This window comes from Mytilus californianus, unplaced genomic scaffold (genome assembly GCF_021869535.1).
Source record: "Mytilus californianus isolate M0D057914Y unplaced genomic scaffold, xbMytCali1.0.p SCAF_14, whole genome shotgun sequence".
Taxonomy (NCBI): domain Eukaryota; kingdom Metazoa; phylum Mollusca; class Bivalvia; order Mytilida; family Mytilidae; genus Mytilus; species Mytilus californianus.
Window position 1 is genome coordinate 21831825 of NW_026262626.1, and position 144179 is coordinate 21976003.

Here is a 144179-nt window from a genome sequence, read left to right on the forward strand (position 1 = left end):
TTTGATTTTTTTAAATATTTTGTCATCGAACAATACCGGAGAGATATTAATAGTCGAAAAACGTATCAGAGATATAATGCGCATCTGGTGTAACAAAATTGGTATCATATATTTTGTAGCCAGGTCTCACTACTTTTGGAATTCGCGCGATTCATTAGTAAACTATCGTTGCCTTATTTATCTATATATCAGCAATGCACGTCCTGAAAAGTTGGTACGGGCATAAATGTGGTCTACTAAGAAGATCTCGTATTACTAATATGATTATTCAAAAAATAATGTTATGTTTAAAAACCAAGGTATTATTCAACACGAAAAATGTTCTTTTTCTTGCGGATGTGATGAATGCGTATTCTTTTTCACTTCACCAAATGGATGTCCCTCATAAAAGTTCCGGTTGAGAGAGTAAAGGTAAACAGATCTGTTTTTCACGGAACATGTTACATGTACTTACCACAATGAACATGAATGAAGCACAAATATCATGAACAGTCACCAACATGACAAGCCAGCTCAATACAAGTGCCATAGTTGCAAAAGCTGATCACAGTTGTAAATGTTTTGAATATTGATCGTTTCTTAAAAAAAATAAGTGATCCAATGAAAGTGAAATAAAAAAAACAAACACTAAAACAAACACAAACACAGAGTAAATGAAGTGAGATGTTTTATGTCTTTCGTTAACCATATTGTAAACTTATGTATTATTTGTTTATAAGAAATAAATAGTCTAAAAGTCACTCATAAAAAGACTATTCCAAAAGTTTCAACCAACTGCTGATGGTGTCCGTAGAAATATTGATTGAATGACCCCAACTTAACAAGTTGAATCATTGGTTAAATAGCTTCAGCGTAAGCAAGGCAATCATGATAGGAAGCGCAAGCTCTAGAATATCGTATCTACTCGGGTATATGTGTAGGACTCACATCCATGGCTGGTTCCAGATCTATGGCAGTTTCAAATCTATGGTAAATATGACGACATACCATCCCAAATCTATGGCAGATTTTCAAAATCCAAATCTATGTCAAATTTTCTAGTTAAAAACCCGTACAATCAAGAGACAAGACACCACCAAGAACACAGTCGAAGGCGAGAAAAGAAGGAGCGAAAACAAACACGAAACACAAACACAAAAAAAACACTACAAAAATATCCATTTGCATAAAATTGCCTGCAATGGCAATTTATCTGCTACGAATGACTATGGGCTAGTGTTATATAATCCGAATCAGATGAGTACATCTTCGCATTTGCCAGGACTTCCAATACCGTAAACTCGACTTATGAAATACAATTTAATTCATGGGTTATAACTTTGAAAACTGGCTTTTCTTTTCCTCCGATATAATAAAACCGTCATCTGAAATGGTATTCAGATCTAATGTATGTGTTCAGCCATTGTCGCGGCGGTGTGTACGTAATTTAACACTGTTTAATTGTGACGCTAAAGTTAACTCCTTTATTCAGGGAAAATTACGTGACTTTAAAATTGGTCTTAGACTTGAAGAAACCCCCCATGCCCCCCTTTGAGTCCTACATATATACCTCAAATGTTGGAGCTCTTAACTTTTTTGTTATATCGAAATTGTTTTCTGTAAATGCTGTATATATGTATATTTCTTATCTTTTTAAATTTCGTTTATTTGTTTTAATTTTAAGAATGGTACAATGTGTTTTACTTTGCAGGTTTAACAGCTTATTATCATAGATGAAGATGAAAATTGAAATATCAAAATAAGTATTGCATGCAGAAGATGTTACGTAAAACATAACTCGTATCATGCCAACAACTGGTTTTAGAATAAATGTGTTTATTTCCGATGCCAAGACCCTATGAGTGAATCAATATTAATACTAAAACATGCAATCCCTAATGAACTTACAACAGTATCGTAACTATATCCCTTCTGAATAAGTCTTTTTAAAGGTTTGGTTAGCTTTTGTGGTGAATGCCGACATGTTTGTGCTTTGTAAAGAATATTACCACAAAAGATTGGATGTGAAATACCTAAACGTATAAGATGTCTGCATGTTGATTTATATTTACGAATGATGTCCTTGTACCGATGATAAAATTTAGTAAATATTTTGACTAGTTTGTAATATCAAAAACCCTGGTGTAATAATTTGTCCAAATATCTCAAAGTGTTATTAAATTTTTGAATCAGATGTTGTTTCGATTGGTCTTTGCTGATTTTAGCTATACATTGTAACACACGACAATACAGAAACAGATCCGCAAAAAGAGGTGAACAGTTAGTCCCCATGGGACTTCCGATAACTGGACGATATACGGAATCTCCATAGCGAACAAAAGTTTTATGTAGTAAATATTCAAGGGCAGTAATAGTAGCAAAGCAGGTCCAGTTGACATAGTTCTTTTGTTTGTTGTTACTAAAAAATGACCTAAAAGAATTTGAACATTTTATTCGCATTTTGACTTTAAATGCCCATTTAATCAGGTGTGTGATTTTTGTCTTAATAAGATTATGAGGCAAAATGGTATATAGGGTAGAAAAATCAAAACTTCGAACAGATTCATAATAACCAATATAAGCATGCAATTTATCAAGTACTTCCAACAAATTTTTGACACTCCAAAAGTTATTAATACCACTATTTTCAAAGGCCTTATTTAAACAATTTATTACCAGGTTTTTGATTGTACCAAGTGTACTAATAAGTAGAATAGATAGTTTAGTAGTAGAGTAATTGCTTGAAGACGAAATAAATCTATTTTTGTAAGGAGTACTCGGAAGCCAGTACATAGATGGAACTTTCATGGTATTTGGTTCTGCTTGTAATGAGGTAGCTAAAAGTTTATGTTTGTAACAGATAACATTTTTCGAAAATGGAGTCAGTTGGAATGTTGGTGAATTCGTGATTTCCTTTTTCAGAACCTCACTGTAAAATTTACGTCAAACAAAAATGATATTATTAGCTGCCTTATCACCCGGGACAAATACAAATTCCTTGGCGATTTCCTTTAGCTTATGTTTGATAGGAGAAATAGGGCTATTATGGTTGTTGTTAGGAGTAAAATGTTCTTTAAAATGTTGAATACGTATATCAACTATGTTAATTACCAAATTAAAAAAGGAATCTAATGATTTCTTCTCAACTTTTTCTTGTGTTATCCTTTTAGAGCAGTAAGTACGGAGTGAGTCGTGGATGATGTTACGACACTCATTACAATTGATAATTGACGGGGGACGATATTTTGGTCCTTTACTGAAAAATGATTTCAACTCTAGGTCACGAACGATGTTAAGGTCTCCTGTTATAACATGGGAACTTGGGCCATAAACGTATTCGGAATTACTGCAATTTCATGACGTAGGTGTATTGTCACTGATATTTACATCTTTACACACTTCGCTGTAATTAAACACATATTTCCGGGTAGATTTTTTGTAAACATTACCAATAAGAGGGAGTTTAGTATTATCAAAATAGCCAGGAATTTGTTCTTTAACAGAATGATCATTAAAAATACCGGCAATATTTACAAAATCAAAACCTTTATTGACATATCTAATTTTAATAAAATGTTTTTTGTGATCTTCAGGGCGATCAATTTTGGGAAACAATTTAGAATAACAATATGCAATTATAATTTGGACGATTTCATACTTTCATACAAACACATTTTTCAAATCAACATCTATCATTTTCACAGATAACTAGCTTAAGTTTAGCAGGTCAAGTGATTTAATTTCAGGACTGTAAAAGAGTAAAATTCAAAAGTTTGATATATCAACATTTAGATAAGCATAATCACACTCTAAAATTTATTAAATTCCAACCACTTGAAACCGTTCAGAAACACCCAGGAGAATCACACAAGCAATTTGGAAAATCACGTGAACTTCGCGAATTAATTTGGATAAAAAGACTTCAAACAGCTTATCCTCTCGGTCTTAATGACAAAATATTAGGACAGGGGAACATAACTAAAACTTCAATCGATGTCATAAATATTGTCGATAAACGACTTAGAAATAAAAGGTCTCATGGCAAACGCAAAAACCGTAATCAACGTATTAAACATCGTATAAATTATACACTTGCTGATCTGTTATCTATAATAAAAAATAATGGCAGACATCAAGTATTATGCAAACTGGGTCAGATACCAATAAGTAAATTATATGCTATTTTTCTGGAGTGTGATACAATTTCTTTTTTTAGCCCAATGTATGAATACACCCGTATTATTACAGCCTTTTGTCATCATAGGCTATTTCCTAGTATCGATAAACCTGAAAATCATAAACGGCGTTTTCTTAAATTAAAATATATAAATAGAGGTATTGATTTTATTAACTTATCTAGTATTTTCAATGACTCTACCATCCAAAGCCAAATACCTCCATATTTTGATAATATAGAACCACCTATTATTTCGTATTCTTATAAAAAACCCAGCAGAAGTTTGATTTTTAATTATACGTCAGTTACATCAGACGTCAATATGGAAAATAATGTTCCTTCCACTTGAGATTGTGAAACATCTAGTTTTAGATATGTTCCCTATGGTCATGTCCTTACAGGAGACCTCAACATCGTCGAGGACCGTGAGGTCATAACTTTTCTTAAGAAAGGACCGAAATATCGTCCTCCATCTAAAACAGATTGGAAACAGTGTCGTCAGATCATTAAAGACGCTCTGTCTGTCTACTGTAAAAATTGGTGTAAACGTGAAAAAAAATAAACTCCAAGTACTCGCAAAGTGGTTTGTGTTCGTACCGGCAGACAAAGCAGCAAACAATGTAGTGGTGGTGTGACGCATATACTACACTGAAGTTCTCCAAAACGAAATTACAAATTCATCTACATTCAGGTCCGTACGCTCCACAGAGTGTCAAATTGTAAACAAGCATATCACTGCCACTACCCAGCTTAAGGCCTCTTCCGAACATTTGAAATTCCCTACTATGTACTGGTTACCTAAATTGCACAAAAAAAAACCATTTAAATTCCGTTTCATCTCCGCATCTAGTAAGTGTTCTACTACTAATCTATCAGTGCTTCTAACTACCTCCCTTACTACTATCAAAGAACTTGTTATTAACTTTTGTAATAAAGCTTATGAAAATAATGGTATTAATTATTTTTGGAGTGTTAAAAATTCTTTAGAGGTTTTAGATAAAATACATGCTTTTGATGGTCCTTTTAATTCTGTTGACAGTTATGATTTTTCTACTCTCTATACTACACTTCCACTCAATCTTATCAAGAAAAAGATTTCATATTTAGTTAAATGGTCTTTTGAAAAATCTCATTACAAATTTATTTGCTGTAACTCGTTTAAAGCCTTTTTCTGTAACGAAAAAGGAAAGTATGCTAGATACACTTACTGGAAATGTGAAGATATGATTGAAGCTTTAAATTTTCTCCTGGACAACATATATGTACGTTTCGGCGATAGAATGTATCGACAGGTAGTAGGTATTCCTATGGACACTAACTGCGCCCCTTTAATAGCAGATTTATTCCTGTATTGCTATGAATCTCAGTTTATGACCAAACTCAGTAAAGACACGTCATTGTTACATTTGGTAGATACATTCAACAATACCTTCCGTTATCTAGATGATATTTTTTCGTTAAATAATCCAGAGTTCTCTAAATATACTACCGAAATTTACACAATAGAACTTACTTTAACTAAATCTAACATAAACAGCAGTAGTTGTCCTTTTCTGGATTTGGACATTTCAATCTCTAAAGGAAAACTCCATACGAAAATTTACGACAAAAGAGACGATTTTTCATTCCCTATTGTTAATTTTCCTTTTTTAGACGGCGATGTTCCTTTGGCTCCATCATACGGTGTATATATATCCCAACTCGTTCGTTATGCCCGTGTGTGTAGTGATGTCATAGATTTTAACGAACGTAATCAATGCATCACTGGTAAATTATTAAATCAAGGATATCGTTACCATAAATTACGTAAAACTTTTGCTAAGTTCTTTCATAGATACAAAGATTTGATTAGTAAATTCGGCTGTACTTGTAGAAAACTGATTAAAAACGGTATTTCACATCCTAAATTTTACGGTAATATTGTACATAAAGCGCGGAAATCACTATGTGATCCGTGTAAACTCATCGAACCTTTAAACAGGCTCATTAGTAAAGGTTATCTTACCAATATGGTAATTAGATCTTTGAATATAGTTTACATTGGCACTAATATCGATTTTGTCATCAGCAAATTAAAACACAACTAAATTTGTATTTTTTTCAAGTGGGATGTATAAAGACACACTCACGTTCGTTTAGATCTATAAAGAGGTTAAACTCCTAACTATCCTACTGTCTGTCGATACATTTATGTTTGGCATTGCACTAGTCATGTCTTCTTTGACTGTCCATGACGTTAAAAGACTAAATCCCTGGGATGTGTTTTAGTTGATTTTAGTCTCTGATGCATGATTTTTTATTATTAATTGTTTTGGCTTTTTACTAGCTGTCAGTAACTGCGAGTACTCTCAAATCGTACTTTCTTGTTTATTTGACCTGTTGATACTAATTGTATTGCTTTTTTGTTATTTAATGTTATTCAGGGTTATATCTGGTCTATATACCAGCTTTGATAAGTGTTTGGAATAACTTTAAATTTTTACTTCGTACTATGAACATCAAAATTATTTATTTTGTAAAAGTATTTCCTTTCTCTATTGGTACTGTACACGTATACCTAACAACAAAATTATTTTCATTTACCTGTGTTTAAAGTTATTGCAAATGGATGGTATTTTTGTTCGAGCATACTGTTTTTCTTTAATTGTTTAACATTTCTTACTGATATAATATGTTACTTTTATTATTCTTCCCTTAGTTTATTTATTTTGTATTTACATTGTGTCATAGGTCAAATTTATTTGTTCAGTGTATGTTCAATGGTGTTAATATGTCCTTTGATTGAGTTAAGCTATTTCAGTTGATATTTTATAGTGTGTCTTTCTATGTTGTGATGTTACACTATTGTTTCAGAAAAAGGGTGAAGGTTTGGTACCATTAAAACGTTTAAACCCGCTGCATTTGTTTGCACCTGTCCAAAGTCAGAAATCTGATGTTCAGTAGTTGTCGTTTGTTGATGTGGTTCATAAGTGTTTCTCGTTTTTTATATAGATTAGACCGTTGGTTTTCCCGTTTGAATGGTTTTACACTAGTAATTTTTTGGGGCCCTTTTTAGCTTACTGTTCGGTGTGAGCCAAGGCTCCGTGTTGAAGACCGTACTGTGACCTATAATGGTTTACTTTTATAAATTTTGACTTGGATGGAGAGTTGTCTCATTGGCACTCATACCACATCTTCTTATATCTAATTAAAAATTCCCTGTAATGATCATACGTGTTCAGAATTGGTGATTAATACTTGCAAGTGAAAAAAAAAAACTTTATACATTTCGAGCGTCCAAAGTGCATTTCTCGGGTTACCTTTATCAGAAATGCATAAATCTTAACATTGGAAAGCCAGGGATGTATAAATACTTTATTGTCATTTTCCGTATATAAGACTTGTTCATACAATACGAGTCTTTCAGCAGGTGTGCTCAATGTGGCACGGTAGTATTTACATTCCGGAATTTAGGTTGCTCTTTTGTTTACCCTACTTAAGTCAATTCATCTGAAAATCTGTGATTGGACAAAAAATAATTCAAGAAGGCTGGACACTCTGTTATTGTCATCAAATCAAGGTTCGAAGAACAGGGTTACTAGAACACTAATAATGACATATTCATAATGTTCATATATCTATGACAATATTCAAAATACCAGAGAAAGAGCCAGAGCATTGTCATAACTATTTTATCTATTTTATCTTGATCAAAGATAAACTGACTTATACAAAATGCGTTGTATACGGTGAAATACAACCCAATGTGGTTTGTTAAACCAAATAAAACTGACTCAGTTTTAATCACTACAGACCAGAAATAAGTTTCCGAAATGTAAATACGATGGATCAAATAAGATTTGTTTTTCTATTCATATTGTAAAGCCACCACTGGGTTAAAATTACTACTTATCATGATCGAATACAAATCCTCGTAGGTACCACTATAGACTAATAGTCAGCGCTATGATCTGGTATTGTACTATTTTTATATTTTATGATATTCGAGAAATCTAAAGACGTTTTTCTCGTACTTTATCGTATAGAAATTTTAAAATTACCCCTCTTGAAGGTTTTATTAATAATCGTTTGCTGCAGAAAGGTTTTTTAAAAGCCAATCCAAGATATGACTTGGCAGTGATTTCAACGGAAATCCGAAATATGACTTGGCAGTGATTTTAAAGGAATATAACGATTTTACTGGTCGATTCAAAAAACGAAAAAGAAGTAGATGTTGCATTTTATCAGTTTTTAACAGTACTCAGATATAAATAATAGAAACAAACAAAACAAAACAAAACAAACAAGACTAAAAAAGAAACCAAATAAAAACAGTTATAGGACCAAACAAATATGATTTTAAGGCAAAACTTGACTTTTGTCCAAGGGACGGTTTATGCAGTCATAAAACCTGTAAGGTAATTAACTTGATCAGTCAAAAATTAATATATGCATGTGAGATGTTTGCACACAAGGAGAATGGTTAAGAAGTAAACGTCATCCCGAATTAAAAGTCATTGGACCAACCAAATTTGCTTTTAAGGTAAACTTAATGTTTGTCCAATGAACGGTTGGAACAGTCATAAAACCTATAAGAAATTACCTTTGACCAGTCAAAATGTAATATACGTACTTGAGATAAGTCAGATAATGAAAAACAGTATAAGTTATGTAACAATTAGATATAAATAGATGTGGTATAAGTGCCAATGAGACAACTTTCCATCCAAGTCAAAATTTATAAAAGTAAACCATTATAGGTCAAAGTACGGTCTTCAACACAGAGCCTTGGCTCACACCGAACAGCAAGCTATAAAGGGCCCCAAAAATTACTAGGGTAAAACCATCCAAGCGGAAAAACCAACATGTCTCTAAATGGCAAGGGAATAGCAAAACTAGTAATTATAAAACAAAAACGCAGAATAAACCTTTTTTATTAAACAAATATATTGATATCTGATTTACATAGAAAGTGATATGTGATCATCTTCATAATGATCAATGATAAATGCATGGCTTTGCGTGAGATCAGTTTTTGTTTGTTTTTTTTTTCTTACTTATCTCACATTTAAAATTTTAAGTTTCAAAGTTCAGCATTTTCCTGTTTTTTTCTTGATGCAGGTAAACCAATGAGATCCGATCTGTTTTTTCTCGGTCACACACCAATACGTATTACTGTTCGTAGAGGCACACGGATTTATGGCACAAAAATTGACCGGGCCGCAACTCATAGGATCAGACTTTGTCGCACAAAGTGCATGCCCGGCTTGAGTTATTGCGGAATTATACGCTGCATGCTCTTTTGCACCTGTTTTTTTCGCTGCTGTCCATCTTTGGTCATGACCAGAATTATCTAATGTGTTATAATGATGATACGTTTTACCTCCCGATGTATATGTCTGCTCTACAACTCCATTTAGCGAATTTGGGAATCCAGCATGATTTATTCTGTTCACAATCGTATATGCAACCTCTAGTTGTCCATTGGCTGATTCCCCACTTGCTTCACCAAACACAACACGCCCAACCTTTTCCTTGTTGGCAGTTGTGCTACAATATAATTTTATTTCCTACATTTAGTGACGAAATATTTATAGCATCATTCTGATAATACACAGACTCCATAGAAACAACATTTCTGCATTGTATTTGTCAAATTTTGATTACCAGCACTTTTAATTTTTACAAAAAGGTATAACCTTTTATCATTCGCTAACTTCTTATCTAATTCTTATTGATCAATACATCTTTACATGTATATCTATGTACAGCAACCGATCAACATGAAATTAAGATACTGTTTAAGTGAGATTTCATAAGTAATTCATTGTGATGAGTTTAAAGTAAAACATTTCATGGCAAAAAAATATTGTTAAAAATACCGAACTCAAAAAAAAAAAAATAAATTAAAAATGGGAAGTCTGACAAAATCAAACGTTAACCTATATCAACCAACGGAACGAATGGGGAAACAATGTCGCAACCCTGACTTCATACAGGCATTTTCCGAATGATTTATGAAAACACTACTACAAACAAAAGACAATGATTTTTATGTATCTGATTCGTCATAGCTATGGCACTTCTCCTGTATATCATTGAGCATTGTGGTCTGAAATTTGAAAAAAAAATCATCTTGATTGTTTTCACTTGCAACAATGATTGATGGTGCAAGATAAATAAGGGAGACGAGAAACAAAAAAAAGATATGCACTTATAACAGAAAGACATATTTGCATGTCAAAGTTCTCAAACAACATATAAACTAATTATTTCCATTGCCAAATAGAAAATATAGCGATTTATAGAGGTTATTTTGAAGAAAAAAAAAAATATATATCAATATGTTAACGCGGACGATTCATTCTAAAAATAAATAAAGTATGTGAGCAAAGGACAGAGTTAACACATTAATTCATTCCGTAAAATAACATTTGTTACAAACAAGTTCTCTATCAGTTATGTGTAAAAGAAAACCCAAAACATTTACACTATTTCACCAGCTTAGGGATTTTCACTTTAGGATTTTTTACGTTTTTGTTTTGGTTGCCTTGTCGCTCAGCACTGAAATAAGAAGTCACATGCAATATATGACATGCCACACTAAGACTACTAAGTATAAAAAAAAAACGTAATATGTGTCCCTAATCCTAAATGCATATTTGTAAAAGTTCATAAAACCAAAATATCCACTACAGATCTATTATCGCCGTATATATAACTAAAACATGTTAAGACCTTTTAACAAAGTAATATTTTTAAAAACTTCAATAATAATAAGTAATTTTGGTTTCAGCAAGTTGTTATTTCAAATTATCTTGTCAAACCAGTATTAGAAAATAACATTTAAAAACAAGTTCATTATGATCATTGCTGGTTTAATGTCAAGTAGTAAATATATTGTTGTACCTCATGAATACTCAAGACAAAAACACACGTGGATTCGTGATGCATGCATAACAGGAGACGCTTACCCTGTCGATGCAACCAGCCTTGCTCCTTTTATAGTTCATGTGATTCCTTCAGGTTTTTATTTTGATTTGTCTCTTCTTAATCTATTTACGAGATCTTAACATCGAACTCCAAAATAAATTTAAAAAAGGGAAGTGTATCAAAAGTAAACTGCTGCTGCCTCAATTAAACAGCAAATCAGTAAAAAGCGTCCTGTAAAACTGGTATGGACTTTGATATTTAACCATTCAAGATGTCATCTTAATACCAATCACATAATTGAAAGAGTTGTTTTACTTCCAAAGACCAAGGTATAATTCATACGCGCATCATCTGCTTCAAAATGCCTTTTCCGATTGGACATGGGTGCGTATTTAAATTTCGCAAAACCGAATACATGTCCCTCTTGTAAGATGGAGGAGTCAAGGTCAACATATTTGTTTATCACGAAAAATTTAACTTACCATAATGATGCATCGATGTCATAAACAGTCACAAAAATGATTAGACAACTCAATAAATGTTTCATGGTAACAGATGCAGATCACAGTTGTATATGTATTGGAGTTGCACTGCTGGAAGAGTATGTCTATCGTTTCCTTTAATTAAAAAAAAGTGATACCAAAATTAAGTAAAATACATGACATTTTAAAGAAATAGGCAAACACAGAGTTGACCTACTGAGATGCTTTTAATTTCTTTTGCGAGATATATTGTATATGTAATCATTTTGATTATATGAAGAAATTGTTTATAAGTCCTTTGAAAAACTTACGCTAACATTTAAATTCATTTTCATGATTTATTCTTTGAATTAAATTTGCTGAATGTATATGTTTATATATGTAAGAATGGCTTTTTTCAAACATATTAAACATACATTAAAAGAGTGGCGGTAATTTTCAGGAAGAAATGGAAAAAAAAACTAACAAGTTAAAGACAAACTGATAAAGCCACCAATGAAAAAGTATCGAAAACAGAAATAGGCCAAAAAGTCCAAAAACCATTACATATTAGACGACAAAAGATATGGATAAACAAACCCCGCTAGGGGCTCTGCAAGGATAAGCAGATCTTTCTCTAAACACAACATTTGCATTAGATTTTGGATATTCCAACATTATGGCCACGCGCATCACTGAATAATATTTATTGTCGTAATGCGCATCTGGTGCATTAAAATTGGTACCGTTTATTTTTTTTGCGCTGCTATGAGATTATGTTATCGAAAAATCATTTTCTCTATATATTTATAATTTTTCTGAATTTTACATAATTGTTTCAATTTAAGGAATTTTAAAAGAGAGAAGAAAGGTACCAAAAAAGATATTCAAACTCACAAGTCGAAAATAAATCTTTGTTTTTCTTTTTAGGTTTAATAACTTCTTATCATAGTTGAAGACCTGTTTTTAATGAAATTGAAATATTAGAATAAATATATATTGCACGCAGATGATGTAACTTACCTTTTAAATGTAGTAAGACCTGTCCACAAATGATATTTCTAGATGATTCCTTTTAATATATACACCCCATCAAGGTCATACTGTATCCGTAATCCATGAATAATCTCCTCTCGGCAATTTGTTTTTCTTTTGATTTTCTTGTTATCAATTTAGGTTTTTGTATTTCAAATGAATTTTAATTCAATCATTGACTCGTAGGTTATGGGTGCTTTAAATGTCAACATTATCCATATGACTCATATTTTAACGACAATTATCAAAGAAAGCATTTAGATTATTTGATAAATCGTTACATGTACATCATCCCGACATCACGTACTTGTACAATTTGTTCACCTGTCTCTGATTTAATAAAAAGTTCTACAAATGCGTTAACATGAGAAATTTTCTTTTATGAACCAATGAAGTGTTTTTTTTTCAATTCTACCTAATTTAATTTTTACTGTGTCGTCAATTGAAAATACTGACACATGCCAAAGCGCCATTGGTCGTTTTTTAATCGTGTGTTATATTTCCCGAAAGTCTTTCGACACCTCTAATGTAAGTAAAATCAGGTATATTCACTAAACAAAACAAAACGAAACACAAAGCGGAATATCGAACGTTTTCTTCAGCAAACAGTTTTTCAATTACTTTTGTAATGCAATTTTACCAAGGTTTCCTGAAAGAGATTTTGCCTTGTGCTGCATCATGAGCTGGTTTCGAAATAGTAAAACGCATACATGGTAACCGCCGTGTCGTTTAAGACCAACATCATGCAAATCAGTAATACAGCTGTACACCACATATGTCAGTATTGTCATGTCCCGTCAATTCATCTAGTATGTGATTGCCCTGAAGCTGTGGAAAGTACACCCAGCGTGACCCTGGAACTTTTTTTTAGCAGCAAGACAATACCAGACGTCACGTGGCTCGCATATGCATTAACTTTTTGAACAGCATCTAGTTATTGTTCTTCCAGGGCTACCATTGCGACCAGATGTATCGCTTGTCGAGCTTTTATGGGCTTAACTTGAAGACAAGACAATGACACCCCGATTGATCTATAAACTAAAATAATAAATGCGTCGAAGATAAAAAGCTGTAATTGCGTCAAAAAGGGGCGATACCAGCTAGATCTCTAAAAGCCCAGTATTCAGCACTTCTGTGTTGACATTGATATGATCATAAGTATACATTAACTGGTTATAAATCTTTGAATTTTCCGAAGTATTAAGGATTTTCTACCCCGGGAATAGATTACCGTAGCTGTATTTGGCAAAACCTTTCAGAATTGTGAGTTCCCAATGCTCTTCAGCATAATTTATTGATTCGGGCGTCACTGATGAGTCTTTTGTGGACAGAAACGTCTGGCGTACATAATTTTAATGCTAGTATCTATGATGAGTTTATGACATTGCAAATTGGAACTGTCATCTGTCTGGTTTTTTGTACATCTTCATATTTCATCATGTTTGCCGTATTGTTGATGATCAATTGTGTTATACTTGTCTATTTACTTTGACCTTTTGTAAAATTATTGTTTTTCTAAAGTCAGGTATTGTTTCTATTGTTATCAGCTTTAAAACATTTCAATATAGTTTCGATTTTCAAATATTTTAACATCGAGCATCACAGAAGAAACATAGATTGTCGCAAAGCGCTTCTGATGCAGTAAATTGAGGCCGTTTATGTTATTATTACCACAGGGTTGACACCTCTATTGAGAGTACCAACAGTACAATAGCCAGTACTTCGATATTGGCAGTAAGATACGGATATTAATTTTATTAATTTTTGCTATTTTAGAAATAAGGAATGTGCACCCTTCATTAATAGATCTGATTTCTTGTGCGGGGTTGGCTATACTTTTGGTCCTATTTGTTTTTATCAGCTTATTTTTGACGAAAAGTTGGATTTTCAAATATATTGGCCTACAGTAAAATAGTAAACTAGGTAAATTGACTGAAATCAAAGAAAATCAGATGTTTTTGTTGGGTTCGAATCGCAACCTCGAAATTACTATCATATCATTAACAGTTACCTATTTTATGTAGTGGAAGCAATAACCCTGATGTAAAGTTAAGAATTAATATAAGGATCTATATCAAATAAAATTGGAAATAAAAGAATAATCCCAAAAGGCTGGGTTATAATTTGTCTGAAGGAGTTTGAACCTTACTCATGCATACTGACGTTTTGATTATTGCCAAAATTTATAATAAAATTGAGAATGGAAATGGGGAATGTGTCAAAGAGACAACAACCCGACCATAGTACAGACAACAGCAGAAGGTCACCAACAGGTCTTCAATGCAGCGATAAATTCCCGCACCCGGAGGCGTCCTTCAGCTGGCCCCTAAACAAATATATATACTAGTTCAGTGATAATGAACGCCATACTAAACTCCAAATTGTACACAAGAAACTAAAATTAAAAATAATACAAGACTAACAAAGGCTAGACGCTCCTGACTTGGGACAGGCGCAAAAATGCGGCGGGGTTAAACATGTTTATGAGAAATCAACCCTCCCCCTATACCTCTAACCAATGTAGAAAAGTAAACGCATAACAATACGCACATTAAAATTCAGTTCAAGAGTAGTCCGAGTCTGATGTCAGAAGATGTAACCAAAGAAAATAAACAAAATGACAATAATACATAAATAACAACAGACTACTAGCAGTTAACTGACATGCCAGCTCCAGACTTCAATTAAACTGATTGAAAGATTATGTCTTCATCATATGAATATTATGTTCATTTCGATTTATACTATTATTGCATAACATCTGTTGAGCAATGACGACGCCTATTAAGTTTGCAACTTTCATGTTATTTTGAAGCTTTTCACCTCGAATAAGATATATTGATATGACCTCTGACAGCGTTTGTTACTTACTTCTGCTTGTTTACATACTAATTCTGTATTATCAATAAAAACATCTATATTTTTCACAACTAACTACCGTATGTTCATCAGCTCAACTATTTAATATCAGAACTGCACATTATTTAATGACTTCCAGTAACGATCTTCCGTTTTCAAAATTGGTGATAAATGCTTGCAAGTGAAAATTAATCATTATACATTTCGTGCGTCCAAAGCCAGTTTCCGGGTTTCCCCTCATCAGGAACGCTTAAGTCTAAATATTGGTAAGCCAGGAATGTATAAATACTTTATGAAAATTATTCGTATATTAGACTTGTTCATGCAATATGAGTCATTAAGTACATATGTAATAGGCTTTGTGTGATAAGCTCACCAATAGGAGAGTAGTGATGATCTAATAATATTCGTATAACGTATAAGTAAACATTTTTTTGTCACTTTACATGGATAGAAACATACTTAATTATTAACTTGATAATCCTGAATCGTATTGTTGTATTTATTTTGCAGGGTATTTATTATCGATGGTGATTGTTATCATGGTCTGTGTACAAAATAAAACGAATCCACATCAGAAGTCTTTTATTTTTGTTTAAAAGCATAGAAATCGTTACTGCAATTAAATACAATATTGTCCTTGTAGTCTGTGTAGATAAATTTTTTCCGTAATTTAGCACGCTCCGTAAAGCCTTTTGAGATGCGGCTTCTTGATGTAAAAAATCATTTGCATACATTGAATAATTCCATAGTTTTTACACCTTTATTCTATGGTCCAAATCAGCACAAATGGTTAAGCGCAGTCACTTGTTATAAAATTGAAACATGTCCAATATAACTGCACAGACATTTTTTTTAATAAGGCACTACTTTTTAGTTCCTCGGTATTTTTGTTTTTTTTCAACTAAAGATTTGAAGAGCAGTGATACTAGAGCACTTATAATGACATATTCATGAATCTATGACAATGTTGACAAATACCACAAGAGGAGACACAACATTGTTATCCTGATCAAAAATAAAACTTACTAATAAAAAACGCGTTGTACACGGTGAAATATAGCCATCAATAGGTTTATTTTAACCAAAATTAAACTAACTTAGTTTCAATCACTACTGACCAGAAATACGTTTCCGATATGTTATTACGATGGATCGAATTAGATTTATTTTTTAGTCATTTTGTATAGCCATCACTTGGTACTACTAGTTATGATTGAATGCAAATTCTCGTAGACAACACTATCCTGATTGTCTACGCTATGATGTGGTATAGTTCTAATTTCAAACTTATATATTATTCAACATATCAAAAGACGCTTTGCTCGGACGTATCGTCTAGATTTTTAAAAACTCACTTTGAAGGTTTTAATTCTAGTAATAATCGTTTACTGCTGAAAGGTTTTTAAAAGCCAATCCGTGATATAATTTGACAGTGATTTTACAGGATTAAATAATTTTATTGGTTGATTTTAAACAAATATTTATAGTTGTTGCATTTTATCAACAGCTATCATATATAAACAATAGCCACATCTTCCAAACGAAATAAATTCACAATTTACCATTCAAGTTCAACAATAGATATTTGCAAGAGTATGTTTAATATGTCAAGCATTAAGTCATCCCTAGTATATAAAAGTTCTGCATATATTAAAAAGCCAAGATACAGTTCACAAATTTCGTTTCTACTAAATAAATATCAATAGAACATAACAAATACAAATAATAAACAAAACAAAACGCATAAAACAAAAGCAAAACAAACAAGAAAATACAAATCGATACAAAACAAACTAGAAAACATAAAACATTTCAATACAGAAATACAACCATTTGATTTGTGTCAGACACATTTTCTGTTGTAAGGCTTAGTTAGTTTCCATGAAAACTCAAACCTCCCCTTTTACAACTCGATTAGTGGATATACAGAACTTCAACACAGTAATGTGTAATAAAAATCACTACAGGAAAAACTCCTAACTTTATTAAACCGGTTTATACACAGCATCAAGTGCAAGAGCCATAGCATATTATAAGCTATACAATTCATCGGTATGACAAAACGTAAAACAATATAAAGAAAAGATTAACGGCCTGATTTATGCTTAAATAATAAACAAAAAACCAATATGACAACCAATTACCATGATTACCACGGAATTACAGGCTTCTGACTTAGGACTGGCATATGAAGAATGAAGTAGTGTAAAGAATGTTTTTTGAGCGCATATCACCCTCACCTTGGAACAGCACATTAGAGCAAACTATAGAAATCCGATGGGAAGAGCTTGTCTCACCAGATGAGCACGAAGTGCAATAAAAACACAACTTACAGATCAAAAGGTATTACTAGTTACTGACATTTAGTTCAAAGCTCATTTCAACCATGGAAGTTTTATAATGACAGGAACTCCAGCAAACCGACTTCAAACGTTTATAGTGCTATGCCGCAAACACCTACATGTCATATCGATGCATGGGTTCAATGAAAAATTTTGGAGCTTTGTCATTGGTCGTTATTACGGAATATACCGAAATAACCGGATGTGTACTTAATTTTCAAGGAAATTATATTAAACGACGATATCACTAAATGGAAAATATTTCAGTTTCTACGGATGTACTGCGTTAAAACAAATAAAAGCTCAAGGCAGACAAGAAAACACTGCGACTTTTCATTTAACTTCTGAACATTTTCCTTTTAGTTACAATCAATTTTAATCGTAAGATTTTTCTGTTAACTTTGTTATAGACAATGCAATAATATCTGTTCCTGTTGGAACAGATATTCTGTACCGTTTATTCCGTTTGAAATAAATACAGTGGATATAATATTTCATATTATTTCTTGAATAGGAACTTATATTATGAAGGAACTTTTATTTTATGATATGTTAACATAATTTGTTAGTTTGTCATCACCGTCTATAACAAGCATTAACAAACAAATGTTTAATTCAAAATTTGAGTCCCCATATCTGGATATTACGTCACCCCTTCACTCGAACCGTGGATCTGCTTCCGGTGAAGAAGATACAATCTAAAGAACAAACAAAATATTTCTTTCATCTGGCAGACTAGTTATGTCCAATCATTTAATTTATTCAGAAACATTTAATACTTTTTAAATTTAAAGTTTATAGTTTGAAGTTGCTTTGAAATTGTCTGATGGTTTTAATGCCAATGTCTTAAATCAGTTGCAGTACGTTAACTACATAACAACTTGTCTATATTTCTTAACTAATTAAATAATAAGTATAAATATCACAATCATGATACAACTATCATTCAAGTTTATTTTTCTAAAACTGAATAGTAAAGGTATATAATGTTATCCATCTCGTGCGATAAAATCTAAAATAGTATGTAAAGGGTCTCACGTGTGTGTATTATTTAGTTAAACAGGTTAACACTTTTCGACAATGTAAAGATTGAGAAAAACATCTATTTTTTGTAAAACTCGATACGAATTGACAACATTTAATTTAAAATTTGAGTAAATAAACTCATTATAGATATCAGGATTGAAATTGTGTACACCAGACTTGCGTTTCGTCTACAAAAGACTCATCATTGACGCTCGAATCAAAAAAGTTAAAAAGGCCAAATAAAGTACAATGTTGAAGAGCATTCAGGACCCAAAAATACGAAAGGTTTGTCAAATACAGCTTAGGCAATCTATTCATGAAGTAGACAATCCTTAGTATTTCGAAAAATTCAAAGTTTTATAAACAGTTATCCTTCTTCCTTCTCCACGCTAAACGCATCTCATATTATTTTCTGCAAATGTTCTTCTTTAGAGACATGTAATTTTTATTATCGAGATTTACCAAGTTCCGAGGATTAACAGATATTTAACAAAAATATAGAACGTGGATAATCTCCCTGTCCTTTCAATTGCAATTAATTTTCAGTTGTTTTTTGGCTAAATATTGACCGATTTTTTTTAGATTTTTTCGGCTTTTGCATTCGTTTATTGAATAGAAACAGGTGTCACCATTACTGTAGCAATCTACAAATAACATTACGTGTTTATTTACATTGGTAGGAAGATGAGGCATTCGATATACAATGACTTGGTAAGAGTAGCTTCTGATATTCGTAAATGAAACAAGAGAAGGCGGTATCTCGCAGATCCCCACAAAGGAGTTTTAACGTACTTGACAAACTGAATCGGAACCTCTAATCTTCTAAAGAATTCAGTAGGGATGTGAATGTCATAATTTTTCGTTGGAGCTCCTGTCAATATAATATTTCCCTGTTTGGGCTATTGAATAAATCATGTCATGGATTTAAAAAAAAACAATCTGTACACATTAAATATATTTGTATGTGTCCATACGTAATCAAATGTCTGAGAAAGGAATTACCTTTTGCAATGCCAACATAGTAGCGACAGGATGTAGGGCCACAATTGTTCATAACTGTGTAACAATACATGTACATATTGAAACATTGTTAATTATGTTTTAATTTAATACAAAAAATCGAAGTTAAACAAAAAATACCAGACTTATAATTTAGTACTCCATACGCTCGTTACGGTTACATATGATTCATCAGTAGTCAAAACACATTAAACACCAACAAATCCAAAAAGTTGTGCCAAATACTGCCAATGGAAATTATGTCTTAAGATAATTAACCCTAGTGTTTCAAATAATCCAACATTTTATTAACAGGAAGTTTGCGGATCATGGAACCAATATTTCATTTCTACTTTGTGGGATAGTATGAACATAATATGATTCGTGTTGTTTTCCTTTACATGGATCGATTTCTTATTACATATGAATACTTTTACTATTAAAATCTACAAAATTTCATCATGTATTTAGGCTTCTAGGGCAAAGAGCTATCATGTGTGATATGATATGAGTATTATTATTTCTAGATAATCAAATAGTGTATGCTTTAATGTACAGATGAGATCTTTAAATGTATAAAAACGGACCCTAAATATCGTATGTTCACCCTCTATTTGAAGTAAGTTACATGTATTTAGGCTTCTAGGGCAAAGAGCTATCATGTGTGATATGATATGAGTATTATTATTTCTAGATAATCAAATAGTGTATGCTTTAATGTACAGATGAGATCTTTAAATGTATAAAAACGGACCCTAAATATCGTATGTTCACCCATCTATTTGAAGTAAGTTACACAATATTATAACTACTGTACATTTTGCTCTGTACAACTTCACTCAACCAATTATGTTGTTGAATCATTCTAGAATCCAAATGAAGATATAGTTTAACATTATTGTACATAAATTTAAGAAGCTGTGGTATGATTGCCAATGAGACAATTGTCCACCAAAGACCAAATGATATTATAGTTAAAAACTATAGGTCACCGTACGGCCTTCAACAATGAGCAAAACCCATACGGCATGTTAGCTATGAAAGGCCCAAAAAGGACAAATGTAAAACATTTCAAACGAGAAAACTAACGACCTGATTTATATACAGAACAATAAACGAAAACAAATATGATATACAACAACAAAGGATAACCACTAAATTGCACGCTCCTGACTTAGGACAGGCACATACAGATCTACAATGTGGCGGGCTTAAACATATTTGCTGGCCTCAAACCCTCCCTCCTAACACGGGACAGTGGTGTAACAGAACAACCTAAGAACAAAGTACTGTGAAAGTACTTTTATTTGTGGGGTACCAATTTTCATGGTTTTCATGGATGGCTTTATCCACATATTTAAGTGTCCAACGAAATATAACAACTGTTGTCCAAATCAAGACATTCAAAAAAAAAAAAAAGATCTCCATGTAGGTTTGACTACATGGATACTGGCAGATAATCTAGAGAATGCATCGAATATTAGAAAATGCACTACGAACTATATATATTGTACATCTTCAGACAGATTTTACTTATTTTATCTTAAAAAAAACAAACTGTACTTTTAATCTTTTAATTCTCATATAAAATTACGAAAATCAGACTTCCGTTGATAATGTGCAGTGATGAATGTGTTCATTTTATCTCCTCATAACTTTCGTTAAAAAAAATCATATTGGGCCTGCTCTTTTATTTCACAAGAATTAATTCTAATTGCTACCTAATTAACACCTTTGATGATGGTTAATCTGTTGATCATTAAATCTCGAGTGTCACCACTTATGATTACAGGTGTGCAACAATTAAAATGTTGACTTTGCAATTTCCTTCAATCGCTACAATGTGTAAGCTTAGATGAATCAGCTTATTTCCGAAAGCACACATTTTATTAAAAATTTGATCAATGTTGTCAGTAATGAAAGATGAGCAAGAAAGTAAAAATGATCACCTTATTTTCTAATCTTCCACAAATCATTATAAAACAACATATATTTTTTTTCAAAAAAAATCGTTTGTGATGGCTTTAAATTCTTCACTCGATTTTTTTCTACAGAAAAAACTAACATCCACGAATTTAAGAATTTGAGGTAATTGATACCCATGAATAAAAGTACTTTTACAGTATTAAATTAATTTGAAAAGGGCTAACTCATCATATCGATAAAAAGCAGAAAAAAAACTAAAAAAAATAAACATCGGACGTACCTGGGAATTTATACCCCCTCTTACACACACACACAACAAAAAAGACACAAAATACAGATCTGAGAGTACTCGCAGTTACTGACACTTAGTTCAAAGCCAATGAAAACTTATAAAAAAAATCATGTTTCTAAGACTAAAAATAAAATATCAATCAACATCCAATAGATCTAGTGTAAAGACGTCATTAACAGCAATGCCCCAAAATAGGTATCGACAGATTGTAGAACCATGAATGTGCAAATGTATATAAAAATGAGATTTTGTTTTGTTTTAATTTACTGATAACCATATCAATATTTATACCGATAAAACAATATTCAAAGATCTAGCTACTGTTAAATTGGTTATCTTTGAGAATAAGTTTATTTAAATGATTGATAAGTTTACCCGGATCGTATCTAAATTTCCGGGGCCGGTAAACAACATCTCCGTACAAATTAGTATGTGCTATCTCATTTGAAATAAGTTTTCTTAAGGTAAATCTTTTAATCTTTATTGTTATTGTTTTCTGATTTGTTCGTAATTTTGTGTTTGACAATTATTTTGTTTCATCACAAAAGGCAGTTAATCTTTTCTAAATATTTTCATGTATGACATTGAGAAATACATTCCTGAAATCAGATTTTAAAGGGTAGTATAGCGATGTTTTAGAGTACAAAACACTTGAACAAAATGTTTTCAAGCAATACGAAGTGTTGTAATTACATCCCAACTGTGTATTTTTTAATTTCGGTTCATTTGTATGTTTCGGACTTCAGTGCCGCGTCCATTTTGCTGAACTAGTATTCATTATTGTTTGGGGGCCAGCTGAAGCCCGACTCCAAGTGCAAGATTTTCTCGCTGCGTTGAAGACCTATTGGTGGTCTTGGGATGTTTTCTGCTATTTGGTTGTTGTCTCTTATTTCCCCGTTCTCTATTCTATTATATAGTCGTACAATTATAGCATATCATCAAAACATATAAACCTATCAAAATAGATCCTTTAAATACCCTCTAAGTCAAATGTATCGGATGTTTCACTCCGTAATTTTATATTTTGATATAACATTATCATTATACCAAGGTCAATATTGTATATACATGATATATGTAATCTAAATGTAGCTGTAAATTTGTTGATTTAATAAAACTGAGCATGTATTTAATTGCATGTTTTTGGTTTACGACATATAATTTCGATAGGTAAAAGGAGGCTTTGTTTATGTACGTAAAACTGTTTTGACATCTATATTTAAGGTCTTTCCACTCCGTTAGGAAAGACCTTATTGTTTTTCTAATGTTTTTTTTTTTTCTTTTTTTTTTTTTTTCTCTTTTTCTTTTTCTTTTTTTTTTCTTTTTAAGGTCTTTCCACTCCGTTAGGAAAGACCTTATTGTTTTAAGGTCTTTCCACTCCGTTAGGAAAGACCTTATTGTTTTTCTAATGTTTTTTTTTTTTCTTTTTTTTTTTTTTTTTCTTTTTCTTTTTTTTTTTTTTTTTTTTTTTCTTTTTTTTCTTCCAACATTTTTTTGGGAATGCCCTCCCGCCGTTTCTGTTGAAGTTATCAAGACCAAATATTGACCATCGATAGACCTCATCTTGAAGTATGACCACATGACCCTGTTAAGGATTTCATCATCCCCTGTAGAAGTTATCTCCCTTTGATTGGATTTTTTCGACATGGCCCCCCCTCGTTGTTTTTAAAGATATCATGACCTTATTTAGACAATAGGTAGATCTCATCATGATGTACTACCATATGAGGCTGCATAGGATTTCATTATCCCCTATGCGAGTTATATCCCCTTGAAGCAATTTCTTTCCCTTGCATTTTTCTCAAAAAGTATTAGGGATAGAATCGATTTGAAAACAGCAACATGTACAGGAACAGATGGCAATATAAATGAACATATAAAATAATTTTGTTATTGACCCTTATAAGGAGTTATTTCTCTTGAAAAAATATACACAATTTTTGAAAAATTGTATTTCGAGAACCGGAAGTCGTAGAGACTTGGGACCTACACCAATAATCTTAAGTTCATGTGACCTTCAATTTGCATCCAAGGTCAAAGGTCACCGAGTGCAAAAAAAAATTACGCTGCAAATTCAAGCTTGCATATTAAGAAAACGATAAGAGTTTGCTGCATACATACTGTGTATAAAATGTTCCTCTCGACGAGCTCTACATTTTATACATTAAGCTCAAAAATGTCCGACCGTCTGTTCAAAAGTTACATTAACATAATTCTAAAAACTATAGTAACATATGTATATCTTTTTAAAGGTAACAGATATCAACCTTCTATAAACTGGAAAGATGATCAGTAGTTCAAGACCTTCAATTTGAGGTCAATTTCAGGTCATGATGAAATTTAATCTTGACCTTCAGAGTGTACCATGACCTTGACATTGTGACATTTGAAAGGTCAAGTGGTCCTGAGTTGAATGGTGGTAGTCCCATGTCTCTACGACTTCCGGTTCTCAAGTTTGATATTGCATCATATATTTGATAATTCATTGTGACCTTGATGAACTTTGGAATTGTCCAAATTTTTTTTTAAAATGTTGTCCTTTTACTGCAGAGCATTTTTCTTTTAACAGATTTGAGATATCTGTTGTCATTTAAGAGATAATGCAGTTTGAAATTTTGCGAGCGGAGGCATGTATTTCTGATTTAACAACAGTTTACCACCTGAAATTTTCAGAAATTAAAGAGTTCATCATGGTTATATGTTTGATTAAATACCAAAAACATTCAATGAAAAAAAACCCCATAAAATTAAATTTATATTTTTTATGTTTTGCATTTACTTTGTAAGTTTCATAATTTCTATTTATACAATTGATATTGCATCATTTTTGGCACTTTGCCAAATGAGGTCATTTGATATATCAAATTGAAGGTCTTAACGAGCTCTACTCAAAAATGAAAATGTTAAACCCCTTTTTTATCCTAGGGGGAAGGGTGGGGTCATTTAGTGCAAAAAATTCAAACTTCTCAGATGGTTAGGTTGTCGCATATCAAATGAAAGTCCATGAAGCGTACATTTCAAATATTAAATTGACGTCCCCTAAAAATGAGTTGGGTGGGGTCATTGAGTGCAAAAAATAAAATTTTCTTTTAAGGTAAGGTTGTTGTATATCAAATGAAAGGTCGTAACGTGTACATTTCAAATATCAGATTCCTGTCCTCAAAAAATGAGTTGGATGGGGTTATTAAGTGCTAAAATCAAACTTTCTAGAACATGGCGTTGTCGCATATCAAATGAAAGATCATCAAGTCTACATTACATATATCATACTTCCGATCTCGAAAATTAAGGCGGATGGGGTCATTAAGTGTAAAATGCGAAAAGTTTCAGAAGGTATGCTTGTCGTATATCAAATGAAAGGTCGTACAAAGTACATTACGAAAACATCACTTTAACAGGAAAGACCTTTCAATTGTTTTACAAACAATTGAGATACTAGTTTTTCTAATGTTTTTTTTTTTTTTTCTTTTTTTTCTTCCAACATTTATTTGACCTGCCCTCCCCTCGTTTCTATTAGGGTTATCAAGACCAAATATGGACCATCGATAGACCTCATCATAGGGTATTACCAGATGACCCTGTTACGGATTTCATCATCCACTTTAGAAGTTATCTCCCTTTTATTGGTTTTTTTCAACATGGCCGCCCCTCGTTGTTTTTAAAGATATCATGTCCTTATTTGTACAATAGCTAGATCTCATCATGATGTATTACCATATGAGGCTGCGTAGAATTTCATCATCCCCTTTGCGAGTTATATCCCCTTGAAGCAATTTCTTTTATTTGCATTTTTCTTAAAAAGTATAAGGGATAGAATTGAATTGAAAATTGCAGCATGTACAAGAACAGATGGCAATGTTAATAAACATAAACAATTATTTTGATATCAACCCTTATAAGGAGTTATTTCTCTTTAAAAATTTTACACAATTTAAAACAAATTCTATTTCAAGAACCGGAAGTCGTAGAGACTTGGGACCTTCACCACTAATCTTTAATTCATGTGACCTTTAATTTGCTTCCAAGGTCAAAGGTCACCGAGTGCAAAAAAAATTTACGCTGCAATTTCAAGCTTGCATATTAAGAAAACGATAAGAGTTTGCTGCATACATACTGTGTATAAAATGTTCCTCTCGACAACCTCTACATTTTATACATTAAGCTCAAACATGTCCGACCGTCTGTTCAAAAGTTACATCAAGATAATTCTTAAAAGTATAGTATTGTGTGAATATCTTTTAAATGGCAACATATAGCAACCTACTATTAACTGCAAATATGATCAGTAATCCAAGACCTTCAATTTGAGGTCAAGGTCAGGTCATGATGAAATTTTACCTTGACCTTCAAAGTGTACTATGACCTTGACCTTATGAAATTTGAAAGGTCAAGTGATTCTGAGTTGAATGGTAGTAGTCCCATGTCCCTACGACTTCCGGTTCTCAAGTTTGGTATTGCATCATATATTTGATGATTCCTTGTGACCTTGATGAACTTTGGAATTTTCCTAAATTTTTACACAATGTTGTCCTTCAACTGCAGATCATTTATCATTCAACAGATTTGAGATATCTATTGTCGTTTTAGAGATAATGCAGTTTGAAATTTTGCGAGCGGAGGCATGTATTCCTGATTTAACAACAGGTAACTACCTGAAATTTTCAGAAAGTGAAGGGTTTAACATGGTTATATGTTTGACTAAATACCAAAAACATTCAACGAAAAAAAACTCCAAAAAATCAATTTGAAATTTTCATGTTTTGCATTGACTTTGTGAGTTTCATAAGTTCTATTTATACAATTGATATTGCATCATTTTTGGCACTTTGCCAAATGGGGTCATTTGATATATCAAATTAAATCTTAATAAGCTCTACTCAAAAATGAAAATTCTAAACCCTTTTTTCATTCCAGTGGGAAGGGTCGGGTCATTTAGTGCAAAAAATTCAAACTTCTCAGATGGTTAGGTTGTCGCATATCAAATGAAAGTCCATGAAGCGTACATTTCAAATATCAAATTGACGTTCCCAAAAAATGAGTTGGGTGGGGTCATTGAGTGCAAAAAATATAATTTTCTTTTAAGGTAAGGTTGTTGTATATCAAATGGAAGGTCGTAACGTGTACATTTCAAATATCAGATTCCTGTCCTCAAAAAATGAGTTGGATTAAGTGCTAAAATCAAAGTTTCTAGAACATGGCGTTGTCGCATATCAAATGAAAGATCATCAAGTCTACATTACATATATCATACTTCCGATCTCGAAAATTAAGGCGGATGGGGTCATTAAGTGTAAAATGCGAAAAGTTTCAGAAGGTATACTTGTCGTATATCAAATGAAAGGTCGTACAAAGTACATTACGAAAACATCACTTTAACAGGAAAGACCTTTCAATTGTTTTACAAACAATTGAGATACTAGTTCTTTTTTTAAGGTCTTTCCACTCCGTTAGGAAAGACCTTATTGTTTTTCTAATGTTTTTTTTTTTTCTTTTTTTTTTTTTTTTTCTTTTTCTTTTTTTTTTTTTTTTTTTTTTTCTTTTTTTTCTTCCAACATTTTTTTGGGAATGCCCTCCCCCCGTTTTTGTTAAAGATATCAAGACCAAATATGGACCATCGATAGACATCATCTTGAAGTATTACCACATGACCCTGTTAAGGATTTCATCATCCCCTGTAGAAGTTATCCCCCTTTTATTGGATTTTTTCAACATGGCCCCCCTTCGTTGTTTTTAAAGATATCATGACCTTATTTTGACTATAGGTTGATCTCATCATGATGTACTACCATATGAGGCTGCATAGGATTTCATCATCCCCTATGCGAGTTATATCCCCTTGAAGCGATTTCTTTCCTTTGCATTTTTCTCAAAAAGTATTAGGGATAGAATCGATTTGAAAACGGCAACATATACAGAAACAGATGGCAATGTTAATGAACATATAAAATGATTTTGTTATTGACCCTTATAAGGAGTTATTTCTCTTAAAAAAATATACACAATTTTTGAAAAATTGTATTTCGAGAACTGGAAGTCGTAGAGACTTGGGACCTACACCAATAATCTTTAATTCATGTGACCTTCAATTGGCACCCAAGGTCATAGGTCACAGAGTGCAAAAAAAATTTACGCTGCAATTTGAAGCTTGCATATTAAGAAAACGATAAGAGTTTGCTGCATACATACTGTGTATAAAATGTTCCTCTCGACGAGGTCTACATTTTATACATTAAGCTCAAAAATGTCCGACCGTCTGTTCAAAAGTTACATTAACATAATTCTTAAAACTATAGTAACATATGTATATCTTTTAAAAGGTAACAGATATCAACCTACTATAAACTGCAAAGATGATCAGTAATTCAAGGCCTTCAATTTGAGGTCAATGTCAGGTCATGATGAAATTTAACCTTGACCTTCAGAGTGTACTATGACCATGACCTTGTGACATTTGAAATGTCAAGTGGTCCTGAGTTGAATGGTGGTAGTCCCATGTCTCTACGACTTCCGGTTCTCAAGTTTGATATTGCATCATATATTTGATAATTCATTGTGACCTTGATGAACTTTGGAATTTTCCAATTTTTTTTACTAAAATGTTGTCCTTTTACTGTAGATCATTTTTCTTTTAACAAATTTGAGATACCTGTTGTCGTTTAAGAGATAATGCACTTTGAAATTTTGCGAGCGGAGGCATGTATTTCTAAATCAACAACAGGTAACCACCTGAAATTATAAGAAATTGAAGAGTTTAACATGGTTATATGTTTGACCAAATACCAAAAACATTCAATGAAAAAAAAAACCAAAAAATCAATTTGAAATTTTCATGTTTTGCATTGACTTTGTAAGTTTCATAAGTTCTATTTATATAATTAATATTGCATCATTTTTGGCACTTTTCCAAATGGGGTCATTTGATATATCAAATTGAAGGTCTTAACGAGCTCTACTCAAAAATGAAAATGTAAAACCCCCTTTTCATCCAAGGGGGAAGGGTGGGGTCATTTAATGCAAAAAATTAAAACTTCTCAGATGGTTAGGTTGTCGCATATCAAATGAAAGTCCATAAAGCGTACATTTCAAATATCAAATTGACGTCCCCAAAAAATGGGTTGGGTGGGGTCATTGAGTGCAAAAAATATAATTTTCTTTTAAGGTAAGGTTGTTGTATTTTAAATGAAAGGTCGTAACGTGTACATTTCAAATATCAGATTCCTGTCCTCAAAAAATAAGTTGGATGGGGTTATTAAGTGCAGAAATCAAACTTTCTAGAACATGGCGTTGTCGCATATCAAATGAAAGATAATCAAGTCTAGATTACATATATCATACTTCCGATATCAAAAATGTAGGCGGATGGGGTCATTAAGTGTAAAAAGTGAAAATTTTTAGAAGGTATGCTTGTCGTATATCAAATGAAAGGTCTTAAAGAGTACATTACAAAAACATCACTTTGCAGGAAAGACCTTTCAATTGTTTTTCAAACAATTGAGATACTAGTTCTTTTTTTTTTTTTTCTTTTTTTTCTTCCAACATTTTTTTAACATGCCCTACCCCCGTTTCTGTTGAAGTTATCAAGACCAAATATGGACCATCGATAGACCTCATCATGAAGTATAACCAGATGACCCTGTTAAGGATTTCATCAACCCCTTTAGAAGTTATCTTCCTTTTATTGGTTTTTTTCGACATGGCCCCCCCTCGTTGTTTTTTAAGATAACATGTCTTTATGTGGGCAATAGGTAGATCTCATTATGATGTATTACCATATGAGGCTGCGTAGAATTTCATCATCCCTTTTGAGAGTTATATCCCTTTGAAGCAATTTCTTTTATTTGCATTTTTTTTCAAAAGTGTTAGAGATAGAATCGATTTGAAAATGGCAGCATGTACAAGAACAGATGGCAATGTTAATAAACATAAACAATTATTTTGATATTAACCTTTATAAGGAGTTATTCCCCTTTAAAAATTATACACAATTTAAAAAAAATTCTATTTCGAGAACTGGAAGTCGTAGAAAGTTGGGATCTTCACCAATAATCTTAAATTCATGTGACCTTTAATTTGCACCCAAGGTCAAAGGTCACCGAGTGCGAAAAAAAATTACGCTGCAATTTCAAGCTTGCATATTAAGAAAACGATAGGAGTTTGCTGCATACATACTGTGTATAAAATGTTCCTCTCGACAAGCTCTACATTTTATACATTAAGCTCAAACATGTCCGACCGTCTGTTCAAAAGTTACATCAAGATAATTCTTAAAAGTATAGTATTGTGTGAATATATTTTAAATGGTAACATATAACAACCTACTATAAACTGCAAATATGATCAGTAATTCAAGACCTTCAATTTGAGGTCAATGCCAGGTCATGATGAAATTTTACCTTGACCTTTTATGTGTACTATGACCTTGACCTTGTGACATTTGAAAGGTCAAGTGGTTCTGAGTTGAATGGTGGTAGTCCCATGTCTCTACGACTTCCGGTTCTCAAGTTTGGTATTGCATCATATATTTGATGATTCATTGTGACCTTGATGAACATTGGAATTGTCCCAAATTTTTTCTACAATGTTATACTTCAACTGCAGATCATTTATCATTTAACAGATTTGAGATATCTGTTGTCGTTTTAGAGATAATGCAGTTTGAAATTTTGCGAGCGGAGGCATGTATTTCTGAATCAACTACAGCTTTCCACCTGAAATTTTCAGAAATTGAAGATTTAAACATGGTTATATGTTTGACTAATTACCAGAAACTTTCAATGAAAAACTCAAAAAAAAAATCAATTTGAAATTTTCATCTTTTACATTGACTTTGTAAGTTTCATAAGTTCTATTTATATAATTGATATTGCATCATTTTTGGCACTTTGCCAAATGGGGTCATTTGATATATCAAATTGAAGGTCTTAACGAGCTCTACTCAAAAATGAAAATGTTAAACCCCCTTTTCATCCCAGGGGGAAGGGTGGGGTCATTTAGTGCAAAAAATTCAAACTTCTCAGATGGTTAGGTTGTCGCATATCAAATGAAAGTCCATAAAGCGTACATTTCAAATATCAAATTGACGTCCCCAAAAAATGGGTTAGGTGGGGTCATTGAGTGCAGAAAATAAATTGTCTTCTAAGGTAAGGTTGTTGTATATCAAATGAAAGGTCATAATGTGTACATTTCAAATATCAAATTCCTGTCCTCCAAAAATGAGGTGGATGGGGTTATTAAGTGCAAAAATCAAACTTTCTAGAACATGGCGTTGTCGCATATCATATGAAAGATCATCAAGTCTACATTACATATCTCATACTTCCGATATCAAAAATGTAGGCGGATGGGGTCATTAAGTGTAAAAAATGAAAATTTTCAGAAGGTATGCTTGTCGTATATCAAATGAAAGGTCTTAAAGAGTACATTACAAAAACATCACTTTTACAGGAAAGACCTTTCAATTGTTTTACAAACAATTGAGATACTAGTTTTTTTTTTTTTTTTTTCTTTTTTTTCTTCCAACATTTTTTTGGGAATGCCCTCCCCCCGTTTCTGTTGAAGTTATCAAGACCAAATATGGACCATCGATAGACCTCATCTTGAAGTATTACCACATGACCCTGTTAAGGATTTCATCATCCCCTGTAGAAGTTATCTCCCTTTTATTGGATTTTTTCGACATGGTCCCCCCCTCGTTGTTTTTAAAGATATCATGACCTTATTTGGACAATAGGTAGATCTCATCATGATGTACTACCATATGAGGCTGCATAGGATTTCATCATCCCCTATGCGAGTTATATCCCCTTGAAACAATTTCTTTCTTTTGCATTTTTCTCAAAAAGTATTAGGGATAGAATCAATTTGAAAACAGCAACATGTACAGGAACAGATGGCAATGTTAATGAACATATAAAATAATTTTGTTATTGACCCTTATATGGAGTTATTTCTCTTGAAAAAATATACACAATTTTTGAAAAATTGTATTTCGAGAACCGGAAGTAGTAGAGACTTGAGACCTACACCAATAATCTTAAGTTTATGTGACCTTCAATTTGCACTCAAGGTCAAGGGTCACCGAGTGCAAAAAAAAATTACGCTGCAATTTCAAGCTTGCATATTAAGAAAACGATAAGAGTTTGCTGCATACATACTGTGTATAAAATGTTCCTCTCGACGAGCGCTACATTTTATATATTCAGCTCAAAAATGTCCGACCTTCTGTTCAAAAGTTACACTAACATAATTCTTAAAACTATAGTAACATATGTATATCTTTTTAAAGGTAACAGATATCAACCTTCTATAAACTGGAAAGATGATCAGTAATTCAAGACCTTCAATTTGAGGTCAATGTCAGGCCATGATGAAATTTAACCTTGACCTTCAGAGTGTACTATGACCTTGACCTTGTAACAATTGAAAGGTCAAGTGGTCCTGAGTTGAATGGTGGTAGTCCTATGTCTCTACGACTTCCGGTTCTCAAGTTTGATATTGCATCATATATTTGATAATTCATTGTGACCTTGATGAACTTCAGAATTGTCCAAAAAAATGTCTCAAATGTTGTCCTTTTACTGCAGATCATTTTTCTTTTAACAGATTTGAGATATCTGTTGTCGTTTAAGAGATAATGCAGTTTGAAATTTTGCGAGCGGAGGCATGTATTTCTAAATGAACAACAGTTTACCACCTGAAATTTTCAGAAATTAAAGAGTTCAACATGGTTATATGTTTGATCAAATACCAAAAACTTTCAATGAAAAAAACTCCAAAAAATCAATTTGAAATTTTCATGTTTTGCATTTACTTTGTAAGTCTCATAATTTCTATTTATACAATTGATATTGCACCATTTTTGGCACTTTGCCAAATGGGGTCATTTGATATATCAAATTGAAGGTCTTAACGAGCTCTACTCAAAAATGAAAATGTTAAACCCCTTTTACCTCCCAGGGGGAAGGGTGGGGTCATTTAGTGCAAACAATTCAAACTTCTCAGATGGTTAGGTTGTCGCATATCAAATGAAAGTCCATAAAGCGTTCAATTCAAATAACAAGATGACGTCCCCAAAAAATGGGTTGGGTGGGGTCATTGAGTTCTAAAAACATAAATTTTCTTTTAAGATAAGGTTGTTGTATATCAAATGAAAGGTCATAACGTGTACATTTCATATATCAAATTCCTGTTCTCCAAAAACTAGTTGGATGGGGTTATTAAGTGCAAAAATCAAACTTTCTAGAAGATGGCGTTGTCGCATATCAAATGAAATATCATCAAGTCTACTTTACATATATCATACTTCCGATCTAGAAAATTAGGTGGATGGGGTCATTAAGTGTAAAAAGCGAAAAGTTTCAGAAGGTATGCTTGTCGTATATCAAATGAAAGGTCGTAAAAAGTACATTACGAAAACATCACTTTTACGGGAAAGACCTTTCAATTGTTTTACAAACAATTGAGATACTAGTATGTTTATATTTTGCGATTTTTCAAAGTAAGAAATCGGGATCATGTGGTGCGTCGTTGTTGTTTATCTTTGTTTGTAAGTCTGTTTGTGGTAGAGTTATGAGTTTGTCATATCATCTGATGCACTGTCATTATTTTTTTGTGATTCCTGTTATCCCTTGATGGTATCAAATATCATTGCCACAAAACTGAACATAGTCATATTAAAGTTGCTCAGTGATATGAAATTTCGATCTAGGTGCGAAGAAGGTAGGACATGGAGTACTATACAGATAAAAAGTTTCACTGTCGTAAAAGTATAAATCTTAATACTGAATGTTCATCGATTAAAAGATGTCGGAATATTTGCTTTATGTCGAAAACCGATGAAATGTTTCATTTCTGTAAAATTTTTAGACAAGCTAATCAATCGTGACTACGAGAGTTGAACTTCCAGTTGTCAATAATCATAATTTTGGGAAATTTGTTATCAATTAGTGGTAAGTCTTTTTAGTTTGAGAAGTATCACTAGTAGTGCTAGCCGTGTAGATTTAGATGTGGTTTAAGAAGACTTTTTTCCAAATTAAACAAAATATCGCCAATTTCCTTATTAAATTAGGTGAAATATATTTTTCAACTCATCGAGCCCTGCATATTATATTTGGTTGATGACCTGCACTAAATTTCAACTTATTTACAGAGAAATATGAGTGGAATCTTACATGGAATATTTTGTTAATTTGATTTGAAATTAACAACAACACCGTTTTCAATGTGAAATATGACCTAATACATTCTTTTTCACTGCCAATTTCAGCTTCAATAAACGATGACCTCGAATGTATTTTCACAAATATGATCCTATATACACCAACAATGTATAAGTTTGTGAAAAGATCAGGTTTCTTAGGAACCGCTAGTGGTAAGTCAATGCTATTCGGTATGCAGTTGTATTACCATTGGTATATCTCATTTACATGGATATAATTTGGCCCTATCCGCTTTAGTCATAATCTTTTGACATCGAAAATTTTCTTAGTTTACATGTATTAGCTTGTGATCAAGTCAGTTTAAGGGGAGCCATTAGTGGTATGTCACTGATATTCAGTATTCAGTCGAATATGCGTTTGCATATTTCATTTCAATGGCGATTGTTTTGCCCTACTCCAAGGTAATGGCCTATTGACTTTGAAAATTTGCCAATTTGTATGTAGTAGTTTGTGATAAGGTTAGTTTATGGGGCAACTATTAGTAAAACGTCGATGATATTTGGTATCCAGATGTATTAGCATCTCCACATCTCATTTCCATGCAGATTATTTGGCTCCCCCTTTAGTGTTGGTTTATTGACTCCATGGTATTAGGTATGCAGTTTCAATATCATTATCAATTGATATTTCCATGGAAGTTGTTCGGCCCTGCACTTTCAGTCATGGTTCTTGGACAATTTGCATAGTAATCATGTTTAAATATTGCCATTTAAATTTTAAAATTTGCATTATACCATCAAAATTACAAACGCGAGACACATCTTTGTAATTACAGTTTATTGTATATATACGCGAGACACATCTGTGTAATTACAGTTTATTTATTGTATGTTGTGGTTTAAAGCTTGGTTATCTGCCCGTCAACATGAGCATTGACAGTTGTGCTTTATAAAACTGTTCGTTATAGTGACAATAAAAACTTCAGGTTCATTGTTAGCTTGTCTAAGTCATTGTGGTATTTCATTCCTAATAGGAGGTAACAATCACGAAGAATCTTCTATTTCAATTTGAACTTGCAAATTCAAATAAATTTAATCACCATTGGATCAGGATTTCAAATATATTCGTTATAATACCTTACAATAGAAATAAGTAGATGTGGTATGAGTGCCAATTAGACAACTCTCCATATAAGTCACAATGTGTAAAAAGTTAAATTGAGAATGGAAATAGGGAATATGTCAAAGAGACAACAGCCCGGCCAAAGAACAGATAACAGCCGAATGCCACCAATGGGTCTTCAACGCAGCGAGAAAAATGCAGCGGGGTTAAACATGTTTTGTAAGTCTGTTAGTAATAAACAAACTCTATGAAATTGCTTTTACATTAGATTTTTTAACGTAGCTAAATAATTTAACTTTTGAGAACTTTTAACTGTTCAGTTTTATCTCACAATTACCCCCTTTATAGTTCTAATGTCTCATTTATCCAAGTGATGTGGAAATAAAAGAACTATTTCAAATCTACATTTTTTAAGTAATGCGAAAGATGGACGACTGAACGCTAGGACTAATGACGAACGTGAAGCCAACACTAGTGGGTCTGCCGTTATTGAATATCCGTTCACAAATGACGATGAATATGTTGCTATTGTCTTAACCACAATTCCAGTTCCACTCATTTCTTCTTGAATGTAACACATCCTTGCACGAGCAACACTTTGGGAGTCACATGTGGAGCAAAACTTTGTTACCCTTCCGAAGCATCTGAGATCAACCCCGATTTTTGGAAGAATTGGTGTTGCTCAGTATTTAAATTTTCTAAATTGTGTTTTGTAAACTGTTTGTCATCTTGTGTTTTTTTTTATTGCTCTGACGTTGTACGTTTGTCTGAATATTCCCTTAAAATCTTCCGTCCCTCTTCCCCAATTTTTCAATTTGACATTTGGCGCATCTTACTCGTTTACATTAAAACTGTGACGTTTAGCGCTTGCATGTAAAATACAGAACTGTTTACCAGGGGTTTACTCCACCAAAAGAAACACTGGTCCTTCAGGGTGTGAGAAAAAAAAGAAAAAAAAATCAATACTATAAAAGTTTTTAGGTCACCAAGACGAATTGATTGATCGATACGATAAAAAGTAAAATAACAAAAATACCGAACGCCAAGGGAAATTCAAAACGGAATGACCTTTATCATGTTTATAAAATGACAAAATCAAAAGCTCAAACACATCTAACTAATGGAAAACAACTGTCATAATCCTGACTTGGTACATGCATTTCCTTATGAAGAAAATGGTGGATAAAACCTGGTTTTAAAGTTAGCTAAGCATCTCACTTGTATGACAGTCGTACATAATTCCATTATATTGACAACAATGTGTGAGCAAAACAAACAGAGATAAACGTGTGTAATAACTCACAAGAATATGCTTTGCGGTCTTAGATTTTTTGATACTTTGATAGTCGTCTGATATTTAAATTAACTAATAGTGTTCTTTTACCAAAGTGTAAATTGCATGACACATGATGCATAGATAGCAGGAGTCGATTAGCCCATCTGTGTCCTAATTAATAAAACAAATATTTTAAGATTACATCATGAGCTTTAAATATTATACAATGCGATTTAAATATGAAAGATATGCAGTGCGAATTTAAGATTACACACTTCGACAAGTGCTCACATTTTTACAAATATATATCTAATTATCATTCTTTGGATAGCTATAGCCAACCCATGATACAAATGTAAAGCTAAACATAGATGACATTTTGCACCAGGAGGTCACACACGATTCAAGAAAACTATCTGTCTAATTGTAATCATTCATTACCATACACACTGTCACAATCGATCGTTTGAACTATATACTAGACAGTTATAATGTGCGGGAGTAGAAAGGCTGACAAAAAAGGTATGACGGCAACTGTGATCGTAAACAGTCTTTATTTAATTGTTTTTTAAAAAATGTGACATCCTGTTTTTTAACATGTTCCTTCTTATTGATATTATTACCGAATCAATATTGGTATATACACGTTTGCACCAACTTTGATAAAAGTATATTAAAATCAATTGATTTATTAAATAATATTGATTCAGGACAGTAAGTTATTTAGAACCGACCGCGTTAACTCTGGTAACAAGACATCTCTTATTGTAAGCCCTTTTTTGTGACAAATATTTAATATGTACTCAAGGTACGTCAGATAGATATCCAAAGGCACCCTCCGTTTGATTTTCCGGTATATGCGCATTTTATGTGCTCACACATTTCAGTGAGACATATTAAGATCTAGGTAAGTAGGACTCTCCTCTTCTTCCCGACTTGTTCTTTTATTCATGGAGGCTGACTAAAAAGAAGCTAGCATTATAATTTAACTTCACTTTCCGATATATAGATGATGTCCTCTCACTAAATAATTCAAAGTTTAGTGGCTATGTTGAACGCATCGACATTGAAATAAGGATATAACAGATGCATTTAAGTATGCCGGTTGCGAACAAAATTTTACGACAAAAGAGATGATTTCAGCTTCCCAATTGTGAACTTTCCATTTTTATATCGCAACATTCCAGCAGCGCCTGCATATGGAGTATATATCTACCAATTAATACGATATTCCAGGGCTTGAACAAATTGCTTTCATAATTTCCTTTATAGAGGTTTGCTGCTCACAAGGAGTTATTAAACCAATACATTTTTGTAGTTCCAAGTGGTAAAGTTGTGAATAACCCTTTCGAAAATTTTACGGACGCCATCACGAGTTGGTTGAACTATATGGAAAATCAGTTTCGCAGTTGTTCAGTTGTTGTAAGCCCAAACCCATTCTGTTTTCCTAAATGTGACCTACCGAATCAGACTTATTACCTGATTTGTTTGCACATGAGCAAACGACGGGTGCCACATGTGGAGCAGGATCCGCCCACCTTTCTGAAGCTCATGAGGTCACCCCCGGTTTTTGGTAGGGTTCGTGTTGCTACTCTTTAGTTTTTATGTTTTGTTCTTTAAACTGCGCATAAAACCCATTAGATAGATTTAGATACCGAAAGATAATCTAAAACACCATACCTTGCTCCTAGCTTGTACGTTATTTATAACACAAGCGATGCGGATACCTTGCTTGACGTTTATGATTTTATAATTTGGACGGTTGATATAATTGCTGGAAATGTAAAAATGAGTGCAGTCATAACCTATATAAAAGTTAAATTTGAGAAAACGTTTTGTTCGCTTTCAAAGTTAACTTAACATCTTTGGAGCAAGAAAGAAAGTTAAACTTACATAACCCGAGTACATGTCCAGAAAAGACACATGGATATATTTTTTTAGAAAACTCCTTAAATATGAGATTGAATCCATCATCTTTTTTGTAATTTAAAAAAAAAAATCCAAATCGGAGTATGTATGTTTCCTGTACAATTTGTATGAGGGTATGTAAAAATCAAAAAGCAAGGACATTTAAAATATATCTTACTGCATAGATGAATTAAAATAGTTCTGGTTGGGTCTTCTTTTCAATAGTGAAAGAATAGACTAAAAGTTAGCTTTATAACTGTTCTAGTCGATGTTAATTTGCAGAGACTGTTTTAGAAACAAAACTTAACCCCGTTTTAACTTCAGTTATGGCCTGTTCAAATGTTACTTCTTTTGGAAATTAAAACATGCATGGGACCAACCAAATCTTGTTTTAGGCAAAACTTGTCCTAGGAACAGTTGTAGCAGTCATAAAACCAGTCAGAAATTAATTTGTTATAGTCAAAATGTATTTTATATATGTAAGATAAATTAGAGGCTCATTTTATGTAGTAAGTCCGGACGTCTCTGAAAGAAGAAAAAAGCAAAACGAGGTAATACTTCAAGCTATTTTTTTCAGACAAAAAACAGACGAAAAAAAAACTATTAAACAACTATCGATATCCTAGTTAATTACAGAGTGTGTTGTGTGATAAACGTTAGAATGATCGATAACAGATCCATGGTTTTGTGATTTTCTAATATATAGTATCATTATTATACACAATTTTGATTATTTTTTATTTATCTCAAATTAAAAACTCAAGATAAGACAATTTTTGATTTCAAAGTTCAGCATCTTCCTGTTTTTTTCTTGATGCAAGTAAACCAATAAGATCCGATCTGTTTTTTCTCGGTCACACACCAATACTTATTACTGTTAGTAGAGGCACACGGATTTGTGGCACAGAAATTGACCGGACCGCAACTCATAGGATCAGACTTTGTCGCACAAAGCGCATGCTCGGCTTGAGTTATAGCAGAAATATACGCAGCATGCTCTTTTGCGTCAGGTGCTTTTGAGGCTTTCCATCTTAGGTCGTGACTAAAATAATCTAATGTGTTATAATGATGATACATTTTCTCTCCCGATTTATATGTCTGGTCTACAACTCCATCTAATGAATTTGGGAATCCGACATGGTTAATTCTGTTCACAATAGTAAATGCAACCTCTAACTGTACGTTGGCTGATTCTCCACTCGCTTCACCAAACACAACCCGTCCAACCTTTTCCTTGTAAGCAGTATAGCTAAAATATAATGTTATTTCCTGCATTTAGTGACAAAAATATGTACTGCATCTTTCTGATAATACCAAGATAAACTCATCATAGAAGGCAGGATTAAAATTTTATACGCCAGATGCGCTTTTCGTCTACAAAAGATACCATAGCAACAACATTGTTGCATTGTGTTCAGAAAACCTCTGAATTTTTACCAAAAGTAATGATGTAAATAACATAGCTCAGAGGGTGATATAGCAGATTGTTACACCGAGAAAACTTTGTCAATCGAAGACAAGCCAAGGTGAACATTGTTTATTCGAGGGGTAATAATATATAAATATGGCATACCTGAGATGGTGATAGAGCAGATTGTTATCCCGAGGAAAAATTGTCAACTGAGGCGAAGCCAAGGTTAACAATGTCTTTTCGAAGACAACAAATCAAAATATAAGTAAAATGTATCTTTTATTTTTACATTCTATGAGGCGAAAACGTATAACTTGAGAATTGTCTTTAAGATTATTTATGCAAATTCAATCTATTTTTCTTTAAATCATCGATTTTGATTGGTCTGCACGGGAGGCTGACATTATAAAATGGCCTCCCACCGCGCCTTGGGATAGAGTAAATTATCTACCTCGTTTTAGCAAATCAAAATCTGGCATTTTAACGTAATAATTATTGGTCCGAAAATCCTGACATGAATTATTATGTACAGCAACTGATCAACAACATTTTCATTGGTAATTTTAAAGTTCAAATTTAATTGCAAAAATGAAAATTGAATGTATTATGAAAACACAAATACAAAAATAATACATGGAATATTTTATATGGTTTTTCACAGTGTATGTACTTTTCCCATCTATTGTTCAGCATTTTATATCTAAATTTTATATATTTTTTTCCTATTAATTTTGTTCAAACACAAAAAAGATTGATCATGCAAGTTACATGCAAGAAACGAGACAGCAACCCAACAACACTTTTAACCAGCAAACATATTTTATTGTCAAACATGTCCAGGTATTTTACATGACACACATAGATAACTAATAGAAAAAGAAAGGAAATGGGGTATCCATCAATGACACAAAATTAGAACATGCAAAGCAAAAAACAACTTACAAAAAGCAAAGGAACAGCGCATTTATTGATGTTCTTCATCTCAAATTAATAGTGAGGCCTCCGAGTATTCAATAAAAAGCAATCAGGAGAGCCATGGTGTAGTGGTTAGCGCATCGGACTACAAACACAAAGCTTCCTGGTTCAAACCCGTTCCGGGGAGAAAATGTCAGGGACTGAATTTTAGGCTCTCCCTTGACACCATTTGCGAGTATGGTCTCGAGAAACGATGATAGTCCGTCGGAAGGGGACGATAAATGGCTGACCCGTGTTAAGAGAGAGCAATATCTCTTGCACGTAAAAGACACCCTTGAAGATTCGAAATAGAGCAGGCTAATGCCGCTACAAGGCAGCACTCGCACCAGCAAAGTGGAAAGGGATTAATATAAGTTGTAATAACTTGTTTCCCAATCCACTATAAATAAATATATTTAAACTAAAATCCGTGTCGTTAATCCTAAATTCAATTTACTGTACCTATATTTTGTAATAAAGTCGTTAACCAAAATATCCACAATAGATCTATGACATCCCGTATATGTGACTTAAAACATATCAAAACCTCTTGACAAATCTCAGAAGAATAAATGTTGGACATTCCTCAAAAGTGCACATTCTCCTCTGTATGAATCAACGTGCAGATTCATTTGTATCGGGATTATACAGGGTGATAAAGGCGGGAACAAATAGATTCGCATGACCTGTGTTGCATGCATAATGTGAGACGCTTGTAAAACTCTGTTCCTCGTCATAATTTGGGTAAACTTAATGTTATTTTAGGTTTGATTATTTCTTCAAAGTTTGTATAAGGTTTTGATTTTTTCAAATATTTTGTCATCGAACTATACCGGAGAGATATTAATAGTCGAAAAACGTATTAGAGATATAATGCGCATCTGGTGGAACAAAGTTGGTATCATATATTTTGTAACCAGGTCTCACTACTTTTGGAATTTGCGCTATTCATTAGTAAACTATCGTTGCCTTAGTTTATCTATATATCAGCAATGCACGTCCTGAAAAGTTGGTACGGGCATAAATGTGGTCTATTAAGAAGATCTCGTATTACTAATATGATTATTCAAAAAATAATGTTATGTTTAAAAACCAAGGTATTATTCAACACGAAAAATGTTTTTTTCCTTGCGGATGTGACTGCGTATTCTTTTTCACTTCACCAAATGGATGTCCCTCATAAAAGTTCCGGTTGAGAGAGTTAAGGTAAACAGATCTGTTTTTCACGGAACATGTTACATGTACTTACCACAATGAAGCACAAATATCATGAACAGTCATCAACATGACAAGCCAGTTCAATACAAGTGCCATAGTTGCAAAAGCTGATCACAGTTGTAAATGTTTTGTATATTGATCTTTTCTAAAAAAAAACAAAAGTAATCCAATGAAAGTGAAATAAAAAAAAAAACAAACACAAAAACAAAAACAAACACAAAAACAAAAACAAACACAAACACAGAGTTAATGAAGTGAGATGTTTTATGTCTTTTGTTAACCATATTGTAAACTTATGTATTATTTGTTTATAAGAAATAAATAGTCTAAAAGTCACTCATAAAAAGACTATTCCAAAAGTTTCAACCAACTGCTGATGGTGTCCGTAGAAATATTGATTGAATGACCCGAACTTAACAAGTTGAATCATTGGTTAAATAGCTTCCGCATAAGCAAGGCAATCTTGATAGGAAACGCAAGCTCTAGAATATCGTATCTACTCGGGTATATGTGTAGGACTCACATCCATGGCTGGTTCCAGATCTATGGCAGATTTCAAATCTATGGTAAATATGACGACATACCATCCCAAATCTATGGCAGATTTTCAAAATCTAAATCTATGTCAAATTTTTCAGTTTCCTAATCTATAGCGGGTTTTTTAGTTCCCAAATCTATGGCAAATTTTCTCCAAATGAAGGACCAGTCAGTACTTTTCTGACCAATGACTTGTCTTAAACAAGTGGCTTCAATCGAACTCTCTCTTACAGTACAGGTATTCGTAATAAATAAAGCTCAAAATGATGTTGAAAGGTATTACAAATCTATGACAGAATTAATTTTTTTCCCAATCTCAAAAGATTATTTGGTACGATAGTACATAGAGATTCGCTGTAATATAGCTAAAAAAATGCTGTAGATCATGTAAAAAAAATGGCGTAGCATAACAAAACGATATGAAAGAAAAGCAAAAAGCATATCAAAGTACAGTAAAAACCCATACAATCAAGAGATAAGACACCACCAAGAACACAGTCGAAGGCGAGAAAAGAAGGAGCGAAAACAAACACGAAACACAAACACAAAAAACACTTCAAAAATATCCATTTGCATAAAATTGCCTGCCATGGCAATTTATCTGCTACGAATGACTATGGGCTAGTGTTATGTAATCCGAATCAGATGAGTACATCTTCTCATTTGCCAGGACTTCCGATACCGTAAACTCGACTTATGAAATACAATTTAATTCATGGGTTATAACTTTGAAAACTGGCTTTTCTTTTCCTCTGATATAATAAAACCGTCATCTGGGATGGTATTCAGATCTAATGTATGTGTTCCGCCATTGTCGCGGCGGTGTGTACGTAATTTAACACTGTTTAATTGTGACGCTAAAGTTAACTCCTTTTTTCAGGGAAAATTACGTGACTTCAAAATTGGACTTAGACTTGAAGAAACCCCCTCGCCCCCCTTTGAGTCCTACATGTATACTTCAAATGTTGGTGCTGTTAACTTATTTTGTTATATCGAAATTGTTTTCTGTAAATGCTGTATATATGTATATTTCTTATCTTTTTAAATTACGTTTATTTGTTTTAATTTTAGGAATGGTAAAATGTGTTTTACTTTGCAGGTTTAACAGCTTATTATCATAGATGAAGATGAAAATTAAAATATCAAAATCAGTATCGCATGCAAAAGATGTTACGTACCTTTGAAATATAATAAGCCCTATCCACAAATGATATGTACAAGTAGGTGATGGATTCTATAAATGTCTACATTATCCATTAAACTTACATTTGAACAACAATTGCCAAAAGAGCTCATTTAGATTCACATGATCAATCATAACATGTACATATTGTACATTTACTATTTGCTCACCTGTCTTTAAGTGAATGAGAACTCATACCAAAGCACGATGTTATCTTTAACATTATACATTTTCTTTTATGAACCAAAGAGGTGTTTTTTTTAAGTCTACCCAGTATAATTTTAACTGTGTCGTCAATCTAAAATTATGACATATGTCAAAGCGTCATTGGTAGTTTTCTAATCGTGTGTTAAATATCCCGAAAGTCATTTCGACACCTCAAATGTTAGTTATAGCAGACATATTTACTAACAAAAAAAAAAAACCAAACGATAAGTGGTATCTTTCTCTGTTCTATTAGAAATGGAAATACATGTATTGTTTTGATATGGAAATACTCTAAACCAAATTTGAATTTCAATTTAAAACGTTGATACTTTTATCTATTATCACGTTCAAGGAATTTTCAATGTGTACAAGTGACGATATCTTATCAATGAGTCGTTTTAGGCCGACATCCTGCGTAACAGAATTCCATTTATGTCAATACTGTGATATGCCGTTAATTCATCTAGTGATCGCCCTGTACCAAAGGAAAGTACACCCCGCGTGACACTAAAACTAAGCAACAATTCTAAAAATCTGTTCAAAAAGAAGACTTTTTTTTCTGCAAGTCAACCTCAGATGTTACGTACCTCGTATATGCACTGACATTTTGAACATCATCAAGTTCGTGTTCTTCCATGGCTGACACTGCGACCAGACATTTCGCTTGTCGAGCGTTTATAGGACGAACTCGGAGACATGACAACGATTGTCCAAACGCACCAGAAAAACTTTAGCAGTTGGAAATTGCTTCTATTGAGAAGATATCAATATACCTAATTCATTGTGGTTGCTTTGTTTGAATCGCAACCGTGGAATAACAGAGCTCTTGGGATTACATTGGTGTCTTGGGTTGATACAGGTGTGGTATTTAAAAAGCCATATGTTATTCTCTATTCATCAATATGTGTTTTAAATCATCATTGATGATATCAATTCTTTTAAAATAGTCTGTCATAACGCTAGGTGAGCAATGTCCACACCTATCAAATTTGCAACTAGTATGTTATTTCGAAGTTTTCAAACTTTAATAAGACATATTGATATGACCTTTAACAGTTTATGTCATGTGATCTTGTTTCTTCCTCTTTACAATACTAGTTCTTAATTAACAATAAAACAAGTGCGTCTTATTTTAAGAAGGTTAACTTTATTTTACAATGAATTTCAACAACACAAACACATTTTGCAAATCAACATCTATCATTTTCACAGATAACTACCTTAAGTTTAGCAGGTCAACTGATTTATTTTCAGAACTGCAAAAGAGTTAATAATTCCCTGTAATGATCATACGTGTTCAGAATTGGTGATTAATGCTTGCAAGTGAAAAAAATACAACTTTATACATTTCGTACGTCCAAAGTGCTTTTCTCGGGTTTCCTTTATCAGGAATGCATAAATCTTAACATTGGAAAGCCAGGGATGTATAAATATTTTATTGTCATTTTCCGTATATAAGACTTGTTCATACAATACGAGTCATTCAGCAGGTGTGCTCAAGGTGGCACGGTAGTAATTACATTCTGGAATTTAGGTTGCTTTTTTATGTACCCTACTTAAGTCAATTCATCTGAAAATCTGTGATTGGACAAAAATACAGTATTTGTGTTTCGTCTTCCGAATATACTTTCCCAAACTGAGGAATGAATCAGGTGTAGAAAAATATGAAATAATTTTACATCAAATGAAAATGATTTTTTGAGAATTTTTAAAAAATTTGTATTCAATGAATGATATAAGACCTAAAAGAACTAGTGGCCTTAGGTTTATAAAGAAGGCCAAAAACGTAAACGGTCATCATACATGTTCAAATTAATTTCTGAATATTATAATGAAAGTCATTTGGTTAACTGTGTATGTAGAATTTTGGGCAGTGTTTAAAAGTGGTAAATAATTCTAAAAAGGCTATCATTATCCCTATGGGTCAGGAAATACTACCGTGCCACCTCAACTCCGATCATAATTGACTAGAATTGTCTGTTTTCCTGCCGAAAGTTGGTTGATATCTCCGGGCACTCCGACTTTTTTCACCATTAAGTACTGACCGCCACTAAAAAGCACAACAGAGCATGAAACGCCAATCAATCAATCAATCAATCAATCAATCAATCAATCAATCAATAAGTCATTCAGTATATATGGACTAGACATTGTCCGATAAACTCAACTGTATAAGATGCATGGAGGATATATTAATATTTGTATTAGAAAAACAATTGTTTATCATATTATAAGGATAGAAACCTATGCACTAAATTATTAACTTGATAAATGGTCAAAATTTTATTATTGTATTTATTTTGCAGGATATCTATTTATTGTAGTTTTTGTTTTTTATCCTGATTTGTGTACAGAAATAAAACGAATCCAACTTAAGGTATTTTGTTTTGTTTAAAAACACGATCTTGATCAGACTTTTTACAAATCTTAATCGGGAATGGTCCTATCAAGAATGTTCGGGATTTTAATGACTCTTAAAAGGTCTCGGTAGTTTTAACCACTACAGACAGACCAGAAATAAGTTTCCGAAATGTAAGTACGATGGATCAAATAAGATTTGTTTTTTCTATTCATTTTGTATAGCCACCACTGGGTTAAAATTACTACTTATCATGATCGGATGCAAATCCTCGTAGGTACCACTATAGACTAATAGTCAGCGCTATGATCTGGTATTGTAATATTCATATTTTATGATATTCGAGAAATCTAAAGACGTTTTTCTCGTACGTTATCGTATAGAAATTTTAAAATTACCCTTCTTGAAGGTTTTATTAATAAACGTTTGCTGCAGAAAGGTTTTGTAAAAGCCAATCCGAGATATGACTTGGCAGTGATTTCAAAGGAAATCCGAGAAATGACTTGGCAGTGATTTCAAAGGAATATTACAATTTTACTGGTCGATTCAAAACACGAAAAAGAAGTAGATGTTCCATTTTATCAGTTTTTAACAGTACTCATATATACATAATAGAAACAAACAAAACAAAACAAAACAAAACAAAACAAAACAAACAAGACTAAAAAGAAACCAAAAAAAACCATTTAGATACAGAAGGACAATTATTTGTGGTTTCTGACTTGTGATAGACAAATTTACTGCTGTAATGCTCAACTGGTTTTCATGAAAACTCAAACCTCCCCTTTTACATATCTTTTAGCGGATTTACAGAACTAAAACAAAATACTGTGTAATCAAAATCACTACAGGAAAAACCATTAACTTTATTCAACAGGTATATATAAATGTATATCACCGGACTCCCTTAAGCAATGGGCAAAACCAAAACCTCATTTAGTAAGCTATACAATTCATCGGAATGACAAAACATAAAACTATTCAAAGAGAAAACTAACGGCCCGATTTATGCTAAAAATGATAAACGAAAAACCAATATGACAAACACTTACCAGCAACAACTACTGAATAAACTCAAAATAGATACCTGGATTAAAGTTTGTATGCCAGCCGTGCGTCTACAAAAGACTAATCAGTGATTTTCGAATAAAAAAGATTAAAACGTCAAACTAATGTACGAAGTTGGAGAGCATTGAGGACCCGCAATTTCCAAAACGTTTTGTGATATACAGCTAATGCGATCTATTAAAAAAAATCCTAAGTATTTCGAAAATTCAAAGATTTATAAACAGTTAATTTATAATTATGACCAAATCAATGATGATTCATATCAACACAGAAGTGCTTACTACTGGGCTGGTGATACCCTCGGGGAGAAAAACTCACCAGCAGTGGCAGCGACCCAGTGGTTGCAAATAAGCTCATCATAGGTACCAGGATCAAAATTTTGTAACGGAGTTTTGATTTGGAACAGGTATATAAAGAATGTAGTAAAAGATGTTTTTTTTTAGCGCACAATTTCCCCGCCTTGGAATAGCTCAATAGAAGAAACTGTAGAAATCCGGTGGAAAGGGCTTCTCTCGCTAGATCTACACGAAGACCAATAAAAAAAGACTAAAACACAAATTACAGATCAACAGGTTTTGCTAGTAACAGACATTTAGTTCAAAGCTTATTTCAACCATGGAAGTATCATATTCTCAGGAACTCCAACAAACCGACTTGACACGATTATAGTGCTATGCTGCAAAATCCTGAGTGCAATCACATTTTTTTTTAACTTTGTCATTACGAAATATGAAGAATTAACCTCTGTGTGTAGAAGAAAACACAAAACATTAGCTTTATAACAGTTCAGGTTAATATTAGCTTGTAGGAAGCCTGGTTACGAGCCCGACTTAATCCCGAGCTTAATATGCTTTTAAGGCAAAACTTGACTTTTGTCCATGGGACGGTTTAAGCAGTCATAAAACCTGTAAGATAATTAACTTGATCAGTCAAAAATTAATATATGCATGTGAGATGTTTGCACACAAGGAGAATGGTTAAGAAGTAAACGTCATCCCGAATTAAAGTCCGTTATGGTAAAAAATAACGTTTTTGAGCAAACATTAAAAGTCATTGCACCAACCAAATTTGCTTTTAAGGTAAACTTAACGTTTGTCCAAAGAATGGTTGGAACAGTAATAAAACCTGTAAAAAATTAACTTTGACCAGTCAAAATGTAATATACGTACTTGAGATAAGTCAGATAATGAAAAACAGTATAAGTTATGTAGCAAGTCCAGATGTCTCTAAATGGCAAGGGAATAGAAATACTAGTAATTTTAAAACAAAAACGCGGAAGAAACCATTTCTATTAAACAAATATATTGATATCTGATTTACATAGAAAGTGATATGTGATAATCTTCATAATAATCAATGATAAATGCATGGCTTTGTGTGAGATCATTTTTTTTTTTTTATTTTTTTTTCTCTTATTTATCTCACATTTGAAACTCAAGATAAGAAAATTTTAAGTTTCAAAGTTCAGCATTTTCCTGTTTTTTTCTTGATGCAAGTAAACCAATGAGATCCGATCTTTTTTTTCTCGGTCACACACCAATACTTATTACTGTTCGTAGAGGCACACGGATTTGTGGCACAAAAATTGACCGGGCCGCAACTCATAGGATCAGACTTTGTCGCACAAAGTGCATGCCCGGCTTGAGTTATTGCTGAATTATACGCTGAATGCTCTTTTGCACCTGGTTTTTTCGCTGCTGTCCATCTTTGGTCGTGACCAGAATTATCTAATGTGTTATAATGATGATACGTTTTACCTCCCGATGTATATGTCTGCTCTACAACTCCATTTAATGAATTTGGAAATCCGGCATGATTTATTCTGTTTACAATCGTATATGCAACCTCTAGCTGTCCACTGGCTGATTCACCACTCGCTTCACCAAACACAACACGCCCAACCTTTTCCTTGTTGGTCGTAGTGCTACAATATAAGTTTACTTCTTACATTTATGTGACAAAATGTGTATATCAGCCTTTTGATAATACATAGACACCATCCGAACCACGGGGGTGTGGGGGTAAGGATGTTTCTTCCTATATATATGTATATCCAGTCGGGCCGATGGTATGGGTCACTGTTTTCAAATATGAAATATATAAAAAAAAGAAATAAAACAAAATACTATGAAAAAATTTAAAACAGAAATTCCCTCCTCAAATAGCAAAATCAATAGCTCAAACACATCAAACGAATGAAAAAGATCTGTAATATTCCTGACTTGGTACAGACATTTCCTTATGTAGAAAAAGGTGGATTAAATCTGGTTTTATAGCTAGCCAAACCTCTCATTTGGATGCAATTTCATTGCGGTAACATATCAATGGGTAGGATTTTACATGTCAATGTGTTATACATATTCAACTTTTATGAATGTATCTGTAAAAACAAAACTGTGTTCTGATCTTTTAATCTAAACCCAAATCTGTATGATGATCACCACCCATCCCCACCCACCCCTGTGTGATACGAACAACAGTCCTAAATTGTGTCCGGCAAATCTTTAATTAAAGGCACTGTTTTTGTTTACGAAATCTTTACATGTATATATATGTACAGCAACCGATCAACAAAAAATTAATATACTGTTTAAATTGAGATTGCATTATTAAGTAATTCATAATTCTGAGAATTGCCGCGATATAACCTTTCTGTGCTGATGAGGCGTAAAGCAATCACCAACCAATCAATCAATTGCAAACATAATGATGAGTTAAAAGTTAAACATTTCATTGCAAAAAAGTAGTCGCAAAAGTATCCAAAGGTAATTCAAAACGGAAATAATGACAAAATTAGACGTTAACTTGTATAAACCAACGGAACGAAGGGAAAACAAAGACTTGATACAATGGAAGTTGAAAGATTTCAATGAATCTTACGGTACTTTTCCCATATATTGTTCAGCATTGTATACCTGAATTTGATTTGTTTTCCATCTTATTTGTTTTCATTCCCAACAATAATTGATCGTGTAAAATAAATAAGAGAGACGAGACACTTAACAAAGGTTCACTTATACAAGAAGACATATTTGCATGTCAAAGTTCTCAAACAACAAATATAGTACTTATATGCATTGCTAATTAGAAGATAAAGCTATTTATAGGCGTTATTTTGAACAAAGTTTATTAATATGCTAACTCGGTCGATTCATTCGAAAATTAGATAAAGTCTATTCGTAAAGGACAGGGTTAACACATTAATTTATTCCATAAACTAAGCTTTGTTACAAATATTGATTGCTGTTCGTCGCATCAGAAAAAAGGCTAAATTGCAGCGATTGGTGCAAATAAAATCGCTATAATTATGTGCCAAAACAAAATTATGCTATAACTCCACTTTAGGGATTATTACTAAATTACTTAATACGTTTCGTTTTGGCTGCATTATAGCTCAGCACTGATATAAGACTGCATACGCAATACTTTAATACTAAATGCATGTTTGTAAAATTCCGTTAATCAAAATATCAACAACAGATCTATCATATCCCGTATATATGACTTAAAACGTTGAAAACCTTTTAAAAAAGTAATATGTTCAAAAACTTTAATTAAGTGATTTTGATTTCAGCAAGTTGTAATGTTCTTTTTTGACCTAGTCAAACCAATATTAAAAAACAATATTTTAAAACTATTTCATTACGATTATGGCTGAGTTAATTCGATTGGCAATTATGTTAAAGTACTTCATGAATACTTAAGTGCCAGTCTTTGTAAGAATCTGGCAAATTAGAAACAAACCCACCGAATTTACCACCCTACTTTAAAGGTCACTTCATCCTGAGTTAGAAATGGTAGGTCTTTCGTTTCTGCGTGCCTTGTAATTCGAGATATATTTGGATAAATTTAGTTAGAATGATAGCAGATTATTGAGTTATCTCCCCTTATTTGTTACTTTCTAGTCCATTTCAACCAAAGTATATCTTGAACAGGGAAAGGAAACGAATGTTATATTCTTATTAAACATTAAACATTATAAACGTAGATTAATTTTAATGTGGAGCGGTTTTTTGGTTGTCATGTTTTCATAATTCAGATTGGCATTAGACGAAAACCCATGTAATTCACATGGTGCGGTATGCATGTTTCTCGTTTTCTCTTTTTTATATAGATTAAACCGTTGGTTTTCCTGTTTGAATGGTTTTACACTAGTCATTTTTTGGGGCCCTTTATAGCTTGCTGTTTGGTGTGAGTCAATGCTTCATGTTGAAGGCCGTTCTTTGACCTATAATGGTTTACTTTTACAAATTGTGATTTAGATGGAGAGTTGTTTCATTGACACTCATACCAAATCTTCTTATATCGATATCACGAGACGCTTATCCTGTTGACTCACCCGGTCTTACTCCTTTTATAGTTTATGTGATTCTCTCTATGTTTGTTTTTAAGTCCCGTGATATGTCCCTTCTTAATCGATGTACAAGATTTTAACACCGGTAATGAACAGTTGCCCTAATTGAACTAAACATAAGTTAGGAATGACCTGCAAAATTGGTACGGATTTTAATATTTAGCCGTTCAAGATGTCATTGAAATACTAATCACATAATTGAGATATTTATTTACACTCAAAAATCAAGGTATCATGCATGTGCAAAGTATCTGATTAAAAACGCCATTTGTGATTGGATGTGGGTGCGTTTTTAAATTTCGCAAATCAAAATGGATGTCCCTCGTCTAATGACTCGTGTCGGATAGGAGAGACAAGGCAAACATATTTGTCTACAACGAAATATGTTTCTTACCATAATGAAGCACTCATGCCATTAACAATCACAACAATGACTAGGCAGCTCAATAAATGCTTCATGATAACAGAGACTGATCACTACTGTAAATGTATTGTGGTCGCACTAGTACTGCTGACAGGGTGTATATCGATATTTTCCCTAAAATGAATAATGTGATACCTAACTCAAGTAACATACACAAAAATTAAAACATTTTTTTCATCTAGATAAAGTTTTATATATTTGCTTCAATTCAAGGAATAGTAATGTTTGTCTTACTTTTCAGGTTTAAAAACTTCTTTTTAAAGATGAATATTTATTTCTAATAAAATTGAAATATCAAAATAAATATGGCATGCAGAATATGTTTCTTACCTTTTAAATATATATAGCTCTGTTCAATAATGATATTTTCATATAATTCTCTCCCAGTTTATATATAAACCCCACCAAGGTCAAGCTGTATCTGTAATCCATGAATAATTTCCTTACGCAATATGTTTTTTTTTTCTCGTTTTCAATCTAGTTCACAGACGTTTAAATCCACACATTGACACATAGGTGATGGATGCTATTAATGTAAACATTATCCATTAATATTACATCCGAACAACAATTACCAAAGTGCGCAGTTACATTTATATGATAAATCACTACTTATACAGCATCCTGACATTTTATGCTTGCACTAGTTGCTCACCTATCTCTAATTAATTGAAAAGTCTTACCAATTCTTGGTGTAATCGTTAACATTATAAATTTGCTTTAACAAACACATGATGTGATTTCTCTTAAATTCTACCTATTATAATTTGATCTGTGTCGTCAATTAAAAATAATCACATATGCCAAAGCGTCGTTTGCAGTTTTGTAATTGTGTGTAACATTTCTCAATAATAGCAGTCAAAAAAGGATGATATGCGATATCAGCTATAATTCTTAATTGACATTCCGAATTGAAACTTTCACTCGTCTGTTGTTTTTTTTTTTTTTTTGCACATCTTCAAATTTAATAGTTTTGGTTATCAATTTTGTTATAGGTATCCACTGACTTTGAAAGCTATAAAACCAGGTTTAATTCACCATTTTCTACATACGAAAATGCCTGTAACAAGTCAGGAATATGACAGTTGTTATCCATTCGTTTAATGTGTTTGAGCTTTTGATTTTGTCATTTGCTTAGGGACTTTCCGTTTAGAATTTTTCTCGGTGTTCGTTTTTTTGTTTGTTGTTGTTGTTGTTGTTATTTTACTTATTGATACCGTTGATGTTATTATTGCCTCCGTGTTGATACCTTTGCTGATCGATTGCTATCCATGACGGTTCCAACAGCCAAAAAGCCAATATTTCTATACTGGCGTGAAACTTCGGACATTGTTTTATTGATATTATGTTGATACATCAATTTTTTTTTTAATTTAGGAATGTGCCACTCATTAATATATCTGATTTTTGTCCGGGTCTGTCTATATTATTGAAGGCCGTTTTGTGACCTATAATTGTTAATTTCTGTGTTATTTGGTCTCTTGCACTGTGGAGAGTTGTCTCATTGGCAATCATACCACATCTTCCTATTTCTATCTTGCTTCTATTTGTTTTTATCATCTCTTTAAAAGTAGTTTTGGGATTTGTAAATATTTTAGCCAAAGCATCATTGAAGAAACATTTTATGTCGAAATGTGGCCTCGGTGCTTTATATTTGGTTACTTTAATGATATGTTTACATGTATATTTTGTATGCTGAGTCATTTTGCTGATATTTGTTTTTACTTTGTTCTATACGCATTCGTGGATTAACTATCATACATTCAAAACCAATAGTTTGAATAATCTGTTAAGTAGCTTTTTACTATATAAAAAATGAGAAGATGTGGTAGGATTGCCAATGAGACAACTCTTTTCAAGAGTTCAAATGAAGTGAATATAATGTTAATTGTAGGTTATTTTTCGTTTATACTTGATGACATTATCTTGAATCTTAGGTTTAACCAGTGTCTGGAAAAGTTTTCCTTAAACAAATCTGGCTATACATATAAGGTCCTTTTTGATATAGCTTATACGTTTAGGTTTGAGCGTTTAAGATAAAAAAAAATCAGGAAAAGCGGTTAGACGCACGAAATTAATTGAGTGTTATTATCATTTACTTACATGTGATATAAATCATTTCTCTTATTTTTATAATGTTCTCTTATAACACCAGGTGAGCAATGACCGCACCTTTTAATTTTGCAACTTTAATGTTATTTCGAAGTTTTTCGGCTTGAATAAGATATATTGATATGACCTCTGACTGCTTTTGTCATTACTTCTGCCTGTTTACATACTAACTCTCAATTAACTATTGCAAGTACGTCTTACTTTAGGAAGGTTAACTTTGATTTACAGTGTATTTATACAATAAAAACACATTTTTGAAATCAACGTCTATTTTTTACACAAATAATTAGCTTTACTGATTTTATTTCAGAACTTCAAAAAAGTCAATAAATTCCAGTATCGACCTTCCGTGATCTTCCGTGATCTAATGCTTCAGTGAACATAAAACTTTTATACATTTTGTGCGTCTACTAGGTGTAATACCACCATTGATTTTCCCCTATTAGTCTTTATTAAATTTGCACTTTTCAAAATATTATGAAGAATTTATCTTTGTTCCAAATAAAGAAATACTTGGCATGAATAAGGTTTTATCCTGTACAGTATTATAGACAAAATTTCACATAACATTTCATTGCATATAAGAAAATAACCATCACTGGACGTTAACCAGGCAAATTTTCACCCCGTTTTCACTGTGTACAAGCTTTAGTAACCATGTAACCTCAAGTTTCCTAAATATTCTATAGAAACACCAAATAAAAAATGTATGGTGCTTTGAAACACCCAAGATATATGTTTATAACTAAGAAATTTTTTACTGCAATGAAATGTAGGTTTCCTTCCTACAATTGTCAAATTCAAGGGATTATCTTATTTTGACCCTTTTTCGTATGTGACCGTACTATTTTTTGGTTCTATTTCACCTAATTGCGCTTTTCTATATTTACCTTAATCAGGAATGCTTAAACCTAAACATTGGAAAGCCAAGGATACATGAAGGTTGCATTTCTGTTAACATAGACAATGCAATTTCCCATAGGAACTCCCTTCACGGCTAAAACTGTGCCACTTTTACTATGAAGTTTCGTGAAAAATTATATCCTAGAATGGAAAGTTGATATACACTACTATTTTATTCAAAGGTCAAAACATATTTTCAACATTTATATGGCTCGAACTTCTAAGAGTTTAAACTGATACTAAAATTCTGTACTACCCCTACCTTTACTTTGGGTGACCTTCAGAATTCAAAATTCCCCGCAACCATGTGTATATATACTGGTAACATTCCCAAGTTATGTCTCTATGAGATGAAACATAGAGATCATATATGGAAACCAGTACGTAAACAAAACAAAATATCTATGAATATTATATATCTCCCCAAAAGAGGCGTGGTTTGTGAAACAGCTGTATTTACAAAGTGCAACCTACATGTATACTAACATTTATTCAAATAGAAAAATCTTGAAAAACACTTTTTCTCTAAACAATAGATATTTATCAGAATGTTAGCCCACAAGAAATCACTGCGTATACTGTAACTTTTCTTTTACAGTATATTTTATACCCCCTACCCCAGTTTCAATTTTTAGAGAATTTGAAAACAAGACTGTGTAATTATTGTTAGCTTAACATTTGTGCATGTTTTCTGACATGTAATGTCTAGAACCTGTTTGAAACTGTTCTGATAACAAATTGAAAGCATTTCAGAAATCTATAAATGTAAAGTTTAGTAGTTAATATTATTATTGTTTGACGTAAATTTTACATTGAGGTTCTGATAAAAGAAATCACCAATTCACCAACATTCCAACTGACTCCATTTTCAGAAAACGACATCTGTAACAAACATAAACGTTTAGCTACCGCTTTAAAAGCAGAACCAAATACAATGAAAGTCCCAACTATGTATTGGCTTCCGAAGCTACACAAAACACCTTACAAATATAGATTCATTTCGTCTTCAAGCCATTGTTCCACTACTAAATTGTCTATTCTTCTTACCAGTACACTTGGTACAATCAAAAACCTGATAATAAATTGTTCAAATAAGGCCTTCGAAAATAGTGGAATTAATTACTTTTGGAGTGTCAAGAACTCGTTGGAAGTACTTGATAAATTACATGCATATATTGGTGATTTTGAATCTGTTCAAAGTTTTGATTTTTCTACCCTATATACCACATTGCCTCACATTCTCATTAAGAAAAAATTCACACACGTAATTAAATGGGCATTTAAAAAGTCAGAATGTGAATATATATGTTCAAACTCTTTTAGGTCATTTTTTAGTAGCAATAAACAAAAAAACTATGTCAATTGGACATGCTTTGATACTATATATGCCCTTGAATTTTTACTAGATAACGTTTTTGTTCGATTTGGAGATTCCGTAAATCTTCAGGTTATCGGAATTCCAATGGGGACTAACTGTGCACCACTTATTGCGGACCTTTTTTTGTATTGCTATGAGTTACAATTTATGACAAAAATCAGCAAAGACCCATCGAAACAACATCTGATACACATATTTAATAATACTTTTAGATATTTGGATGATATTTTGACTCTCAATAATGACGACTTCAGTATGTATACTAAAGAAATTTATCATGTTGAACTTACTTTAAATAAAGCTAATACTAACAATGACCACTGCCCTTTCCTCGATCTTGATATCTATATCATTAATGGAAAGCTTAATACTAAAATATATGATAAAAGAGATGATTTTTCATTTCCTATCGTTAATTATCCATTTTTAGATGGTGACGTTCCCTTGTCACCATCTTACGGTGTTTATATATCTCAACTTGTACGATTCGCTCGTGTATGTAACAATGTTTTAGATTTTAACGAGAGAAATTTATGTATTTCTGAAAAATTATTACACCAGGGTTTTCGATATCACAAACTAGTCAAAACATTTACTAAATTTTATCATCGGTATAGGGACATCATTCGTAAATATAGCTCAACATGCAGACTTCTTATACGTTCAGGTATTTCACATCCAATTTTTTATGGAAATATTCTTTATAAAGCACAAAAATGTCAGTATTCACCTCTGAAGCTAACAAAACCTTTAAATAGACTTATTAAGAAGGGATATAGTTACGATACTGTTGTCAGGTCATTAAAGATTGCATATTTTGGCGTTAATATTGATTCACTTATAGGGTCTTTGCATCGGCACTAAACACATTTATTTAAAAACCAGTTGTTGGCATGACACGGGTTATGTTCTTCTCATATATATTATGATGGTATGATACTAAACCCCTAACGGGAAGGATTGTGCCTGATATTCATATGATGAAGACATAATCTTTCAATCAGTTTATTTGAAGTCTGGAGCTGGCATGTCAGATAACTGCTAGTAGTCTGTTGTTATTTATGTATTATTGTCATTTTGTTTATTTTCTTTGGTTACATCTTCTAACATCAGACTCGGACTTCTCTTGAACTGAATTTTAATGTGCGTATTGTTATGCGTTTACTTTTCTACATTGGCTAGAGATATAGGGGGAGGGTTGAGATCTCAAAAACATAATTAACCCCGCCGCATTTTTGCGCCTGTCCCAAGTCAGGAGCCTCTAGCCTTTGTTAGTCTTGTATTATTTTTAATTTTAGTTTCTTGTGTACAATTTGGAGTTTAGTATGGCGTTCATTATCACTGAACTAGTATATATATTTGTTTAGGGGCCAGCTGAAGGACGCCTCCGGGTGCGGGAATTTCTCGCTGCATTGAAGACCCGTTAGTGACCTTCTGTTGTTGTCTGTTCTATGGTCGGGTTGTTGTCTCTTTGACACATTCCCAATTTCCATTCTCAATTTTAATAATTCACACATTCAAGATTAAATAAAGTATCCAATCCTGCATTTGTCTCCAGTCCACATCTTACTGTATGCCTATTTATCAATAAAAGTTTACAGCTTCTGCCTCAAATGTTCAGTTTAGAAATCTTGTCACAAAAATATTATCTCTCACCATATATCTAACATAATTTAGCTAATATATGTACTAGAAGTGCTTAAACAGAGCCATATTTGCAAAAGTTGTATCCGTGAAATTACCAGTCTGATGTATGAATTCACTAAAAGTTTTATAGAACTGACTGCTTACATCTTTTTTGCATTACTTCCAAGCACAGTTATTGTTTTCTATACAAAATACCTTTATAATAATAAAAACATAACATTTATAGGTTAAATTATCTGTTTTATGACCCAGGGGATAGGCATTTTTCTCTGTTTGTTGTCACTGGGGCCTCACGTATACAATTCTGCTGTTTCTGTGAATATGGAATATTTAGTACATATTTCGGATAGAACACACTATTGTTAGTTTTATTGAGGTATTTTTGTATTTCTAGCCTGTATTTTTCTATGCCGCAATCACAAGAAAGCACATTCAGGTGTTAAGGCTTACTTTTGGGTTATTGACAGGACAAAAACACCCCAACAACAATATTTATCAAGGATTATGAGTTTCAATGAATGCGAAGAGTAATAATAAGCACCTCTAAACAATTTAAATTACAAATATGCATACATTATGAATTTACTTTGCATTCAGGGCTTAAAGTAAATTATGCATACTGTAAACTGTGAATTTATGCTGAGTCATCATAGTTAAGGCCCAGGATTTTCTCAATCTTAATTTCATTAAAATCTCTGAGATGAACCAGATTTGGTGAAATTCTATATATTCTCTTTTTTCACCCAATATAGGTTGCATATCTGTAAATATAGACAATGCAATTTCCCATTGGAACTCCCTTTACGGCTAAACTGTGCCACTTTTACTATGACGTTTCGTGAAAAATTAAATCCTAGAATGGAAAGTTGATTTTATTCAAAGGTCAAAACATAGGACTGTGCGGCATATTTTCAACATTTATATGCTCCGAACTTCTAAGAGTTTAAACTGATACTTAAATTCTGTACTAACCTACCTTTACTTTGGGTGACCCTCAGAATTCAAAATTTCCCGCAACCATGTGTATATATACTGGTAACATTCCCAAGTCATGTCTCTATGAGATGAAACATAGAAATCATATCTGGGTACCAGTACGTAAACAAAATAAAATATCTAAAAATATTATATATCTTCCCAAAAAAGGGATGGTTTGCGAAACAGCTGTATTTACAAAGTGCAACCTAAATATTTGATCATCATTTTTCGTATATTAGACTTGTTCATACAATATAAGTCCTACAGTACATATGGTCTAGACTTTGTGCGATAAGCTCAACAATATAAGAGTATTAAGGATATATTAATATTTGTATAAATAAAACATTTGTTTATCATATTACATGGATAGAAACATATGTAGTAAATTATTAATTTATATTTATGATTTTAAAGCGATAAAGGGTCTCGATATGACAAATTGTTTAATATATCAAAAGTAAAAACCAACCGCCTGATTTGTACTGAGACTATACTTCGGTGCATAGATTGAGATAGCCATAGTCTAAATGTGGCTACAGTCAACATGTTTATTAGAACTTCAACGTTGGGCAGATGTGTGAAGCGTACAATGTAAAACATCAGTTGGAAAGAGCTTTGCTGATATTTTAATTTTCTAAAATAGTCAGTTCACGCTTTCAGACGAGCTGTAAACACATCATATATTGCATCTCTAAACTTATGAAGGCTGGAAACTTCAAAACAAGGTTACCAGAAAATTTATCATTACATATTAATCTATGACAATGTTGAAAATACCACAAAAGGAGCAACAGTATTGACATCATTCGGATTGAAAATAAAACTTACTTACAAATTAAGAATGAGTCGTCTACGGTGAAAAACTGCACACTGTAGTATGTTTTACCAAAATTAACTTACTTCGTTTGAATCACTACAGACCAGAAATAAGTCTCGAAATGTGAGTACGAAGGATGAAATAAGATGATTTGATTTCTTGTCATTTTGTATATCCACCACTGGGTTAAAATAACTACTAATCCCCCCTCTTAAACGAATGCAAATTCTCGTAGACAATACTAGACAAATAGACAGTGCTATGATTTTGTATTGTACTATTTTTATATTAAATTGATATTCGAGAAATCTAAAGACGTTTTACTTGTACGTTATCGTATAGATTTTTAAAATTCTACTTAAAGGTTTTATTAATAATCGTTTGCTGCAGAAAGGTTTTTAAAAGCCAATCCGAGATATCATTTGGCTGTGATTTTAAAGGAATATAACGATTTTACTGGTCGATTTAAAACAAGGAAAAGTAGTAGATGTTGCATTTTATTAGTTTTGTAACAGTTATTAGATATAAATAATAGAAACAGCTGCAAAACAAAACAAACACACAATTTAAGTTCAACAATACACAGTTGCCAGTGTCTGTTCAATATGTCAAACACTTAATCATCCCAAGTCTATAACAGTGTTGCATATATCACAAAGCCTTGATATATTACAGAATTAAGCGATATAAAAAAACAGCAACAAAACGAAAAAAAAAACCAACAAACAAACAAAACAAAACAAAGCAAAACAAAACAAAACAAAACAAAACAAAACAAAACAAAACAAAACAAAACAAAACAAAACAAAACAAAACAAAACAAAACAAAACAAAACAAATCAATACAAAACAAGAAACCAGCAAACATTTAAATACAGAGAGACAACAATTTGTGAGGTTCCTGACTTGTTACAGACAAATTGTTCATGCTGTAAGGCTTAGCTAGTTTTTATGGCTACTCAAACACCCCCTTTAACATATCTATTAGTGGATTTATAGAACTTAAATACAGTACTGTGTAATCAATATCACTGCAGGAAACACCATCAACTTTATTAAACAGGTATATATAAATGTATATCACTGGACTCCCTTGAGCAATGGTGAAAATCAAAACCGCATATAGTAAGCTATACAATTCATCGGAATGACAAAACATAAAACTATTCAAAGAGAAAACTAACGGACCGATTAATGCTAAAAATGATAAATGAAAAACCAATATGAAAAACACTTACCAGCAACAACTATTGAATAAACTCAACATAGATACCTGGGTTATAGTTTGTACGCCGCGCGTCTACAAAAGACTCATCAGTGATTTTCGAATAAAAAAGTTAAAACGGCAAAATAATGAACGAAGTTGTAGAGCAATGAGGACCCAAAATTCCCCAAAAGTTTTGTGAAATACAGCTAATGCAATCTATTCTTGGGTTTGAAAATTATTAGTATTTCGAAAATTCAAAGTTTTATCAACAGTTAATTTATAAATATGACCATATCAATGATGATTCATGTCAACACAGAAGAGTGCTGACTACTGGGCTGGTGATACCCTCGGGGAGAAACACACATCAGCAGCATAGGTACCAGTATTAAAATTTTGTAACAGGATTCAGATTTAGGACAGGTATATAAAGAATGAAGTTGTGTAAAAGATGTTTTTTGAGCGCACAATTTCCTCGCCTTGGAATAGCACTATAGAAAAAACTATAGAAATCCGGTGGGAAGGGCTTGTCTCACCAGATATACACGAAGAACAATAAAAAGACTAAAACACAAAGTTACATATCAATAGGTGTTACTAGTTACAGACATTTAGTTCAAAGCTCATTTCAACCATGGAAGTATCATATTCACAGGAACTCCAACAAACCGACTTCACACGAGTATAGTGGTATGCTGCAAAATCCTAAAGTATCTGTTGATTATCTGGACATCTCATATCGATGCATGAGTGCAATCACATTTTTTGGAACTTTGTCTTTACGAAGTATACAGAACTAACCGGATGTTCACTTCTGTGTGTAAAAGACTGCACAAAACGTTAGCTTTATAACAGTTATTGTTCATATTAGCTTGTAGGAAACCTGGTTTCGAAGCCGATTTCATCCCGAGTTAATATCCGTCATGGTCTTTCGTTGGGCACATATCAAAACAGTTATCGGACTAATCAAATATGTTTTTAAGGCAAAACTTGACTTTTGTCCAAGGGACGGTTTAAACAGTCATAAAACATGTAAGAAATAAACTTGATCAGTCAAAATTTAATGTGAGATGTTTCCACGCAGGTAGACTGGTTTAGAAGTTAACTTAATCCCGAATTAAAGTCAGTAATGGACTAAGATTAAAACAGTCATTGGACTAACCAAATTTGCTTTTAAGGTAAACTTAATGTTTGTCAAAGGAAAGGTTGGAGCAGTCATAAAACCTGCAAAAATAACTTTGATCAGTCAAAATATAATATATGTACTTGAAATAAGTTAGATAATGAATAACAGTATAAGTTATGTAGCAAATCAAGATGTCTCTAAATGGCAAGGGAATAGCAAAACGGGTAATTTTAAAACAAAAAAACACAGAATAAACCATTTTATTAAACAAACATTGATATCTGATTTACATAGAAAGTGATATGTGATCATGTTTAGAATGATCAATGATAAATGCATGGCTTTGTGTGAGATATTTTTTTTTTATAATTTATCTCACATTTGAAACTCAAGATAAGACAATTTTTTATTTCAAAATTCAGCATTTTCCTGTTTTTTTCTTGATACAAGTAAACCAATGAGATCCGATCTTTTTTTTCTCGGTCACACACCAATACTTATTACTGTTAGTAGAGGCACACGGATTTGTGGCACAGAAATTGACCGGGCCGCAACTCATAGGATCAGACTTTGTCGCACAGAGTGCATGCCCGGCTTGAGTTATTGCGGAATTATACGCTGCATGCTCTCTTGCACCTGTTTTTTTCGCTGCTGTCCATCTTTGGTCATGACCAGAATTATCTAATGTGTTATAATGATGATACGTTTTACCTCCCGATGTATATGTCTGCTCTACAACTCCATTTAATGAATTTGGGAATCCGGCATGACTTATTCTGTTAACAATCGTATATGCAACCTCTAGCTGTCCACTGGCTGATTCCCCACTCGCTTCACCAAACACAACACGCCCAACCTTTTCCTTGTTGGTCGTAGTGCTACAATGTAATTTTTTTTATTGGTTTATTTCTTACATTTATGTGACAAAAATGTGTTTAGTAGTTTTTTGACAAAACAGAGACACCATCCAAACCACGGGGGGGGGGGGGGGTCTCTTCCTTTATATATACACAGTCGTGCCGATGGTATGGGTCACTGTTTTCGAATGTCAAATATAAAAAAAAGTAAAATAAGAAAAATTCAAAACAGAAATTCCCTCCTCAAATAGCAAAATCAAAAGCTCGAACACATCCAACGAATTGAAAACATGTGTCATACTCCTGACTTGGTACAGACATTTCCTTATGTAGATAATGGTGGATTAAACCTGGTTTCATAGCTAGCTAAACCTCTCAATTGGATGCAATTGCATGGCGGTAACATATCAATGGGTATGAATTTACATGTCAATGGGTCATACATGTTCAACTTTTATGAAAATGTCTGTAAAACTGTGTTCTGATCTTCTTGATCGAATCCAAAATCTGTATCATTCATACGCGAAGTATCTGATTGAAAATGCCTTTTCTGATTGGACGTGGTTGTGTTTTTAAATTTCGCAAATCAAAATGGATGTCCATCGTCTAAGTGAATTGAGTTGCATGGGGGAGACAAGGTAAACATATCTATCTACCAAGAAATATGAAGCTTACCATAATGAAGCACACATGCCATGAACAGTCACAATAATTATTAGGCAGCTCAATAAATGCTTCATGATAACAGAGGCTGATCACAGTTGTAAATGCACTAGTACTGCTGACAGGGTATATCGATCGTTTCCTTAAAATGAATAATGTGATATCTAAATCAAGTAGAATCCATGAAATTGAAAACACTTTTCCTTTAAAATAAAATTTTATTTATTTCTTTTAATTTAAGGAGTGGTAATGTTTGTCTTACCTTTCAGGTTTAACAAAACTTATTAAAGATGAAAATATTTTTCTTATAAAATTGAAATATCAAAATAGATATGACATACCGAAGATGAGACTTACCTTTAAAATATACCAAGCACTGTCCACAAATGATATTTTAATATGATTCGTTTCAACTTATATATATACTCCATCAAGGTCATACTGTATCCGTATTCTCCTCTTGGCAATTTGTTTTTCATTTGTTTTTCTTGTTTTCTATTTAGTTTTTTTTGTAGTTCACATGTTTTTTAATCCAAATATTGGTACGTAGGTGATGTATGGTATAAAATGTAAACATTATCCATTAAAATTGTTCGAACAACAATTACCAAAGTGCGCATTTAAATTTACATGATAAATCATTACATGTACATCATCCCGACATTACATCATTTTCTTATTTGCTCACCTGTCTCTAAGTTATTGAGATATTCTACCAATGCTTGATGTAATTTTAAACTTTATAAATTTTCTTTTATGAACCAATGAGGTGTTGTTTTTTTCAAGTCTACCTAGTATAATTTTTACTGTGTCGTAAATTAAAAATAATTACATATGCAAAGGCTTCATTGGTTGTTTTTTAATCGTGTGTAATATTTCTCGAGTCTTTTCGGCAATTCGTATGTTAGTAATAGCAGGCATGTTTACTAAACAAATCAACACGATACACGATTGTTTTTTTCTGTTTGAATTTAAATGGTTTTATTGTTTTATATAGGGATAATCTAAAACCAAATTTATTTTTAATTTTCGTTTTAAAAGTTTGATACCTTTAAAGTATCGTCACGTTCGAGGCATTGTCAATTACTCTTACTAGTACATCGAATGCTCTATATATCAAACAGGTATTGTAAAAAAAATACTTGAGGTCTCTTTTTTTGTGTATGTCTCATTTAGATACATTTTGCCTTCTGGAATCTTTTATAGACATTCGTAATGCAATTACGCCAAAGTTTCCTAAAAGGGACAGCCAACGCTCTTTTACCACATTGCAATGTACTTTGTGCCACGCAAATGAACACATTTTGCACTAGGTAAACGCATACAGGTGGCGATATCTAACCAATGCATCGTTTAAGGGCGACATCCTGCATATAAGCATCCAACGTTTGTCATATCCCGTTAATTCATCTATGTGATTGCCCTGTATCAGTGGAAAGTACCCCGCGTATACTGGGACAAACCAATAACTGTGAATATCTATTCAAACAGAAGCCTTTTTTTTCTGCAGCAAGGTAACCCCAGATAGCACGTGGCCCGCATTAACTTAATTTAAGTTCGTGCCCTTCAATGGCTAGCATTACAACTAGATGTATTGCTTGTAGAGTGTTTTTGGATTAATTTGAAGACATAACGATGATACCCCGATTGAGCAATAGACCAAATTAATCTATGAGTTGAAAATTGAAAATTGTAGTTTCGTCAAAAAGAGATGATGTTCAATATCAGCTAGATTTCTTGAATATCGTTGTGAATTGAAACTTTCATTCGTCCTGTTTTTGTACATCTTTGTTTTTTATTCTGCTTGACAAATAAAATGACTCCCCCTCATTAATTTACCTTGCAGTTCGCTATTTTTGTGAGTACATTTTTAAAGTTATATATCATGATCTTTGATATGCATTTGTTTCTTGTTTAAACAGAAGTAAAATTATTTCCCCGAAATCCTCGTCGGGTTACTTAAATTACTAACGAATCGAATTGTTAAATAAAAATGTAAGGATTTGATTTTTCACATGATTTTATTGATAGTAAATAATAGATGCTATGGAATATGGAAGTTAAATCTTCATTTCACAATCTGAAAACAACGACGAAAACAAAAAGACACATAAAGGTCAAGAGTAGATGAATCACTAACTGTATAATATGTTTAGCTTGAATAGTCTCTCTGAATTTAGACAAGTTGCGACTTAGACAGAGATTGTCAAAGGCCTGCCATCAACAGAAAGCGCCCTAGAAGAAGGAAATAAATCAAGAACTGACTAGTTCAACGTTGATACAGTAAAGAATCAGCATAAAACTAAGATTCAAAATTCCCTCTGTCAAAAATGGCCTCTGATGAATAGAATAGAGAATGGAAACGGGGAATATGTCAAAGAGACAACAACCCGACCAAAGAGCAGAAAACAGCCCATGGCCACCACTGGTTCTTCAATGCATAGAGAAAATCCCACATGCGGAGGCGGGCTTCGGCTGGCCCCGAAACAAAAATGTATATTATTTTAGCGAAATGGATGCCATACTAAACTCCGAAACATACATTTGAACCAAAATGTAAAAAAAACAAAACACAAGACTAACAAAGGCTAGATATTCCTGACTCGGGACAGGGATTTGGCTATACATTTTAGGCATTTTTGTCTTATAGCTCCTAACAGTTACAGGTACTGCTTTCAAATGTTTAAGTTTGAGCGTTCAAGATAGAGATTGTTCATCGAACAAGCGCTTCGAACGCACGATTCAAATGTTTAAGTTTGAGCGTTCAAGATGAAGATTGTTCATCGAACAAGTGCTTCGAACGCACGAAATATATAAACTCTTATTTTCATTTACTAACATGCGATATGAAACATAATATAACTCCAGTTTCTAGTATCATTTCATTACACCAGGTGAGTAATGACCACACTTATTATTTGTGCAACTTTTATGTTATTTTGAAATTTTCCACCTTGAATAAGATATATTGATATGACCTCTGACAGTTTGTGTCATGTTATCTTACTTCTGCATGTTTACAGTTGTACATATTTATTCGTAATTAACAACAAAACAAGTGCGTCTTACGTTCGGAATGTAATCTTTAATTCATGATGAATTTCACAATACAAACACATTTTTAAAAATCAAAAACTATTTTGTCAGAGATAACTAGCTTTAGTATATCAGTTCAATCAGACTGCAAAAGAGTTAATAACTTCCAGTAGTGATCTTCCGTGTTCATAATTTGTGATAAATGCTTGAAAGTGAAAATTAAATTATACACATTTCGTGAGTCTAAAGAACTTTTCTTGATTTACCTTAATCAGGAACGCTTAAACCTAAACATTGGAAAGCCAAGGATGCATAAATACTCCATTGTCATTTTTCCTATATTAGGCTTGTTCATACAATATATGTCATTTATTGCATATGGACTAGCTCACCCATATAAGAGTATTGAGGATATTTTAATATTTGTATTTAGTAAATCATTTGTTTATCACATTACATGGATCGAAACCTGTGTACTTAATTATTATCTTAATTATGTTCAGGATTTTAAAGCGAAAAAGGGTCTCGATATGACAAATTGTTAAATATATCAAAAGTGAAAACCAACCGCCTTGTTTGTACTTCAACAATGAAAAAAAATATAACAAACAGACAGGAAACAACGATATGCAATGAATTACAGGTTCCTAGATTGAGACAGTCACAGTCGGAATGTGACTATGTTAACATACTCGTCAGAACTTAACCCTACCCAAACATTGGACAGAGGTGTCATAAAACAACATTAGAATAACATGTAAAAATCAGTTGGTGAGGGTTTTACTCATAGTTGAGTTTTCTAAAACACAGCAGTTCCCTTTTTAATACTACTTAAGAACTGTGAACACATCATATGTGACAAAACTCCATTAAAGGAGGCGGGACGCTCTTTAATTGTTATAAAATCAAAGTTCGAAGAGCAGTGATACTAGAACATTCATAATGAAATATTCATAAATCTATGACAATGTTTCACAAAGTGAGACACAGCATTGTCATAACTGTAATCCTGATCGAAAATAAAACTGATTAATAAAAAATGTGTTGTATACGGTGAAATAGTCTACTGTTGTTTGTTTACCAAAACTAAACTTACTAAGTTTTAATCACTACTGACCAGACATAAGTTTCCGAAAATGTGAGTACGATGGATCATATTAGATTTGATTTCTAGTAATTTTTAATAACCACCACCGTGTAATAATTACTCCTAAACATGGTCGAATGTAAATCCTCATAAACACCACTAGGCCAATAATCAGCGCTACGATATGGTATTATTCTATTTTCATATTTATATGATATTCGACAAATCAAAAGACTTTTACACGTACGCTATCGTCTAGATTCTTTACAATTCACTTGCTTGAAGGTTTTAATAATAATCGTTTACTGCAGAAAGGTTTTAAAATGCCAATCCGAGATATAATTTCACAGTGATTTTACAGGAATATAACAATTGTACTGGTATATTTAAAACAAGCAATAGTAGTACATTCAGTAGTTGTAGCATTTTAACAACACAAATCAGATATATATATTAGACACAGCTTGTAAACGAAACAAACACACAATTTAAGTTCAACAATAGACAGTAGTGTCTGTTCAATATTTCAAACCGTAAATAATTCCCAGTTTATAATGGTGTTGCATATATTAAAAAACCTGTTATAATTTACAGATTTCATTTCTAATAAATATTAAAAATAAATATATATAAGTTAAAAACAAAACAAAAACAAAACAAAACAAAAACAAACAAAAACAAAGCAAACAGGATTGATTGATTGTTGGTTGCTTAACGTCCAGTAGCAAATATTTCGTGCATGATCAGGACGAAAAACTAACAAGAAAATACGAACCAATACAAAAACAAACAAGAAACAATAAAACATTTAAATACATAAAGACAACCATTTATGAGGTTCCTGACTTGTGATAGACACATTTCCTGCTGTAAGGCATAGCTTGAATACACGAAAACTCAAACCTTCCCTTTTACATCTCGTTTAGCGAATTTACATAAATTCTACACAGTACTGTGTAATAAAAATCACTACGGAAAAAATCATTAACTTTATTAAACAGATTAATAGCACCGTATGCCCTTTAACAATGATAAAATTCCATACCGTATTGTAAGCTATACAATTTACCGGCATGACAAAACATAAAACAATTCAAAGAAAAAACTAACGACCTGATTTATGCTCAAAATTATAATTAAAAAAACCAATATCACAAACACTTACTGACGGTTACCGCTGAATTACAGGGGTCCGACTTAGGACAGGCATGTATGGTTTACTTTTATAAATTTTGACTTGGATGGAGAGTTGTCTCATTGGCCCTCATACCACATTTTCTTATATCTATGTAAGGAAAGAAGTATGATAAAGGATGTTTTTTTGAGCGCACAACCCTCTCACCTTTGAAAAGCACATTAGAAAAAAACTGCAGAAATCCGATGGGAAGGGCTTGTCTCGCCAGATTAGCGGGAAGCACAATAAAAAGACTAAAACACAAAGTACAGATCAAAAGGTAGTACTAGTTATTGGCATTAAGTTCAAAATAAGTATAAAAATAAGGAGATAGGAGTAGTAGGATTTCCAATGAGACAACAATCTACCAAAGTTCAAATGAAAGTATTATATTAACAGGAACTCCAACAAACCGACTTCAAACGGTTATATTGTTATGCTGCAAAACCATCAAGTATCTCTTAATTATTTCGACATGCCATATCGATGCAAGAGTTCATTCAAACTTTTTGGAACTTTGTCATTACGGAATATACAGAAATAACCGGATGTTCACTACCGTGTGTAAAAGACTACACGAAAAGTTATCTTTGTGACAGCTTTGGTCGATGTTTACTTGCAGTAAGCATAGTTTCGAACCAAATTTCATCCCAATTAACTTCTGTTATAGACATTTTCTTTGGGCAGATATTAAAACAGTTATAGAACCAACCAAATATGGCAAAACTTGACTTTTGTCCAAAGGACGGTTGGAACAGTCATAAAACCTGTAAGAATTTAACTTGGCCAGTCAAAATTTAAGATATGTATATGATATGTTAACACGCAGGTACGACTGGTTTAGAAGTAAACTTCATTCCGAGCTAACAGAGTTTATATCGTTTCGGCTTTTGCATTCGTTAATTAAAAGTGAACAGGTGTCGTCATTCATGTAGCAATCTACAAATAACCACGGGAGTTTCCGTGTTTATTCACATTGGAAGGTAGATAATACGTTCGATATAAAATACCTTGATAAGAGATAAGAGTAGATTCAGTTAACGGAACAAGCGAAGGCGGTATCACTGATAACAATCACAGGAGTGATCATGTACTTGACAAATTAAGTCGGAACCTATATTTTCTAAAGAAATCAGTGGGGATGTGAATATCATAACTTTTCGTTGGAGTTCCTGTCAATACAATACTTCCATGTTTCAACTAATAAATAAAGCATGTGGCATAGATTTAAAAAAAAAAAAACAGTAAGCACATATTAAATAGATTAATTTTCAAGACGTATTTATAAATCTTCGAGAATGGAATAACCTTTGCCAGCATATAAGTATCGACAGGTGTATGGCCAAAAATGTTCAAAGCTGCACAATAAATATTATATCTTTGATAATTATGTTTTAATTCATTAAAATATTCGAAGTTAAACAAAAACAAAAACTCATCAACAATACCAGGATTATAATTCATTACGCCAGACGCTCGTTTCGTTTAAATAAGATTCATCCGTAGTCAAAGAATAATAGTATTAAAAGCATATCAAATAGTTGTGCCAAATATTGCCAATGAAAAATATGTCTATCGATAATAAACCCTACTGTTTCAAATGATTCACCATTTTATGAACAGTTATGTTTCTACCGTGTTAGATACTATGAACATAATATAATTTGAGTTGTTCCCCTTAGCAAGGATCGATTCTTTTTTTGCATATGAATAAGTTCATAATTAATATTTACAAAATCGGATGATGTGTTTAGGCTTTTAGGGTAAAGTGTCTTCATGGGTGATTGTTACTTAATATATTATTATTTCTAGAAAATCCAAATGTTAATGTTTTATGTACAGATGAGATCGTTAAAATTCATACAGAAGGACCCGCAATACTCGAATGGTCACACTTCGTTCGAAGTGAGTTGTATCGTAACGCAATATTATAACTACTGTACATATTGCTCTGAACAATTTCATTCAATATATGTTGTTCAAATATTCTAGGATCCAAATTAAGATATATGTTAAAATCATTGTGTATATTGTGTATATGTTTTTACTCTTTGTTGTTATTGTTTTCTGTTTTGTTCGTAATTTTGTTTTTGATCATTTTTATAATGTTGGTTCATTTGTATGTTTTTGGGTTGAGTACCGCGTCAAATACGCTGAACTAGTTTATATTATTGTTTAAGGGCCAGCTGAAGTCCGCCTTCGGGAGGGGAGGGGGGACGAGGTTTTTTCGCTGCTTTGAAGACCCATTGGTGGTCTGGGGCTGTTTTCTGCTCTTTGTTTGGGTTGCTTTCTCTTTGACACATTACCCGTTTCCATTCTCTATTCTATTATACTTTTTAACCATTATACAGCCTTTCTAGGAATATAATCATACCATATAGAATAATCAAAAATGATCCTTAAAATACCATCACAGTCAAATGAATCTTATATCACACTCTGTATATCTATATTTGGATATAACATTAACATTATAACCGGGTCAATATTGTATATATGTTACATAGTTGTATATGCAATTTTTTATCATTAAATAAACATAATCTGTTCATGTTATTTATTGCATGTTTTAGTTAACGACACATGATTTAAACACAAGTTGGTTGACCGTTATGGAATAACCGTTTCACAGATGATATCGGATATGTTCCTTATGTCTTAACTACAATACCCTTTCCTTTCCACGAATGTGACCTACCGAATTAGACTATTTACCGGATTTGTAATAACATAAACACCTCGACGAGTGCCACATGAGGAGCAGGATCTGCTTACCCTCTTGGAGCACCTGAGATCACCCCCAGTTTTTGGTGGGGTTCGTGTTGCTTAGTCTTTAATTTTCTATGTTGTGTCATCTGTACTATTATTTGTCTATTTTTCTTTTTATTTTTGGCCATGGCGTTGTCAGTTTGTTTTCGATCTATGAGTTTGACTGTCCATCTGGTTTCTTTCGTCCCTCTTTTAAAGATAAAAAAGACCTTTTATACGTACGTTAAACTGGTTTGACATCTCCACATTTTGTTCTTGTTCCAAGTAAGGCAATCTGGACCATGTGGTGTGTCGTTTTTGTTTATCTTTTTTGTGAGACTGTTTGTAGTGGAGTTATGGGTTGGTAGTTGATATCGTCTGATGCAGTATCAGGTTATTATTGGTGATTCATGTTATCCTTTTCTGGTATAAAAAGCAAGAGCATTGCCACGAACGTTAAAAATATCAAATCAAAGTTCTCGGTGATATGAAATTTCGCGCTAGGTGCTCAGAAACGAAGTACTATACAGAAAAGTTTTGTTGTCGTAAAAATATAAATGTCAACACTGAATGTTTGATTTATTAAAAGATATCGGAATATTTGCTGTATGTCGAAAACAGATGCAGTGTTTCATTTATCTTAAATTTATGGGCAAGCTCATCAATTGTAATGACGACAGATGAACGTCTAGTTATCAAATTTGTAATCAATTACTGTTAAGTCTAATTAGTTTGAGAGGTATCATTAGTAGTGATAACCATGAAAATTTGGATGTGGTTCAAGAAGATTTTTTTCCAAATTGAACAAAATGTTCTTCCATTTCCTTCTTAATTTAAGTGAAATATATCTCTCAACCCATCGTGCCCTACATTTCATATATTGGTTGATAAACTAAGCTGTATTTCAACTTATTTACAGGGCAATATGAGTAGAATATTACATGAAATTTTTTGTTACTTTGATTTGAAAATAATAACAACACCATTTTCCCCTACAATTTCAATGTAAAGAAATTACTTAAACATTCTTTTTTTTTACTGCCGATTTTAAACTAAAATTAACGATTATCCCTAATGTATACTCATCAATTTGATTCCCTTACATTTAAATTTGAACAAAATGATGTATATAGGCACAAAGTTCCAATAACCTAGCGCCATCTTAAACTATATGTGAACGATATTGTAGTGCAAATATTAAACGCATATTTTACCATTAATATATAATATGAGGTAAGTTTTTTATTGTAGGAATTTTTGAACAAACGCAAATACAAGAAAAAATATATCTGATACATATATATGTAGAAATGAATATGTACAAAAATGATAATTTTAATATTGATAGAACTGTGGATTTCACAATTTTACAATGCTAACCTCACAATATCCAAATTATATCGAGTACCCAAATTGCACCAATTTAGAAAAAAAAAAAAAAAAAAGCAGCGGAGACTAAACAAGTTTTATTTTTATGATTTGAAATAATGCACGTCTTCCAACATAGCTAATTATATGTAGATATGCACAAAACTTTCACAGTATGTATCAACAGATGAAGGAAGTATTCACTGAAGAAAATGAAATCTATGGAAACGTCACCATGCGACGTCCACATAAAAGCCGTCTTTTAAAATGAGCAAATAAAATATGTTACAAGCATCCATTTCTTAAAAAATTAATATTAAGCATGGACTAATGTCAAATTGTTCTAAATATTGGAAGAAATGAAACAAAACATCTGTTATACGATTTTTAAGGACGTGAATTTAAGCATGGATGCAATTTGGGAACTCCGCATTACAAAGTCATGAATTGTTTGGAGGTCGGTTCAAACTCATTTTTCTATGATTATATATGGATTCAAAATCAAATTGGTGGAACTATATAGTGAATAAGGAGACATCTGCAAAATAAACCCAGAATGAAAACTTTTGTCTGGATCATAAATAAACGTAGGTGAAAAAAATGTCAAAATACGAGGAATTTGGGTACCCTCACGTTAAACGGTTTATACACATTGGATCTGAAATTAAATAAAACCCAACAACAACAGGATAAAACTGTCCGAAATTTCAATTATTCAACATTGTCCAAAATGTTTTTCGATGCATGCAAACCAATGTTTTCCAATCTTTCTTTTTTCGGCCACACACCAATACCTGTTACTGCTAGTAGAGGAACATGGATTTAGTGCACAGAAAGTTACCGGACCGCAACTCATGGGATCAAAACCAGTTGCACAGAGCGCATGCCCAGCTGCAGTAATGGCAGCTTCATACGCAGCATGTTCTATTGCTTTATGATGTTTAGCAGCTTCCCATCTTTCGTCATGATCAGGGTTATCTAGTGTTTTATAGAGATGGCGTGTCTTCCCACCTGACGTATGTGTTTGATACAATACCCCATTTAGCGTATTAGGGTAGCTCATGTGGTTCATTCTGTTTATAATTGTAAATGCAACTGCAAGCTGTCCGTCTGCTGGCTCCCCACTTGCCTCACCAAACACGACACGTCCGACCTTTTCCTTGTTAGAAGAATTGCTAAAATACAAATGTTATTAAGTTACAAAAAGTTTGAAAATGAAAAAAAAAAAACTAAAATAAATTAAAAAAACTAAGCGTTAGTACCTGGATTAACCTTCATCAGTAACCCTCAGACAATACAAATGAACAGCCAATAATTTACAAATAAGAAGAATGCTTCTGCCAAATATACAGGCGGGACGGAAAATGGTAGCATTTTCGTACAACAAATGTGAGTATGTATATAACACTTAGTTAAAATTATTGACACTGACGAAAGCTATTTTGTTAGCCGAAATATTTGTCAACACGATTTTATAACATCATCTTTGTATATTACCACCTTGTATTAGTGCCGTTGTGCAAATCTTAAGACTTACATATATATATATATATATAAATACATATATATATATACAAGTCTAAATTGAAAACAACGTTCAAACCTATGATTGCGTTGAATAAAAACCGCAATTTTTATACGTGTGCATGCAAAACAAATTTCTTGGTAGAGGGGTCTAAATAAAGCACAAACAACATTTTCCAAAAGACCAAAAAAGTGAAAAAATATATTTTAGCAAAACGCATTTGACTAGCAGGATGTTCTTAAACCCTGCTGACTGCCATTGGCGATTGCCAAATAAACTGATCACCAGATGTAACAGAATGGATATACATATATAACTGATTTACTCAGACATCAAAAATCTCTTATTGCATTGTTATGAGACGATGTTATTATATGGTTTTCATTTTGATAACCACCATATACAAAATGTATAAACATGTTTATATAAAAGTGTAGAATTTAATGTGCTTAAATGATGTTTGATGAAAAAAGTAAAATCACAAAAATACTGAACTCCGAGGAAAATTCAATCGGAAAGTCCCTAATCACATGGCAAAATCAAATGACAAAACACATCAAACGAATGGACAACAACTGTCATATTCCTGACTTGGTACAGGCATTTTCAAATGTAGAAAATGGTGGATTAAACCTGGTTTTAAAGCGCTAAACCTCTCACTTGTATGACAGTTGCATCAAATTCCATTATATTGACAAGGATGTGTGAACAAAACAAACAGACACAATAGGTAAAAATGTCACAAATAGGGGAACAACAGCAACATGAACCCCATCAAAAACTGGGGGTGATCTCGGGTGCCCCGGAAGGTTAAGCAGATCCTGCTCAACACGCGGCATCCGTCGCGTTGCTCATGTTATTACAAAGCCGGTAAATAGTCTAACGCGGTAGGTCACATTCGTGATAAGGGAACGGGATTGTAGTTACGACATAAGGAACATATCCGATATCATCTGTGAAACGGATATTTAACAACGGTCAACCAACCCGTGATGGCGTCCGTAAAATTTACAAAGTGATGATTTCAACTTCACCATTTGGAACTCTTGCTCTACAAAATGAAAATTCACAATTGGGAAGCAGAAATCATCTCTTTTGTCGTAAAGTTTTGTTTTCAACCGACCCTCATAGTCAATATCTAGATATAAGTCCTAATAAAATGGCAAAAATCAAAAGCTCAAACACATCAAACGAATGGATAACTGTCATATTCTTGACTTGGTACAGGCATTTTCTTATGTACAAAATGGTGGATTGAACCTGGTTTTATAGCGCTGAACCTTTCACTTGTACGACAGTCTCATCAAATTCATGAACGGATAGTGGCAAATACTTCACGCATATAAATGAAGACAGAATAAAGTCCATTGCTAGGTTAATGAAAACAGCGTGTACTGGGAAGTTTGAATTGATGTATTGATGTAGGAAAAAAGATGAGATTTTTGGTAGGGACAGAAATTTAGCTTAAAAAGAGGTTGTATATGAAACCAAAATATATTATTGGTTCGGTTACTTTACGTTCAGTGATTATGGAACTCTCTATAACGAGGCGTCGGATTGAAAGGAACACTTTCGATTGGACATTGTTGCATATTAACATTTGATACAATCAAATGGATGCCCGTCAAAAAAGTCTTCGTTCCTAACGAAAGTAATCGGGCTGAGCATATGGCGTAATACTAGTTCACTTATTTTTGCGTTAATGCAATATGTTACTTACCAAACTGAGGCACAAATATTATGAACTGTCGCTGAAATCATGACAAGGCAGCTCAAGACGTTCATTATTGTAGAATCTGACCACAGTTGTATATGTAATAGAATCCCTGTACTGAAAGAATATCAAAGTTCGTTTTAGATTTACAATTTAAAAATAAAATACATCTTATAAAAAAAATGTTAGCCTTTTTAGAACTAAAATTCACTTTGGAAAATATATGTTAAGATAATGTAGAATTATTCTTATCACTAATTACGGGTGCCACGTGTGAAATAGTATCTGCTAGCCCTTCCAAAACATCTGTGGTCACCTCCACTTTTTGGCAGGGTTCGTTTTTCTCAGTCTTCAGTATTCTTTGTTCATCTTTCTGTCGTTTTTTTGCCATTGCGTCTTTCAAAAGACGGATTTTATACACATATCTGTATAATAATTCCATTTAAAATACTGATATTAGATTAAACGAAATAAATGGTACAACGTTCAATCTCATTCGCATTCAGATTATTTTTAATCAACATCGAAAAATTTGTTTGGGATGAATCGCAGTTCATCAATTAGGGACCAACATTAGTTTACTCATTTTCAAATTTCATAAAAAGATATCTTGATAAACATAAAAGTTATGTTCAGTCTATTATTATGAGCGTTGTTTTTTATTCATTGTTTTCCATTATCTGAATGTTCTTGAATGTTTTACATAACAATATTTTATAAATTCTAAATAAAAAAGAGAATTGATTTTCATAATAATATAATATCAAAACTTACATTCAAATTATGAAAGAATTGTCCAAAAATAATGCTGTAGTGTGATTTGTTGCAAGTTATGTAGTCCTTTTCCGGGTCATGCTGCATCCGTAATCCATGTACATTTTCCTTATCAGCAAGTATTTCTCTTTTTTGTTCTTACTTTTAAATTCTTAGTTTGTTTTGCACTACGCATACATTTAAATTAAAACAATGAATCCTATGATATGTTATAAATGTCAAAATTGTCCATCAATTTTAACATATACAAAGCTATTATAAAGTATTTTTTACTAAAATGTCCATATATGCTAATATAAACAAATTATCATATAATAAACACAATATATCCTTGTTCTTTTCGCCTACCTGGCAACAAGTTCATGTAATTTTTGAAATTTTTATGTAATTTTCATTGTTTGATTCACTTACCATTACAGAGCACCTGATATCACCCTTGTTTTTGGTGAGGTTCGTTAGTTTTCTATGTGGTGTTTTGCATACTGTTGTTTATCTTTTTTTTTTTCGTTTTTCGTTTTCGTTTTCTGCAATAGCGTTGTCAGTTAATCATCTACAATGTACTTTGTCATAGTAATAATAAACTCGCAGAAGGCTCGTTTACAATTATACTGAAATTAGATAACTCGAGTTAATATCAAGCGATATACCATTTTCAATCGTTATGAGTTATATGTGCTGCTAGTCGTAGATAAACCAGCAATTAATCTGTAAAAAGCATGTAATTTTAGAAAACATTTATCAAGAATAGTCATACTTGTTTTGTTCAGTGTTAAGTTATCACCCATTACCTACGTCTGAAATTGTCAGGCACCACTGACTGATTTTGTAAATTTAAATCCAATAGATAACAGTATTTTTCGAAATTCTGTGATATTATCTAACAACAAAAACATTATAATATCTAACGACAATTTTTATATTAATGTTAGGTATACCAAGAAAAAAACAGTGGAATGCAAACAAACGAAAACACACCATTTTTCCTGCTTTCTAAAATTTCAACTCCCGATTTCACATTAGCAAAAGCGTTCAAAGCAAAAAACTAAATGTCTCAGGGATAACCATTATCTTGCAGTGGAATTATACCAGTTGTAAAAACAAAGTTTGAGAACTTAATGCGACATTACATAACTATAATGGCCATAAAAGAATATCCCAAACAATTTAAGTAAATTTTGCTGAGGGCAAACTCATAGCCGAGTCGCTTAACATCTTCTTCCTTCGAACAAGTAATACACCAGCTTAGGATTTGATTAGCAATTAGATCTTATAAATCAACACACAAAGATCAGATCAGATATATTGCTATAGTTCGTTTAAAACATGTATAAAAGAGGATATATTTTGCAGGGTATACATACACAGTACCACAACATCATAATAAAAACGTCAAAAAGAACAGTAAAAAACTGTTCAATGTATACCACTTTTCAATTTCTTAATTGCCCATCGTCTATGACTACCATAAGGTTGCCATTATCGCCGAGCTCTTTGAAGGATACAAAAGACATAACTGAGGCATATCTACCAAAAACTACTGATGATCGATTGTTTTTGTTGCTTAAAGTCAGGCAAAAATTATTTCATACATATTTATGAGACGCACACCACCTATTCGTGGTCCTCATTCCTATCCACATTAAAAATTTCACTTCAAAACATTTTGTGGAAGCGGGATCAATATACCTGTATTTATACAGCAGACAGTACTGCACTGGTTATCGGAATTTTGGATACACCAAACCAGGCAATTTATATCTAAGAAACAGGCTATATATGCCCTCAATTTTAGAATTCATTCATACATTTTTGTATTATCTAATATTATCAGTAAATTGTATGTTCTACAGGGATTACAAGTCCATCACCTTTCATCTGATACCTTAATTACTAAAATATATGATACATAGTTTAAGATTTACCCTTAAGCGTTGGAACTATTTTGTTTTAAATATGTACTACTTTCCAGTATGTTCTTTTTTGACCGGGCCCGATTATGTGGTGTTACATCTTACAAAGTCTATCGATTTTTTTGATTTTCTTTTTGCAAAGAATTCCGCTCAAACCGGTGCTAGGGTCCGTCTTAAACTTGCAGTGAGGTGAGAGTTTTTGTCCTCCGTGTTGAGGGCCCCTCTGTGACTTTGAGATGAAGAACTGCAATAAAATCACTGTTCCTTTGCTTTTTGTGTGTGTTTTTGTTTTGCTGTGCATATACTGATTTTGTGTCATGGATGGAAACCCCTTATTCTTTGTTTTTCTATTATATTTAAGACTAAAACAACATGGCGTATGTTACATAGGAGGAGCGTAATTCTCATTGAGTTTTTTAAAAGGGTTGTTTAACGTATAGCATGTATACAGAGCTTGAAACTCTCCCTACACAAGACATCATATTAAACGATTCAATTTCGATCGGACTTGACAGTGAATTTATACATTTGACAAAGCCAAACGGACACCCAACTTTAAAAAAAGTACTGACTATCTGAAAATGAGATTTCTATGGATTGCCATATGTCGTATAGTGCACCTAATGACAAATTCCTGGGTAAGAATAATAAACATTACAGCACTTTGTTTTGCAACAGGTGAGCAATGATGATATATATTTAATTTGTAACTATTATAAAACAAAGTGTTTTCAACAATGAACAGGATATGCCTCTGACAGCTTTTGTCATGTTATTTAACTTCTGTATGTTTACATGCTTATATATGATAAACAATCTTTCAACTACAATGTACATGTTAATTTAGAAAATTCACACTGTAATTCTAACTCATTTCATTTATAATTTCGATACAAACACAGGCTTGTGATTTCAGTCTTTTGTATTTACAGATATTTAGCCTAGAAGTATATCATCTGTGTTAATTTAGTCCTCGAACTGCTGAAAAGATAACACCGTTGCAGACCAATCCTGTATGTTCATGTGTAATCGTTCACAACGACTCCTCCGTCTCGCCCCACATCAAACCGGGTGTCTGTCGATACTCTGAAAACAATATTTTGTCAATAATTTTTATCTTATCTCTATTAATAGTATATTCATTTATTAATTCATTTGTAACACATCGTTTGCATTGTCCTATTCGAAACCGACTGTCAATTATCTCGCAATATGTACCCAATTCACTTTATATAAATTCGTATCGTTTGAAAAGACCCGCCTGATTCTTTCAAAACAATTCATCTCAATAACTTAATTTTACCTCAATTAATGTCATATACAATTTTGAAATCAACTGTTATATATAGGATAAATCCCCTGGTCACTTTTCTTGATGTGATACCAGGTAAGGGCTTGAAGCAAAACTGTATCGAAATATTGATAAATGTAGAAAATGATGCATATGATAGGAGATACGCATATTTTTATCCACAATACTTGAAGACGTCGTTATATCAAGTAGATAATAATAAAGAAAACATTCGATAGTTATCGTACTTTCAAGTCAATTTTGTTATCTTCCCCCCCCCCCCCCTTTCCCCCCAAATATATATAAACATACATAACTAAACATCTATTAGTATAATATTTATACAGATCTGACTTGATTTGATGGATCTTGTGTCATTTTAAAACCACTATGATCCGTTATATTACCATATTATACTGAAGTGATCACTTGAGTATGATATGAAAATTGAAAATCAAATTAGAGTCACATGTCTCTTTATTCAGTATTTACCTATTTGTATCAAATGCCAAGGTAGAATATAAATAAATTTTCTAATAAAAATAAAAAAATGTATTATATTAATCTTTGTAAAATTTACATGACGTCTTTGTGAAATAAGATAATATGTAATTAATTAAACGTACGTACATATAACACATAAACAAGATATATAAAGCAGATTTGAGACATCAATTGTATAAAACAAATATACATAATTAACTTATCTTAGTTGTACTGCTTGTTACACATGTTAAATATTAATTGTTTTTCCATAAATTAATTCTATAATACATCATTTCACGAAAAATGTATATAGTTATAGTAATTGCAAGTAAACTTTTTATATCAAAACGTCATCGTAAACTGATGACAAATCCTCTTCTGACATTTGATGTTCAGAAGTTTGTTTTTAAATTGTAGAAATGTAGATTACACAATGTCTATCTAAATTCACTTGAAATAAAATTGAGTAAAGCGTTTTTCAAAGTATTTACTAGAAATAAGAAGATGTGGTATGAGTGCCAATGAGACAACTCTCCATCCAAGTCACATTGTTTAAAAAGTAAACAATCATAGGTCAAAGTACGGCCTTCAACACGGAGCCTTGGCTCACATCGAACAGCAAGCTATAAAGGGTCCCAAAATGACTAGTATAAAACAATTCAAACAGGAAAACCAACGGTCTAATCTATATAAAAACGAGAAACGAGAAACACTTATGAACCACATCAACAACAACAACCACTGACCAACAGGCTCCTACGTCCATTATTACGTCGTCTTTAAAATTGGGGTTTCCATACATTGTAAAAGTTTGCAGCCTTCTAAAATGTAAATAAATGTACATAGTGTATTACTATAATAATGTACCTAGTACTGTTCTATAAAACTGGACCTAGTGCTATGCTATACGAATGGACCAAGTGCTATGATATAAGAGTAATTTCTTAAAGCATAGCACTAAGTAAATTCTTATAGCATTCCATTCGTATAGCATAATAAGTTTAGTTCAACAATGTTTTATTATGACTATCGGTTATCCGGTTAACCGGTCGAAAGATTATTCGAGTAACGGGTTACTAGTATGCAAAACTGTTTGATTTGACAACACTAGATATAAGAATGTACTTAGCTATTGTTAGGTGATGGTTCAATGTGTCAATTTGACACATCGAACAATCACCATCGTACTACTGATCGATAAAAAGGAAGGCGACGGTGGACGAATATTTCTTAGACATGAAAAAGTATACATGGTATAGGTAATGACATTGTCTTTTAAAATGTTTAGGTGCACGAACACGTAATTCTAGTGAACAACACAAACCAATTCGAAAGCGCAATATTTGCATGTACTGAACGGCGTTGTCAGTAGGTAAACATGATTGACTAGCTCGTTTGAAAATGTTGCTATACATGTTAATGTACGAATATTGGTGAATATTATTCCTATCTCTTTGTGTTATCGTGTGCATAAAAAAAATCATATACATTTTAGCCTTAAAGTAATATCCAAAATATGTTATGCGTGCTTGCAAACAATAAGATGTAACAATCAGTAAATTTGAGAATTTTCACCTAATTTGCGTTTATTTATAGGTTGTTGTTGTTGTTAATGTTACGATTTATGTATTTTAATTATACAATGTATTATTTATTTTTGTCAACTTATTTCTGAACTAATCTTATTATAACAATTTGCTTTTATGAACATTTGAAGAAATAGTTTATAAGGATGTATACATTTTATTTTTTTACAGTTTTCTTTTTTTTTTAAATTAAACTTTATGAACATTGCATGTCTTACAAAAAATCTATATATACACGTTCGTTATTATGTATTTAAAACTGAATATTTCTTTTGATAATTTATTTGGGTGTAATAGCGTTTACCGAAACACATTTTGTATGAAATACGGAAGTGCTTCATACTAAAAATGTGCGCACGATAAACGCCTTTTCATCCCTTTTAAACTTATAAATAGAAGCATTAAATTTGCATAACTACAACCACGAAAATGAGAGTTATAAAGCTTTTTGTTTGTTTTTCAGCGCATTATTTTTACATTGTCACGGATAACAAGTGCGGTTATAGTTGTTGTATTTCATACCAAAATAAAACTTGAAATTGAAGTGCCTCGCGATTGCTGTCAACCAATCAAAATTACGGATTCGAATGAAACATACATGTAATGTAATTATATATATATTATATACGTCTCAATATGTGACAACTTTACGACATAAGTTCTCCATCTTATAGACTGTGGTTATACATGGCAACACCAGAACTTAATAATGTATACTTCGTCTCAAATTAACCCTACAAATGTTACATCTGCAAATTTGCGTATATACAATGGAATTGTTCTTATATAAGATTATATACCCTTTTTACATAAAATTGACACAAAGTAGTTAAACATTTTTAAAGACATAGACCTTCAAATCAAATAATGACGGTTTTACATTTCTGTTTAAAGACAGGTTGCACTTTATAAATACAGCTGTTTCGCAAACCACGTCTCTTTATAATATTCATAGATATTTTGTTTTTGTTTACCTACTGGTTCCCAGATGTGATCTCTATGTTTCATCTCATAGAAACATAACTAGGGAATGTTACCAGTATAAATACACACGAATAGCGTTGAAATTGAATTCTGAGGAAGACCAAAAGAAAAGGGAGGGGTAGTAGAGATTTTAAGTATAAGTTTAAACTCTAAGAAGTTCGGGGCATATAAATGTTGAACATTTGCCGCACAGCCCTATATTTTGACCTTATAAAAAATAGGGCTGTGTATATGAACTTTACATACCAGGATATAATTTTTTACGAAACTTCAAAGTAAAAGTGATACAGTTTAAGCTGTAAAAGGAGTTCCTATGGGGAATTGCATTATCTATATTAACAGAAGTGCAACCTACTATTTACAATGTTTTTTCTTCTATTCGTCTTCAGCATATTAATCTTAGTAACACTGTTAAGGATTGTGGTGCTTCAAATTAATGACAAAGTTTAAAGATATCAGATTTAGATAAATGGACAAGTTAGGTATCAGATTCTAAGTGCTAATCTGCCTAAGATTCGGACAGTGGGGAAAACATGACAAATAAAAACCCACTCAAGTTTACATTAATTCTAGTTAAAAATGTATAATGGTTCACGAATATAACATTCGTTTCTGTTATCTGTTCTGGTATCTTATTCTAACCAAAAATTATTTAGAAATTTTCGAATTACCAGTCTCTCAGAAAGGAAAAATCTACTATTTGTAATTTAGAATGAGGGTAACTTCATAATAGAATGGTTAGTATGGAGTGATTTTTTCGACCAGGTTTTAAATTCTTCCGAAATCCTGGATTCTAAAAAGACTTACACTTGATAAATGCCACGTATGCCCTCCACATCTATCAAGGTATTATATCTATTCTTTAGGTAAGGCTATAATGATTTCCATTTAAGGGGTGTAGACCTTGGTTCAGGGAATAACCCTTTAAATCAGTTATGGGTTTGTAAAAGTCAAGTTTCATCAATGTCTTTGACGCATTTAACTGAAACAGATTGGAAATAATCTATGTAACCTAGAAGCTTAGAATATATTGATGAAAATGGTTGACACAAACGTACTGATGATTTAAAGAGTTATTTCCCTTAACCTAGGTCTACCATCTTAAGTTAAACTTGATCGGTGTACTATTGCTAGCAATACACAATTAGGAAAATAAAATAAAATTGACTATTTGTATGTAGTATGATAAGTATTTCCCATTATTTTAATTTCAAATAGCTAAGGTTGTTTAGTATGTTTCTGTTTTTTTAAACTTTCTATAGCAACAATCTGCATAAATTTGCTACAAAATATTGTAAAAAGGACATAAAAATGACAAACAGTTAGTTTAAAGTAGAATTTTCCGTATATTATAAAATAATGAACTTTCAATGATATTTATAAACACAATGATTGCCAATTGAACAAATGACCACATAATATGACAAAATCTTTGTTTAAACAATTTTCTTTTGACTTTTGCAATTTTGAAAGGTATCAACTGGTTTAACATTACCTCAAGATGTCCATTTATACAGTTTACTTTATGGGCACGCTCTTTGTCGTAGCAGCTATGAGCAGTCCTCTGACAGATATCGGAAAAGATTAGTAATTTAGACCATCTTTAGAAAAACCTACGTGAATAATACCCTTTTATTTTCTTTTTTTTTTTTGTGGAACCACTTCATCATGTTCATATGGCTTCTACTGAGACAGAATCTTTTTGATAGAATTGATGGCGTACAAATTATGTCATTTTCTAAAATGTAAAGACTTAACTAGTACCTAAGTGCATGTCTAACATCGAAAAAAAAATTCTGATTGAAGACAAATACATATGACAAAAGATTCGTTTTTTATTGATATACAATATTTTGATACAAATTTGGACGTTTTGAGAATCCGGTGCAAAACATTAGTACTGTTTTGTATTATTTGACAGGATTTCTGTTGGTTTAACTTCAGATGGCAGATATTTCATATATGAAAACAATTTAAACAATCGCTTAATTTGGTCGGTTCTGTAAAGATAATCGACAAAAATCACGATGGCAAATTATGACTGCCATAGAAAAAGGTACGCTTGATTTAAACGGAAATAATGCCATAAACTGTATGTGATTGTGCCCTGAGGATGTAGCCCGATGTTTATTGTCATACTGTTCTGTTCATTTTTGAACATTCTTTTAACAAATAATCATAATAAGAGTCGGTCTGTACAACAATGTGAAAAAAAAGAAAAAATCGTCAAAATATGTTTTTTCAAAGTCATTTGGAAAGCATTTACAAATGTATTTCATATTTGAGGTTAGTTGGCTTTCTTTTTCATTTTCGTCATGCTAAAAATGCACCAGTCCTACTAATTAAGCTGTTTTCTACATAACGATTGTCGTTTCGTTGATAGATTGCAATTGTTTTAGTTTGAATGTAAAATAAAACTACTAAAACCTTTCCAAGCACTCTCTAAACCAATCGAATATGCCATAGAGCTTTCCTATGAGTAATAATTGAAACTGATAATAGGACCTTTACATATAGCATAAAGTAAATATAAGTGTGATAAATTTTCGGCCTGTATGCAGCTTATAAGAATAAGTGAGACAATGATTCGACCTACATGCAGACTATTGGTATTAGAGACGTCCGGGAAAACCACTAGACATATACTTTTCTAAGTATCTCACGAACATTTAACACATTCTCAATGTTTTACACTTGAGTTACTTTTTAATTGACATATATGTGTTTCTGGTCAATGGGAGATAATTCTGTTTGATTTATGCTCCTTCGCCCATATATGGTAAAAGTAGTATTTTATTTTACGGGCATTAGGTTGGTCTTTTTTGTACCCAACTAAAAGGAAAAAGTCAATTTTGGAGCACTGTGATTGGATGTATGGGTATAATATAATGTTTATCTATATATGAATAACTGCAGTGTGTATATTTACAATACATGGGAATAATTGTTTGAGAATTATTCGAAAATATATTAGGAATTTTCAGTTTGACGTAACATACGGTTGATATGGAAACTGTTAACGCGCTTACTAGGAAGATGGCAATTCATGTGTGTATGTACGAAGATCCCTCCGTTATTCAGTAATGCCACCGTTTGACTTCAATTTCTTTGATAAAAGGACCAAATAAAGTACGAAGTTGAAGAGCTTTGAAAAATATATGAGGACCCAACATTCCGAAAGGTTTTCAAAATGCAGCTACGGATATCTATTTCTGGGGTAGATAATCCTTGGTTTTTCGAAACATCCAAAGTTTTGTGAACAATTAATTTATAATTATTACCATATTGATGATTATTCATGTCAACATTAAGTGGTTCTTGATTTCTAGAAGAACAAATTGCGAAAAGTCAAAGAGAGGCGAAAGATACTAAAGGGACATTCAATCTCATAAGTCGAAAATAAACGAGAAAAACAAAGACAAACATAACATGGAAAACTAAAGACTGAGCAACACGAACCCCACCAAAAACTGGGGATGATCTCAGGTGCTCCGGAAAGATATGCATATCCTGCTCCACATGTAGCACCCATCAAGCACTCATACAGAAAACTTAATGTCTGTTCCAAAAATATAAAAACATTTTCTTTGCCTTTATATCTTTATATACAAATCTTGCCAGATTTTTATATCAAAGGTTTATATCAAGAATGTCTCCAACATTTCGAAAATCAGTGCTAATCAACTATTTTAAAAGAGATATGTCTCTTGGAAATATAAATTCTACAGAAAATTGCAGTGTAAATGCTCTCACGTGTACAATTCTTACCAGGTTTTTTATAAAATTTGGTATTGCCCTTGAACAGATAAAATTGGACATTGGAACTCTGTTCTTTTATTCTCATCAAAATCAATGCGAACATGAGCATGCGTTACAATTCACTCACAGCTAAAAAAAAAACAAATATTAATAACCCAAAAAGGTTTGATACAATTAGCAATCATTCAATTGAAAATGTTTATCCTGTTCTCAAAGACTATACACAGCTGGACACAAATAGCCCAAAACCAAAACGTCAATTAAAAAAAAACTTTTTAATAATTCATCAGTTATGAAAGGACCATTTTTTTTTAACTTGAAATTTTTTTTTTTTAATATAAACGGTAACAATTATCATATAACTGGAGCAATAAATGTTTGATGTGAAAGTTTTTTTCGAATATGAACATATCTGTTAGCGAGTTTTTAAACGAAAAAGCGCACTTTCTACCCTTCAGTAAAAAAAAATCAATTAATTTGATAATGATTGTCCTATCACCACACAAAGATTGAACACGTTAAAATTAACTAGCGTACACATTATTTAGAGATCATCCCTTTAACTTACCTGTATGGTTTGTAGTCGTACTTGTACTTGGACTCCGAATCCGACAGTTATTGTTAATTTCTAAAAGCATCCGTCATGTTGCTTATGTCAAGTAAATGTTCTGTGAAAATAATCGTGGGAAATGAAGACGGGATTGTAGCTACGAAAGTTGGAAACTCATATTCAAAAACGGTCATGATGGCGTCCGTAAAACTTTTGAAACTTTTACTTAAATAACAAGATCATGGAGAACTTGTGTCATTTCTTTGTTTAAGGTGGTACCAAACACCTTGACTAAAATTAATTTGGCTCGTTTAATTTTCATAAAATTTGGACAAAATATTTTCTTTGACCCTTTGACAAAAATATAAAAATTTCAAAAAAAATGAACCACACACTTTATCGGAAAAATTTCATTGGATATATAGCAATTTGACAAACACTAATTTTGATCATTGAGAAGCTTAATATTTCCTTAACAATAGAACGTGATTAAAACGTTCAGCTGATTTTTACAGAGTGATCTCCCTGTAGTGTTATGTACCACCTTAATCATGCATGTCAAATATATGTATGTCCGGCTTACTAGTACCACAATATAAGTCTGTTATCGTCAAATATATTTATGTCCGGCTTACTAGTACCACAATTTAAGTCTGTTATCGTCAAATATATGTATTTCCGGCTTACTAGTACCAAAATATAAGTCTGTTATCATTGATGAGTTTTACTCCTCTTACAGATTAATATCTAGAACCTTTCTATTACTTTATTATCTGTATTCTGCAGTCGTAAAGATTTATATAAGAATTTTCGCTGCGTCACTATGCCAACTGATGCCACATTTAATATTTGTAATCTTCTAAAGCGTGTGTAGTTTTGTTTGCTATTTCCGGTAACAAATCAAAATTGCCACCACTACAACTTAATGAAAATTGAGTTAACGCTATAAATGTTTGTCTTATTTTTTTTTTTTTTATGTTGTGTAGTTGCATATTGGCTTTTGATGGTTTACCACTCTATCTTTTTGAACTTATTTCGCCCCTAGACTTAGAACATAGCATTTTTATATGTGGTAGATAACGATCTGGTGTTAAGTATTGAACAGGTGTTAAGCACGAGATAGTTTCGTTTAGTTTAAAGATTATAATGGGCTATTGAATTTCGATAATTGATTTTGATGTTTTCTCCTTTTTTACCATGCTGATAATCTTCATTGCAGTTAACGAACCGATATTTGGTAAATAATTCCATATGTTTTGAATGTTACAGATCACGTATATGTTTTGACATCTCTCCACTTAATGTTCTCCTCTTTTTTTTGTATTATGGTACCGCTTTATATCGCATCCGCATGGAAAGAATCTTCAAAATAAAATTCAATGCCGTGCGTATTATGTCAAATCTAAAAAGTAAAGACTTTACGAGTTCCCGAGCATTCATTTACCATCGAAAAGACGACGACCGTAACACAGTCAATAACAATAAAAATATAAAATGTTTAGAGACTCAACCATGTAAAATTAATTATTGATTTTTATAACATATCATGAATCAAGGAGTTGTAACAGTTGTAGATACTCTTATTGGGTTACATTAACCTGACACATACGTTGGCGCTAGATTAGTGTCCAACGTACCTTTGCGTAAGGTTAACATATGGTAAATATTGCTTCATTTTCTAATTGAAAAACAACACAGACACAAGCACGTCAAAACATCACGGCATAATATAACTATATAGTCAAAATGGGGATGCAGCTACATTTCTGTTGTTGTTGCAAAATTTAATAAAAGATTATAAAAATGAAGAAGTCTGCATCTTTGAACAGGATTTCAGAGTTCAAAAATTTATTCAGGCAGCCTTGATTCAAATAGTTCCGTTCAAATTCCCCTTTAATTGTTTTGATTATTAGATACAAAGAATGAATTTAAACACACCCAGATGTCATTTCTTCCCGTTTACAACACAACGGTATGTTATTTTATGTATGGGAATTACGCACAATAGTATCTTAATTTTGTGAAAGTTTAACAGATACCACAGACCAAGACCGATGTCCTTATCGCATTGAATTATTTCACCACTACTTCGTTAAGGTTTATATTTTTGTCTATAATAGAATATAAGGATGGATTACCTCTTCATAGCTTCAATAAATAATGTAATAACCCAGATGTATGTTTAATTAAAGTGACACTATATTTCTATAATCAAGCGTCTTAATGGTCGAGACTATCATCTGCATTGACACAAATTTAACATGTTCCTTACGTCAACGTTTGTTTCACTTTGCGTGTTAATCTAATTAAGAAGCGAGAGAAAGTTGTCAAAAAAATACGTATAAAAATCATTAAATTTTGTAGAAAAGTTTAAAAGAGAACAGAATTCTCCTTTTTATGATCAGAGATTACGATTACACTTTCGTAGCTACAAGATCTGAAGCAGACAATGGCTTAGTTGCAAGGGATGATGTGTAAGAAGTGTTCCTGAGAAATGAAGACGAACCACCTAAATTTAAAGTCACTATAAAACCGGACGGAACAATTATCATTGGGCCATATTAGGCAATGTTGACATGTTTATTGAAAAAAACTAATTTCATCGTCTTAAACTTATCCCTCTATGTCCTTTTAATTGACAGTTAATATTTAATGTTTCTGATTTGACTTTTTTTCTTTTTCAATGATGAACATCATTTTAACTATTATATAATGAATTTATATTAGCACATTTAACTGTAACAGGCATAAGAATATACTTTAAATGTATTAAGGTAGATAGGGTGTCTTCCTCCATCTTGGATTTTGAAATACCAGAAAATAATCGGTCTAGACCTTTAATAAAATGTGCAAATTTTGAGAGTAGTGGGTAATTCATGTGTAAGAATTTTCATTTTAATATAGAAAATGACACGTTTTATTATATTTAAAGTTGTATTTTACTAAAAACAGAATACTTTTTTTTTATTCAATTTTTTCCAACTTTGCCACATAAGGGGAGGCAACTCAAATGTAAGGGCGGATAATTCAAATAAAGTTACTTTTACAATAGAATGTGTTAAGAATTTATCTATTTTATTATGTAGCAAGAAAACGGGCCCGGTGACCCCATTTTTTCTTTATCTTATCTGAAAGTATAATATTAGAGCTATCTTCTCATATTGTATCTCAAAATTCTATGGTGTAGTTTTTGCAGAAAATTGCGTTTTCCATGCATAATCTATACAAAATATGTCAATTTTGCACAACTTGTAGCGTGAAAATAAGCCCCGTGACCCATTTTTTTTATTATATTTTTCAAAAAAGTATGATATAAACTACATTTTGGCAAATTATTAAAAAATTCTATGGATTATAATATAGACACCCCATCTACCTTAAGCAGTCAATATAAATATATATGTGTGTAGTACATGATGTTACATTTCTTTTCTTTGAAATGTAAACACTATATATCACCACCAAAAACCTAGCTTTTAATGGTAATTTTATTAATAGATATAACAAGCGAATCGTTTTTCTATTGATATAACATTTGTTTACGAATTTTGACGGTGCCATAATATTTGTACTGTTAATGTTATTTGACAAGATTTCAAGTTGTTTATTATCATATCGCATATATTTCATGGATAAAAACAATTAAAACAATCAATCATTATGGTCGGTTGTGAACAGCAGGTCGTCAAAAATTGAGAGGGCAAATTTTGAATACCATGCACAAAAAAAAACCCGGTACATTGGATTCAAACGGAAATAACGCCTCATACCGTATGTTTGTCCCATTTAGCATGATGTAGCCCTACTGTTGTCGTCTTCTTGTTATGTTCATTGTTTGGTTGTTTTACATTCATAGTATTCAACAAATAATGATGATAAGAGCCGATTTGTGAAAAAATTATCAAAATATAATTTTGTTATATCAAGGTCCCTTGGAAAGCGGTTATTATTTGTTGTTGTTGACGTTCGTTCTCCGTTCATACAATTTTCACATTTTCATTTTATGTAGTAGTAATGCACCTGCAAAAAGTAAAATAACAAAAATACCGAACTTCTAGGAAAGTTCAAAACGGAAAGTCCCTAATCAAATGGCAAAATCAAAAGCTCAAACACATCAAACGAATTGATAACAACTGCCATATTCATGACTTGGTACAGGCATTTTCTTATGTAGAAAATGGTGAATTAAACCTGGTTTTATAGCTAGCTAAACCTCTCACTTGTATGACAGTCGCATACAATTCCATTATATTGACAACGATGTGTGAACAAAACAAACAGACACAATAGGTAAAAATGTTAAAAACAAATTTCCATGTCTGTTACATACCGAGTGTATTTTCTTGGTTGCTTTCGATCTGAAATAAAACTACTAAATTCTTTTCCGAAACTCGCTAAATCACATGAATATGCCAGAGAAATTTCCTACGAGGTTTAAAGGAAACTGACAATAAGACTTTTACATTTATATTTTAGTAAAAAATAAATGTGAAAAAATCTTGGGTTCTTCTTCGCGGATTATTTCTTTGAGAAACAACTACTAGTATTTGGATTTAAACATCTAAGGGAACGAGCATTTAACTTCCAGGGAGGAGGAGGGATTATGGTTTTTTTTCTGAAAAAATATTTTGATCCCCAATTTGATGAAAAAAAAATTATTCTGGGCAAGCAGATGACAAAAAAAATATTCTGAATTCAGATTTCCCCCATAGTGTTAAATTTTGAAAAAATAATTTGATTGGTAGTGTTGAAAAACTGAATAAATTTGTTCGCGCTTTGCGCCAAAAAAAGTTTCTGACTCAGAAAAAAAAACCATAACCCTCCGCTCCCTTGAAGTTAAATGATTGCTCCCTAAACTTTTAAGTAATGGGTTTAAATTGCACGATAAAAACAATAAATGTACGTACATAAAATTGATTTGTTCTCTCTACGAAACAGTCCAAAAGCTCGGTGCGCCTCGCTTTTCGTCCTCTTTCCATATATAATAGCTCATTTAAATAAATTTATATTTTACGACAATGTACACTCTTGTATATAAAATTATAGATTATGAAATGGAAACTGAGTATTCGGAAATTTTCCAGTGTTGAATTTCCAGGAACATGTACATGATGTAGTATTATCCAATACGTTATAAATGACTAAGTAATGACGTTAATGGATTTTCCAAAAATATGTGCAACATCAGCACACCTAAACCACAAAATGACAGTATGGAAACAACAAATTAGTGTACATGTGTATAAATATAGGTTCGAAAGTATTTATGTATTGTGTCATTGATTCACACTGAGGCAAGCTGAACAATTGTCAAATCTTATACAAGGTAAGATATTATATTGTGATATATAACAAGTGTGGACACAGATCAGTGTGGATAGTATGTTCGGATGTTTGACAGTGTGTTCTGTCAAAAAGGGTTCTCTGGTTTTCCCAATAGGGTTCTATATTATACTGTGACAGCCAACCTGTATAGGTATTAAATACAAAAAATTAGCAGTGTTGTTTATTTAATATTTTATTGTGATATATAATGATGGTAAAATTTTAAGGCAACAAGTGGCGTTCCGTGGTATTGTGATCCTCGAGAAATAGATATATTTATAGGTATTAATTTTTTAAGATCTATATTGTTGTAAGTAATTTTAAAACAATGCTTATTAAATCATGATCTTATGAATATTTTAAAACAGTTATACAGAAAAAAATAAATTATTTGAATGAATGCAACAATATCTAGTGTAATATTGTCATAAACTTTAACGGAAATTTACATCTTAATCACACTAATTTTTCCTTTGATTTTTTTTTTTTTATAAATTTAACTAGAATGATCTCGAGTGAATGCACTTCATATAAAGAGAAAAGCAAACAGTAGAGAAAAGAGAATATCAGAAGACGAAAAACATTTCTTCCTTATTTGCCAAAAACAAAAAACAAAAAAAAAACGAGGGAAGTTCAACATTTAAAAAAGCATAAAACCTATAAGCAAGGACTCCTTAAGTTTCGATAAAATCTAATAAACAAATCAGCTATTTTTTTATAGATAAATTTGGCTATTTTATTAGGTACGGACTTGTCTGTATTTCTTTATCATTGACTTCAATATTTTGTTGGTTAGAGTGATTCTGATAAATTTTAAGTTCAATCTACGAAGGTGCTTCGTTTTTTTTTTATTTAATATCTAACTGTCTAATCACTTTACTTTAACTGCATGACATAACTTATATTTTTACTACTAAAGGAAGAGACCGATTTCATTGAGCCGCATCTCCTCTGAAACCATACGAAGTCGGAAATATGTGTGATATGACGTATAAATATAGCGTTTTGTCATTCCTACATTTGTCTTTAAACCAATTCTTTTTCCACAGAAAACGCCAATTTTTGAGAAAATAACCCAATTCGGAGACCATTATCGGTCCGTGTCTTATACGCTTTCGCGCATGCTCAGTCGACATACAGCCCGCGAAATTTAAAAGTTCTTTGTTTCAACACTTGCCCAATTGTTCCGCGATTTCGTGGGCATATTCTAGTTATGTTTTATGTTAATTACATGTAAATCTTTTTCAGGAACTGACCAAGATACCATAGTAAATCTATTGCATACAAAAAAAAACAATGAAGCTATATCAGAAAGTCGTTGTTTTAATTGTAATTTTTGCCTTCTGTGGTGATGTCGGCAATCTTATAAATTCGGTATGGACTGGACAAGAAATGGTATCACAAAACTCCGCTGTCCTGTTGCCCGGAGCACATGCAATTTGGGGACACGTGGCAAGGGCAGTGGTAAGGGGTTTGTCAAAAAGAGGAAAGAAAAAGGGAGGTAGCGAACATACAAAAGGCAAGAGACCGAGCACCAAAGGTAAACATCAGAAAGGACAAAGCAGAAAACAAAAAGACCAAGACCGGGCAAGTGGAAAGAAACAAAAAGGGGGAAAAGATGGGAGCAAGAAGAGGGGATGAAAATATTAAGATGATATTCTGTAACATGTGTCATTCCCTTTTTTATAAAGGATACACACCGAGTGTTTAGGAGACTGTTCTAGAGTTCAACTAGTATGGTGTCATTTCAGCTTAAATTGTGACAGTTTGCAAAAGTATGGAAATGTGATCATTAACAGAATGTAAAGATAGTAGAAGTGTCAAAAATAAAAGAAAAATGAATTATTTGCCTATTTTTTTGTTATCAATAATACTATTTAGGTGAAAACTGGTGTAGGATTTTAATTCAATCTGTAAAAAGTATTTTATAGAAACGTACACGAAAAACAAAAGTTCACTCTTTGTATTCGAACGTTGTTTTGTTTTATTTTCAAATCTTTGACGTTGTCTTGAATAAAACAGCAAAGTGTTGAAGGCCTCTAATACTAATAAACCTAGACAAGATTGGGAAAACATACTGATTATAAATGAATATAATGTGCGTGTGAAGGTCTTTTCTGTTTTTATTTGCACCAAGAACGCTTAAAACCAAACAATGAGGGGCCTGATTTGGGGGGGGGGGGGGGGTTTAGTCTCATCACGATTCACGAGTTTTTGTCAATCACGATTCGCAGAAAATAAATTTCCATGATCACGGATCACGAAAATATAAAAAAAAAAAAAAATCTGTACAAAAACGGATCACAATAGCGAAAATGCGCCGATCACGAAGAACGAAAATAATCCATCAGGCCCCTCAACAATATGCAACAAATTGTTAAAGAGACTAACCATGTTTTGCTTCAACTAGGGTTGTAGGGGCTATTATAAATCATCTGCAAAATTTACTTCTTAAGAAAATATAAAATCATTTACATTTCACTACAGACGGTTTAGTTTTTATGAAAGCACTCGACTTTAAAAAACCACCTTGTAGCTTTGAAAGGAAGGAAGAAACTAGTCCATATATTATTTCTGTCAAGTTTGTTTTAAGTTTTTTCTACTTATAAAACAGAGATATAGCAAATATAAACAACTGGTGGACACACAACAGATGCAAGCTTATGTCACAACGCATTACATAGACATGTACTAGTATCAAATTTCTTACACCATATGTCCTCGTGCTTGATACGAAGGTGCTTTCCTCTACTAAAATAAATGTACATCATTTTGACCTATGGCATACCGAATCTATCAATGTCGTCATTTCAATTCGGCATTTCCATACTATACTTTCATGGATTATTAATGAGTTTTTTTTGTTTTTTTTTTCATTTTAAATCACCTAGGCTGAAGGCCAATGTGAGCTATTGCCACTACTTGGCGTCTTTCGGCGTTAACATTTTTCTAAAATGTTATCCTGTGCAACTACCAGACCATTTTGTTTAATCTTTGCACAATCATCCTGTTATAGTACACAACATTTAAACGATTAAGTTGATTTTGCTCCCTGCAGGAAACAAGGAGCCACTATGGCTGAACATATGACATACATGTATGGTTATGCAAGTATTCTTCTTTCATTTTCAAAACCATAGTAGAAAGAACACTATGCCAAGTAAAAATTGAAAGACAGAAAGAACAAAAAAGATAAACAACACGATATTCAACTGCGTCAATCCAATCAAAAGTGTAACTTCACTCTTCATAGAAGTTTTTGACAATTTTGATTTGGCTTTTTGTCTTTCGGATTGTAAATAACATAAACAATCATTCTTGATCTTTAATAAAATTAGCAAATTTTAAAAGAGGAATTCTATTCTTGCATAAGACTTGTCATCTAAGCGAAGAAAATAATGAGCTTTATCATATTACTACGACTGTTTTCACAAATGAATATGTTTTGCTTGATTCATTTTTTTTCAGGTTAACTATATTATAAAATAATAAAAACCTCATGAAAAATATTCGGCTCAATATTTGATACTCCAGATGCACGTTTCGTGTACATAATACTCATCAGTAGCGTTCAAACAAAACGGTAAAACTCAGATGGTGTAACAACGTTAACAGTTACTGTTTCCGTGTATGTAGATACCACACTAGGACATTATTACAATATTTGAAATATCGCTCAAATTTTTCTTTATGTATGTTGTGTATCTTTATGTATGTTGTGTTTCTTCATCTATGTTGTGTTTCTTTATGTATGTTGTGTTTCTTTATGTATGTTGTGTTTCTTCATGTATGTTGTGTTTCTTCATGTATGTTGTGTTTCTTCATCTATGTTGTGTTTCTTTATGTATGTTGTGTTTCTTTATGTATGTTGTGTTTCTTCATGTATGTTGTGTTTCTTTGTGTATGTTGTGTTTCGTCATGTATGTTGTGTTTCTTTATGTATGTTGTGTTTCTTCATGTATGTTGTGTTTCTTTGTGTATGTTGTGTTTCGTCATGTATGTTGTGTTTCTTTATGTATGTTGTGTTTCTTCATGTATGCTGTGTTTCTTCATGTATGTTGTGTTTCTTCATGTATGTTGTGTTTCTTCATGTATGTTGTGTTTCTTTATGTATGTTGTGTTTCTTTATGTATGTTGTGTTTCTTCATGTATGTTGTGTTTCTTCATGTATGTTGTGTTTCTTCATGTATGTTGTGTTTCTTTATGTATGTTGTGTTTCTTTATGTATGTTGTGTTTCTTTATGTATGTTGTGTTTCTTCATGTATGTTGTGTTTCTTCATGTATGTTGTGTTTCTTCATGTATGTTGTGTTTCTCTATGTATGTTGTGTTTCTTTATGTATGTTGTGTTTCTTTATGTATGTTGTGTTTCTTTATGTATGTTGTGTGTGGTTTGTTTTGTTTTGTTTTATTATTTTATTTATTTTTTATATCTTTTTTTATTATATTTTTTTTTTGGTGGGGGGAAGGGGGGGTACCTTGTTTATGTTGTGCTAATCGTTTTTTTTACTTGTTAATTTTTTGTATATTATCATATTCCAATAGACTATATTTTCATATTACCGACTTTTGACTCCGAAGTATACTTTTGACTCCAAAGTATACTTTTGACTCCCAAGTATATAAATTTTCGACAGGTTACCTACTCTGTGGTAGGATATTCTGGTACTCGGTGATGTAAGAACAACTAAAAGACGAATAATTAATCTTATTTTACTTTTTTCAGTTGCTCTCATTTGACCAAGTACCAGAATGTTCAACTACAGAGTTGGTAACCTTTCGAGTAATTTAATTCTCCGGAGTCATAAATCGGTGATGTGAAAATATTCTATTGATTTGGAATTTCTTCAAATGTAGTAATTTATCAAATGAAAACATTTAATCTTGGGGTCGATTCGAAAGCCAGTAATTGGAAAACAATTAATTCAATCAACGTTACTTTGATCTTAATAGTACAGCGACACGAGTGGCTAAATTGCAGTTTTTAACGGTCAAGCAAACATGTTAAACTTGACGTCACTCTGCATATGACGTTTATACTAAAAAAAGTGAATTCATCACCTCAAACATTTGTTGTCAAAATATCTTTTCTTGATTAAACTCCATCACGTGACGAGCTTTTTTTATCAAAAGGGGCCTAGATAGTATAGCTTAATCCATTTAAGACCAAATTAACTATAGAGGCAGGTTATTCCTACTTAGCTCGATATACTTTTGGATCATTTTGTATAGTGTGATAATTTAAAAAAAAAATGTTAAAACATTGGTTTTTTTTTTCATAATATTACATCATGATATATAGCATGTATCCACTTGAGTTCATTGACCCTGAAAAATAATAAAAGACAAAATTGTATATTTTCTTTATTCAACACTGTCCAGTATTTTTCACGATGCGTGTAAACCGATGATTTCCAATCTTTCTTTTTTTGTGACACACACCAATACCTATTGTGATAAGTAGAGGAACACGGGTATCTTGCACAGAAATTAACCTGACCGCAGCTCATAGGATCAGATCTAGTCACACAAAGCGCGGTGTCTTCCCATTTATCCAACTTTTTTAAAATAAGGTATTCTCATTTAGCCAACTTTTTATTTTTGTTCTTTATTGGATTGTTTGTTTAGTAATAATAAGGTGTCTTTCTAAAATTTGACAGTAAATTTGTTCCTGTATGTTTTAATTACCAAATTAAACATTGTTCGTGTTCAGCATATTTGATAATCAATGCAAACATCTAAACATTTTTCACAACCCAAGCCCATATCTCCAAGTGTTAAAAATTAAAACTATGTAACAGTACTCAGCAATCTTTCCAAAACATGTGAATGAATGAATGAATGAACTCTATTCTTATAAAACTACATTTCATAGTTAAGCTCATGTTGTAGTATGTATAGCCATTCAATCCAAAATTTCATTATTGCTCAAATGGCAAACGCACAAGTAAGAGTACAACTAATTCCTCATGCCAGAGGTCACTACCTAGCAGTTGCAGGCTACAGATATTGTGTTAAGACCAGAAAACAGTGCATAGATGCAGAACTTGTATACTAAAAATGTACAGAAATGGACTGCCCTGGCACCGTAAACACCACAGATAATCTAGTTACCAGATTTCCAAGAGACCACAACCACCCACCATCACATGCAGATATCAAAGCCAAACTATTCATGTCACACTTATCAGAGAAAGCACGCTCCTGCCTAGACCCACTACCAACACTCTATGACAGTGAAATAATACAGTTCCGGTGCAGGGAATAGGACGAAGACACCAGGCAGATTGTAGAAAAGATACCAACCTTTACTGCCTGTAAATCCTCACTGTATCGTGAACGCAATACTGAACTACCTAGGCAGCCCGCCACCAGACAAAACATCGACTTACAAGCAGAATGGAGAGAAACTTCAACAGGTAATGATCAAATATTAATATAAAAATAAGAAGGTGTTGTATGATTGCCAATGAGACAACTCTACATCCAGACATAACATATAAGACATAAAGCTTTATTTAAAGTCGGTATAAGCAACATAATTACAAACATAAGCTCTGAAAGGTTTTTAAAACCAAGACCAAATGACAGTTGCTTTCCATTCGCTTGATGTTTTTGAGCCCCCCCCCCTATTTTTTGCCATTTGAATAAGGACTTTCCATTTAGAATTTTCCTTGGAGTTTGGTATTTTTGTTATTTTACTTTTTTGAAAACAATTATTAGTTTCATTTTTCTTTTTAAAGTTCATATTGAATGAAATAGAATTTATTTTTTTACGATAAAATGCAACAAAAGTACAAAATAAAATATGAAAATAAATAGATAAATATTGATAATGATTATTTATAGATATTGATATTCATGATTTTGTTGCTATGATTATTTGTAATAATTATTTTCTTTTTTATATTTTCAGGACAAAACTTTGTACTTTCAGAGAATGGTGACATCAACAAAATACTGGTTTTTTGTACTTCAGACAACCTTCGACACCTCAGCCAAGCCAATACTATACTCGCCGATGGAACTTTTTACGCTAGTCCATTACTTTTTAAGCAGCTTTACGCAATACATGCACTCATTGAAGAAGAGATGTACCCATTAATATTTGCTTTCCTGCCTGATAAATGCCAGACTACCTACCAACGTTTGTTTGCAATTCTTAAAGCAAGTGGAGCAAACAACAACACACCAATCAACCCAAACAGAATCTTCATGGACTTTGAATCAGCAGCACGTAATGCAGCAGAGACAGCCTTTCCTACTGCCACTATCAAAGGCTGTTTATTCCACTTCTGCCAGCGCATCTGGAAAAAGGTACAGACTCTTGGTTTGACCGAAGAATATAAGAACGATCCATTACTTCATCAACACGTACGACGAGCATCATCACTTTCTTTAGTACCTCCTCACCAAATTGAAGAAGTATGGTTCTACGCACTGAATAACTACCAGACCGAAGATGCACAAGTCACCAGCTTTAATGACTACGTCACAGAACAGTGGTTTGACAGAGAACCAGAACGATGGAACCACTTCACTACCGTAGGACCAATGACAACAAACCATTTGGAATCCTGGCACCACAAACTCAACAACCAGTTAAACAAGGCTCCTCCTAACCTGTTCCTCATCATACAGAAGCTTCAGAATACACAGGCTGCCACAGAAATACGACTCATCCAGTACGCCGCAGGGGGAAAACGCAAGACTCGCAAGTTAAAGTACCGCAACATAGACAACAGAGTGACCCAACTTAAGGATAGACTACAGCAAGGACAGATCAACGTATATCACTACACTGATGCAGTATCCCACCTACTTAAACTAGGATGAAGATCTACTGAACATTCCTTTAGTGTGTGCTATGGATATTTCTCTGCTACGTTTTTTAACTATTGTGCTTGCATTACTATTTAAAAAAAATTGTATGATGTGTGTATCTACTGAACATTTCTTTAGTGCCATTGTATGAACATTCATTTAGTCACGGTGTGCTATTGATATTTCTGTGTCAGTATTTTATAACCATTGTGCTTGAATTGCTTTTGCTTTTGTTTTATATATATACGTATACTAGTATATGTTGTGCGAATTTTGTTCTGTTCAGACTTTGTGTAGTAAAACGTATTCAACCTATATTTTGTCCCATTTGGATCATTTGGTCAGAAGAACAGAAAAAAATGAACGAAGAGGATCTATTACACAAAAAAAAAAGCTCCATCTCATTGACAAATCTCTTAATGAATAAAAGTGCAACTGATATTCTTCTATCCAATTCACATTTTAATTAACGGTTAAAAAACTTAAAAATTCTTTCAAATGATTTACTTTACATAAACTAAATGTCAGTTGCACATTTTAACATGCTATGCTAAATAATACTACAGAAAATTTAATCCGGGTATAATTTTCAGTCTTATTTTTCACCTGTCATTCAACCCAAACTCTAATTGAAAAACCCTTTGTTCTTGATTACCTTTGATCTCATCTATCCAACTTTTTTTTAACCTGTACTACCTATAATTTTAAAAAGTTGGATAAATGAGAATGAACCCAAAGCGCATGCCCAGCCGCAATTTTAGCAGCATTATACGCAGAATGCTCTCTCGCTTCAGGTTTTTTTTGCTGCTGACCACTTTCTGTCATGATCAGGTCTATTTAATGTGTTATAATGATGGTGCGTGCTTCCACCTCACCTATACGTCAGATACATTACTCCATTTAGTGTATTGGGATAGTCTGTGTAGTTCAGTCTCTTTACAACTGTGTATGCAACTTCCAGTTGTCCGTCGGATGATTCTCCACTTGCCTCACCAAGTACGACACGTCCAACATTTTCCTTGTTTGCTGTGGCACTACAATACAAATATATTTCTACATTAAGTGATAACATATTGGAGAGTCTCTCATCTCAACTAGATATGCTTAGAAACTGCTGCAATGGATTGCAATGTAATAATGTTATGCAAGTAGTTTATCGGGAGTATATAAATGTAGAACTGTGTTTGTGTAAGCTCATTAAAGATACTAGGCTTATAATTTGGAATGACAGTTTCGTGTTTCGTCTTCATCAGACTGATCAGTGACGCTAAAATCAAAACTGTTGAAAGGCTAAATCAAATACGAAGTAAAAGATCTTTGAAAATCAAAAATCTCGAAAGAGTTGAGCCGAATACGACTATTGTACTGTTAGTATTTCGAAAAATATACTAGTAGTTTAAACAGTAAGCAGGATTTTTCCATCCCTGATACTGAAAAAGAGAGGCAAAAAATACCTAAGGGGACATTCAAACTCATAAGTCGAAAATAAACTGACAACGCCATGGCTAAAAAAACAAAAGACCAACACACAAACAACAGTACACAAAACACAACATAGAAAACTAAAGACTGAGCAACACGAACTCCAGCAAAAATTGAGGGTGATCTCAGGTGCTCCGGAAGGGTAAGCATATCCTGCTCCAAATGTTGCACCCGTTGTGTTGCTCATGTAAGTGCAAATCAGGAACATGTATGTTAGAAAACCATCACTTTATACAGCTCAAATGCATCAAACAAGAATAAATACAATTTAATTTAAAATAAAAATTATGAAGAAACATTATTAAACAAAACGTTGTCGAAGTACGTAAATGATGATGCTCAATAGAGAAGGATACAATTAGAAGTAAATAAACATTTCATTTAGACGAACGTTTTTGTTGTTAATATGAAATCTGGCCCCAAAACACCTTTTGAAAGACCCCGTATGACTGGTCATTACAAAAAACATATGTTGTTATTCTTGATATAGCTATTCGAACATGTATACAGATGTTTGATATACTATATATAAAAAAAAAGTAAAATAACAAAAATACCGAACTCCGAGGAAAATTCTAAACGGAAAGTCCCTAAGCAAATGGCAAAATCAAAAGCTCAAACACATCAAACGAATGGATAACAACTGTCATATTCTGACTTGGTACATGCATTTTCTTATGTAGAAAAATGGTGGATTAAACCTAGTTTGATAGGTAGCTAAACCTCTTACTTGTATGACAGTCGCATACAATTCCATTATATTGACAACGATATGAGTACACAAAAGTTGATTATTGTCCCGTGTGTAAAAATATATCAAAATTAAATACATGACTTAAACATTATACTTTATGCATCAGAAAAGACCGTTCTGTTCAAATGGATATTTTGGATAGCAATGTAAAAACAATTAGAGGCTCATCATGATCAAATCTATTTTTTCTTGACCTTGAATTGCCGATCTTTGTTTTTCTTGTTACTGTTTATTTCTTTTCCTTTTGTCTTTTTTTTTCAAACAAGGATACATTTTAGGGCAATAGCTGTAATAAGGAGTCGTTATTTGTAGATCATGTCTGGCTGATCATTGTTGCTATTGAAAGTGTCGATATATCTATCATAGTTTACAAGACAATCAAGAAAACACTAAACATTGCTAAAATTCATCATTAAAGAGCATTTACTCCAATAAGGAGTCGACTGACGATTTCTGTCACTTAACTTACTTGTAAATCTTATCTTGCTGATCATATTTGCGTTGCTCCTGTTTTGGCCATGTCGGCCATGTTGGCTTGCAGGCGCGGTCATCACACACAGTTTAAAAACAAATAACCTTAATATGATGATTGTCGCCATGTTTGGTCAAGTTTGGCCCAGTAGTTTCATGGAGGAAGATTTCTAAGTTAACGAACGACGACTACATCCGCTGAGAAATACTCACTGGGCACGTTAGTCCAGGTGAGCTAAAAAGAAAGGATTTGAGGTATTAACAGAATTAAGCCTTGTAAGGGGATATATATAGACCACTCACAGTTTACAGTAAGGGTTATCATGCGTCCAGCAAGTATGACACTCTCTCAACTAGGAGTCGGATTAATAGCTCTCTTTATAATTGGACATTGCTGTGCATTAACATTTGTCACAAACAAAACTGTACACTTTATGCCCGACGGAGATATCGTTTCTTTTCTCTGTCAACCTTTCAGGTGTTGATAAAATATAGAACTTACCATAATTGAGAACTTATGACATGAACAGTCGCCAAAATCACTAGGCAACACACGATGTTGTTCATGGTAGCAGAGGGTGACTATAGTTGTAAATTTGATGTCCTCGGTACTAAGAAAAATATGTAGAAGTTCGTAAGTTATTTAAAAAAAAAAACGATCAAACAAATGTAAAAAGAATTGAACAAAATATGGAAAACAATCAGTTAAAATTCCTTGCCCGGATTTGGCTATACTGTTTGTCCTTGTTGGTTTAAAAGCTCTTCATCTTAAGTAAGTTTCGGATTTTCAAATAGTTTGCCTCCAGAATCACGGGAGGGACGTTAATTGTCGAAATGCGCATCTGGTACAGAAAAATTGGTACCGTTAATGTTATTAAACATTGGCATTGATATACTGTTTCTTATATTAAAACAATTCCAGGAATTAGGCAAAACAAATTTACACGAACGATTTTTTTCATAAATGCATATTATCACGTCATTAAAGTCATTCCCTTTAATACTGTAAACTGAAAACCGAATAATTTTTATCAAACAATGTCTCTCTCTCTCTCTCTCTCTCTCTCTCTCTCTCTCTCTCTCTCTCTCTCTCTCTCTCTCATTGAAATTTTCGAAATTTTGATGGTTTGCTTATATTGCATATTTAAAAACTATAAAGTAAATAATTTTTATTTAGAATACAATATATAAATAGTAGAAAACTCTACTTATTTTTTCAAACAAACAAACCACTATTCTAAGATAATCGTCTCATGTGTTTCGTTTCAAAATATATGTAGTTCAAAGTCATAATTCAGGCGGAACTTATGAGTAATTCCCTTGTCAACATTTACTGTTTCTCTTTTTATTTTTATTTTGAATTTAGTAATTTATATATTACACATGTATTTGAATTAAGTCACTGAATCCTAGGTGAGTAGTATCAAATTACTGGTTCTGCCACAAATCTATTTTGAGGGAGAAATCAGCATGAAACTTTAAAAAAATGGAAGAAAAAATGGTAAAATGCAAACGTATGATATGCGACAAAAATGATAAAAAAAAATTGGGTGGGTGGGGAATGATTAGCTTAAAGGGAAGCGTTAGTAAGGGTATCAAAACTATGGCATCAAGATTATTATCATCATCTGACAATATGAATATTGGAGATGAATTTCTTAGCGTAGAATTCTTGAACAAAAAGGTATGCAAACAGGAAAAGGAACATAAACATAAACAGAAACAAGAAACCCTAGCATGGAGAAACTTGCCCATTGGAGAATATTATAAAATCCTACATGTGAAAGAGCTTATCACTCAGTATGGAGAAGCCAAAATCCTTACAATGAAAAACCGTGAAGGGGAAACAGTCAAAGTGTGGGCTTGCAGGCGTATTATCGAGAAAACGAAAAGTCTAGCTGGGGCCTATGCGAAAAGCAATGGGAAACAATTGCGCAAAAAGACAAATCAAGAATACAATTCATGTGACCTCGTTTGGATGTAAGTATTTATCAGAAAAAAAAAGAATCGATATTTTTTAACTTCCGGTCTAGTTTGAACAACAGGACCAGAAATTAAAACACATACAGATGGAAGGGAAGGAAGGGGGTTGATTATTACTGCGCATGCACAGTAAGATCATTACTAAAAGTGGTTGATGGTTGCCGCAATTGTTGTTTTTCCTCATAGTAAACAGGCAAGCATTTGACAATGGTCGCAAATTCAACATCATTGACAACATCATCTTCCAATGCCTTAACGATTTTATCTTCAATGTTAGATCTTTAAGTTTTGGCTAAACGTATGGTGTCTTCATGTTTTTTCGTTTCTTGCAGAGAAGTTTCGATAGCTTTGTTAACGCTACGATTGCAACAGAGTTGATTATGGCTAATGGACCCAAAGGAATGCACTCGACAGCTCCTATTCCAGTTGCAGCCCTACCAAGTAAACCAACTGTATAAATGACATTTGTTAGTGAACAGGTTGCCAATGCAATGGAAACAACCTTACCTAATCTGTTATAGGTTTTTAATGTTTTGGAATATTTGAGGATTTCAGACTCCAATTCTTTTACGGCTGAGTTGATTTTTGTTTCTCTGTAGGATTGCTTTCCAGAGTCAACTTCATCCAATTATTTTATAGGAGCATAACGAGGAGGGGAATGTCTTTGAAGGGGCTGTTAGCACCTAAGATCAGACCGGCTTCGTTGTAGAATTGCTGACCACGCTTCAAGTAGAGTCCATCACCATAGGTGATCCGGGCGTTTGAGGGTTTGAGGTAAAGACCGTTTCCACTATGTTTTTTAACGGTACAAACACACCCTCCTCGTTTTAGGTACAATCTAGACCCTAAGGCCTTGTTGACGGCTACACCACCCAGACTGCTCAAGGCTCCAATACCCAAGGCAGGTAGCATGGTCTTAGCTACCATAGGAAGTGTCCTCATTGCCAAACCTGCTAACATGGGTAAGAATCCACCTTCCTTTTGCATGTTTTGTTTGAGCTGTTTTGCACTCAGTTCCAAGACCATACCACCTTTACCACTCTTTAACAGTTTGTCAATATTTTGTATTTGTCGCTGGGTAAGCAACATTTTGTTGTCTCTGGATAGATTGGAATGTAACAAACGGATACTGACTGGACAATTACCATTTGCAGCTTTTTGCAATTTAAGAGTTTGACCTTGAGTCAAATTCAAACTATAGATGTGATAACTCATTTATTTATACCTCACGAAGATGAAAGCGTATGGTTAAATGTTCACCACTGACATCGATTGGAACTCCATCTTGATCTGTTAGATAAGTGCTCATGCGATTAATTGTTTTCATTATTATAGGTAAATAGAACAAGTTTTTTGGATTTTGAATGATTTTCATACCAGGTAAAACATTTGGAAAAAAACTGTAAATGGTAGATTGTTGTGATCCATTTACATAGCTTCCACTGATGATATCGCTGTTGATCAGAATACTGTTGATGCTAATGTTGTTGACAATGTTTTCACCCTATTTGTAGTACACAGCCGTCTGTTGTTCTGTCAGAAATATAGATTTTTCGATCAAACCCTAATACTGTATTGATGCTATTGGCTACATTGAAGTCTACTTGATAGTTTCTGGCTAAAGTAAGTGTTGCTCTCACGGTACTATGATTGGCACCAATGAAAATTTTGTGAGTATGTTTGTTAAGACGAAGTTGTCTTTGCAACACAGCGTTAATGTCTTCGATGTTGTAAGAACCAGTATTCACTACAACTGGATACCATGTTTGACCATTATCATTGGAATAACGAAAAGAATTATTTCCTGAATGGATGTTTGGAAAAGAATAGTAAGTTTCCAAGTTTACTAAAGCCATTTCATAACTTTTGTCATTTTTTAAGTGAAGGGGTGGATTGAACCGGGTGTTAGTTTTGTTGTCATTTCCAGACACGATGAATGAAAAACCATGCTTTGGTGCTGTATTATTAGCAATGGTTTGTAACACATTGCTATCCATTTTTTTATTACCTTAGGACACGACATTCATCTTTTTCCCATCAGACTCGAACTGTAGGACCCGATCAGAAATGACCAGTGCGAAAGCTTCTGTGTTTGCAGGAACATTACGCTTGAATTCAGACCTAATCTGAATGTCAACGACTGACTCTTTCAGCTTTTCAGACTGGTAACTCACATCAATGACGAACAGGTGATACAGGTCTGAAAAGTCGGAGGGGTTGATATTACTGTTGCTGATGAGATGATCCATGTTGAAGAATTTCTTGCGAAAATCAGAGGCTTCTTTGTATATTCTAGAGACTCTACACTGGGTGAAGGCAGCATTAAAATCTACAGCTGGATAGCGTTAAGTATTGAGGGTGACATGAATATTTCTTAATCGGCAGTGATCAAACACGGCTGTATTCTGAGTTTGATTATCATTCTGTCGGTTTGAAAGGCAACAATGATCCACCTGGGTTTTTCGATACCACTTGCAGCAGATAATCGCCAACTGCAATGTGTATTTTGAGGAACGGATATGGAATCGCAATGTCTCATACCGGAACCACAGTTGAGTTTAGCCTTGCTCTGGATTGTTTTGTATAGTTTCAATTTGCTTTCATCAGAAGGAAGAACATGAGGCACGAACCAAGATAGTTTACTCAGGACAACCTTTGCCACATCATTAACTGCTACTGCCCTAAACACCGCGTTTGCATCAGAGTCACGCACGAGTGTTAATTCATGTTTGAATCCATAAACAATTTTGTTATAGTCCTGCGCGAAACCGAAGATGTGTTTCAACGGTATGGTGAATGAAAACGTTCCTTTGTTTGCAGGTTTTGTAATGATGTATTCATGTCTAGCTGCAAATCCACTGTTATTTGCTTCAGCAACAGCTGTTGAATCCTTGAACCATAACTGGTTGAGACCCTGCGATTTGCTAAAATCATCGGGATACGTCAATAATCCCAACATTGTGGTGGCTACACCTGGATCATTCAAGTGTTCGATTTCCCTCCCAGAAAGTTTGTAACTGATGCTTTTGAAAAGATACATGATACCATTGTTCACAATCGTTACCAAATCCACATCCGCGTAAGCTGTACCATCATTCTTTTGAAGTCGCCCTTCAACGAGGAGATAACTCTCAGCAGGATGAACAAAGAGATCCTGGGTTTCAATGTTGATTTTTATTACCCCATCTCCGTTCAAATGTGCTCCTGTTTGTGGCTCGTATTCATGCACTTGATACTCCTGGATGCTCTCATCGAAAGATAAACCTTACATGATGTTAAGTATTTCAGACATTATGTATTTATTTATAACGCTGGACGAAATCATGAATGGTTGCAATACCACTGCCGGAGATGATGTTGTTCAAACGGACTTGTTGCTGAGAGGTTTTTGTCACAGGTATAGATTTCTTCTTCTTTTTGGACATTTTATCAACAACATGGTTAACAACTTTGGAGGAACCTTTTTCAACACCTTTTAGAGCTGCATTGGTGGCAGCAGTCATAGCCTTACTTCCCAAGGTTTTTGCAGCAGATGAACTGAACATGCGCCCAGCCAAACTGGCAATAGTGTCAAACAGACCCCTTTCACCGTACACATATTTTCGACGATAACCGTGTTTTCTTATTAACGGCATTGTATATTTATTCATAGGCTACGATGGATCTGTACATACTCCCTATTATCGATGAATCCACCCTTTTTCATTGCGTCGAGTATAGCCACAATTTCATTGCGTACACCATTGTTCCCAGTTAAAAGGAAGCCATACACAATTCTAGCCGATCCAAAGGCTGATCAAGGTCTGATGGTAGAAACACGTTTTGTAGCCCACTACCATGTTTATTTTTCTTATATATATGCGACACGATGCCCTTCCATTTGTAGCTCCTACTTGATTTGGGCCCAGACGCTGGATCATAATTTTTGTACATTGCATTTGACATTTTCAGGATGTCTTCGTAGGCGTCCAAGTCCTCTGGCTCGAATGTTTCAGGACGTTTCTTGATCATGAGTTCCCACAATCCAAGCGTTTCTTTGTATCGCACCCCATCTACAAAAATGTCATCTCCTTCAATGGCAACGGGTATATCCCCAATGTAAAATTTACCGTTTTCAGATCTTAGCCCGAAAACATGGTCGGCATCATTCGTTGTCATGAGATGAAGATACTTTTCCGCTCGATGTCCAAATGTAGCAACTTGAGCCTGGTTGATAGGTAATGGATCGGCAAACTCAGGGGGTGGAAGTAGAGGTTGGATTATTGGGAGGTCTCCAATTGTCTTGGCAATTTTGGAAACGGTTGTTTCCTGTGCTTCTACAACTGGTTTGAAAAACTTGTTGAGATTACGATTCCATCCTTGTTTGTCTTGTCGATGCTGTAAGTTGCTAGCTTTGATACTGTTCTATACATCCTGGAGTTCTCGAGCTAAATTCTCATGCTGTCTAGGATTGGTAATCTTTATAAACGCCATTTATTTACTAGCGTTTGATGAAACGCTCCATAGCGTTGGTGTGAACGCCCCATAGCGTTTGAAGACGTTTTTCCAAGCACCTTATAGCGTTTGGAAAGATATCTCTCATTTAGCGTTTGATAAGTTGTTGAAACAATGGGGGTAACAAATGGGTTGCTCTCTTCGAAAGCTTCAAGTGTCTTAGGCATAATTTTTTGCTCGGTTGACATGGGTGAATACATTGATGACCCATGTTTGTGTTTGCACTACATTGCGGTTTTTGCACCAGACTCCTACCAGCAAACCATGAATCATATTCGTTGAAGTGGTTCATGTTGTTGATTTGTTCAATACAATATTTAGTACAGGCGGTTCTTTTTCCCTTATAGCATTTCCACTTATGTTCACACTTACACTTACAATCGTCAATGCTTGGGAGTTTATCTTCAAGAAGTTTTGAACGGTGTCCATATTGACAGGGAAGGCAAATATCGTTTAGGTTTTTTAGTCTTTTATCACATTCACAAACCTCATGAGACCACATCCTATATTGTTTCAACCATTGTTCCATGGAACATCTCTCACACCTATCCCCCCACTCCAGTGGTTTGGGGAAGATTGGCGTGAAAAGGGAGTAGAGGAGATAGTCCTTGTCATTCGTGATTGTGACATCTCCCCACCCCTCCAATTCGTACTCAATTATCAAGAAAGCGTATTTGAATTCCATCTTTTTATAATTAGTTTACATAGAACTCTTCTAATTTGCATCTGTATTTCCCTTTCCCTTTGGTACTTGTGAGATCAATGGTAACAAACTCATGGGGCTTAGACCAGCAACGGTTGCATAATGTTTTTAACTCATCAAAAGTTAGGTCTGAACAGTGGTCGCTGTGAATGTGCTGGAGATTCTTGGGGTCTTGTTGGAAGAGACATATAAAATTAGCATTCTCTCAGATTGTCTTACGTGGAAGTTTGAAATAGTTTTGGCACAAGTAAAAACAGTCGACATTATTATGCCTACCTCGAACATAATAGTCCTCACACTTGTTCTGTTTGCTCAACATGAAATCATCAAACACCATCAAGTTTTTACGGTTGGCATCAAGCTCTCGAGGGTCTGGTACATCTCCACATTGCTCGAAAAAGAACGCGTTGATACCACCACGATGCCTCGGTGGGGGTAGTGTATCAACCACATCAATCAGTGATGCCGAACATTTGTCTTTGATGGATAATAGTTCACGTATATCATCTTTTGAGTAACCTTTTCCTAGTGCTTTTTCCAAAAGCTGATAGATTGGTTGATGGAGTGATTTTCCAAGAACATACAAACGATCATAATCTAACCACCCTGGTCGAAGAAGCAGGTTATTCATCAACGTGGTTTTACCACAGTCTGATTTCCCAATGATCAGACCTCGGATTGATCGCTGGGGGAGAAGGAAGTGATTGCTTCTACCTGCAGTAGTTTCATTGAAAGAAATATCTTCAACGTCCATTTATTTAAATAAAATGACAATCTATTGTTTGAAATGTAAGAGGAATACAGAAACGAACAATCTCTACAACGTTACCACTAGCAATGGACGACGTCGGCGGGGTGGAACCTGTGCTGTATGTGGATCGAAGAAATCTCAGTTCGTGAAAACTACCGGTAGTGGTTTTATGAACAAATTGATTAACAATCTACCAGTGGAAATGCATCTTCAAGGACATAATTTCAAAGGACCTGGTACCAAACTGAAAAAAAAGATTAAATGCTGATGGAACTCCAAAATCCTGGTCTATACCTATCAATAGGGTTGATAAAGCCGCCTATCATCATGATCTCTGTTATTCTCAACACAAGGATACATCTACTCGTAACTCTGTATGTGATAAGAATATGCTCAGTCAACTGGATGCAATCAGTAATCCAACAATGAGGGAACGAATAGATCGAGGTATTGTTAGACCTCTCATTAACACCAAAACACGATTTGGTCTAGGCATTCCAAATGAAAAAAAAAAAAAGAAAAAGAAAGGCGTTGGACGGATGAATTAGCTGATGAGTTACACAAACCAGTTCGACATAAATTCCAGAAACGACGTGTAATTGTAGGGGGTGTGGATGAAACTTGGACTACTGATCTCGTTGACATGAGTGCCTTCTCTCGTGATAACAAAGGATTTAAATTCATTCTGAGCATTATCGATGTGTCCTCCAAATACGGTTGGTTAATACCCCTCAAGGACAAGAAAGGTGTAACGGTACGGGATGCCTTCCAGGTAGTGTTCAAGGAGCGCGTTCCCGAGAAATTGTGGACAGACAAAGGTACTGAGTTCTACAACAAGGACGTAAAGCAGCTGCTCCAAAAGTATGATATTGAGCTCTACTCCACCGAGAATGAGGAGAAGTTGAGTGTTGTTGAGCGCTGGAATCGCACCATGAAAGAAAAGATGTTCAAATATTTCTCGGCCAACTCTACACGCACCTACATTAATGTGTTGGATGATCTTGTTCACCAGTACAACACCACCAAGCACCGCTCCATCAAAATGACTCCTGTGATTGCAAGTCAGAAGGAACATGAAAACAAGGTGTATTGGAATTTGTATGGAGACCTCCCTCCCATGATGCAGGCACGGTTTCGTATAGGTGATAAGGTTCGAATTACCAAGAAGAAAGGTGTATTCGAAAAAGGATATACACCCCGATGGACTGAGGAAGTGTTCATCATTTCCCAAGTATTGCCCACTCAACCACCAACCTATGGAATCAAGGATTTAGATGATGAGAAAATTAAGGGATCCTTCTATAAACCTGAACTTCAGAAAACTGATCAAGATATTTATCGGGTTGAAAAAGTCTTGCGAAAACTGGTTAAGAATGGTGTGAAAGAGTCCGTCGTCAAATGGAGAGGATATCCCAAGTCATTCAATTCATGGATCAAACAATCAGACATACAATCTTAACTCTTTTTTTCTTACTTTTTGCATGCCCTCAAAAGAAGGCACACAAAAGGCAAGATCGATTAATCCTAGGGATGTTCTTGTTGGATAATAGTTCTTATGGAGTCCAATTCATTCTCCAATATGGTAAAGCGATTTTAGATACAGGATCACTTTCGTCCTTGGGAAGTGGAAGGTTTTTCATGTGATGCTTTTGCATGTCTATGTCAGTAAAGATTTTACCCCAATTGGTGATAACACATTCCGCCTTACTCGCTTTATCCTCCAACTTTTTCTCGAATCCTTTGATCATTGTGTCATATTCCTTTTTCATCCGTGTCATATCTTTCTTGATTTGATCACATTCAGAGTTTAAGGTGACTGTGTCTTTCTGGACCTCTTTTAATCGTCCATTGACCCATCGTTTTGTCACAGCGTCTGTTGCATCCGGGGGACCTTGTAGGTCTGTAATACGATTGCCATTCATGTCAAGATTTTCGAACAAATTAGTTATGCCTGCTCTTCTCTTGCCATAAAATCCAAATTTGTCTACCATGTTTTATTTATTTATATATCAGCAATGAGAACACCACTTCATCAAACGGTTGACCTTCTGACAGTAATTTCAACACATACAAACAGAAATGTCCATATACCACCGATCCTCGCATCTGTAGTTTATCTGTGTTGTATTGGATTTTAGGTCGGAAGTACTCAACCATTTCATCAGGTGGTGGGAGACCATAAGGATCAAAATACGCTTTCATCAATTTATTCTTAAACCAGCATGTCCAATGAGTTCCTGAACCTGTCATGGCGTCATGATTTAATATTCCACACTCGTTCATATGCGGTTCAACCATCAAATTATCTCGCATAAACACCCCTCTGAAGTTTGAAATTCCTAATTTTCGAACGGTCTTTTCGAGTTCAATGTTGGACAGGGGCTTGATTGGAAGAATTATGCCATGAATTCTGATTTTATTCATTTATTTTGTAGTGTCCATGTGATAGTGTGCTGATTCCATCCTGCAATATATGTCGCTTGTCATCTTTAGCTGATAGTGCGATTTTGTTGAATTCTTCAGTGAAAATGTTGTGAAGGCGACTCCTGATAATGTTCATTGATTTATATACCTCTTCTTGTGTGTCAAGACATCGCTTGTATTCGTCGAAGTTGATACCATTCTTGATTACATTCTTTTTTACTCCCTTAGCCCTCTTGGTCACTTCCTTACCCACCTTAAATGCATACATTTTTGCCCGAAGGCCTACAAATTCCGTCATAATTTTTCCACCACATTCATCCTTGAACATGCCAACGATTTTCTTGTTGACACCCGTTGGAATTCCCGATGGATGTTCAGCTGGAAAATTGGATGTGTCAAATTTGTCCTGGACGTATGGGGAAATGTCCTTGTAGAAATCCTCTGTCTGAATTTCATAAGCCAAACTATCGGTGTCGGTGAACAAAAGTCTGGCATTTCCACCAAATTTCTTTCGCATGAAATTGTAGTGGAAGTCATACATCAAGGTCTTTGACAAATCTAAGATGCAACTTCCTAAATATACTGGCTTGTTGAACTTAAGCTTGGTCTTTTTCATATTCACTGCGACCATATTTTTAACGGAAAATAACCCTACGATCAAAATTAGGTTTGGCTACAAGTTCAATGCTTGTCTTTCTGATGTCACAAGTTTGACATTAACCCTCTTGCGGATATTCTCCATCGTTTTACCAATTACTGAATTGTTCATCAGTTTGAAAAAATCCTTCTCAGAATCATTATTGGCCTTGGCGCGAAGGTTGGTGTTGAGATCTATATGTTGATCAAGCCATGGAGATTGTTTAAACCCAATAATGCGATGGACCTTGGTCAATTTCATTCCCAATGACAGATATTGTTTGAGATTCCTATAATGGAGCACATATTTGGTACGATTATTCAGAGATGGGATTAATTTAGGTACCTTGTTGATTACCATACTCTCAGGCGTCAATGGATAATCATTATGCTCGTCGTGTCACATTCAATCATGTAACCGTTCTCATGATCATCCGTACGGTCCAGAATCTTTAAGATTTCTTCTGGTTCAATCCACTTAAATTTCCCTGTGGGCAAAGGTTGTGACATGGCATACCCATAAAGATTGTTAGCATCCAGATAGGTCAAGTATTTAGTTGCTTGCGTTTTGTCATAATCACTCATGTAGGGATTGTTGGCCTTGCTATGTCGGTGGGTTATCATAGCCACCCCTCCTCTGGTAGCTCTCTCAAACATGAGCAGCATGTCAGGGCAGACAGCAATTCCAATTTAACCCCTGTCATTTTAAGTGCTGCATCATAGGTCAATCCTGGTGATGTGAAATACCACATAGGGTCCAGTTGGTAATTTTTCATGCATACATTCCTGAAATTTTCCATAACGTCTGTCAATAACATCACATCGGTCAGTAGGTACAGATCGTGAAAGTCTCCCATGGTCTTACACTCAAACGTTTTCCATATTTTCTGAGCATATTCATAGTCATCATCTTCAATATCCTCGCCGGTAAGTCTACTATAAAATTCCTCTTTGGGAGGTAGTTCAGTCTCCATTAATTTCTCTGGACTATCCATATATTCATAAGGATACACCCCTTTTCGCAAGAGTAGTTCATAGTGTTCATGAAAATTCCCTCTCACTGATTTGGACAATTTGTCCTGTGGTATATCATAGCCTTCATCCATGACTTTGTTGGTGAAGGTAATATCACATCCCATGACCTCCTTAACTTTCTGTGAGCACCCAGCGAGTATCTGTGAGAGTCGTTCTGATGACACATTGTCCTTATAAATCATGAGGCCGTCAAACACAAGTGATCCAACTTCAATACCTTGCTCTGTCAGATAATCAAACGCGGTCATAAGGGCTTTGTTTTCCAGACTGCACATCACATAGTTGACCGTTGTCCCTTCGATGTTGTAGTCAGTGCCCTTACGATCCTTTGACTTCTTCGCCAGATCATAGAGGTCAGGTGTCAGCTTGACGATCAAGTCACTGATATGTCTCATCCCGCTATTAAATTCATTGTACCATTCCGGGTCTTCAGGCACTAGCTCGACCTTTCTTCCATTGATGATTGCCAGTAAATGCGCCTTGACTTCATCTCGTGCCTTTCCCGTGCGCACCATCCAATCTGCCATGTACTCTTCCCGGTTCGCTATGTAAGCATCGAGCAGTACAAGGATAACAGTGTAGGGTGGGCATTCTTCATGTCACTGTCATACATAAAGTCCTGACACAATGTATGTCTGATCTTCCTACTCCTGTTCTGGATACCAATGTCACCTTCAGTCCAGTACCTTCCAAACTTATTTCTCTGATAAAAGTTCATCAGCCTTTCACCTTTCCCGTTGACCTGTTCCAAATAATTTTAAAAAGCTCATGACTGTCTGACGATACTTGTGATCCTAAAAGTCGTGATAGGCTCTTCACCCAACAATAATGTTCATGTCTTTCATCATCTTCATCATTTGTCAGTAACATGAGATCTACCATATCTGCACCCTTGTTCTCCGATATTCTCAGGGGATAGACTTCCAGCTTGCGTTTCTTGGTAACTGTATCCTGGGTATTCTCATATCCGAACACATTCACATTGATGCTTGGGTTAAGCTTTTCAATCTTATCGATTGCTTTGAGTGACACTGGGAATTCAATGCCATTAAAGTCGAGTTTGTCAGCCCATTTCTCGTATTGTTTCACCCGGTCGGTTTGTTTCTGATCTACCTCATTGTGATGAAGTGCTGAAAGAAGAGTCCACTTAAAACATAGCTGATCCGTATTTTTTACGTTGATTATTGCCTTCTTTAGCAATAGATATTTTGGAAGTCCTATGAATGAACTTCCAGCTAGCGGTTTGAACTTACTGAAATGAATATCTAACCGTTTGATTTGGCTAAACACCCACCCACTGCCCTCGCGTTGATATTTAGATATTCTTTCTTTGATCTTTTCGACCGCGTCGTCAATTTCCTGCTCCAGGTCTGTTGCCTCGAGAATGGTCATCTGCAAGGTTCTAAAAAAGGGTTCCGTTATTATGAGTTCATCAGGTGATGTAGTGCTTGGTTTTATCATTTCAACTATTAAAACCAAATCCACTTTCAACCCTTTTTTCTTTGTTAACGTATCTTGTATCTTGCTAATAATAGTGCTTCGACACAGCTTCAAAAATGTATTTACATCATTTTTCTTTTTGGATCTAATTTTTACCGTGCCAAATACACCATTCAATGCCTCACGTCCATCCGTTATTTCTAGTTCTTCATCAACGGAAGCCTCCTTAATATTATTGATAATTAGGGTACTTAAACTTGTCTTTGTCAGTCTGGAATAATTATGAATCTCCCGCCTTTTGGCAAGTGCTTTCAACTGTTTCATGGTAAAAACCACTTCACGCTTAAATCTTTGGTCTGTTTTGTCCTCAATGAGGTTTACCAGATTGACTTTCGACAATCTACTATACCCTTTCAAGTTCCCTTCCCTGGCAATTTGTCGCAATTCCTTGATGGTTTTGTTAACCTGTAGTTTACCATTACTGATAACCCCATCATCATTATTGTTGAACTGCCTTCTGTGCCTCCAGCATATCCCATCTTCTCCTGATTTGTTCTGACAGTAACCATCTTTCCTTTTCAATTTGGTCCCGCAGACATTTGGTAATTCCTCAGCGCTCATATTTTGTAATGATGTCATGTTCTTATTACCTCTACTGACTCATTTCTTTAAGGTGTTTAACCCTTTTCCCTCGATACCCCTTTTTTCAAATGATGGTGATTTCATAGTGTTTATATCCTAACTGACACTCCCTTTTTAGCTATTTCAATTTTGTGATATTCGTTAAGGTTTTGATCTGACTGCGCCGCATGCATCTTAATAACAACCCCCTTCCATCTGTATGATTTTAATTTCTGGTCCAGTTGTTCAAACTAGACCGGAAGTTAAAAAATATCGATTCTTTTTTTTTCTGATAAATACTTACATCCAAACGAGGTCACATGAATTGTATTCTCGATCTGTCTTTTTGCTCAATTGTTTCCCATTGCCTTTCGCATAGGCCCCAACTCGACTTTTCGTTTCCTCGATAATACGCCTGCAAGCCCACACTTTGACTGTTTCCCCTTCACGGTTTTTCATTGTAAGGATTTTGGCTTCTCCATACTGAGTGATAAGCTCTTTCACATGTAGGATTTTATAATATTCTCCAATGGGCAAGTTTCTCCATGCTAGGGTTTCTTGTTTCTGTTTATGTTTATGTTCCTTTTCCTGTTTGCATACCTTTTTGTTCAAGAATTCTACGCTAAGAAATTCATCTCCAATATTCATATTGTCAGATGATGATAATAATCTTGATGCCATAGTTTTGATACCCTTACTAACGCTTCCCTTTAAGCTAATCATTCCCCACCCACCCAATTTTTTTTTATCATTTTTGTCGCATATCATACGTTTGCGTGTTACCATTTTTTCTTCCATTTTTTTAAAGTTTCATGCTGATTTCTCCCTCAAAATAGATTTGTGGCAGAACCGGTAATTTGATACTACTCAGGTGATGTTTTAAATGTCAAAACGGCCTTTCATTTAATCATGTATACAACAATTAAAACTTTTTACATAAACGCAAGTTGAAGTTTATGTATTGAATTAATTTATACTACAGACAATGCATCCTTGTTCTGAACAATCATATGTCTCCAAGTTCATGTGAAAGTTTCCAAAAGGTTGACTATAAACATTTTGAGCCTACCTTTTATGAACGACTGACAACTATTCAATCACGACATTTGTTTTGCTAAAAACAAACTCAATGCCAAAAGTTTGAATCTCTTCAGGTTAATAACTCACTTTGAGTGTCATGCAATAGAAGTTCCCTCATAACATAAGTTCCAAATGGAAAATATCATGTAATACTGTAATATTTGTTCCTAACGGAATAAATGGTATAAAATAATTGTTCCAACAGGAATATATGTTATGGCATTATTTATAACAAAGTTCCCAGGGTAACATCTGCTAGGCGGAACAAATATACGTTGACATGAGTGGCATCGATTACATGGTAAGTCTGAATGCATGTATATATATAGGACATTATCAAACTACTTAAGGTTATCTTTCCCTAAATGATGGTTTATTCTTTCACATTGTACATGTTCATGCACTGTATTATATATTGACAATGCACGCACAGCCACTAAGTATCCAGTTTCTAAAAAAATATTTCTTTCTTTCTTTTTCCTTTTTTCTATGTAACTTGTCTGCGATTTGTACTTTCATAGGTGATGTTTTACTTTTATAAGTGAGATAGAAATATGGTAGGTACATGTACGTTCCTGCATTGAAAAAAGTGAAAAATCTGCTTACCCTTCCGGGGCACCTGAGATCACCCCGGTTTTTTGGTGGGGGTTCGTGTTGCTCAGTCTTTAGTTTACTATGATGTTTATTTGTACTGTTGTTTGTCTTTTCGTCGTTTTTCGTTTTTTTTTTTTTTTTGCCTTTTGTCTTTTGCCATGGTATTGTCAGTTTGTTTTCGATTGATGAGTTTGAATATCTTTGGTACCTTTCAGGTCTCTTTTGTAAAACCTAGTAGGTTTTTACCTGTCGTTATTTGTTTGAATATTGTACATGTTCAATTTTCATGAAACGTGTTAATGTGTTACCGTCCTGAACATTCATGAAATGTTCGCATGCACTGGGCGGTAGGCAAAAAAAAAAAAAAAAAAACAGCAAACGAAAATTATGTATTAAAAACAATCAATCTATTATATCTTACAAAGATCCACTTATTTTTCCAAATATACTGAGCACATATATATAATGATAACAAACCTTTTAGGGTTTAGTAAAACATTGATAAATGAATACAAAAACAATACAATTGTTGATATAAGTACATGTAATAAACTGTGCAAACAAAATTCAATGACATTGTATTATGTAATTCCAATTGAAAAAAAAAACAAAACATGAAGACAATACAGTACTCCTAGGTTGATTCGAAAAAAGAAGGTCCGACAAAAAACGAAAAGTGAACTCAAGCAAACACAGCAACAGCATATTAAATTGTCCGTTTTAACTTGATAATGGGCGATAGATCATTTTAAACTTTTAGTTTGTTTACAAGTAATAGAAAAGAAAGGATATGGGGTGTCCATCCATATCCATACCTGTCAACCTCTGAAAATGAAAATGCATGACCTGCATTGAGGAAGAAAATGTCAGGTCAGAACGCGTACGAAAGTTTTTCGGTTGAAATTTACTATTTAGTTTTTTTTTTTTTAATAATTATATACTATAACATATACCAGTTTCCTACAAATATTCACTATTGAATATACCGTTGAAAACTTAATTTTACTTCTTTACGTTGCTCTTACTTGACGGAGTACCAGGATGTCTTACAACAGAGTAGGTAACCTGTCGAAACAATATAAACTCAGGAGTCAAAAGTCGGTAATATGAAAATAGTCTATTGTGTGACTGAATATAATAACAATTAGAATAAAGCATATGTACAATAAAAAATGTTATTTTAATTGCTATATATACGATATGACGACACGTGAATACTCTCCGCTGCATTGTTAACATTTGACCTTTTTTACATTTGACTTGGATAAAATCTTATTCTAGTCTAGGGACCAGGATTTAAGGTTAGGGGGCGCAAACTTTAATTTTCGCACGAACATTTTTTTGAGGTTAAATTATCGAAATATTCTTTATTAAGCTGAGGACAACCCATGCTTTGCAAATTTCGGGAGGGGGGGGGGGGGGGCGCACGCCCGCCACGCCCCGCCTGAATCCGCCCCTGTACTCAATTTATATAAATGTTAGTTGTTTGTTTTATTTTATTTGTAAAGATGTTGGACGTCAAGGAGTCAGTATGGTATCGTTTTAAGTAGAACAAAATAATTGAGAATATTAAGGAGAATGTTAAATAACCAATCAAATCCAGTTATCTGTAATTCGTATTTTATAATGTGAGTAAGGGCGAGAAGGAGATATGCGTGCAGCATATAAATAATAAAACTGTACACTCTTTTCTGCTTGAATATAAGTTATTTCTTATCCAATTGATAGATTATTTCCCCTTGCAACGCTGTTAGCAAAACTTTTGCTGTACTGATTTGATTAATTGGAATGTTAAGAATGTCCTTGTCGATAACAACAAAATCGGCCGCCATACCAGCACTTAGGAAGCCAACTTCGTTTTCTTGTCGCATGGCATACGCGGCATTTATTGTTCTCATTTCTATTGCTGATTTAACAGAAATTGACTGAGAACCCCTCTGTGTTGCGTGCTGAATACTGATGAACGGATTGAGACTACTAACATCCCAGTCGCTGCTTAAAGTTACAGCAGCGCCTGTATCTTCAACACTTTTCACTGGAATAAAATTTTTTGCTCTGCTTTCACCGACAACGTTTTCGATCCTGTATAGCTTATTCGGTAGAGTATATGTACCGGTAACTTGGAAGTCCGCAATTACATCGAGTGCCTGAAATCTCGGAATATCACGTTGGTTCACGATCTCTAAATGCGTCATGCGGTGGCGAGTTCCACTTACTTTTGTTCTTTCAATCGCATTTAACACCTCTTCTACACCACGGTCACCTATAGCATGAATATGAAAGTCAAACCCTTTATCATATCCAAAAGCTTGCAAGTGTTCAAAATATACTTGCAACCTTTCCTGTGTAAAATAATTCATGCCAATGTTTTCATCTAGACCAGGTAGATGAAGGTTTTTAACGTACGGTTTCAACATTGCGCCTGTTGTACTTTCTAGCAAACCATCTGAATACACCTTTATTTCATTAATTTTCAGAAAGCATTCATTTTTGTTGTAACCATTGGTGTATAATTCTTTCAACCTTTGGATTTGCTCTGCGTCATTCATATGAGGATACGCCCAGAGTCCAAGAACAGCTCGAACGGTTAATTCCTTGTCATCACATGCCATTTTCCAAGCTTCGTGATGGTTTCGTTTCCAATAAGTCCTTGCGTCGCATACAGATGTAATTCCGTTCATGCGTAGTTCCTCCAGACCAAGAAGTAAAGCATCATAGTTCATTTCGTCTAGGTTTTTAAAGGATTTCATTGCTAAGTCCATGATTTCATTTCCAGCGTTTTCAAATAATATTCCATTCGGTTCACCAGTATTTGCATCTTTCATTATAATACCACCAGGATTATTTGGTGTGTCTTTAGTAATACCTGCCAATTTCAGGGCCTTGGAATTAACCCATACAGAATGAGAAGTTTCTTCCATTATGATGACAGGGTTTGTATCCATGACTTCATCAATAATTTCTTTCGGAGGCCTTCCGCCATTATCGATATGTTCCAAAATATATTCAATCGAATGACCATGACCTAGAACCCAGGCAGTGGCATCATTACGTGGTTTACATTGAGAAATATTATACAACATGTTTTCTGGGGGTGTGTTTGATGGAACTGAACATCCTCCGCCAAGCTCTGTCATAGCTTCTAGAGGATGCATATGAACATCATGAAAACCAGGCAACACTGTATTCCCTCTTAAATCATGCACATAGCTAAACTCTAAAAAAAAATCTTTTTTTACATTTGAAGATTTACTATTAAACAAATTCTACGAAATTACTATAAAATGGAATGTACAGTAATATATAATATATAAGATATGTGTGGCTAGCGCTTTCATTGTTTTGAGAGTTTTTAAGACAAAATTTTATACAGAAGGAATAATGCGCTGGAAAAAGCACTATTTGTTCTATTTATTTTTTATTAACTATAGTATCAAGTGTATTAGAACATTTTCTATTCATATAGAAATAAACTAATCAAAGATACCAGGGTTAAAATTGTGTACGCCAGACGCGCGTTTAACCTTCAAAAGACGCTCGAATAAAAAAAGTTAATAGGTCAAATAAAGTACGAAGTTGAAGAGCATTAAGGTCAAAAATTCCGAAAGGTTTTGCCAAATACTCCATAACGTCTTGATTATATTCAACGAAGAGTTTGAATTGTTATAAAACAAAGAGCTTGTTATCTCTTTAAAGACGGTAATTGTTTTTTTAAAGTCCGTTTTCTTTCCCACAATCCTTGAATTTTCACATATTCGCCATTGCACTTGTTACACATGGCACAGATTAAAACAAACTCCATATATTCAATATGTTTTTTCATCATTCAATTTCAGTATGATTCTTTAAAAATTAACTACAAGTTGCAAATATGTCATGCATTTTTAGGAGAAGAACAAATTAACAATTAATACAATAAATAGTTTCTGCTAAGTATGTCGTCAGGGATAACTCGCGGGAAATAAACTCAGCAGGGATTTTACGGTTTGACGGGGAAAATCCAATGATGACCAAATTCATTTACCCCAGTCAACCTTTAGGAACTCGGTCCACTGAAAGGAATAATCAACATTTTAACAACAATGGAATGTTTGCACAGGAACAGGACTTTTGGGAAAATTGTACCAGATACAACTGTAGAACCAATTGCAGTTCTTGAAATTAACATGCATCTACAACTCTCTCCCCAGATGACAGGGTAATTTCTAACATAACTAGGCCCTAATTATGTATGGGTACAACATGTTTCCAAAGACGGTTTATTTATAAATCCCAAATGTTGGAAGTTGCTTGTTTAGTTCGCTTAATCGCTTTGTCGCGGTTTGATTGGTTGTATACGATCTGTCAGTCTATCTTTCTGTCGGTTATATTAATTAGTCGGTCGGACGGTCGATCTGTCTGTTCTTCTGTCCATCCAGCCGCTGTCTGTCTGTCTTTTTTTTTATTACAGATACCAGGCTTATAATTTGGTGCGTCAGACGCCCGTTTCGTCTACACCATACTCCTCACTGGCGTTCGAATTAAAACATTTGGAAACCAAATAAAAAAACGAAATTGTAGAGCATTTGAATCCGAAAATTCCAAAACGTTACGCGAAACACGTGTTGGGCAATCTATGCTTGGGATAAAAATACCCCTGCATAGAATATAGATTTTTTTAATTTGTCTAACATTGAATTGACCATTAATGGCTTGGTGGTTTGCTATCATGATTAAAGAATGTTATAAGACGTCTATTTACGGTATGAGCTTACATCAGTACATTCTTGATTGCAACTAATGAAGTACAAAAAAAATTAGGGGCTCTTTTCACAAAAAATCATAATATTATAAATGATCGTTGAAAAGTTATCACAACAAAAGGTCAAAGGAACATGTTCAGAAAATAGCGATACATGCTATTAATTAAAGCTTGGGTCATAATTATAATACATTAAATGTTTACAAATTTAGAATCTTTTGAAATACTAAGGATTTTCTACCCAGGGAATAGATTATCTTAGCTGTTCGTACATTTTGGCTTTTTTTCACTTTTATGATTCGAGCGCCACTGCTGAGTCTTTTGCAGACAAAACGCGCGTCTGGCGTACAAAATTTGAAGCCTGGTACTAATCAGTTTATTGGTCATTAGTTTTGACTGAATGGGTGTATAAGCTACACTAGTACTTTACATGCATTGGTCAAAAACATGTTTAAGCTTCGCTGCATATCTGTAATAGAAACTTCGACATTTCTTTAGGATGAACATTGCAATTACATTACAATTCAATTAATACCTGTGTGATATTGTAATGCTCCAGCATTATCACCAATATATTCGATATAACCAGTATGATCATTTACAACCATTGCCTCTTCAGGGTGTAAGTCCCACTCATCATCGAATGGATCTACAGTATAGATTACACCGTTTGTGTAAATAGCAAAGCTTTTCCAACTGGCGTATCTTCCATAAACCACAGAAACTGTTATAAGAATGTATAACCACTTAAAGATGCATCTTTCTGAATTTCTAATTTTCATCCTCTTTTAGGCCTTTACCAATAATATCAACGAATAAGCTAACCTGAAAAAAGACAGGAAAGAAATGCTCAGTTGCATAAATATGGGAGTTGTATTATAGCCGTCAAGTCAATTTAAAGGGGCACTAGCAGTCAAATTCATGTTCACCGATTTGACTCAAATTCTCATTAAATTATTCATTCTTATAAAAAGTATAAAATAAATAATTTACAGGGCATGGGCTCGATAATTTGTAGCTTTGTTTCGTGTGTATTTAAGTCCTGACGCCATCTAATTAACTATCGAGTTGACCTCCGAAGACTTCCGATGGTCATATATAGCGATATAAACATAAATATAGATATATATAGAAAGTGAACTCGTGTAATTGGATTTTTCTAGATCTGTTTAATTTCATATTATAGATTAAAAATATATGTTAATCATCGTTTTAACCTGTATACGAATGTTTTTTTTTTTGATCGAATCAGTCAATCAAATCATTTACCTTTGTTTCACTTTCAATGTTGACATTTTTTTCCTTTAAATAACCGAACACGCACAATGCATGCGTTATCCGTCTCTAGATAAGGGGTTAAATTGTAGTTCAGATGAATACGGATTCAATGAGGTCGAATTATTCACTTGCAAGTGAATAATTCATCATCAATGTTTCTTAGCTTAACTCGACAAAATTGAACCATACTGGCCGCTTAAAGCGAATTATTATTTCACTATTTCACTTTCATTAATGATTAAGCAAAAACAAAATCATACTTTAGATTTTTTATGTATCTCATAGCTAGTGCCCCTTTAATAATCAAGAACTAAATAAATTATACCGATTACATTAATGACTAAAGATATTGAATAACGACATAAGCATCCAGGAAATTTGATTTCTCTATTGAGTAACAAAAAGAAACAAACTTCATTTTAAATCAGAAAACTTTTTGTATACAAAAATAATATCTTCTGATAAGAGTGTAGTTTTTGCCTTTCGTTAAAATCATTCACACGTTCATAAATTCTTGCGCATCATTCTCAATAAAGAAGACATAATGGTTCACTTTACATAGCAATTTGCATGAAGTACGGTAGTAAATTGCTGTTTTTTATATTTTTTCAGGTCCAAGTTGACATTTGTCACTTCAGCAATCTATATTTACTTTATGTCGTTAGGTTGCTATCATTTAGACATATATGAAAATAAGAAGATGTGGTATGATTGCCAATGAGTAAATTTTCCAACAGAGACCAAATGAAGTAAATGTTAGCAACTATAATAGGTAACCGTACGGCCTTCAACAATGACAAAAACCCAGACTAACGGCCTAATTTCTGTAAAGAAAAAACCTAAATAATATATTTAGCAACAAACTATAACCACTGAATTACAGGATCCTAACTTGTGAATGCGCACACAGAATACGGCGAAGTTAAACATCTTTGTGGGCGCCCAACCCTCCACTAACCTTAGACAATGGTGTAACAGCTCAACAGAAGAACAGACTAAAATAATAAGTTGAAAAGGGCTTGACTCATCAAATCGACAGCAAAACAAGTGTTTTATCGTTCTATTAAAGTAATAGGGTATGCTCATGTGCATTATAATACTTAAATGTACCAATCTATACAACGAAAGAGACAATACACACGCACTTGAATGATGAGGTTTTATCATTCATTTAAATAGAAGTGAAACCAACACTGGTATACCTTATCAATAGATCGTGTTTAAAATTATTTCTATAGTCTGTACGAATGTTGAAATTTTTTCATTAAAACACAAATTAAAGGTTACACAGTAAAAATATTATACGAATCAGTGCACATTTCACAGCGGTATAACATGTTACTTTAATTATTCTTCCCTTAGTTTATTTATTTTGTATTTACATTGTATCATAGATCAAATTTATTTGTTCAGTGTATTTCACCGGTGTTAATATGCCTTTAGATTGAGTTAAGCCATTTCAACTGATAGTTTATAGTGTGTATTTCTATGTTGTGATGTTACACTATTGTTTCAGATAAGGGTGAAGGTTTGGTACCATTTAAATGTTTAAACCCGCTGCAATTGTTTTCACCTGTCCTAAGTCAGGAATCTAATGTTCAATAGTTGTCGTTTGTTGATGTGGTTCATAAGTGTTTCTCGTTTCTCGTTTTTTATATAGATTAGACCGTTGGTTTTCCCGTTTGAATGGTTTTACACTAGCAATTTTTAGGGCCCTTTATAGCTTGCTGTTTGGTGTGAGCCAAGGCTCCGTGTTGAAGACCGTACTTTGACCTATAATGGTTTACTTTTATAAATTGTGACTTGGGTGGAGAGTTGTCTCATTGGCACTCATACCACATCTTCTTATATCTACATACAAATGGCACTTGTTTCCGGAATAAATTAATCAGATACATTTGCGACCTACAGTATCGAAAGAATTTTGCGTTGAGATTATTGAATTATGTACTACAATATTTGTTATATTGGCCTATAATTTGTTGATATATCCATTCAGTTGTGTTCTTCAATGAAAAGATGTATCATGAACGATATCCATCAAATAACTCAAATCGCAATCCCGTAGATAGCAAAATATCTGAAAACACACTCGATGAAAATTATCACCCGCGACTTCGTCTTGGGTGATAATTTTTTCCCTCGTGTGTTAATCTACCCTTACATCTTCATCCAAGTGCAGTATGTTTATATGAACGTCCAGCAATAAATATAACTTCATATCAGGACGTAGACGTATATTGAATGTGATTTGAAACCGAACCCTGTTTTGTACTAGACCGATATTCTTAGCCGGATTCTTAACGTGCTAGTTCACATGGTTGCAGTCTGCAAAAATACATATTTTCCTATCCTAACACATTGTTCTGACTCCGCACCGGCCATTTTGATCTCTTGTTCTTAAATTCATAGTTTTAATTGGAGAAACAACAAATACTATTTTCAACTATTTGGTTTGACCCGACCATGGATTGAACCTACGACCTCCCACACTAGAGACGAAATGAACGAGATGGTAGTTGTATCGACAAGGTGGTAAATATGTAAATGTATGATACATATTTTATGATTTACTGTCGAAATTACAGACACTGTCGCTCCTTACAAAACAACAAAAGTAGACCAAGCAAACATATGTGTTCTGAAATGTTAAGTAATACCACACGAGCTATATAAGTCCTGCTCGTGTAATGTAATATAATTTATGTTGTGAAGACCTTATCGTGGATACGTATAGTTGATTGAAGAGTTGTATTTTTTCCAAAGGATTCGTGCACCCATCAATTTCGTCTAGACCACTATAAACACTATTTCCGGTTGGTTGTAAATCAAATAATTGTCAATACTTTTTTAACCGCACGAAAATTCAGAGCTCGTCATTTGTATTTGGTTTTTGTAGAAATTAAGACCGTATGATAACCACAGCACTGTCTACGAGGATGTGGATGGGGGTTTACAGAATAGAGAATAATAGGCCAAAAATATAAAGAATAGAGGAAAATGGACTTAAAATAATAAAGAATAGACAATAAAGAGGAGCAAAAATATAAAGAAAAGAGAATAATAGGCAAAAAGTATAAAGACAAGAAAAAATGGCCTAAAAAATTAAAGAGGTAAAAAATGAAGGACCCCCATCCAGACACTCGTCTATCTACAGAAAATTTGAAATATTGTAATGAGAAGATGTGGTATGAGTGCCAATGAGACAGCTCCCCATCCAAGTTACAATGTGTAAAAAGTAAACCATTATAGGTCAAAGCACAGTCTTCAACACGGAGCCTTGGCTCACACAGAACAGCAAGATATATATAAATGGCCCAGAAATGACTAGTGTAAAACAATTCAATCAGGAAAACCAACGGTCGAATCTATATCATTGTATATAAAAAAAACGAGAAACGAGAAACACATATGAACCACACCGACAAACGACAACCACTGAACAAAGGATTTGTGTTCACTATAAAGTCTTGATGTTTTTAAATGTCACCTATATACTTCAACTTTAATTTATAATTTTTAAAAATAGTATTATGATTTGTGTAAAGTCAAGACTAGTGAACATGGTGAAGAAAATATATAACTTCATAATTTTCCATTTAAAAAAAAATATAATTTGATCTTACCGTTTCATTCACGAAATTCAATCAGCTAATGTTAGTTTTGTTGTACCTCTATATATATATATATATATAATATGGTATTTAATAATAATCGAAATAGGTTTCGGTCCGACGAACACATATAGTTTGAAAATAGGGACAATAACTTCAATTTAGTTTATAGACAAATACACTTAGTTATGTAATATATGAGGGTATGGATGGAGGAAAAGAGGAGTGGGTTCTTTATCTGTGTATTCCTTATTGTTAAGCTATTTTGTGTTTGTTCTTTATTATGGTTCATTATATGTTCTCTATTGTTTGTAATTTAGCACCCTCGTTTTCTTTTTTATTTTGTTATTTGCCCCTTTTCACTTTTTTTCCATTATTCTCTATTTTGTAAATTCCATTGAGACCCTCATTTTACGTGAAGTAGTTGTAGTTTACAATTATCAGGGGTACGTTAAAGTCCGTTATTACATTGACAAAGAAAGGATATGTTCACTTAACTTTGTTTGTCAATGAGTGAGGTAGATGAGTACATGTAATACACCAAATGAAAACACAACATAAGGCTTATTCACTCAGTTAATGGTAATGTATACACTAGTTACTTCTCCTTCGCCATGCTCGTCCAAATTCAAAGTATTTCTTTATTTAAATCCTTTGAATAAATAAAACAAAATCTTGGTATAGATTTGATTGTTCGCAGTACTTCTTTTTTCTAGCAAACAATGATTAATAACACAATTATCCAATACATAATATAACAATCATATTCAAATTGTTCATACAGCAAAATGTCCAATACATCTAAGTAAATTGAAATTAAACTAAAAATAATAACCAAACATTAATATGTGACAATAAACTGCGAACTAACTGACTGTCATAGTTACTGTGAGCATCTTCATTGAACTGATACCCCCAAAAAATTCTTTATATAGTAAACGGAACCCAACCTTTTAAACCATCAATGCAATTCACGTGCATATATAACCCATATTTGAAATTCAAAAACAAGAACCCGTTATACAACTAATCTAACCAGTTTTGAACATATTAATAGTATAACTACAGCTATAGGAACAACAACCCCAAGTCTCAACTAAGATAAATATAAAAAAGACTAATGGATAATAATACATATTATATTTCATGTATACGTTAATGAGACAGCTGCTTGTCAACAAAAATAATCGATTGTCTCCGGCTTCCTCCCCCAATAAAAACTGTCCAACACGAATTAGCACAATAGTACTGAAAGTGGAGTTAAACACCAATTAATCAATCAATCACCTATCAACACAAATAACAAAAAAAAAAAGATCGTTATAAAAATGGAGATGTGGTATAATTGTCAATGAGAATACTATCCAAAAATAGCCCAATGACGTGGATTTAATCAACTGTATGTCATCGTGAGATCTTCAACAACAAGCATAACCCATACCGTATAGTCAGCTATATAAGGCACCGACATAACAAAATGTGAAATTTTATAACGAAAAATGCAATGTCTTGAATAATGAAATAACAACAAATGAAAAATAAATATAATAGACAGTAGCAAATGACAACTACTGACTAACAAGCTCCTGACTTAGAATACCCACATATGACATGAAAGGGGGCAGACATTTTTACAGTGCAACATACCACATACGGAAACCTCAATTAGTTGCCATCATGGTTCTTTAACGAGCATATAGTGTGACATTCTCTCTACACAAGACATAAGATTTAACGGCCATATTTTTATCGAATGTGGACGACAACAGGTATGTTTGGTTTGGTTGTAACTACATTATCTTCTTTTTTCTTCGTATTGAATATTCTAAATTAGAACAATTTTTTTTCAAATCTTTGATCCGAAATTAGCAACACGGATTGTGCCACTAAAAATAAGGAACTGCTTACCATTCCGGAGCTACTTACGTCATCCCAAGTTCGGATGGTGTTGCTGTTGCTTTGTATTCTGGGTTGTTTAATGTTATCTTTTCTTATGTCTTATGTCTTTAGTATTCTGATGTTTGAATTCAATCGGTCATGAACTCGTCTATCCTTTGTTCTGAAAAAGCTATTTTAATCAGGCTGGTAAAGTTTAATGGTTAAACAAAATAGTTTATACACTTTACAAACTATTATATGGTTAAGGGCCTTCAAACTTATAGTATTCAATAAGGAGCGTAAACATTTCACTCTTCCGGTTCAGCAGCGTTTACTCTCAGATTTTTAGAAGGAATCGTAGTGCTCAATATTTAGTCATCTGTGCAGTGTACTATTAACTGTTTATTGTCTGTTTCTTTTTGCCATAGTGATGTCTGTCTGATCAACTGTGTCGTTATGTCATTATTTGAATGTGCGAAACATTTCATGACTTTGTGCCTTTATCGACATAACCGTAACATGTTGTTTTTGTAAACAAGAAATGTCTACATTGATAGTTTTACAGATTTAGTTGGTTGGAAAGAAGGAAAGGTTAGTCGTGAACCGGTCTTGTTTGAAGGTCAAATGTCATTCGAATTCCTTCAAAATTTGGTGTGCACTGACTTGCAAAGGAAAATCAGTGTGTAATTCGGGTTGTGCATTTTGAACAGCATTTGTCTTGTAATGAACTTTGTCAATATCAAGCATCAGAACTTTGTCATAATATCAATACACACATGACAGATACTGATGATGATGATGATACTTGATTATCTGAACTATTTACGTCTTTTACGTTCTAATGACTTTGAAAATATACTTGACATTCAGTTATTGTCAATTTTTCCAACTGATATTTATACATTAATAATTTATGTTAGTTAGCACACACAAGCTATCTCCGGTTCATATGATATTGTAACCTGGATAGGATATTAATATATTCTAAAACGTTTATACGAAAACAAATATGTCATAGATACCTTTAATCTGAAATGAAAATGTCAAATACTGACTAAAATGCCAGTGGTTTTATTATGGGTTAGTCCTTCTTTACTTCCCGTTTAAGTTGTTAATATTATAACAAGTCGTTTAAAGACTTTGATGTTATGTGAATTATTATAATCAAAGTTCAAGGTTATCCTTGTATGGAAACAAAATGAAGTCATAAATGAACAAAAGATCATATTTAATAAAAACCGCAATTTTAATGTATAAAAACGTTATTCTTTTTTATATTTGATTTGATATCTTCTACAAGATTCATAAATGCTGAATCAAATCATGTTCTCTGACTTATCAATATGATTAAAATTTCGGAAATAAACATGAGATTTAAAGTTAAGATACTATTCGGAAATATATAATTGTTAACCTTTGACCCTCATTATACAAAATAGCGACCATTTCTTATGCTTACTGCATCATTATTCTGAAAATTCACGATTATCTCTTTCCAAGGCCATATAATTTAGCCATGTATTCGATTGGTGAATTAATTAATTTAACATATCATTTTATGTTTTTACCGCTCTTTTTTTACAGACTGTAACACTTACACTGTCCTGCTATTCAACAGTCTAATGCAACATCGTTTGTAACGTTCATTTTGATTGGATAACGTCACAAATTTTCATGGCATCAATTCACAATTGATGTTATGAAAACTAACTCGCATTCGCAGACGACGTATGCCAGATTATAAATGCATGATTTGACGTTGTTTTCTGTCAATTTCATTAGAATGGAGATAACAATATTGTATTTTAAGCTCCGACGGCATCAATTGGTGATTTGATGGTCGCAAATACCCGTTTACTGGCTCCGCTAACGCGTCGCCAGTAAACTTAATTTGCGACCATCAAATCACCAATTGATGCCGTCGGAGCTTAAAATACAATACAGGTATCTCTTAATTTTCTACGGACTTACATTTGAAGATTGATTATGTATGGTTATCACAGACAGCTAAAATAATGAGTCTTCGAATAATTGAAGGCATCCAGGAAAAAAATATGAAGATTCAGATTATAAAGCAAATTAAGCGCTAAATTCATATTGCAGAAACTGGGAATTGCAATAGAATAGAACTTCGTATTTTTAACACAAACCAAAAATGATGCACACTTTCAAGCGATACATAAAATAGTCAGGACTTAAATGATATATTAAAATAATAGCTGGTTTATAAATTACATTTTTTTTTATTCACAATAAAATCCCACAGTGCTTTTAATTGACTTTTGCAAGAATCTACACACAATTACATATTTTCAACAAAAATGTTTTAACATCATCTTTACTTTATTCACAGTCAATTATTTCAAGTCAAAAGCAAAAATAGTCAGCGGTACCGGGTTCAAGCATTTTTTTAAAATTTTTTAAAAACATTTTGAAGACAGCATCTTCTTCTTAATTTCCATAGATGACTGACCTACACTAATAACTACGTCTGTCTTGTTCCATATACCAGATATTTCTTACGAAAGCGCTGGATCGTTTTGAGAATACATACGCATATAAAGTGTGCAGAACAACACCAATATTAGAAAGAAGTCCATTCATTGGGGATGTATATCTACGCAGTCTCTGTTGTAATAAATTAACTTTCGTCACCTGTGAAATGTACCAGCTCATATCGCACATTAGTATTCTTTTTGAAATTTTAGAATGATACAAGCGTGTCTTCGGGTTTTTAGTTTGTATATATAAGATTGTTTAAGTTAAATCAGAATACTAGAAGATTGATATGATTCATTTTACATCATCATCATTATACTGATGAAGGAGATCTGTTATCCGAAATATTCATAGATACTTATTTCTATTGTGTCCTTTTTTTTAATATTGGTGTTGTTTTGAACACTTTTTCAGGCGCATATATAATTTATTTATTGTGTACAAAATCTTTTCTCTTAACGATCTGGAGCCCTTGTAAGAAAGATCGTTGTTATCAATAAATATGATGATATATAGTATTATACAGATGACAAATTTCAAATGGCAGCGTGACATTTACATAATCTCTTTCATAGTATCCGTTTTCTAATTTTCAAAAATTTTCTTTATTGAAACTGTGCAGGCAAAGAGTCAATCTTTCTTTTCAGATGTTGGGAGGGGTTTTGTATTATACTTTAATCAAAAAATTGAAAAATCAACATACTAAAAAAGAATTTTAATTCTCACTGGTGTCTTATTTGAAACCAAAAAGAACAGCACCATGCATTACAGCCAATTCGGGTTTTTCGGGAAGAACAATATCAAATTGACTGAATTCCCTTTTTAGTTCACAAATAAGGATTGATGATTCAGCAAATCCACCAACGACGAAAATTGTTTCAACCGTTTGCATTTCATTTTCCTCAGATAGTAATAATTGTTTTAACTTTTTTACCAAACTGTCTATTGAAGTGTTGAAAAAAGAACGAACTGTCTTGGATGGAATGAAAAGTTTATCTTTTTCATTGTTTGAAAGTGAACCCGGAATTCTGACTCTGATAGATTCTGATTTATTCAGTTTATCAACTGTAAACTGTATTTTTTCATGCTCAAATTTTCCATCAAATACATGTAATCATCAGGATGATTTTCTTTTAATTCGGTAAAATCCTGTCCAAACTCTGATGAGCAATATTCTTCAAAGCACTTATTGACCGTTGTGCCACCCCATGTAAGCCCAAGTGCCTTTTGCTGGTATGAATCAGTTCTCCCATTTTCTCTCATGTGTACAGTTATGTCTATCGTCCCGCCTGTAAAATATCCAATAATTACAGTTTAGTTCATCTTTCGATATGACGGTAATCTAACCGACATTCAGATACACAAATATGATTCATGCAATGTACAAATATTATTTTCCGCAATAAATCCGGAAAAATATATGTCATTGCATTGTTAATTCATTCATCGAGATATTCTTGAATCAATTTACCCATATATAAGTAGCTTTGATAACAAATAGAAAACACATGGTTTTTATTCTGACTTAATTGTATTATTTTATAGATTAAATACATCAACCAAAGGACAATAATAACGAAATGGCATACATCTATCATAAAACAGTCTAAGACTTGAACAACATGTCAAGTCACATAAATGAACACTTCAACAGATGCTATCAAAAGAAAGCATTAACAAAAAATATACTGAAAAGAAGCCAGTTCCTGTTTACTCAGAGTTAAAATTTGATTCCAATCATAAGTTTCTTCATACTGATGCGATAAATAAGTGATTTCTATATAGTTTTGAGAGAAATAAGGGAGATAATTTGCTACTTCCGGTGAAGTCAATGTCACTTCCGGTCTCATATGATGGCTTCTTTCACACTGATTCCAAAAATATATAGTTTCTATATACTTTAGTGATAAGTTCATGTATTTAATTACAAAATATATGGATTCCGAGTACTTTTTCATGAAAACAGTGCAAAAATGGCTACTTCCGGTTTTCTCAAGGTCACTTCCGGTTGTCATTTTTTCAAGGTCATATGTCACCCAACCTTTTGTTAAAGGTCATATGGCTTTATAATGAACCAAGTTGAAGTAGTAATCAATTAACCTTATAATAAGACATTTCAGGGGCACTTACTCCCACAAGATGCCATTAGATTGTTTCAGACCAAATGTAAAATATCTTCATTACAATAAAGCAAACATTTTGCATTTGTTCTTTTATATATATCTTTAAACGTTGCGGAGAAAATGCATAAACAAGGAAAAGTCAAAATTGAGAACTTGAACTTGACCTTTGACCTTGACCTCATTTTCTAAGTTTGGACCTTTGGGACTCAAATAAAAAAGTTCCAGGGTTATATGGTTAAAGGTTTATAAGTTAAAAAGTCATACCGACAAATTTATTTTGTAAAGGTAGATAACTCCTATAAAATTTCATCGAATGGCTTCGATACAAATTAGCCAAAAATTCCTGAGGATGTAACGAACAATTTAGAAAAATAATTTTGTTGATAGCTAAAGTTTTTTTGTTACGAAGGAGATGCACATTATTGATAAACAGTGAATAGGGAGATAACTCTTACAAAGAAAAGTGTTCGTCTTAGCAGTGTGAAATTTAAAAGCGCATAAACTGTACGATACAATATGAGAAATATCTAAGCGACATATTGCGAAACAAAAATTTCAAAAGTTGGCGGAAAAAAAGAAAATAATAATAATTAAAAACCAATTGTTCAGAGAACAATTGAAGGTCTTTCCACCCATAAAGATCTATTTTGATATAGAACTATTAAAATTCGGTTTAAAATATCATATCCAGCTTAAAATGATAGCTTATTGTACACTGATTCCAAAAATATATGGTTTCTATACATTTTTTTTCTAAATAAGGGAGATACATTGTTACTTCCGGTTTGAAAAATGTAACTTCCGGTTTTTTTTTATAGTTTACTTGATACTGATTCCAAAAATATATGGTTTAATATACTTTTACATTAAATAAGTACAAAAAAATAGCTACTTCCGGTTGGCTTTTCCATGGTCAAGTGGCTTGCAACGTAATGCAAAAAGTCCCATGGCTTTATCATGTATACATATGAGGTAAAAGCAAAGGTCAATATCTAGAACGTCAAATTTACTTATGACCTTGAGCTCAATTTCAAGGTCATAAACCAAGGGCTTCAAATAAAAAAACCATAGGTCTTAATTATATATGGTTAATGAGTTATATCACTATATGCCTAATTTTTGATATAAGAGGGGAGAAAACTCCAATTTAATGTTAGTGTACCCTTTCAACCAAAATGTATGTGTTACGACATGTCGCAACTTACAATTTAGTAAAAATATGTTGTCGATATCTTATACGATTTTTGAAAAGAATTGAAAATAAGCCAAAATCAAAATTTAAAATATGACCTTGACCTCTGACCTTGACCTAATTTTCTTATTTTTGGATCAAGGACTTCAAATCAAAAGATCCTAGGTCTCTATCACTTATGGTTTACAAGATAGAAATGCATATCACTTAGATCAAATGCATAAGGGGAAATAACTCTCATATGGAGTGTTTATTTCGCTTCGGTCAAAATAGGACAAATTATGCAAAGGATATAACGAGCAATTATATAAAATAGATTTGTCGCTTTCTTTTACGGTTACGGAGGAGATGCAGTCACAAGGAAAACAGTGTTCGGGGAGATAACTCCTACAAAGAAAATTGTTCGGCTTAGAATGGGTGAAAATAAAAAGCGCATAAACTGTATGATACTATATAAGAAATATCTAAGCGACATCTTGCGAAACAAAGATTTTACGCGAGAACAAAATTAGGCAGAAGAAAATAATAATTAAAAACCAATTGTTCAGAGAACAATTGAAGGTCTTTCCACCCATAAAGATCTATTTTGATATAGAACTATTAAAATTCGGTTTAAAATATCATATCCAGCTTAAAATGATAGCTTATTGTACACTGATTCCCAAAAATATATGGTTTCTATACATTTTTTTTCTAAATAAGGGAGATACATTGTTACTTCCGGTTTGAAAAATGTAACTTCCGGTTTTTTTTTATAGTTTACTTGATACTGATTTCAAAAATATATGGTTTAATATACTTTTACATTAAATAAGTACAAAAAAAATAGCTACTTCCGGTTTACACATGGTCACTTCCGGTTGGCTTTTCCATGGTCAAGTGGCTTGCAACGTAATGCAAAAAGTCCTATATCATGTATACATATGAGGTAAAAGCAAAGGTCAATATCTAGAACGTCAAATTTACCTATGACCTTCAGCTCAATTTCAAGGTCATAAACCAAGGGCTTCAAATCAAAAGACCATAGGTCTTAATTATATATGGTTAATGAGTTATATCACTATATGCCTAATTTTTAATATAAGAGGGGAGAAAACTCCAATTTAATGTTAGTGTATCCTTTCAACCAAAATGTATGTGTTACGACATGTCGCAACTTACAATTTAGTAAAAATATGTTGTCGATATCTTATACGGTTTCTGAAAAGAATTGAAAATAAGCCAAAATCAAAATTTAAAATATGACCTTGACCTCTGACCTTGACCTTATTTTCTTTTTTTTTTTACCAAGGACCTCAAATCAAAAGATCCTAGGTCTCTATCACTTATGGTTTACAAGATAGAAATGCATATCACTTATATCAAATGCATAAGGGGAAATAACTCTCATATGGAGTGTTCGTATGGCTTCGGTCAAAATTGGACAAATCATGCGAAGGATATAACGAGCAATTTTATAAAATAAATTTGTCGCTTTCTTATACGGTTACGGAGGAGATGCAGTCACAAGGAAAACAGTGTTCGGGGAGATAACTCCTACAAAGAAAAGTATTCGGTTACGCAGGGTGAATTTCAAAGGCGCATAAACTGTTCGATATCATATACCAAACATCTAAGCGACATCATGCGAAACAAAATTTATACGAAGAATAAATATATTTAAGAAATAAAAGTGGCGGAAGAAGAAAAAAAAAATAATTAAAAACCAATTGTTCAGAGAACAATTGAAGGTCTTTCCACCACAAAAACATATTCTAATATGAAAGAAGTAAAATTAGGTTTAAAATGTCATTTCAAACGTCAAATGATAGCTTATTGAACGCTGATATCGAAAAGATATGGTTTCTATACAATATGTTTTTTTAATAAGGGAGATAATTTCTAACTTCCGGTTTGAAAAATGTTACTTCCGATACTATTTGAATATTTACTTGACACTGATTCCAAAAATATCTGGTTCTATATACTTTTATATCAATAAAGTACAAAAAATAGATACTTCCGGTTTACACAAGGTCACTTCCGGTTGTTTTTTTTTCAAGGTTAAATGGTTTGAAACCTCTTGCAAAAAGTTTCATGGCTTTATCGTGTATACATATTAGGTAAAAGTAAAGGTCAAAATCTAGAATGTCAAATTAAGCTATGACCTTGAGATCAATTTCAAGGTCATAAACCAAGGACCTCAAATCAAATGACTATAGGTCTTAATTATATTTGGTTAATGAGTTATATCACCATACGTGTATTTTTAAATACAAGAGGGGAGAAAACTCCCTTTTACGTCCAACGTACCCTTGCAATCAAAATTTACGTGTTACGACATGTCGCAACTAACAGTTTAGTCAAACTAATTTGTCGATATCTTCCGAAATGTGGAAAGACCTAATAATCAGAACAAATACAATAGGTCTTTCCACAGAAAAGTGGAAAGACCTAATAATCAGAACAAATACAATAGGTCTTTCCACCGAAATGTGGAAAGACCTAATAATCAGAACAAATACAATAGGTCTTTCCATAGAAAGTGGAAAGACCTAATAATAATAATAATAATCAGAACAAATACAATAGGTCTTTCCACCGAAAAGTTGAAAGACCTAATAATCAGAACAAATACAATAGGTCTTTTCACAGAAAAGTGGAAAGACCTAATGATTGATACAATCAAACTAACATTTAAATATTTCTAAACACAAGGTGTCTAAATAGCCACAGTTACATTGGCATTTAACTTACCACCAAGATCAACTACCAGATATTTTGTATTCAATGGCAACTTAGACAACAACTTTGTACGGTCTTCTGATTCAATTATTACGAAATCTTTTTGCTCACAGTAAAAGGCAGCAGCCTCAGGTTCAAGTATGATTGTTTGTCGATCTTTTGGTATTCCAGCCTGACAAAATTTCAAAATGAGTATAATCGTATGGTGATTCCAAAATATAATGATCATCATTTAAATAATTGTAAAATAGGGAACAAACAAACCGCGAAATGGTCAACGGGTAACTGCAAATCGATGAAATTATATTTTGAAGTTCAAAAACTAAATTAAATATATGAAATCTTTACAACATGTATCAACTCTACTGGCTAAGATTTAGCTCAATATGTGAAAGTATAAAGAAAAAAGTCTGTATAACTACATTTTTAATGCAATTTTCAAGGTCCAAAGACCATAACTTTGTCAAAAATCAGCAGAGCGAAACCAAACGTAAACTCGATCTGTAAGTCATCATAGTCGACTCACATGGTAAAATTAAGTTCAATATATGAAAGCATTGAGAAAAACAGTACAACTACTATTATTTTTCAAATTTTCAAAATCCTAAGATCGTTGTTTTAGCAAACATCGGCGGACCGGAACCAAACGTAAACTCGATCTGTGACTCATCATTGTCGAATCAAATATTAAAATTAAGCTTAGAAGTGAAAGTGTTTAGAAAAAAAAACACAAAAAGCCTGTATGACTACTATTTTCATCAAATTTTCAAGGTCCAGAGACCGTGTGTCGTCAAAATTCAGTAAAACAAAACCGAACGTACTGTCGATCTGTTACTCATCATAGTCCACTCGCATACTGAAACTCAGCTCAATACGTAAAGACTTTAAAAAAAAAGTATGTACAACTACTATTTTCATGAAATTTCAATGTCCAAATCCCGTTATTTTGGCACAAATCAGAGGAGCAGAACCAAATGTAAACTCGATTTGTAACTAATCATAGCAGACTCGCATACTAACAATCGGCTCAATATCTGAAGGTGTTTAGAAAAAAAAATCCGTAAAACTGACGGAATGACGGAATGACAGAATGACAGAATGATGAATAAGGGTAAAACTATATAGCAATGACAGCATAGTTGCGAGGCCATACAACTCCATATTATATTCTGCATTTATAAGCATTCATGCTAACTTGCCTGGAGTTCAAATAAAGTGAAAGTCATTTCATGTCATAAAACGAAAACAACACATTAAATAATTTCAGACGTCCTAAGCGCATTTTTTTTCCCGAAACTATCAAAACTATACCCTATTCTGCACTGTGCTGTACAATTCATTATACTTTTAATTACATATTATTTCGCATTGGTTCCCGGAAGTTTGATAGTACAAAAACATATACTTATGATCTCATCAACAGGGTAAATTTACCCTTCAATTTTAATTTCATATAAATTTTGTATATTTATAAAAAAGACCTTTTAACAATGGTTCTATAGTGATTCCGCGTCCTTAAGTTTTAATTTGATACCACAATTACCAAGATTTTACCTACTGACAGAGTTAAAGCTTTACGTTGCACTATATAGATTAAAATATGTTCTATTTTCTTGTATCTTCGTTCTGAATGGGCCCGAATTTGTGGTTTCATACCTAAAATAGTATCAATTTTTACCTGAAGTGCTGCTCTCTTGAAGAATCCCAATGTGTTTGTTTGCCAAATTACAGGAACAGTTAGTATCCACTTGACAACACCGTCGTCAAAATTCCTCAGTCTCTGATTTAAAGTTTTCAAGAGGTCATCTTTTAGGAATCTTATAATATTCGTAAGTACGTCTATCGCCTTCATTCTGTTTTTATTACGTATATCAAATAACATATACTGGTCATCTAAATGCTCCTGCTAAAAATAATACACAAATGTAATAATAATGATGATAATAATAACAATAATAATAATGATAATACTTTTAAGTTAGACTCTACAGCTATTAGTCATTATAGCTTTTAAATGTTCTTTGATTATAATATCGATATTTTAGAATAAAAATGCATTCCAGTTGACTTTGAGATATCTATAGCATTTGGTTGTTGACGTTCACCTCGACATTTTTTTACTCTATACTGATAAACTCACGCAAAGAGGAGAAGTTATGTTATGTGTTTTGTCGTTTAACAAAAATCTAATTGTTAGTTTTTATTAAAACAAATTGGTAAGCATAAGTATATAAGATATTATAAACAATAATTTTCACATCGCCATCACACTTTGAATACCTTTTCTGTAAGTTCAATCTTAATGTTCTGGAAAAAGTACCATTTGTCCATATCGAGGTCTTTGCTGCCAATATGATCATTATAAAAATCTTCTGCTTGATATCCGAAGCTGTGAAATTTTTGGTTTTCGTCGAACAGAACTGAAGTTGGGGTCTTGTTTCTTGTCCATTTACCAATCTGCCATTCTTTGCAATCTATTTTTGTTGTTCTTGATGAGTAGTCAAATTTACTCATGAATGCATATCCACTGAATATTGTTCCGAAATCAATGGCAGCGACAAATAAAGGTTCAAATATGGCCTTAAAAAATTAATGAACGTTTTAAGTCATCTCATAGGATGAACAAACTATATCTTAAACAGTGTTACCGGACTCTCAAACATACTGCTGATTTTCAAATCTTTTGACAAGACCTCATGAAACCGGCAATGCATGTTGTTTCTATTATTTAGCGACAATATTCAGCCAACAGATATAGCTAGCTTTCTAAAGCATAGAACACAATTTGACCTTACTTGATGATAGCATTTTTGACCAGTGTAGATACTTTTCATGTCGGGGTATTTTATAGCCGACTATGCGGTATGGGTTTTCTCATTATGAAGGCCTTCCGGTAGCCTATAATTGCTTAAGTTCCTTTCATTTGAACGTTGGTGGATAGTTTCATTGACAATCATAACACATCTCCTAATTTCATATTGGTAGTAATACTACGTACAATTACACCATTTATAAAAGTAAAATGAGCTTTTAAAGCTAGAATAGAAGCTTATTTTTCCTGATGAGCAAGTATTAGTTGTAATGTCAGCAACAATAACACACTCAATATTGAACTAAAACGAACGTTTATGCGAATGATTAAAAGGGTGTCATCTTTAACAAATTATAGATCTAAACCAAAAAAACAGGATATGATCGGTTCAGATGTTTGAATGTAAAATGTAAAAATCTTTCTTATTTTTGTTTGCAACTAATTTGACTGTCTATGAAAAAATTATTATGAGACTTATCATAAAATATGTCAACATATGTTATAGGAGTAGGACGACAGGTGTTTCATTTGGAATAGAATATGTTAACCCTTCTGAGCACCTCAGATCATCTCCGTTTTGTAATTCTATACAATTATTCAAGTGTAAATGAAAAAAAACCGTAAAAGCCTTTACACAGGTATTCTTAGAATGCAAAACTTGTGTTTATGAATCGAATAAATAAAAGTAATATATCAGATATACAGTAAAAACAATTACAAATACAATCTAAGTCTTCTTATACTGTGAAAGAAAGTTGAATGGTAAATTGTTATTGATAAGTTAAAGGTTAACTTTTTGGACAAATGTTGAGTATCGATATCAGCTATTTGTATACAGGTTTCATTTTGATCAATTGACTATTTTACACCGTGTATCGAAAAACCTCATTGTTCTCATTCTTGAAAATGTAGTTTTATTCATAAATTTTATATTGACATTGATAGGTATGATAGATAAAATTTCTGCGCGAATGCTAACTACCGAAATCAGCTATACTGGTATTGTATATTGTTGATCTTTGAAAGAATGTTTTGGTCCTCTTACATAAAACATAAAGTAATATCCCGCTTCTTTTTATAAACCGTTTAGCTGTCTTTGTGTTATTCAAAAAAAAGTTTCTCGACAAAACACTGTTATATGGTTATTCCTAATGAGACATTTAAGGAAGAATAAAATCAATAACATGTAATTGGCGTTTGTTTTAAGTTAGAATCTTAAAAAAAAATTATAATGTTTTCAATATTTTCCTCAACATACTGTAGGTCATTTAAAGTATACCAAAAATCCTAAATTAAAAACAATGATAAGTCTTATAAAATCTAATGATCAAAATAAAGAAAAAAATAAATATCAGAGCGCATGTTTCGACGATTAACCCTTTTCGATGAAAACATCGTTTGCGAAAGTAACTTGCAAAATGTATGAGTCAGAATATAACTTTGAAATTCTTAACTTTTGGTTTCATGCATAAATAATGAATATACAAATAAGACGATGTGTTATGATTGCATATGAAATAACCATACACCAGAAACTAAATGATGAAGATGTAATCAAGTTTATGTCATCGTAGTAACTCAGGGCATTCAGTTTAAAAAAAGAGAAACTTTTTCTCGTTTTTGAACACAACTGCGGTCGTCAATACATATACTGACAGTCCGTACGAATAACAACAAAAGGAAGACGAAAAAATCGATAAGATACGTGTTTGTTATCCATCCTTTTTCCATTTAGGCTTGCGCAGGTTATTCAAGAAAGAAATGTGTCACTACGTTTTGCTATAATTAATAATGAATTAAGACTATTTAACACTTTTATGTCCCTTTTT

The 144179-nt window shown here is 33.1% G+C and overlaps 1 protein-coding gene and 7 long non-coding RNA genes across 10 annotated transcripts; 2 read left to right on the forward strand and 6 right to left on the reverse strand.

Moving 5' to 3' along the window:
- Window positions 1–9053: 9053 nt before the first annotated feature.
- LOC127724392 (uncharacterized) lies at window positions 9054–12610 on the reverse strand. The gene is made up of 3 exons (XR_007992477.1): window positions 12553–12610; window positions 11551–11685; window positions 9054–9685 (listed from the first exon to the last, which is right to left on the reverse strand). It is a non-coding gene; the product is annotated as an uncharacterized LOC127724392 (long non-coding RNA).
- Window positions 12611–24152: 11542 nt separating this feature from the next.
- LOC127724390 (uncharacterized) lies at window positions 24153–32759 on the forward strand. The gene is made up of 3 exons (XR_007992475.1): window positions 24153–24989; window positions 29055–30452; window positions 32438–32759. It is a non-coding gene; the product is annotated as an uncharacterized LOC127724390 (long non-coding RNA).
- Window positions 27432–30108, reverse strand: LOC127724401 (uncharacterized). Its single transcript, XR_007992486.1, has 2 exons — window positions 30075–30108; window positions 27432–28091 (listed from the first exon to the last, which is right to left on the reverse strand). It is a non-coding gene; the product is annotated as an uncharacterized LOC127724401 (long non-coding RNA).
- A 6437-nt stretch (window positions 32760–39196) lies between the features above and the next one.
- LOC127724391 (uncharacterized) lies at window positions 39197–43878 on the reverse strand. The gene is made up of 3 exons (XR_007992476.1): window positions 43774–43878; window positions 42090–42203; window positions 39197–39724 (listed from the first exon to the last, which is right to left on the reverse strand). It is a non-coding gene; the product is annotated as an uncharacterized LOC127724391 (long non-coding RNA).
- A 4809-nt stretch (window positions 43879–48687) lies between these two features.
- LOC127724387 (uncharacterized) lies at window positions 48688–64471 on the reverse strand. 3 transcript variants are annotated; one of them, XR_007992471.1, is made up of 3 exons: window positions 64239–64471; window positions 63894–64023; window positions 48688–49336 (listed from the first exon to the last, which is right to left on the reverse strand). It is a non-coding gene; the product is annotated as an uncharacterized LOC127724387 (long non-coding RNA). The 3 variants fall into 3 exon arrangements; XR_007992472.1 differs by lacking the exon at window positions 48688–49336 and adding an exon at window positions 62606–63239 and having other exon boundaries at window positions 64223–64467; XR_007992470.1 differs by lacking the exon at window positions 48688–49336 and adding an exon at window positions 62606–63239 and having other exon boundaries at window positions 64239–64466.
- An 8770-nt stretch (window positions 64472–73241) lies between these two features.
- On the reverse strand, window positions 73242–77526 carry LOC127724395 (uncharacterized). The gene is made up of 3 exons (XR_007992480.1): window positions 77308–77526; window positions 76540–76650; window positions 73242–74469 (listed from the first exon to the last, which is right to left on the reverse strand). It is a non-coding gene; the product is annotated as an uncharacterized LOC127724395 (long non-coding RNA).
- Window positions 77527–93058: 15532 nt separating this feature from the next.
- Window positions 93059–95051, forward strand: LOC127724396 (uncharacterized). The gene is made up of 2 exons (XR_007992481.1): window positions 93059–93199; window positions 94447–95051. It is a non-coding gene; the product is annotated as an uncharacterized LOC127724396 (long non-coding RNA).
- Window positions 95052–119863: 24812 nt separating this feature from the next.
- LOC127724382 (putative amidohydrolase YtcJ) lies at window positions 119864–129174 on the reverse strand. The gene is made up of 3 exons (XM_052231335.1): window positions 129135–129174; window positions 124766–125055; window positions 119864–122706 (listed from the first exon to the last, which is right to left on the reverse strand). Exons 2-3 carry the CDS (start codon window positions 125010–125012, stop codon window positions 121196–121198), a joined length of 1758 nt encoding a protein of 585 aa, XP_052087295.1. The 5' UTR covers window positions 125013–125055; window positions 129135–129174; the 3' UTR covers window positions 119864–121195.
- Between the last annotated feature and the right edge of the window lie 15005 nt (window positions 129175–144179).

Excerpts from the sequence above, each read along its gene's own strand:
- LOC127724382 (XM_052231335.1), bottom strand. The coding sequence starts at position 125,012 with ATGAAAATTAGAAATTCAGAAAGATGCATCTTTAAGTGGTTATACATT. Across the intron at positions 122,707-124,765 it reads AGCATTACAATATCACACAG|AGTTTAGCTATGTGCATGAT; the intron begins GTATTAATTGAA and ends ATTTTTTTTTAG.